The sequence below is a fragment of the Cimex lectularius genome, unplaced genomic scaffold (genome assembly GCF_000648675.2).
Source record: "Cimex lectularius strain Harlan isolate CLEC.00 unplaced genomic scaffold, Clec_2.1 scaffold356, whole genome shotgun sequence".
Taxonomy (NCBI): Eukaryota; Metazoa; Arthropoda; class Insecta; order Hemiptera; family Cimicidae; genus Cimex; species Cimex lectularius.
In genome coordinates, this window is record NW_019392986.1 from 215,801 (window position 1) to 359,979 (window position 144,179).

Genomic DNA, 144,179 nt, shown 5'->3' on the forward strand with positions numbered 1-144,179 from the left:
TCGTATTTCGGAATTTCACTATTTTCGTTGTGTTTGTACGTGTTCACGGTTATAAGCAGGGGATGGCAAATAACACATTAGGGGAATTCACGATGTTTGTAAGATGTTAACTCGAATAGAGAAATGTCCAGTAAGATCGTGAAGCCCCCTTCTTTTCTTGGCATGTTAAACGTTCATTTTTCCGCAATGCTGCGCGTGGCGATTGGTAGAACCAAAAATAAAGCTATAACAGTCCTTGAAGGCTTGTTTGTTTTGGTTTCCCTTTGTGTTAAGTTGTAAAATCCTAGAAGTTAATAAAACAAAGGGAAAAAATCAACTCTTTCATTCAAAATGCTATTGTGAATTGGAAAAGTACTAACAACTGACACGCTTCAATTCGTGCCGACATACCTAACTTGTATCCTAACCTCTGACAGCCTACAACTTGATAGGATAAGGGATGTATCAATTATGAATGAGAGTATACAAACTGGTCAGAAATTAACAAAAGAAACGTATTGGTCTGATTTAATTTACGCTTATTTAAGAATAAAAATACGTGTAAACAAAAAACAGCTGTTGAATTCATGGCTGCCATGTTGGTTACCTACGCCCTAACGGATAGCAATGCGACTACATTTTCGACCTAACTCCTAACATTGGCTCTGGCCTGTTGGATCGAGCAATGTTAACTGTACGTTTTTACAAAATGGCGAATTGATTGAAAATTAATCCTCAAATTGAACTCAAATGGCGTTAAGTCGGACAGAAAGGTAAAACAAACGCAAAAATATCAGGATTAGATATAGTACCATTTTTCCCACAGTAAATCAATAACGAATAACTAGGCAATTAGTCTTAAATGTAGTACGGGTGTGCTGAACAAACACTAAAGGCGCTTTGGCCACAGAGAAAATGTTGAGTAAGGCCAAGAGAAATAGAAAGGAACAAATAATGAGATACTCATTTTTAGAAGAATATTACTCCTATTCTTCTTATTATTTTAGTTTTCCTTTCGATTTTGATAAACGGAATTTATAAGATAACATTTTTTCTTACATTCGTTTAACTTGTAGGGTATACACGTTCCCACACGCGACATTCTCAAATGGAAAACTACCCTTGACGAACATCTTCTGTACCTTTCGAATGGTGATGCCGTTGATATCTATCATTAAAGCTTTCAGTAGGGCTTCGAGGGCTTTCCTAAGGGTTCTTTGTTTTTAGAACATCCACGCTCCGCTAGTTCTGAACTAGTTTCAACAATAAGAACGATTGGGACGGACGGAAACTGTTTATAATTCAAAAGAGAATTAATGATACGAAAGCGAACTCCGTATTAAAGCGCAAATTACTCGGCACAACACTTCTAAACACGACGAAACCAGAACAGAATTAATTAAAATTCATTACAAAATTATACATTCACGCAGAAACGTTGCTACGTAGAACAGAATTCAAGATATTGTTGGCTTAATGCGTTTCATTTATTACATTACAAATAAATGATAATTTTTCCCAATAAAACAATTTTTATTAAATAAACTAGGGCCTTGAGGCACGACAGTAGGCTAGATCTCCAATATCAGAGGGTCAAAAGTATTTTTAATCGTCATGTTTGTGATATTGCGTTATTTTTTGCACGAATGTATTTATTAGAGTGAATGGTCGGCTTTATCCTCAATTACCCCGAGAGATATCGAGTAGGCTGAGGTAGAGTACATGAATGTAATTTATTAGATTATTCGGAAATCATGAGATGCGGTCTGGTGTGATGTCGGTTTCAGAAAAACAGTTTCTTTATTCTGCCAATGTTTCGATCTTTATTGAGATCATCTTCAGGGCTCAAAGTGTTTGTTTTCTGCGTACTTGTGCCATTCTTGAGTGGGCATTCTCAACACGACACACAAGAAAGTCACAAGTACGCAGAAGACAAACACTTTGAGCCCTGAAGATGATCTCAATAAAGATCGAAACGTTGGCAGAATAAAGAAAGTGTTTTTTTGAAACCGACGTCACACCAGACCGCATCTCATGATTTCCGAAAAATCGTCGACTAACGGTCACTAATCACCACACACAGGTAATTTTTTAGTGTGAACGAATGGTCTTTTTCATAATTACCCCAAGCTCCGTCGAGTACGCTGGGGTAGTGTGAATGAATGTGTGAATGTAATTTATTAGCGTGAATGGAGAGGTTTATCGTCAATTACCCTAAGTTCCGTAGGGTTCGCTGGGGTAGTGTGAATGTGATTTATTAGCGTGAATGGAGAGGGTTATCTCCAATTGCCCTGAGGAATATCTTGTATTCTGGAGTAGTGTGAATGTATGTGCGAATATAATTTATTACCGTGAATGGAGAGGTTTATCGCCAATTACCCTAAGTTCCGTCGGGTTCGCTGGGGTAATGTGAATGTAATTTATTTGCGTAAATGGAAGGACTAATCCCCCATTGTACCGAGGAATATCGAGAACTTTAGGGTGGTGGGAATGAATGTGTGAATGTAATTTATTAGCGTGAATGTAGAGTCTTATCGCCAATTGCCGCGAGGAATATCGAGAACTTTAGAGTAGAGAGGTATGTGTCACCCGGAATAGAGTGGCTTTTCCTCCATTACCCCGAGCAATATCGACTATTCTGAGGTAGTGTGAATGAAATTTATTAGCGTGAATGGAGAGATTTATTGCCAATTACCCCAAGGAGTATCGAGTATTCTTTGGTAGTGTGAACGCAGTCTAGTGTGTGCATGTAATTTATTAGCGTGTATACTAATCTCCATTTATTCCGAGGAATAAAAGGAATAAAACTAAAATAGAGAAATAGAAAAAGTTAAATGAAAGACCATCCGATACTCATCGCCCCAAGAGATGTCTTCAACAGGATGTTTGATCCAAATAAACTTAGGTCCCAAATGAATGAATGGAAAAAATGGAAAAGAGAAAAGAACTCCTCCTATAAGGAAGGCACAATCTAGGCAGTCATCAATTTTTAAACTGACCTTAAAACCAATAAGTAAAGTGAACTGTAAGATTTCTCCATGGAGTCTGCACGTTGATGAACCTTTCTGGTCTGTCAGACCAAAAGTGAATATTAACACTCAAATTACATAATAAATCTTTTATTTGAGGTTTGTAGGTTATTGAACTTCCAGCACTGCTTACATTTCTTGCTGTAGCTCTCAGAGCTCTTTCCTTAGTCAGTTTTTAATCGATCATCTTCAGTCCTTGGCTTTTTAGAATATTTTAAGCCTTCGTTATTTACACGTGAATGTTTCATTTTGCAGAGGAATCAATACATTCCGATGTGTCCCACAAGGAAGCCGTTGACGACGTGAGCGACAATAACAGTATTACAGGCAGCCTGTCAGGCAAAGCATACCAGAGCTATTCGACCCTGCAGTTCAGGAGCATACAAAACCCACCACTTGTAATCAACGGTAAACCGAACAATCTATCAGCAACGCCCTATGCCGTCACTGGACCAGATTCTCCCGTGAGAAAACGATACCACACTGCGCCAAGAGAGAAAAACAGGGTAAATAGAAAAATATATTAAAATCATTTTTTCATTGACAGACTACTGTATCCACAATTATGCTACTAAGAAACATTTTGCCTTTTATTGATATATTTGTTTTTTATTATATGGTCTCATTATGCTGGATTTTTTTTATTACAGATGGCACCTCCTGCAGTTTCATGGAATATTGCACCCAGCATGGGACAATCCTACAAGTGTCGTGAAGGAGAATTAGTACCCATACCTCGATATTGCCTTCGGATTTTACAGAAATTAGGCTCTTGCCATGTAGGAGAAGTAAGTTTTTTTTATACCCACATTTAATTAAACACAATCACTTTTTTTCTATAAACTGCTGAAATCTTGTAGGTGATTATGTGTGAAATGGACGGTGAGGAAGTCGGTAAAGGGCATGTTTTCGTTAAGACGATGCAAGAAGAATGTATCAGAGAGATAAAACTCTTGTCGAGTTTGAACGATCAAAACGTTGTAAGGACTTTAGGCGTTTGTACAGCTGAACAACCACCTTGGGCGGTGATGGAATTCCCATCTGAACTGGGCGATCTAGCCCATTTACTGACATCAAATGAAAACCTTAAGTACGTTGGAATATCAGATATAATTACAATCTGACGGCTAATGCAAAATATTTTTAAAAAATTTTGCTTTTCAGGTATGGATGCTTAATGTTTATGTCCTTGCAAATAGCTTCTGGAATGAAATATATGGAATCGAAAAATCTTGTCCATAAGGATCTAGCAGCTAGGTAAAGTTATATATTTATTTTGAAGAAAATTGTTGACTAATTTAATTTTTTTTCTAGAAACTGTCTTGTTGGGAGAGGGTACACTATCAAAATAGCAGACATTGCAATGTGTAATCCAATTTATGAAAAGCATTACAGTGAAATTGGAGGGCGTCCACCAGCACCGATCAGATGGCTTGCATGGGAAAGCATCCTACTCGTAATTATTTTAAATATATTTCCAATAATACACAAGCTAATGTTTTCTCTTTGTCGAACAAGGATCGGCATACGTGTGCAAGTAGTGTATGGTCGTTTGCCGTTACGCTTTGGGAAGTGTTCAACAGATGTAACGACATACCGTTTTCCAATCTGACAAACGATCAAGTCGTACAGAACGCCGAGCAGATGTACTACGGAGGAGAACTGCCTGTATGTTTAATCTTGTATTTAAATTTTAAAAATATAACTGATTTTTTTTTCAAGGTGGTTTTGCCGAAACCATCAATCTGTACATGCGACGTCCATGATCTGATGATCAAGTGTTGGAAACGGGATCAGAACGTGAGACCGACCTTCAGGGAAATATACTTGTTCCTGAAGAGGAAACACATGGGCGAGACGTTGTCCAGCCATCCGAAGAAAATCGACGTTTAAACATCCTTACACATCGACATAAAAAAACTATTAATAAATTGACAGTATTAAAAATGTTATTACATTACTCCTTGTACATTATTTGATTTGCCAAAAGATACGAGATATTGTGGGGTTCATTAATGACAATATGCCAGCAAACCTAATCATTAGCATTTTTCGAACCCTAGTAGTGCTGTAATTTAGGTTATAGGTCAGATAAGGTTTGAATATATTCATTTTTCATATTAATTACATAACCTACAAGCTCATTAGATGTTAATTTATTAAATTTAACTTTATAATAGTCTTACGTAATTTTTTAAATAATTTTCTTTACTGCGTACAATCGTCAACCCCTTATTCACATCAATTTTGTAAATCCTTTTTAAATAATTTTTTTATACATTATTTTAATCAGTCTTAGTTAAAGTTGAAGTTTTTTACCTTCTGAGTCACCAATACTATCAAAATCTTTGTATAATAATGTGTTGTTTAATGACTGGTGGTTCAATAAGTGGTTGAAATAGCTTTTCATTTAATTGACTATGTTTCGTCCTTTACTCAGGTCATCTTCAAAGCATAACCTGTAGTGTTATTTTTGTACTTTGTTAAGTTTAAACATGGTTAAAATGTTGTGATTGTGTTCACGACATTTACACTTAAAAAACATGATAGTGCAAGAACGCTATATTTTATGACTTGAAGATGTCTCGAATAAAGGTCGAAACATCGGCAATTACATGAAGAATGTGTGAATGACCGTTCCTCATTGTTTCAACCACTGTTTTATAATAATTTTTTGAAGCTCGATTTAGTTGCAAGGAACCACAATATAAATCCAGTGTCATATAAAGATTTTAAAAAATGTATCAAAGCATTGAGAAAAACAAAAAAGTCTATTTTAATGCTGTAAATTTAAATTCAAAATTATTCAATAATTACTAACCTGGTTTTTCTCTTGTTCAGTATTTCATCAGTTTAGGGTTGTAGTTAGCGAACAAATAAGTTTATTCTCTTTGTAGCGGTTTTGAAACTATGGCCTCCTTCCTTTTCAGTGTCAGATTTCCCTCATGATGAAGGAGAGAAATCCAATCAGTACTTCTGAATTACAAAGAGAATAGGGATAGGGATGAAAGATGCCCCAAGACCATCCACACCTCGAGTAGGTCGAATATCAGTGCTCCTCTGGTTTTTATAACTCACTGGCCAGCTTCAGGTTGTTAATCAACCTCCATAGCCTTCCCAGTGGCTCCTTAGTGTAGGATCTTACTTGTGGTTTTTCTTGTCCTAGTTACAAGAACCTGCTCCTACATAGACGTTCATAGAAACATAAAATTGTGTTCTGTGGTCTCCTCCTCTTCTTGGCAGTATCTGCACAGTGTTTCTTCAGTCTGAATTGCTATTCTGTGCAGTGCTTTCTTAAATGGCAGCGTCCTGCCAGAAGTCCAACCGGAATCCTGGTTCAGTTGCTGTTGCCTTCCAATAATTCCTTTGTAAGTTTTACAGATGGCCCTTCTACCTTCGTGCACCTCATAACAATGTACGACCAGTTTTGGGCTCGTTAAGGATCCATTTTTAGACGTATCCTGTTTTGTGGCAAGATGCTAAGCCACACTAGGGTCAGGATCTAGAGAGTCCATGTTGGCTCCATCTTGGGCCGACCAAATTGTCGTTGTCTCTATGCCCTGAATGCCAGGAACACAAGGGTCAGGTCATTAGTATGTTTCACAGTGTTACTTCATTCTGTACTCATATCCGGTGCATGTACTTTCCTAAGTGGCAGTCAGGTCAGGAGTCTAACCAGAATCCTGGTTCGGTTGCGGTAGTAATTCCTTTATAAGTGTAACTCTTCGCCTGCATAGGGTATTATTCCACCAGACATTGGACAGTTTACAGTCAGTTCAGTCTTTGGATTCATCCCGAAGACTCCAGCCCTCCTGACAGTTTTGGAGCCATCAGTGTACCAGTAAGTATCTGCCTTGACTGTTTGGCCCATTCTTCCCGTTCTGGTATCAATACCTTGTACTTTTTAATTCAGGAATATTTTGGAGTAGCGGCACTGACATGCCTAATATGGCATCTGCCTCTATCTCCTCTAGCTTTTCTTTAATTACATCCCGTAGAGTCTTGGTCCACCGCACCACCAACCCAGCAAAGAGATTATACGTTGTTCTCTAATTACAACCCCTATTAATTTTAATTACTAAATAATAATTTTTTGTGAGTTATTTTTGATTGCAGTGCAATATAATAAACATGGATGAAGAGTAGAATTAGGGTCATAAGATAGAAACTGCTTCAAGTTAAAAAAAAATTGTGATAGAACCCCTGAAAAAAGACTGTCTAGCTACTTTTGAAGCATTGTGAATCCCTATTTTTTTCTTTTTTTTCTTGATTATGCATAGGCGTTTTTCATTTTAATAGAGTTATGTATTAATTAATGGTGCAGCAGTGTAGATAAGGTGTGTGGTGTGTTATATTCGCAGATTTTGTAAATAACCATGTATATAAATAAATTGTGTACAATGTTGTAAAAAAAATAATACTGTAAATTGTTGTAAATCTAGATCACTTTTATCGTGTAGAATTTGACTTTGACACAGACTAAAACGCCAGAGAATAAAAATGAAAAGACTGTACAATTTGAATGGATTATGGACAAAAAAAAAAAATTCCTACACGTTTAAAATATTTGCAAATCGATTAATCTGGCTTCACGACTGTAGTTGTACAAATATTTATACTATCACTTATCACTCTATTCCCTGTTGGAAGTTTTCAAAGGTCGAAATCAGGGTTGCATTCCTACCTCATGAGCGAATGGTGAATCGGTTTTCATCTCGGATGTTGTGTTTGTTTTCCAAGTATAGCAATTTGAAAGAAAAAAAAAACTATCTTAAATGCCTATTTTTTAAATATATTTTCAAACTAGAAATAAAATAAATCAAACTTGATATTTTTCTACACTGCTTGTATTTAAAGTTAGTTGCTTTCAGATTTAAAACATTTCTTTTTTTCAAAGGATTAAAAAGCGATCCTAACACTAATCCCGATTGGATTTAGCGATTAGTCTTTTATTTGTTGAATTATAAATTCTCTTCTACTAGTCTTTCAAGTGTGAGAATGTGCAAATTGATTTATTTTTGTGTTTTTACTCAAAAATATGATTACTCTTTAAAAAAACAAAAAACACACAACAATAAAAAAAATGTCTAGATTAATAGAATGTTATTTAATATTGTGTAATTATTTTGAAGGTATGGTTGTAATAATAAAGGGAAAGGTCTTCGAAGGGCCTTTTTTTTAGCAAGAGTTGATAATTGCGTTAGTTTGCGTGTGGACAATTTGAATAAATTCATGGGACCTAACTTTAGAAACTGTTAACTTATTTTGATTGTGTAAATAACATAGTATATATAATATACATATATTATTACTAAACCCTGAGGATAAGCACAAAAAATGTATTCTAAGCTGTTTTTAAAAGCTTGTTGCCCTCAGGACAGTTGTACGATTGTAAATATTAAGTTAAGTATATTATGCATAATTAAGTGATATCCACAGACTACACTGTTAGAGTGAGTATTTTGTACTTATTATAAATTTATCACAAGCACATGATAAAATTTCGCCATATAGCGCTCTTAAAAAGAAAACGAAAAAAATGTGATTATCATCCCAAGGTAAACTTTAACAGCATTGTTGTAAAATTTTGTAGCTTAAAGAACACAGCGATAGCATAATAGGAAACGGTTTCATGACAAATGCTTTCAATTTTGATTTCTTTGAGACATTAGCTGAATTTAAAAATAAATAAATAAACAAAGGCTAAAAATTGGTTAAAATTTGGAATTGAAACATTTTGGTTTATGTTAATTTAAAAAAAAAATATTCTCAAAAAATGTAATGGAAAAGCCTCAATTTTTAATTGTCAATAAACCAATCAGAATCTTTTTACATAAGCATTTATTTCCTTCAATTCGTTCAGGATATTTGATAAATAGTGTCGGGAATTAGGAAGTTGATTTTGTCAGTAAATACAGGCTTTCTTGTTAGGTAATTATATTGAGGTGCTTCCAAATTAGATGTAATTTGTAAGTTTTAAAATGTACTTAGCACAATGTTTTGCAAAAAAAAAAAATAAATGTTGGTGCAGTGTGTGAAGTTTTGTCATTTTCTACTAAAATCCCTTTCCTAACATCTTGAGTGTTCAAAAATTTAAATGTAATTGGTTTTAAGTTTGTTTTTTTATTTTATTTATTTATTTTAAAGGTATAAATAAGTTCACTAGTTTTCGTGGTCCGCTTGACCAATTAATATCTTTCAATTAATTAAGGTTTTTAGTTGAGATAAAAAAGTCAGTGTCACGAGCGAGATTCGAACCCACGACCTTCGGCGCAGCTCTACCACTTGAGCTATCACAATCTCGATCCACGCGACGTCTACTCCAGCCGAAGATCGTGGGTTCGAATCCCGCTCGTGACACTTTCTTTTTTGTCTCAACTAAACACCTTAATTAATTGGAAGGTACAAATAAGGCTTTAACCTCGCTTACATGTAGATATTTTAGAAATAAATTTAAAAAACATTATACTCTGCTCCAAAAAAAAAAAAAAAAAACCTTTCTGCAAACATTTGCAGATAGAAGAGATAAATACCGTTGAGATTATACCTGCAAAAGTGTCGGCACAGCCTTCTGAAGTAGAAATACCCTCGGTCTCTTTGTCACAATACTTCGAATTGCCGGCGGTTCGTAATCCTATGAAGGTTCATCGTTTCTTAACTGATTCTCAAGAAAAAGTTTGTACGGTACAAAAACGAGTGGACTCGACCTTTTGTCGCAAGATTGGTACAAAGTCGCACCATAAAAAAATACTGCAATTAGTGCTATTTTAAATCAAGTAAAACAGGGTTCTATCCACGAAAATTTATGAAAAACGGGCGGACACGATGCATACCTTGCGTTCCTCGCGCATTTACATGGCCAATAACGTATAACATACATGAATCCAAATTAAAAACTTTTCGGAGTTTATTGGTTTCAAGGAACGCTACGTTAGAAAATTTGTAGAAAATTTTTAATCTGTCAAATTTCAAAAACGGATTCAGGTAAAAACAAATTCACCTCCATTCAATTCCGAAAGTTAGTATATATTGCACACAGTTCACATGTATATTTCAGGGAAATTAAGTGGTAAAAACGATCTCAGAGAATACCCAATAGATGTTTACTAAGACGTTCTGCTTTTCCACTCTTTAAAATTCGATTCAAATAATTGGATATAATGTTATATTAATATAATATAATGACATATAAGGATATAAGAGTCGATTTAAAAAAATACCTCATATAAAATAATTTTGGAAAAAAATAATTTCTTTAACAAGAAGACTTTTCATCACATTTCTTTCTAACTTCTCATTTTGTGAAACGTGTGGTGATTAGTGACCGTTAATCGATATTTATTTAGAAATCGTGAGATGCGGTCTGGTGTGATGTAGGTTTCAGAAAAACATTTTCTTTATCGTGCCAANTCGAATGCGAAGCAACAGCTCAATGGAGGTTTAACCTAGCGTACGAAAAAGACACAGGGAACCAAATTGCAGCAATAACAGTCAATGACTTGATGCTTCTGAGAAGAAGGATTGAGTCTATTGACTAAACTAGGGAACTGGGAAGGTACAATAAGCCAGAAGGCTGCAGTGCCCGGGGAGTGCAAACCCCGCTTCCTAGTATCCTTTTCTACCATACCATACCATACCATGTAGTGTGTGGAAAGTTGAATGTTGATGCTTCCCTTTCAGCCACGTTGACCTCTGTCACTTTGTAGTTTTTACCCCGGTACGTTTATGTGCGTGCGTTTCTTTGCCGGGCAGGAAAAGGCGAGGAGTCGGGACGGGCTGGTCTGATTCTGGCACCTTTCGACTTCCCGGGCGATAGTCGATAGTTGAGCACTATCGATAGGCCATTTTTCCATAGCAGCTTCCCATTTTACTATTACTATTACTACTACTACTGCTACTATCGACTATCGCCCATCCCTCCTTCCTAGTTCCCGGAAGTATTTAAGGGCCGTCGAATCGTGTCATCCCGCATTAGGACGCAGCTCACCCCCTCGTACCTAACTACCTGTTCAATAAAGAATTTCAACTAATACACGACACACAAGAATGTACAATTACGCAGAAAACAAACACTTTGAGCCCTGAAGATGATCTCAATAAAGATCGAAACGTTGGCACGATAAAGAAAATGTTTTTCTAAAACCTACGTGTGTTCAAATTTCTTGTAATGAAAAATGGCAAAAAGGAGGGAAAATTCAAAAGGTGAGCTTGAGATGGGAAGTTGGTGTACGAGTAGATCGACCCTAGGTACCGTCGGGTTCGCTGGGGTAGATGTAGATGTAATTTATTTTCGTGAATGGAGGGGCTAATCCCCAATTACCCCGAGAAATATCGAGAACTTAGGGTGGTGGGAATGAATGTGTTAGTGTAATTTATTAGCGTGAATGGAGAGGCTTATTGCCAATTACCCCAAGGAATATCGAGTATTCTTTGGCAGTGTGAACGAAGTCTGGTGTATGCATGTAATTTACTTGCTTGAATGAAGGGGCTTTTCTCCAATTATCCCGAGGAATAGAAGGAATAAAACTAAAATAGTGAGATGACAAATAAGAGGTTTGTCCTGCAAGGATAGTAAGACTGTATGGGATTCCAAACAGGAAAATCCCCGTGCATGTATACTGATTAGGAAAAACACTAATTATCCCTGTCTTTCAGAATTCATGACTGGAGACTTAGTTCCCATCAAGGTAGAATACCAATCGATGGGAAGAGACAAGAAGCAGTAGCAGCATCAGCATACTTCCCAGGAGAAGAGGAACACCCTCCCTATCGTTAGTTCAAGGATGGTGCTGAACTGCAAAACCAAATTAAACATATTAGGTATGCAGAATAAAGTTAGCCTCTGCTGGGTCCCAGGACACATGGGAGTAGAAGGCAACGAGAAAGCGGACACCCTTGCAAGGAAAGGGGCTGCCACACCGCTGATAGGACCCGAACCCTTCTGTGGCATAGGAATCCACACTATTAACGAATATCTCAGACAGAAGGACAAAAAGAAAATGAGGGAACAATGGAATTCGCTCATTGGACACAAACAATCCAAGAATCTTCTAACCAATTTTGGCAAGAAAGAAATCACAGAATGTTTGGTGGGAAGCAGGAACAAACTGCGAATCCTAACAGGACACTGCAGACTAAACGGACACTTAAAGAAAATTGGTACAATCCAGGATGGCACATGCAGATTCTGCAAGAAGGCAGAAAAAACACCAACTCATTTACTAACAAACTGCGGAGCTACATTAGCCCGCAGGAGGAAGTGTTTTGGGATGTACAATGTGACCATAGAAGAACTACAACCACTGAAACCGGGCCTATTAATTTTCTTGATGAAATAGGACTCACCGATGTGCTTTAGGCAAAGATCGGGGGACACAATAGCTCTTAAAGGGCGCAGTATACCATACCCTGGAAAAATTACATCTACATCTACATCAAAATAGTGAGATAGCAACAGTTAAATGAAAGACTATCTGATATTCAATACTTATAGCCCCAAGAGATATCGAGAACAGCATCTTTGTGTTTAATCAAAATTTCCAAATAAACTTATGTAACTAAAATGAATGGGAAAGAGAAAAAAAACACCTCCTTTAAGAAAGGCACAATCTACTGATATAGAGACAGATCTAAAACGCAAGAAGGTATGTGGGGTGGGAGTATTCGGTCCTGCAACCAAATGCTCAGAAACCATGGGAAAATACACCAGTATCCTCTCAATCGAGAGATGTGACCAATTCAATCTGAATAAAGGGTACAAAAACAACAATATAGCTATCTTGTTACATAGCCAAACAGCCATCAAAGCACTGATGTTGATAGATGTCAGATAAGGTACGCTGTTAAGATGTTACTTATCGCAGGTGTTTGCAGCTCTTTCTTTGAAAAGTTGAGATCTCATCGTAGAGTCTAATCTAAGCCGCTGTGTCAAATTCATTTGCTGCTTGGAAGACAGAAGCGTTATACCTTGAACTACCTTAAAACCAGTAAGTAAAGCGAATAGACCTTAAACTGTGAGATTTCTCCATGGGGTCTGCAGGTAGATGAACCTCTATGATCTGTCAAACCAAAACTGATTATTAACATTAAAATTAGATAATAAATCTATTATTTGAGATTATTGAACTTACAACACATTTTACATTTCTTTCTTCAGCTCTCACAGCTCTTTCCTCAGCCAATTGGTCATTTTTTATCAATTCTCTTGGCTTTTTAGAATATTTTAAGCCTACATTATTTACATGTAAATGTTTCATTTTGCAGAGGAGTCAATTCATTCCGATGTGTCACACAAGGAAGCTGTTGACGATGTGAGCGACAATAACAGTATTACAGGCAGCCTGTCAGGCAAAGCATACCAGAGCTATTCGACCCTGCAGTTCAGGAGCATACAGAACACACAACTTGTAATAACGGTAAACCAAACAATCTATCAGCAACGCCCTATGCTGTCACTAGACCAGATTCTCCCGTGAGAAAGCGATACCACACTGCGCCAAGAGAGAGAAAGAGGGTAAATGGAAAAAAATTAAAATCACTTCCTCACTGGCAGACTACACTACCCAAAATTATGCTCTTAAGAAATATATAGCCTTATATTGATATTTTTGTTTTTTATTATTACATGGTCTCTGGTAGTATTATATTAAGCTGGATTTTTTATTACAGATGGCACCTCCTGCAGTTTCATGGAATATTGTACCCAACATGGGACAATCCTACAAGTGTCGTGAAGGAGAATTAGTACCCATACCTCAATATTGCCTTCGGATTTTACAGAAATTAGGCTCTTGCCATGTAGGAGAAGTAAGTTTTGTTTTATACCTACATTTAATTAAACACAATCACTTTTTTTCTATAAACTGCTGAAATCCTTCTTGTAGGTGATTATGTGTGAAATGGACGGTGAGGAAGTCAGTAAAGGGCATGTTTTCGTTAAGACGATGCAAGAAGAATGTATCAGAGAAATAAAACTCTTGTCAAGTTTGAACGATCAAAACGTTGTAAGGACTGTAGGCATACAGCTGAAAAAACCACCTTGGGCGGTGATGGAATGCCCATCTGAATTGGGCGATCTAGCCCAAGGTCCCACATGTGAAACTAGCCTTTTCATCTCAACCAAGACATTACCTAAAAAACATAATTAATTGAAATAACTACTAAAAATGTTTTTTTTACATTACTCCTCGAATTATAGTTTACATTATTTGATTTGTCAAAAGATGAGATATTGTGGGGTTCATTAATGACAATATGCCGGCAAAACTAATCATTAGCACTTTTCAAACCTCAGTAGTGCTGTAATTTATTATCTGAATCAAATAAGGTTTGAATATATTCGGTTTTCATATTAATTACATAACCTAAAAGCTCAGAAGTTAATTTATTAAATTTAATTTTATAATATTCTTACATAAATTGTTTAATAATTTTATTTACTGCATATAATTTTCAGTCCCTTATTCACTTGCAATAATTTTGTAAATCGTCTTTAGGTAATTTTTTTTATATTCTTTTAATCAGACTTAGTTAAGGTTAAGGTAGTGGCTGTTGGTTTACAAGTCGGTTCAACAGACTGTTATGTATAAATAATTGCAATTATAATTACAGAAGTTTTTTTATCTTTTGAGTCACCAATACTATCAAAACTTTTTTTTAAATAATGTGTTGTTTAGTGACTGATGGTTTAATAAGTGGTTCAAATAGTGAAGAATAGCTGGGTTAGATGTACGTCAGATTTAATTGCCCGTTTCAACCTTTATTAAGGTCATTTTCAAGGCATAAACAGTGTTATTATTGTAGTTTGTTAAGTGTACACATGTTGAAATTGTTGCGATTGTGTTCACGATGTATGCACTTAAAAAATATGTCACTACAAGAAAAGTACATTTTATGTCTTGATGATGACTCAAATAAAGGTCGAAACATTGGTAAATTAATGAAAAAGATGGTTTTCTGACATACATCTAACCTATCTGGTCCTCATTATTTCAACCGCTTAGAACCACAATAGAAATGTATTGTCATATAAAGATTCAAGAAATTTATGAACACATTGAGACAAACAAAAATGTCTATTTTGCACCTGTAAACTTAAATTCAAAATTATTTAATAATTAATACTCCGTTTTTTCTCTTGTTAAGTATTTACTTTAGGGTTATAATTAGTAAACAAAGTGTATCCTCTCTGTAGTGGTTTTGCAACTATGACCTCTAACCTTTTCAGTATTGGATTTCCCTCATGATGAAGAAAAGAAATCCAGTCAGTACTTCTGAACAACAAAGAGAATAGGGACAGGAATAAAACAGGTGGCTCCATGGCCTTCTGCACCTTGACCTGAGTCTATTGTGCTCTTTTGGTTTTGACAAATCACTAGCCAGCTTCAAGATGTTAATCAATGTCGTAGTGTAGAATCGTGCTTGTGGCATTGCAAAAATCTGCACTTGCATAGATCTTCACAAAAGCACAACTTGTGTCCTGCAGTTTCTTCCTATTCCTGGCAGTATCTGCACAGTGTTTTTTCTGTCCGTAGTCCTATCCAGTGCATGTGCCCTGTCAGGAGTCGAACCATAGTTCTGCTTCAGTTGCGATTGCCCTCCAGTAAATGTAAGTTTTGCAGATGGCCCTTCTACAGATCTCTTTGCATGCCTCATACCTTTGGTATTGTTCCACCAGTTTTGGACTCATTAAGGATCTATTTTCAGGTGTATCCTCTTTTGTGGCCAGATGGCTATGGCAGGGTTCAGATTCTAGAGAGTCTGTGTTGGCTCCTTTTTTGGCCAACATGCCAATCTTTTTATTGCTTCTATTCCTCGCATGCCCACACGGACCCATGCCAGGATCTGGTCATTGGTGTTGCTGACTTCCACCAGGGCCTTCATGTAGTTCCAAAAAACTCTTTGTCTTCACCTTGCATGAGGCCTTTCATGCTGCCAGACTGTCAGAGAAGATGGCATCTTCCGGGACTGCATTCCTAGCTTTTTTTATTTCAGACCGAAAAACTGCATCATATTCAACTAGGTTTACCATCAGTTCAGTCTTTGGATTCATTCTGTAGACTCCAGCCCCCATGCCCTTGTCGGTTTTGGAGCCATCAGTGGTCATTAGGAGTTTGCCTTTAGCAACTCCTGAGTTACAAGGAGGTGCCCACCAAATTCTGGAGAGAATTAAAATAAATGAGACCTTTTGGAAGAATGGTAACACCAAGTTTCCTTAAACAAGTTCAAATATGGTGCACAGATGGATCCAAGATGAAACATGGATTAGGTTTAGAAGTAAAAAGGCCGAACGATACCCTAGCAAAGCCCCTTAGACTGATCCCAACAATTTTTCCAACTGAGGTCCAGCAATATTGTGCACAGGAGTTAATAAGTGTAAATATGAAAAGTGCAAAGATTACATATTCTCAGACAGTCAGGTTATAAATGTAATGCCTATGCTCTCAACTCCAAACATGTCGAGGAGTGTGTAAATTGCCTAATGGCTCTAGGGACAACAAGCTTACTTTAAAGTTGGTTCCAGGATATTAAAAAGCAATTTGTGACTAAAATGGATTTGTTTTTAATGTATTAGGACATTTTTTTAGAAAAAGGAATTTGACTCACCGAGTGGCACCAAATGGAGCTCCAACATTTGTTCTTGTTGTCTCCCCTATCGATAGGGGGAGTGATTAGAGTGCACCTCTGACAACTGTGTGTATTCATGTTATATATATTACGCAGGGTGGGCGACCAGGACTCGAGGGGTTAAAAGCCTGGGTAGGCCCGTACCCCATCCCTAAAAGGTCCGGGACCTGGTCGGCTCACGAGTCCTGCATAAACCTTTTGGACCTATTCACACCCTAGGATTGTGGACCATTTTATCCTGGGGAGTGTTTTTGTTATGTCCTCTCCTTCGAAAGTATCAAATCTTTCCCTAGCATACCTATCGCATTCTGCAAGGTAGTGTCGAGCCGTTTCTTCTTTTGTTTCGCAGAAGTGGCAGAAGGGGTCTGGTAGAGTACCCCATTTATTCATGTTAGTGAGATCAGATTTATTTTTTCCTTTTTTTGGATCACTCTTTGACCATGACAACACTTCAGTGAGAAAACTCAGCTCTGAGACGCTGTTTTGGGATGTGTTGTCCTGAAAAGACCCTGCTGTTTTCACATGTCAAAGCTGGTTCGCTGAGGCCATGTTCGTTAAGGCTTTGCAAAATTCAGTTTGTGGTGTTTGTGATGTTGTGACGTATTGGGTCTTCTCGTTGGTTTCAGATTAGATCATGTAGGAATCGGTCTCTTTATGACCTGCAACTGCGACCAGTATTGGTTTATTGTGTATCTCCATTATTTTTAATCTAGAGCTCATTAAGCTTATGGCTTTTTACCAGGCCCCAAGGCTTTTTCAAGGGCTCCCATATGTATTCCTTCAGGCTTGGCTTTTCCTCTTCCAGGATTAGGAGTCTTAGACTATATAGGCCTTCGCACCAACAGAGGACATGTTCCGCTATTTCTTGTTCTTGGCAATATCTGCCCAGGCTTGTTTCTGCTACTCCGAGTCATAGTATCTGGAGTCTGTAGTGTCATCAGCAATCCAACTATTTTTCTAGTCTTAGCACGACCTAGATTTAGTAGTTCTGCAGTTATTTTCTGTGATGGTCTTTTGAAAAAACTTTTTTGCATAGTTTTATCCTTGGCTACATTCCCATTGAATGGAGCACTTGTTTTTGATCCTTTGCCTAATGGATTCGCGTTTTTTGGCAGTCTGGTCTGCCACAAAAGGATTCAGGGTAAAAAGTGTCCTCATCGAACTGTCCATGGACAATTTTCCCAGCTTCTTTTCCCCAATCTCTAACAGGGCATACTTGTTGGTTTACTGTACTGCTTCCGTTTGTTGAGTGCAAGGTTAAAGGTGTTGGGAATATAGGTGAAAGAAGGTATGGGAAGTTAGTGGCCCACCATACATGGGTCGACTCGCGCTCGATGCAATTGCGACGCAACTTTTCTCACTACTTCCTGTGCAATTAGGTAAACAAGAACTCTCGGGTCGACACCTTTTCGATCCTTCTCGACTTGGTTGCGACTATTGCGACGTGCAGTGCACTGCAAAAATCGAGCTAGTTGTGTGTTTCGGGTTAGTATCCCATGGAGGCGTCGAACATAAAATTTGTACAGGAGATGGAAAAGCATCCTGAGTTCTACAATTACACCGTCCCTGCTTATGCTTGACTATCGTTATACACCCGGCCTCACGGATAGGACGCAGTGTATATGCTTTGAGGAAGTCATGTATGTTATACGTTATTGGCCATTAATATAATTGGCGCAAATAAAAAATAAATTAAAAAAAAAGTTTCACAAAATATTTTTCCTTGAAATATTGCTATTGAAAAATAGCAAAATCTCACTGGCACTCTAGACACGACACGCAAGAATGACACAATTACACAGAAGGCAAACACTTTGAGCCCTGAAGATGATCTCAATAAAGATCGAAACGTTGGCACGATAAAGAAAATGTTTTTCTGAAACCTACATCACACCCGACCGCATCTCACGATATCTGAATAACTATCGTTTAACGGTCACTAATCTCTACACAGTCCTTTTTAGCAATGTGTCCTTACTAAAATACGAAATTAATGGGATTTGGCAGGGAATTTATTAAGCTTTCCGACTTTTCTCTCTACTTTGGCTGATTTTCCACTCTCTCTTCAAAATATTTACAGCAGAAGGCAAAACAAAGTGGTTTCGACCTAACGCACTAGAACAACATTCCGGCTAATTTCAAAAAATCATATCTCCGGTTCTATTGGACCGATTTTAATGATTCAGTGCTCATTTTTCTTGCCAAAAAATCTAGTTTCAAAGAAAAATGTGAAAAATGGTGGTTCTCATTTAAAATTAAGAATTTGAATTCGACTTATGTAGGATCGAGGTCGAAATAAATAAATCGACCATACATGAACAAACTACATGAAAATTCAAGGGGAGTCTCAATTCATCCTTTTTTCCTGTCTAGAACCGCAAAGAAAAAATGGGGTGGGCGCGTTAGCTTGGCTGGTATATAATATTTTGAAGACGTCATTTAATACCTTTGTTTTACGCTGTATTTAAATAGAGATGATGCATATGTGTTTTTATCTAGCGCGTTTGTTTGTTGATAATAAATAAAAATGAGACACCGTTGAGCAGTTCGACTGGAATGTCCGGGGACTGGGATGATGGAAATGAGCAGGGATTAAACGTCGACCCTTGACAGTGAATGACGAACGTGGATCCATCTACAATTGTCGACCAGTCGATTAATTATACACGGCGTCTCTTCGATTGTGCGACCACGGATTTGAGAACAAACGCCAATTTTGATTTTGCTCCGTTCGAATTTGACGTCTACGACTGGCGTCACATTTTTCACAATCAAGATACGACAAATCTTGTTTTCTTTGATAACATAAATGTAAACAGATCTCAATGATCTCTTAGGATGTTTTTTAAAAATTAAATCTAATTTCTATAAAAAATTTCTACTAGATGACCTGTTTTATTTTTTTAAAAACTAGTATCATTATTGAGAAATTCACTAGTTTTCGTGGTCCGCTTGACCAATTAATATCTTTCAATTAATTAAAGTTTTTAGTTGAGATAAAAAAGTCAATGGCACGAGCGGGATTCCAACTCACGATCTTCGGCTAGATACGCCGCTGCTCTACCACTTGAGCTATCGTGACCTCGATCCACTCGGACACTAACTTCCCCAACCCCACCTATTTGAACTTTCCCTCCTTTTTGCAAATCTAGCCGAAGATCGTGGGTTCGAATCCCGCTCGTGCCATTTACTTTTTTTCATCTCAACTAAAAACCTTAATTAATTGTAATTATTATTAATGTTGATCTTCTTTTTTGTATTGAATTTCTTTATAGTTTAATAAACCCTATTATGTTTAGTGGTATAATTGACCAAATTACTTTTTTCAATGAATTACTCTTTTTATGTTAGGTCTCGGTTGAGATGAAAAGTTAGAGTCATGAGTTAGATTCGAACCCACGACCTTCGGCTCAATACGCCGATGCTTTATCCATTTGAGCTCACGATAACTTGAAGTCACGATAGCCCAAGTGGTAGAGCAGCGGCGGATCTAGCCGAAGATCGTGGGTTCGAATCCCGCTCTTGACACTAACTTTTTCATTTCAACTAAGACCTTACATACAAAGTTTGTTAAAAGTTTAATTATTGAGGAAGTACTCAAGTTGCCATGCTCTATCCTTTATGAATTATGAACAATCGATTAATGCTCGTAATTGCTTGTAGATTTACTTTAAAAAATTCAATATTCCTATGAAATTCATTAAATTCACTAATTTCGTGGTCCGCTTGACCAATTAATACATTACAATTAATTAAGGTATTTAGTTGAGATGAAAAAAAGTTAATGCCACGAGCGGGATTCGAACCCACGATCTTCGGCTAAATTGGCAAAAAGGAGGGAAAATTCAAAAGGGGGTGTTGAGATGGGAAGTTAGTGTCTGGGTGGATCGAGGCAGCTCGAGTGGTAGAGCAGCGGCATATCTAGCCGAAGATCGTCGGTTCGAATCCCGCTCGAGACGCTGACTTTTTTATCTCAACTAAACACCTTAATTAATTGAAATTATTGAGAAATTTATGCTGTCACTGTGGTGATGAACCTGAAATTTGGTCGCTATCATTTTGGTCTTTTTACCCTCCATCCAAGTATTTTTTCCCGTCAAGAGAAAAAAATCCTTAAGGATCGATTTTAGGTTACTTTCATTAAGCCTTGATAGTTTGTACCCAGCAGATGGTTTTTAATCGAATAATTGTTTTATTGATTTGTGTATTTTTAGTGTTGTTAGGTCTGCTGGTCTTAGGGCCTGTTGAACAAATCTAAGTTTAAACCGGCTTCACTACAACCTCGTTCATAATTTGACCCAAGTTTAGAAAATAGAGCGTTAAACTACTAATGATGACGCGACCTGACGAGTATAAATAAATACGCGAGAGAAAACGCGTTGAGTCCTTTCGTAAAAGAAACAGAAAGTGCTAGACTTACTATTGCTGATTAGAAAAAAAACATTCAATTATTTGAATATCAAAAGTTGATTTTTATTGAAACGTGGGAACAAAAACTGATTCAAATCTCTTTCAACTTTTGACCGACAAAATTAAATAGAAATCGACAAAAATCGAATCTTGAGAATGCATTTTTAACAAGGTGCAGATTAATTATGAAATGTACGTCGCTTAACTCTGAACTAGGTTTAACCCATGCTCGATGGCCGTTCCAAGTGGAACCAGATTCGTAATTTGATCATGGTTCAAGATAACGTTTCGAGCATTTTTTTGAGCACTGAACTAAATTTAAACCAGTCTTTGTGTCATATTTAAGTACGTGTCTCAGACAAGCATGAAACACTACGTACAAAAAGGACGAAAAATGAACATGCTTAAAAAATTATAATAAAAACTTAACTAAGCTTTATAAGTTATAACAAGTTTACAGACATTTGAGTAAAAAATCGAATAAATACATCGATTAACATACAGATCACCCTGACTAATGCCATATTGCACCAAAGATGCCGACAAATGCTTCACTCTCTTATAAAACAAATCTGACTTTACAAAAATAGCACATACTCACTGAAGATGGCAAAATGCCGAAATCATCTGAACAACCCAGTGCGTGGTAGGCAGATCAAAATCTCGTCAAATTTACCTCATTTGTTTGATAAAATGTTAAAAATTTGTTTTCCTACTTTATATTTTTCAGCGAAAAATATCCAAAGGACCAGAATGGGAGACTTCATTATAAATAAACTAAAATATTTCAGAGATCTTTCTTTTATTTTTTTATTTAATTTTATTTTTTAGCCTTTTACATTTTCTGCAATTGTAATGCATCTTCATTTATAAATATATCATAAATAAATATAATAAATGTATGTTTGTTGTACGAACATATTGAAGCAAAAATAATAAATTACATAACTACCAATATATAATGATAAAACAAATAAATACACAATTAAATAAACACACAAATAAATAAATAAATACTCAAATAAATACAACGAACATACATAATTTACACTTTCACTCCAGCAGAACGAATAAATTGTAATATTACAGTGTATCCATTTACGTTTTAGTGGACAATTGACCAAATTACTTCTTCCAATTAATTATTCTTTCTATGTAAGGTATTGGCTGAGATAAAAAAATCAGTGTCACGAACGGGATTCGAACCCACGAACTTTCGGGTAAATACGCCGCTACTCTCCCACTTGAGCTAATGTGGCTTCTATCGTCTTCTGAAGTCACGATAGCTCAAGTGGTAGCGGCGTATTGAGCCGAAGGTCGTGGGTTCGAATCCCGCTCGTGACACTGACCTTTTTCATTAAAACCAAAACCTTACATAAAAAGATTAATTAATTGAAAGAAGTAATTTGATCAATAGACCATTAAATATAACGGATTCCTAATGCAGATTAGTTTTATTACATCCTTTTAATTATATTTGCTAAATTCTCAGTTATTTTCCCCAACTATGGTAGGCAAATAGTTATTCTTATTTTCTATTCCATAGTTTTTCGATTTCTAGATTTGATTAATTCTTAATTATTATTTATTTGGATATATATTAGTTATCTAAAATGAATAGGTCAGTTTTAAGATGTCTAATTTTTTTTACGGATTTGGTAAAATTATCAAAATTTATCGTTTATTTTTGTCTTAATAAAAATTCATTGAACAAAACCGAGCGGTTTTTTCACGACAGTACGAAAATACACTGGAGCATTTATTACACTACAAACACTGTCGTTCAAAAAATATTGTTTTGCGTGTTGTTGAGTGCTTTAATTTTCAAAATTACCGCTTTTATTGCATCTTTATTTGACTCAGGACATTTCTTACATACATAAATTACAGGGTTGACATCCGGTGGCATACCGCAGTCGTACGTAGTGGAGTAATTGCATATTTGCACAGTTAACGGATGCAGCATAATGCACAACTTAGGCTAAAAGTTTATACCTCGATATGAGAATATTAAAACTTGACGTCTTGAAATAGTTTATTTTATTTTATTTTTCACTCTTCGAATTGAAAAAAGTACTGAAATACTCTTTTGTTTGGTGAAACTATTATATAAAATCGGATAGTCGAAAAAAGAAACATGCTTAATAAAACATTATTGCAAGAAATTATCATCCTGCACGTTATCGTGCTTTAAAAAAATAGAAAAACAGAACTGAAACATTTAAATATTTATAGGCAGAAGAATTGTGCACCGAGGTAAGATACGCCTATAAATATTTTAAATAATCCGTACAATTATTCGGAGATCGTGAGATGCGGTCTGGTGTGACGTAGATTTTAGAAAACCATTTTCTTTATCGTGCCAACGTTTCGATCTTTATTGAGATCATCTTCAGGGCTCAAAGTGTTTGTTTTCTGCGTAATTGTGCCATTCTTGTGTGTCGTGTTGAGAGTGCCCAGTGCACAATTACGCAGAAAACAAACACTTTGAGCTCTGAAGGTGGTCTCACTAAAGCTCGAAACTTTGGCATGATAAAGAAAATGTTTTTCTAAAACCTACGTCACACCAGACCGCATCTCACGATCTCCGAATAATCATTGACTAACGGTCACTAACCACACATAATCCATATCTGTTTAGCGATCATAATTGACAATATTGATTATTCTAATTATTTATTCTTTTTCAACCAGGACCTAAGATAAAAGGAACAATTAACTGGAATTTTAAATGATCATTATTACAACCTGTTGCTTCACAATTCGTAAGAAAAGCCCTAAGGTTTCAAACTTGTTTGTATTGTTTATGATTCGTGGTTGTTTTCTATTAGGTGAGTCGCGTAATTCGATTTTCCTTCGTTGGCCCTGAATTGGTCCTGTCTGCCCGATTTGACTTTGCATTCATATGTTAGTGTAATATTCCGTTTTCCAGTTGGTCTGTGTTTTTTGTCTAGCCGATTTTTGTCTTAGTAATTTTCCTTTGAGTTTGTAGTTTTCAGTGCTCTGTTTTGCCTAATTCGTCGAATAAATTAGTTTGTACATTTCGTTCCTAATACGTGTACCATTTAGTGTCGGTTTTTGTCGTGTTGTTTGGGAGGCTGAAGAAAAAGTTCTTCCTTACATCCCGGGCTCAGAGCGATCGAGCCAGGGAAATGGATTTACAAGCATTTTCTCTCCTATGCCGCAGTTCTTCTACTTGCTGAGTTATGATTGGCTAGACAGGGTTTTTTCAATAGACCCACAGAAAATAGTCAAATGGAGGTAAATAGGGTGACCGAGGAGGCCATCACATCGGGTCATGAAGTCCTATCCACCTATCCCGGAAGTGACGATTCAAATAACGTCTCACCTGCAAAGAATTGTATGCGGGCATCCATCAAGCTGGGGAATCATTCTTTGTTGCGGAGGAACATCATCTAATAGTGTCGGTAAAACCTACCTCAACAAATTGAAGAACTAAGCTCCATTTAAATTATTTTCGTAGAAATAGGGCCAAATTAATTTATATCCGAGAAATCCACACCAAACGTTGATACTTTGAACCACCTGATGATTTCAAGAGTACGAAATGCTCAGATTTTCTTTTGCCCACGTTTAAAACTTCCAACGGTTTAGTATGCCATTTTTTGTAGAAACATTATACAGGGTACCTCAGGCCCAGTTCAACGTCAAAATTTCAAATATGACTATGACACATCATTTTTAAGGATTTTTTTAAGTTGAAAACTAAGGTGCTATCGGTTTTTAAATTGGGCTAAAAGTGACAAGTTATGGCAAAAAGTTTTTAAAAAAGTCATTTTGTTTGCTATTTATTAATCACAACCATGTTCGATCTGTCTGCCTCGCGTAAAGATTAACCACGCTTCACTGGTGCTTAGAGCGATAGAGTCAGGGGAGATGGATTGACAAGCATTTTCTATCCTTTGTCGAAGTTCTTCTACTTGCTGGGTTATGACCGGCTAGGCAAAGTTTTTTAAATGGACCCAGAGAAAATAGTCATATGGAGTTAAATCGGGGACCTAGGGGGCCATGAGGTCCTATCCTGGAAGTGACGATTCAAATAACGCAATTGCAAAGAATTGTATGCGGGCATCCATCAAGCTGGGGAATCATTCTTTGTTGCAGAGGAACATCATCTAATAGTTTCGGTAAAACCTACCTCAAGAAATGGAGGAACTAAGCACCATTTAAATTATTTTCATAGAAATAAGGCCAAATTAATTTATTTCCGAGAAATCTACACCAAAGGTTGATACTGTGAACCACCTGATGATGACAAGAATACGAAATGCTCAGATTTCCTCTGCCCACGTTTGAAAATTCCAACGGTTCAGTATGCCATTAGAGATGAACTTGGATTCATCGGTCTATAGGATGTATGGAAGAACTTTTGCTTCAGCCTCACAAATCGACATTCGTGCAAGAAACGTGGGACGCCTGTCAAATCATAGTCTCTAAGTCCCTCGAAAAGAGAGCGATACGACTTAAAATTTTAAGTCCGGAGGAATTCGAATTTTCGCGAAGGTACAGTCAAATATTTCAATTAATTAAGGTTATTAGGTAAGATAAAAAAGTCAGTGTCACGAGCGGGATTCGAACTCACGATCTTCGGCTTGATACGCTGCTACTCTACCACTTGAGCTATCGTGACCTTGATCCACTCGGACACTAACTTCCCATCTCAACCACACCTTTTGAATTTTCCCTCCTTTTTGCCATTTTTCAAATGTCGTGTAATCAAATTGGATTCTCGGCGACAAATGAAATGGCCACGGAGAGCTTTAGTGAAGTATACTTCATTTTAAATCATTAAATTCACTAATTTCGTGGTCCGCTTGACCAATTAATATATTACAATTAATTAAGGTTTTTAGTTGAGATAAAAAAGTCAATGGCACGAGCGGGATTCGAACCCACGATCTTCGGCTAGATACGCCGCTGCTCTACCACTTGAGCTATCGTGACCTCGATCAACTCGGACACCAACGTTCGAATCCCGCTCGTGCCATTGACTTTTTTATCTCAACTAAAAACTTAATTAATTGTAATATACTAATTGGTCAAGCGGGCCACGAAATTAGTGAATTTAATGTATTGAAAGTGTTAAATTGGTTGAAAAAATATTTAATTTGACTGAAAAATGCTATATATGGAAGCAGATTGTTTAGATAAAATGTAGCTATTCTTGTAGCTGTTCTGTGTTGTATTTAAAAAGTATCTTTTTACGGGTAACTGTATTTGACAATTTTCAACAGGTCGGTGCGACTGCCGCGTTAATAGAGCATAACCGGCGACCATATCTCGTCGAGGGTCTCTTGTAAATCCAAGAAGGACACTCTGGAGACAATTTCGCCCAATCCGAAGGATGGGAAATATTTTTTTCCAGGGCTGGAATTGAAAGTCTGAGGGTTGTAGGAGGGATAAGAAAGCCGGTGGGGGCGAGGCCACGCCCTCGCGGAGGAATACTCGTGAGACGGACAGGGGTTGCCACAGCGCCCTTAGGGCCTTTTCCCCACTCTCGCCCTCACCCCCAAGTCGAGATTATTTAAATTGCTCATGATGTCTGGACTGAGAGGCCTCTGGGGCGCGTCATCAGCTGATCATAAATCATTGTTCGGTGTCGTTGGGATCGATAGGGTTGTGGAATGTCGTGACGTCATATAGCCAAAAGGACAGGTAAGTCAACCGCCCGCCCCCGACCCCCTCATGACTCGATCCTCAACTTTCACCCCCTAGGGGCTCAGAGAACTCTCTTCCTTGCGACGTCAACATCCATCAACCGTCAAAACATTAATACTTACCTGACTTTGACGTTCCTTTATTAACTCATTAATTATCTAAATCAGCATGCTTTGGCGGATCCTCTCTAAAATTCTACCGCATATTTGTTTATTTCCTTAATGGTCCAGCATTTAAATAGATAGAGAAAATACATTATTTTTAGACTTTAACTTCAAATCTTCAAAACTGTATTTCCCAGTCATTTCCCATCAACTTTTCTAATGTTTGAACCAATTTTCCAGTTTCATTTTTAATAAGCAACCTAACAGTGTTTTATTATTGAAAAATTACATCAGTTTTATTACATAGTATATCATACTCCAGACATATCCAATATTCGTAACCCTTATTCCCTCTCACTGAGAAAAAAACTAACTAAATTTGTCAAACATTTCACAACTATTTCCAGAAATATTGAACGTCGGGTTATCTTTCGACAATTAATCGCAAAGAACCTTTCCTTTCAATAACAAAGTGGGCAAAACGTTCTATTATTTCTTCACGTAAAATGTTTTCTTCTAGATAAATGTGTGGTGATTAGTGACCGTTAATCGATAATTATTCAGAAATCGTGAGACCAGACCGCATCTCACGATTTCTGAATAACTTCTAGATAAAGTTTTCTTCTCTCTCTCTTTTCTATATGTGCATCTATCTAACTTTTTTCTTACTTTCTCCCACTTGATCACTTTCTTTCTCACTTTTCTCTCTCTTGCTTTCTCTCTTTCTATTTTTGTACTCTCTTTTGTTTCTTTCTTTCTCTCTCTTTTATTATCTTAGTACTTCTCAAACTTTATTTTCCTTTTCGTTCTCTCTCTCTCTCTCTCTCTCTCTCTCTCTCTCTCTCTCTCTCTCTCTCTCTCTCTCTATCTATCTATCTATCTATCTTTCTTTCTCTTTTTCTCTTTCTTTTTATTCCCTCCGCTCTCTCTCTCCTTTTATTTCTTTTTCTCTTACTATCTCATTCTTTAGTTCATTATTACTTTCTCTTTTTCTCTCTCTTTCTATTTTTGAATCTCTTTCTTCCTTTCATTCTCTCTCTTTATTTCTCTAAAACGTATTTCTTGTCCTCTCTCTCTGTCTCTTTTATACCTTATCCTCGTGTTTCTCCAAATCTATTTTCCTTGTTCGTTCTCTCTCTCGTTGTCTCTCTCTCTTTCTCTCTCTCTCTCTCTCTCTCTCTCTCTCTATCTATCTATCTATCTATCTATCTATCTATCTATCTATCTGTCTGTCTATCTATCTTTCTTTCTCTTTTTCTCTTTATTTTTATTCCCTCCTCTCTCTCTCTCTCTCTCTCTTTTTATTTATTTTTCTCTTACTATCTCATTCTTTATTTCATTATTACTTTCTCTTATCCTCTCTCTTTCTATTTTTGAATCTCTTTCTTCCTTTCATTCTCTCTCTTTATTTCTCTAAAACCGATTTTTTGTCCTTTCTCTCTCTCTCTCCTTCCTTCTCTCTATTTCTATTTTTGTATCTCCCTCCCTCTCACTCTCTCCCTCTCTCTTTCTCTCTCTCTCCTTCCCTCTCTCTATTTCTATTTTTGAATCTCTCCCTCTCTCTCATTCTTTCTCTCTTCCTTTTATTACTCTCTCTCTCTCTCTCTCTCTCTCTCTCTCTCTCTCTCTCTCTCTTTTAATACCTTATCCTCGTGCTTCTCCAAATCTATTTTCCTTTTTTAGTTCTCTCTCTCTCTCTCTCGTTCTCTCTCTCTCTCTCTCTCTCTCTCGTTCTCTCTCTATCAATGTTAAACTACCTCTGTTCTCTAAATCACTATCTTTCCTTTTCTCTCCCTCTTTTTTCTTTATTTCTCTTTTACTATCTTTATCGCTTTATTTCACTATCACTTTCTCTTTCTCGCTCTACCCCTCTTTCTATTTTGTATCTTCTTTTTGCTTTCTTTCTCTCTCTCTTTTATTATATTATCTTAGTATTTCTTCCAAATCTATTGTTCTTTTCGTTCTCTCTCTCTCTATCTTTCTTTCTCTTTTTCTCTTTCTTTTTATTCCCTCTCTCTCTTTTTCTTTATTTTTCTCTTACTATATGTTTCTTTATTTCATTATTACTTTTTCTTTTCCTCTCTTTTTCTATTTTTGAATCTCTTTCTTCCTTTCATTCTCTCTCTTCATTTCTCTAAACCTATTTTTTGTCATTTCTCTCTCTCTCTCTCTCTCTCTCTCTCTCTCTCTCTCTCTCTCTCTCTCTCTCTCTCTCTCCTTCCTTCTCTCTATTTCTATTTTTGTATCTCTCCCTCTCGCTCATTCTTTCTCTCTTCCTTTTATTTTGCTCTGTCTCTCTCTCATTTCATTCTCGCACTATTTATCCTTTTCTCTTTCAGTTTTGATTTCTCTCTCCCTCTTTCTCACTCTCTCTCTCTCTCTCTCTCTCTCTCTCTCTCTCTCTCTCTCTCTCTCTTCCTGAATTTAGACGTAAAAGTGGTCCTTGTCCAAATCTTGTGCGATCAATAATTAAATCGTTCGTTCATTCTATTTTTTATGATTTTAAAATATTTATTAAGGGAGCCAAGGTGATGAAGCGAAGTTTTAGTTCGACTTCCTCCCTCGACCTTCCACTACATTTCAACGTTTCGCGGTGCCTTCGAATTTCACGAATTTCAATCCTAAAATATTTATTATAATATTTTTTAAATTGTTACCCACGCTGTACGTAAGAGATACTACTACTTCTTTGTGGAACAATAAAAAGCCGTATCATGTCAAACTTGGTATGATCGATATGGGACTTAATTTTATAATTATATATAAAAATTCGGGATAAGGCACATTTGAAAGAAAAAAAAAAACATGCAGTTCCTTCGTGGGTTCATTTGGACAAAAGACCTGTGTGTTTTCAATTGTTTTATGATATCTCGGCTTTTTTATATAATCATGTCATATCATATCGCTTTCTTTCTCTCTTTATAACATTAATGAGGAAAACTACAAAAGGACAAGAAAAAACGCACAGCGTCTACCACCGAGATGAATTGCTGGATTATCCATACAACAAGTGTGTTATGATTATGTTTAATGTGGCGGCAACGGCCTGCGGATTAATGTTCAGCAACTCGAGAACCTCGTGTTAACAAAATAACAAACTGATTTACACTTATAACACTGACGATTAAATTTAATCATTTAAATTTATAACGACACTCTTAACAATCATTTAAATTATAAATTTTACAGATTCAGACCATCTTATGGCATGAAACTATAAAATTGAAAATTTTAAAAATGATGTGGTTTTTATGAGTTCAACACCCAACACTAGATATGTTTGAAAATATTTTTCAAAACGCTCAGCCTTTATCAAGAATTTGGCAAAGAGAAAATTTTAAATATGTCAACCTAGAAAGAGAAAACGAACTTGAACTAGATAAAAAGTACGTTTGAATTTTACGTTGTATTTCTATCGCGTGGTTATGCGATAGACTAATTTATAATTTTCCTTGTTGTCTAAACGACTAAATTGACTAATAAAATATTAAAATTTAACGGCGGTTGTTTAACTTAGAATTCGCTTCCAACACCTGTAGCCGTTTATCATTCAGTTCATTGAAAATTCGATCGCGACTCTGAAAACTGTTGCTTTCAAGATTTATTTTATCACTATAATCGTACTTTTTTTATACAAATTGACAATAATTATGACATTTTATTAAATATTAGGGCAAAGGAAAAAAATTTGCTTTCTTTTTTCATATTTAATCGCATAAATTAAAACTAAATAGACGTAGGATAACAAAATTAAAAGTGCTATAATATTATTAACAAAGCACCGGGTCCACAGACTTCAACTAAAGGACTTAGCCGAAAAGCATAAAAAAACCTTTTTTTTGTTCTTTAGAATAAAGCGAAAATATAAGGAACGGAAGGTTGGTCTTTATTACATTGTTATAATAAACATTTAAAAATTTTTAAAAAAATTAATAAATCCTCGTCGTAAATTACTCTATTTAAATTGTTAAAATAACATGCTTTCACGACACCTTCAGTTTTCGAAAAATTTTACATCAACATTTCTTTTTACAGTAAATAGTAAAACCGTTTCCGATCATTTTGGCCTGCCTATCCTTGCAGTTTTTGGACTTTAAAGAGGCGTGTCCTCTTCTCGTCATCTTCAGTGCGGAGTCTGTATGTTTAGTCTCGTCCATTTTATGGGTTTGATGAGAGATTGAAGTTCAATTTTTACTTTATTTAGAAATCGTGAAATGCGTTCTGGTGTGATATAGGTTTCAGAAAAACATTTTCTTTATCGTACCAACGTTTCTATCTTTATTGAGATCATCTTCAGGCACTCTCGATACGACACGCAAGAATGGCACAATTACACAGAAGACAAGCACTTTGAGCCTGAAGGTGATCTCAATAAAGATCGAAACGTTGGCACGATAAAGAAAATGTTTTTCTGAAACCTACATCACACCAGACCGCATCTCAGGATTTCTAAATAAATATCGATTAACGGTCACTAATCACCACACATTCAATTTTTACTTTTGTTTCCTATTTCTTTGTTTTCAAGTATTTTCATTTTTCATTTCTGTTTGTACATACAGGTAGTTTGTCCTAACATTCTTATTAAAAAAAACAGAAAACCAATTTAAAAAAATAAAAAGTAGACTGTTTTGTTTTGAAAATAGCTATTGACTTAGTTTGGCACGAAGGTTTAATACATAATCTTAAAACAATGTTCTGAACATAATATGCTGAACTTTTGACCTCCTATCTTTCGGAAAGGCTGTTCCAAGATAATCAACAGATCGAATGCTCTGAGTTGTTTGAAATCAAGGCTGGCGTACCACGAGGTAGCATCTTAAGCCCCGTGCTATACTTGCTGTGCACAAGTGACCTACCCACTAATGGAAAACATAACCGTCGCAACTTTTATCGATGACACAGCTGCCCTCTCGTTGAAAAAAATATATCCATACCTCCACAAACCGGATGCAAATGAGCCAACAGCGACCAAGTGAATGGACAGATATCTGGAAGGTTAAAATAAATGAACAGAAATCCGTACAACCCAATCGTCTTCAATGGTAAAGTAGTTTCATCTGGTAAAATATTTAGGCATTACAATAGATAAAAAATTAAATTGAAAAGAACGTATTAAAAATAAAAGAAAAAAACCTGATTTCAAATACTGTCAACTTGATTGGTCAGAGGAAAGGAATTCCCGGCTATCAATACAAAATAAAAAATTGATTTATAATCAGATATTGAAACCTATATGGATGTAAGTACACAACTATGGGGATGTGCCAAACGAAGCAATACAATCAAAATAAACGGTTTCAGTTCAAAGTGCTACAAAAATACAAATGTGAAAATAGATGTACCGCAGGGATCAGTTTTGTAGCCCCTCATATCTCTTTTAATCAAATACGTTAATTTTTTTGTTCAATTTGTACATCTTTGCTTAATTTCAAGCTTATCTATATTTTTGAAGGTTCGTGATAATTTTGTGGTAAATAGGTAAACAACGAACATAGTTTGATTTTTTTGTGGGTTTGCTATGTCGACGTATTACCTCAGGTATCGAGAACTAATTTTGAAAAACGTCAGTCTTGCATCATGGAAAAACAGATGTACCTCAGGGATCTGTTCTGAGGCCACCCTTATAATTTTATTTACGCTATTATTCGTTCTTAGAATAATTTCAAGCTTGTATGTACTTCCATTCGTTCGTGGTCCGATTGACCGAATAACTTTTTTCCATTAATTCATCTTTACGTAAGGTATTGGTTGAGATAAAAAGTCAACGTCACGAGCGGGATTCGAACCCACGGGCTAAATACGCCGCTGCTCAAACTACTTGAGGATCGAAGTCAAATCCCGCTCGTGACACTGACTTGTATGTACTATTGAAGGTTCGTAATGGTTTTCAGTTAAGTGAGTCGCGTATGTTTTGTATTCTTCTTCTTTGCGTATGTCTTTTAATTTTTTGACCTTTCTGTTGATTGTTCTTATCATTCAAATGCCAATTTTGTATTGTTGATGCTTACTTTCAAAGTTTTTTCTCAATTGGTTTTGTTGTCTTCAGAGCACTTTTTATGTTCATTTTTGTTTGATTAGTTTATACGTTTCTTTCCCGATGTAAATAATGTGATCTATTTATGTGGGAATTATTTTTTAAAATTTGTTCTAGGCCAAGAGACGCGTGGTTTTTATAAAGGCTAGTTTATGCTAACATTTTTCTTCTACGTTTCTGGCAGCAGTAAATCCGTATCTTCATGTGTAGATCTTCTCGTTCGATCCATTGTTCCTGAGGTGAGACGATGGTGGGATGTACTTCTCGGTGTTCCGAATAGGATATCATATTTTTATTCATTTTATTTAAATTATTGTAGTTGATTCCACGTCTTATTTTCTCTTCCTAAAAAGAGTTTCTTTAAATTAGGGGTAGTTCCATGAGATACGTGGTATTTTAAAGGTTAGTTTATTTCAACATTTTTGTTCTACGTTTCGGGCTATATTTTCTGCCCACCTTTAAGAAAAATGAAAAATAAATTACAATAATTTAAATATTACTTTTTATTGCATTTCTGTGGTAGCCGTTATTTTGTTTTATTATTTTTGTATACTTTCTAGTAGTACTCTATGTTTAGTTGTATACTTTATACTTTATTGCCATTTTGTGGTTTGACTCGTCTCGTTCGATTTTATCATTTGCTGTTCGTTTTCTGTTTAAATCGAATTATGATGTGTCGTCATTTTTCATGAAAGATTAATCTAATTTATAATTCCCTATTTTCGTGGTCCGCTTGACCAATTAATACAATACCTCTCGTGCCATTAACTTTTTTTCGTCTCAACTAAAAACCTTAATTAATTGTCTAATTTATAATGTCGTTGTTTTCTATTTTTGCAGTAAATGTTTCTGCGTAAGACGTTTACGCTTGCTACTGTGTCGTATACGTTATTGAGCTTTCACCCAGAAGGGTTGTCACTCCCCGATGTACTGCCCCTATGGTCTATACCTCAGGGAGTTCACCTACCCCGTTATGAGGCTGGGTCACAAATATCTCCCTTAAACCAGATGCCAAGGAGATATTAGGTGCTCAGCTAAGTCATTTCAGCCCTCAATGATGCAAACTATAATCTAGCCTAAACTTATATAATACAATCGCGCAAATAAATACATTCAGAACGTCGCAGTAAATCTGATTTGCCGGTGGAATGCTCGATATTCCTCCATTGACTTACACACAATATTGATAATCTAACCAAAATTAAGATCGATGTGTACTTTTATAAATATTCCGCCCAACGACCCTAAACACAATGCTGGAGGGCGATGGAGCTATATTTTACCATGAGCTCTACATCATTCACACTAATAAATACAAGCACTCAAACAAAACACATCAAGCAGAACAATATTCAATTAAAAAAGCTCACGTCTGCCAAAAAGCCGAACAGGGCAGCCAGAAACTCGCTACTCTGCCAGTAACATTTTTAAGTTTGGTGGCATGCCTACACGCTTTCTGTACATAGGAAAGGCATAACAAGCTTCTATTATGTTGGAATTTTAACCTTTCTCTGCATTATTGTTGATGTTTTTTATTGTCCTCGTTGTTATTGTCCTCACTATTCACTTCCTTTTCTCAATCCAGGTCTTTCTCTCTTCCTTGCGACCTCTCCCAACCATTGGTTACAAGGGGGCATCCAGGCGCAAAATAATGGTGCAGCTTTAAGGGCGTGGCAAACTCTTTAAAGCACAAGTTGGATTCGTCTCCGGGTCGGCAGGGGACGGCGGGTACTTACCAGAGGCACACGAGGGTTAGGGTACCAGACCCTGTCTGTATAGTCGGGGGAGGTTGCATAACCATTTGTACTACATTGTAGCAGAAATGTTCCAAAGTCCAGCCCCTGCTACAATGGGAATGGATTCGTAGTGGCTTAGTGGCAAGGCTCTTGGCGAGAACTTAGAGAAGAGGCTGTTATTCTGTGAAGCAAGCACTTGCGTATGTCATCGTTATAAATCCGGCCTCAGGGGATACGAAGGATCGGACCAACGAAGCGTATAACGTTGAGGACGCTCAGACCACGCTGAAGGAACCTTCCGAATACGTGAGAAGTGACAGATGGGAATGGATAGTGGTCGGTGTTGCCTACAGGAATGGCATCCTATACCGAAGGCAGTCTCCTCTAGGGGATGGTTAGCAATTCCACTTTAAACAAAACCGCGGCCGGAGCAGATCCGGAATTTCTTATGCTGGAGAAGCTTCAATACTCTGGGAGATAGAGTGGCCTTCTCTATCTAAGGAGTGCGTGGCGCATTTGGTGCCTTGGTAGCCCTCTACGCGCGTCATACGGTCTGATGCTTCCACTCGGAATGGGCATGCGGGGAGTGAGGTACGTCTTGGCCCTGGGACAGCTTATACCAACGCTTGCGACTGTAACACGCATCAGTCGTGAGCGGAGGTGCGTCATCTCTCCTCTTAAGAATCCGGTAAGGCCATGAGCCAGGTACGGACGGTAAAGATCCTCATTGTCCTTTTTAGAACGACCGAGTATTTGGGAACGCATGAAGCCTTTTATGGAAAGTATGCTACTAGCTCTAACTTTTCTTTAAAGTTTTGTACAAACAAACCCGCGACTATGGTTCGTCAACTCACATTCGTAAAAGTTTTACAGTACTTTTCCTTAATCTTTCTGTTCAATACCCTCCAGGATTTATATTGAGAAGATCAGCCCGAGTTTGAGACTCAAAGACAGCAATACGTCTATAAGGGGAGAGGGGAAAAGAAAAGAGGAGATATATTTATTGGAGAGATAAATAAACCCTGAGAATTTCTTGAAAAGTTGGCCGGGGAGGGTTGGCTATAACGGGTGCTAACCGAGGCTTGGCCCAACTTCACTGATATCCGTCTCAACTTTTCTAATAAGGGCCCCACGGTTCGGCTGCCTCCACCTATCCCCCAGCCTGTTTATATTTTCAAACCCATCCGTTCTAAGTTTAATCCACTTGGAACAGTCGGAAGGCATCTTTTTTTCCGACTTCCCTCGAGACCAAATTGGCCGGATTTAAGTACGCGTTTTGATTTTTCAAATATCAACAATTGCAGACGGCAAGTTTAAAATTGTCCACTGGCATTAATCCACAAAAGGCATCGACAAACAATAACATCCTCCTTATTTTCACAAAGGTCTAGAACCAACTAGATTTAAAACATATCTAAAAAGCAAACGGAAGATGCCTAAATCCAAGATGATCGATGAAATCTACTACAGATTATCTCAAAATAAAACTTTATAGGGGTGTTGGATATTCTGACCGATCAAAATATAAGGATTAAGTGGCCTTTATGATTCAACTCTAGCTAGAATAATCGAACTGGCTAGTTACACTGTATTAAGTAGTGCAGTCCTTGGTCGTTTTCGGTCATTTTGGAACAAAATCGTTGTTTTGGTTTGTCACACCAATATCGCCTTTCCGCCATCTTCAGTTATGGTTGTCCAGAATGGGTAGTCTGAAGGAGCTAGATCAGGACTACAGGTTGGGTAAGGAATTCTCATTCGTGTAAGACAAAGCCTACAACTGAAGATTCCGAAGGAGCAAAGATCTTTCCGGTCCGCCAATTCTCGCTGTTTTGGTTTATCAGACCCGAATCGCCCTTCCGCTCGCATTTTTTCACCATTTTTTTACGAGGGTTCGCAACAGCAGAGGTTATATAAAATGCAGGGGGGATTAGAACCCGGGACCTTTATCTTACAGTGATGAGCGCCGTGTCAACGCCTAAACCGTTATGGCCACCGACGCCTCTGGCGGTTGTTCAGAGTTGGCAATCTGTAGGAGCTACATCAGGACCACAGGCTGGATACGGATTTCCATATCATAAGACGAAACCTACAATAGAGGACCCACCCTGGGAGTCGTGGCCCACTATGTGTGGAACTACGACGACGACGGGTGGTATAGTGTGGTTTGAGACTCGAGACCCGGAAACGGCACACCTCGTGTTCTCATCCACGGCCCTTTTTCTCAATCCGAGTTCCTTCATTCTATCCTGTGACCCCTCCCAAGCCTTGGTTGCAAGTGGGGTATCCGGGCACAAAATAAAGGTGCAGCCTAACCTCTCTAAATCAAAAGCTGTACTCGTGTCGGCCTAGGGGCAGCATGGGCGGCGGATGCCTTAGCAGAGTCGAGGGCTAGTGCACTACATCCTGTCTGCATAGACGGGGGAGGGTGTATGGCCGTCTGCACCACGGGGTAACTAAACAGTCCAAATTCAGCCCTAGTTACACTGGGAATGGATTCGTGGTGGCGAGTGGTGACGCACTGGCGGGAACTTAGACAGAGGCTGTCTTCTATCTGTGACCTTCGTGAAGCTTGCGTCTGGCCAGTGTAATTACCCCCGTCCTCACGGGAGGTGTTGCGACCGGACGACAGCGTGTAAGCGTTGAGGACGCGATGATCATGCCAAATAGTCCCTCGAATGCGTGAGTAAGCGAACGGAAACGGGTAGTGAATCGGTGTCTTTGATTCGAGTATGCTTGCATTGTTGTGCGTATGACCGGCGTGGTACTCTTGGGGAAGCGAAGGATCGGACCACCTAGGCTGAGCCTATGGCGTCCCTCGAATGCGCATGGCAGGTGTAGGCTGAGCTCGATAAGAGACTTTACCGTAGGCTGTGCTCATCTAGGGTGTGGTTAGCAATTCCAAATTAAACTAAACCGCTGCCGGGGCGTTCCCGGAAGTTTCTACGCTAGGGGAGCCCCTAGACTCAGGGAGATAGAGAGGCCTTCTCTATCTAGGGAGTACGCGGGAGAATAGGTTGATGTATTTCGGCCTGTTAGCTCTTTGCGTGCGGCATTCGACTCGATGCACAATGCGGGCCCGACCATTCGGAGTGGACAAGCGGAGAGCGAGGTTGTCTCGGCCATTAGGGGCTGGGGCGCCTCTACACCAATGCTGCGGCGGTAACACCATTCCGTCGTATGCGGAGATGCGTCAGCTCTCATCTTGAGAATCAAAACGTCCGATAAGGCCGAATAGGCTAGGTGCGGACGCTAAAGATCCTCTTGTCTTGTTGACGATTAGTTCTCGGTAACGAAATAGAGGATTCTGAAAGACCTAAGATTATTCTGGTCCTCCGATTCTCGCTGTTTTCGTTTGTCAGATCCCTACCGCCTTATCTTCAGTGGCGGTTGTTCAGAATGAGTAGTCTGAGGGAGGTAGATTAGGAATAAAGGCTGGATGCGGAATTTCAGATTCGTCATGGGCCAAAACCTACAATTGAGGATTCTGACAGACTTAAGAACATTGTGGTCCGCCGATTCTCGCTTTTTTCTCTGCATAGGATAGGCAAACGCAAATGTTCGGTAACGGCCAAAATACTATTTCCATGTCATTCCTCCTACAGTAACGATACATATATTGTAAAATGAGTGATTTAAAGTTGTGCAGCTTTTAGGATGAATGTTTGTTCATTTTCGGTGGAATTCATTCGCTGTTTTCGCTCCATATCACAGACAGGCTTGGTTTTCTCTTATGTAGTGAAACCTCTTTTTCGCATGTTTTAAAATGATTTACAGATTCAGCATTGTAGTCGTAAAATTTGAAAGTTCAGAGTGAATTTAACTTCTGTATTGATAAAGGCTAATAAAAATTGTTCTGTCGACACTTGAGGGTTTTGATAAACCCCCCAAAAATTATTGAAATGTTTTTATCTTAAAAACGAACTTAGGTTTGGTTTTAACGTTGTTCGATTTATTGGGAATACCGTAAAAATGTCTCATACTTTACAAGAAAAAAAAAGTTCCTGGAGAAAATGGACCAAAATTTCCACCGCGAATCATGCATTAATGAACATTATCCAGAGCATTATGTTACTTTCTGTTATTAGAGTAAATTGTGGGAAACTTTTTCTTTCAGTACCACGAGCAATTAACATACTATCAAGTAAAATGATAAATAAATTGGTTCCTGGTTGAAGAAGTTAGGGAACTTTCTTTTGCCCAAAAAACAATGTTTGGAAATAGTTTTTGCTAAAAATTAAGAACGGTTGCTCTAAATTACGATAAAAACTTTGCACCTTGAATTCTGCATCGTGGAAGACTTTCAAGTTGCATTGATGGGTACCTTGCCATTTCAAATATTAAATCCCTTATTTGAATCTCACTATCCTGTAAAATTAGATCAAAACTCTTGGCATTTGTGAAACTAGGCAAAAATAAAAGTTTCTTTGGGTTGTCCGAAAAATAGAATTTGGGGGAGGCGAAGTTAAACTCACTCTGTCAATCTGGTGTTTACGTTATTTATTATTATTTTTACTCTTAGCTTTACTTTTATAGGTCTGTGGTCATTAATGAATCCAATTTTTTATCGATGTCTAGATTTTTTTTTTTGGTGACAATATGGAAACGATTTCATTTTTGTCTTGTCCATTTGGCGACTTCCAGATCTATTTTTTTTAAACACAAAAATGTATTTTCGCGACAAAATCTATGCCTCTGACTCCACGTTTTTTTTTTTTTTTTTTGTCTTGTAGCAGTAGTTTCTCACTGTACCTTTTTCCTACTTGGCTGTTAAAGTCTCCTGACAGACGATTCAGTTTCAGAAATTCTATTGGGTTGTCCGGAAAATAATGCAGGATTTTGGTATTAAACAAAAAAAAAGAAACTAGTTACTTTAAAGCAATGTTCTTTAATCAAAATAATTTCNCATACAAATGAGTAATCCTGTAAACGTAAACAGAATATTTTATATAGATTTTTTTTAATGAAAACTTAAAATCCTGCATTATTTTCCGGACAACCCAATACTAGAGATCTGAATCTGGTGTCCATAATTTTACTAAAAATTAGTCATATTCGGAATTGGTGTAGTCTGTAGTACGAGCAAGAAATTGTAAAAGACACAAATTTATTTTTTCCCGAGCATTCATCGGAAGAAAGCTAGCCTATCTGAGATTCTATCGAAATTAATGATTTTTCTTTAAACTCTTTAAACCTAAACATAATTAAAAATCCAGTGGCCGCAACGGTTAAGTTTTTATCAATGTCTAGATTTTTTTTTCTTTTTTAGCCCAACATCCCAAGGGTTGATACATCTGTTGCGAACCCTCGTTTTAAAAAAAAGTCTCATTCTGCAGGTTTATTGCTGCATATTTTTTGCAATATTGTTTTGCAAATCACCAGGACATGCATTTCGGTTTTTGCAGTTCAAGCTCAATCAATCTAATATCAATTTTTTTTTAAGGAGGGGATTTCAACTACGAGGTTATATGAAGCCTCGGTGTGCCAGGTTTTTTAGAAAAAGTACATTTGTAAATACTGATTCCTGAGATACACGTATTGGTCTCAAGCCTGAAGGTTCTACTTTTTTTAGATTGGTGTGATTGGTGTCGGTTTTTAATATAAGAAAAAAAATAGATTTTTCTTAAACCTTAAACAATTCAATTAATCAAGAATGCCAGTCATCAGATAATCCATACCTACGGTAAAACATAGACAAGACATAATATACAAAAATGACACTAAACTACCACGCACTAAGCCATCACGAATTAGATATCAGGGTAGCCTCAAAACTGGTCCCTGAGATACACATATGAATACATGACTCAGACTGAAGATTCTACGTTTTTTAAAATTGGTTGATTGTTTTTTTAGATAAGAGGAAAGGAAAACGATAGAGCAATCAGAAAATTCATACCACAAGACTAGCCACTATTCAAAAATAGCATCAAACTACTCAGCTTACCCCGAAACAAAATCATCTCGAACCCTTAAAAATGCAGACAACCTTGAATAGCTTGAAATTACTACGAAGTACAAAAACGATCAATAGAGGCGCGTACTTGTTTAAGTGAGATAAAAAGTTGTCCCCAAAACTGATCCATGAGATACACTTATTAGTACATGTCGCAAGACAGAAAACTCCACGTTTTTCAAACTATTGTCTGTTGTTTGGATGAGAGGACAGTAAAACGATTGACCTATCAGACAATTCATACCACGACAAGACTAGCCACTATTCAAAAATAGCATCAAACTACTCAGCTTACCACGCACAAAATCATCTCGGACCCTTAAAAATGCAGACATCCTTGAATAGCTTGAAATTACTCTACGAAGTACGAAAACGATCAAAAATGGGCAAACTTGTTTAAGTGAGATAAAAAGTTGTCCCCAAAACTGATCCCTAAGATACACATAAGATGAAGAAGTTTTTTTTGCCACTATATAAAAATAGCATCAAACTACTCAGCTCGCACAAAACCATCTCGAACCCTTAAAAACGAAGACATCCTTGAACAGCTTGACATTACTCCACGAAGTACAAAAACGATCAAAAATGAGCAAACTTGTTGAAGTGAGATATATAGGTGGCCCCAAAACTGAACCCTGTGATACAAGTTTTTTTTCATGCCGCAACACTGAAATTTTTTTAAGAAGGGTATTTAAGAAACGAGGTTATATGAACCCAGCCGGTGTTCTAGAGAAAAAGCCTAGAAAAAAAGTATATCGTCGAACTCAGAGCCGCTGTACTCGAACCCGAGACCCTTACCATTGAATGATACGACCATCACGAATAAGCTGCTTAACCGCCCCCTTTCTTTGCCCTTTTTCTGCTATATTGTTTTTAGTTCTTTATTCTTTTTTGCTGGTTCCTGAGTTTTTTCAGTGAAAAATCGACATTTCCAAGACCCTGTAAACGAAGGTGAATGCTAAAATAGATGCGTCTTTTATCGGAGGTTTCACTGCACTGTGAAGCTCGTAGCCAAGTTTGGAACATGCGTGTCAATTATCAGGCTATAATACCATCTGGTAAATAATCCCGAAATATAGGGCGTTAGAATTTTAAAGAGATAAATGTTAATGCGACGTGCAGAGGCGTAGAGGGAGATCATTAGGAGGACAGGGCGGAGAGGATCGACGCGCCAGCCTGCGAATTCCAGAGGGGCAAATGGAATCCGATGGAGGACGAAGGAAAACACGGAAAGCGGTCGGCCAGAAAGGTCGGAGAGGCGGGCGACAGGGAATTTTAGTTATTAATTAAATGAAGGGGCGTCAAAGGGAATGCGACGGCGGGGGCGATCTGCGTTGCGGCGGAAAAGCGAGCCGTGAGAGCGTCAAGTGGAGTGGAGCGTTGTTATCTCCACCTGGATTCCCGGGGATCGGAACCCTTTTTATCGGGCGGGACACGCTTTGAGGTTTAATACCCGTTCGGCTCGTATATCCTCACCCCCTTCGGCAAAAAATGTCGCATATTACGATTTTAAAAACACATGCGGTAACGGAGGGTGTTCCCGAGGGTGAGGCCGTTGGCGGTTTTACACCCATCGGAGAGATACTTTTTTGCCCGGTCGCCGCGTTGTTTTTGGAGGGTTGGAGGACATTTGTCTTGTGTAATGGGAGTAGGGTGTCAACGGGGTCGTGATGGATAGGCACCGACCAACTACAGCTTCCTGCACAACCTATATTAAATGCTCCCCGGTTTTACTCTTGACACTATTCCACCCTTAAGCGCAATTCCTTTTTTCGACAATCTAAAACAATATGCAATAATTCAATCTAATTATTACCCGCAAAGTAAATAATCCGAACTTTTCTAAAACGTGAAAATTAAAAGTTATATATGTATTATTTTCTTCCGAACCTGTATGGTCCGTTTCATTTATAATCTACCTCTCATTTTCAGTAACTTTTCATATTTATGTCGTGAATGAAGTTGGCCTTTGATTATCATAGTAGTTGATGGATTAAAGCTGGGCTATTTAGCTTGTATCAGACGTCCATTCTAATCGTGAGTTCTTTTTTTTTTTTTTTAATTTGAACAGCATTTTACATGATATAACTGAAGTGTGAGTGTTGTTGATTTGTGCAGTTATAAGTTGATTAAAACATGGAGGACTGAACAAGTGACATTTATCATGAACATATCCTGCCTCTATCTATTTATCTATGTGTCTATCTTTCCACTGTCTATTTAATCACATCTCTATCTTTTTCTGTCTGTCTATCTCTCTCTCACTCTTTCTCTTTCTATTTTAATCTCTATTTCTGTATCAGTCAATTTTATTTTATGTATATAACTCTGTTCTTGTTCTTTCTCTTTCACTCTCTTCTACTTTCTATCTTTCTTTCTCTCTTTCTCACTCTCTCTCTTTCTTTCTCACTCTCCATTTCTCTTTCTTTCTTACTGTCTCTATCTTTCTCAGAGACATTATTTACATCTCTCTCTCTTTCTTTCTCACTCCCTCTTTCTCTTTCTTTCTTTTCCGTCTCTATCTTTCTCAGTGACGTTATTTACATCTCTCTCTACCTCTCTCCCTTTTCTCTCACTCCCTCTTTCTCTTTCTTTCTTTTCCGTCTCTATCTTTCTCAGTGACGTTATTCACATCTCTCTCTCCCTCTCTCCCTTTTCTCTCACTCCCTCTTTCTCTTTCTTTCTTTTCCGTCTCTATCTTTCTCAGTGACGTTATTCACATCTCTCTCTCTCTCTCTCCCTTTTTTCTCACTCCGCTTTCTCTTTCTTTCTTACCGTCTATATCTTTTTCAGTGACGTTATTCACATCTCTCTCTCTCTCTCTCTTTCCCTCTCTCCATTTTTTCTCACTCCTCTTTCTTTCTTTTCTGTCTCTATCTTTCTCAGTGACGTTATTCACATCTCTCTTTCTCCCTCTCTCTCTTTTCTCTCACTCCCTCTTTCTCTTTCTTTTTTTTCCGTCTCTATCTTTCTCCGTGACGTTATTCACATCTATCTCTCTCTCTTTCTCTCTCTCTCTCTCCCCCTCTTTCTCTCCTACTCTCGCTTTCTTTATCTTTTATTATCTCAGTATTACTCTAAATATATTTTTCTTTTCATTCTCTCTCTTTTTATTTTTGTATCTCTCTTTTGCTTTTTCTCTTTTGTTATATTAGTAATTTCTCTAAGTATATTTTTCATTTTGTTTTCTCTCTCTCTCTCTCTTGCTTTTTCTCTGTTATGGTCTTAGTAAATTCTCTAAATCTATTTTTGTTTTCGTTCTCTTTCCCTCTTTTTATCTCGTTATCTACCTCTCTTTCTCTCTCTCGTTCTCACTCTTTCTCTTTCTCTCTCTCACTCTCTCTCTTTTCCCCCTCATTCTCTCCTACTCTCTTTTTCTATGGCTTTCTTTATCTTTTATTATCTTATTATTTCTCTAAATATATTTTTCTTTTTTTTCTCTCTTTCTCGCTCTACTACTACTACTACTACTCTCTCTCTACTAGTCTCTCTCGATTTCTCTCTTTCGCCCAATTTTTTCTTTTTCGTTTTTATAAAAGAATTTTGAAGGAATATTTTGTTAAACGACAAAGCGCGTCAAAAGGGACGCAATAGATGTAGTTTGTGTTGTGTTAATCAGGAAGAGATTAGCCAGGCCAATACTGTTCCAGTGACGACAATTCCAGTATTAGTCGGCTAATGTGGTATCGGCGTGTTTTAATGACGTTGACTTTAATTTTTAAGCTGTTATGCCAAATGGTTAGATTCTAAACGGCAATATGTTGGATAGGAAATTTAAGGCCAAAAGAGTGTAAAGAGAAGACATTGTATGATTTAATTTAGGGGCGGACCATTTATGCATTTAAATTTAATGAATGGTAGTATTTTTCCGTATTAGTGTGTTTATTTTACTTTTCAACTCTTTCCTTTAAAATGATTCTGAACTTGACAGTTAAACTCCCTCACAGACCGTCTGTAAATAAACAGGAGCGTGGGCCAATAAAGGTGTTTATTAGTGACCCAGGAGACGTATAGGCCCAAACATAGACTTGTCATGACCCGGGAAGGAGCGAGAAAAGCCCGGAGGAAGAGAGAGTGATAGTTGTTATTCCAGGGACGGCACTTCGCCCTCGAGGCAATAAACCTCTGCCACTTCCTTCCCCATTTGTTCTCTTTCCCCTGGCATTTCGCTCCGGAGGAAGCAAATGAAATTCGTACCTCACTCTCTCTCTGAAAGCCGACCGAATTTGATTCGAAACTAATTTGATGGTTCACATTCACGGATAGAAGGGTGGGAAAAAATGCTAACCATTTTTTTTAAATAGAAGTTTTTCTTTTATAAGATTTTTTATATAAAAGATCATTGGAAGAAAGAGTTTTTTTGTTTTTATTTAGATTAACGTTGAGCAAACAATTATTTAATCTTTATGTAAGGTATTGGTTGAGATAAAAAAGTCAGTGTCACGTGCGGGATTCGAACCCACGACCCTCGGCTAAATACTTCGCTGCTCTACAACTTGAGTTATCGCGGCTTCGATCCACTCGGAAAAATGGAAAAGAAGGAGGGAAAATTCGAAAGGTGGGGTTGAGATGGGAAGTTGGTGTATGTGTGGATCGAAGTCACGATAGTTCAAGTGGTTAGAGCAACGGCGTGTCTTGTCGAAGGTCGCGGGTTCGAATCCCGCTCGTGACACTGGCTTTTTATCTCTACCAATACCTTTCATAAAGATTATATAATCATTAAGTTATTTTTAATTGTTTTAATTATTAATAGGAGTTAATATACTATTAAGTGCAAAAGAAAAGAGCCTACTATGTTACAATTATAGTAATAATTATACATGTATAATCTAATAATTATACATCTATAATAATTATTCGATACGACGTATATATCTTAAAATAATAAGTCATATAATCTAAAAATAGACCTGAACGATCTAAGGGTAATTTATCTAGACTAAGGGAATTAAGGTTCTCTCTCTGTAGATTAAATAAAGTGTGGGGGTGAGACAAGTCTTTGAATAAGGAAAAGTTAAGCGAGGACTGAGCTCGGAGTAAGCAACCGTCCCGATGCCGTTCCTTGACTCTAGATACTAGATAATCTAAAAAAAGAGCTGGCCAATCAGCAAGGTTTTCGTAGGTGGGACAGGTTACTTCAAATCTCTGAAAGAGCGTAAGCCATCGGGCATACCAGGCGATCTTATTCCTGATGTCTTCGATCGCAGTTATTTTTGCCAATTTTATGTAAGGGGAATTCAAAATTTTGAAAATAAATGAAAAGTGAAAAGTGGTTATGTAAGATTTACAATACTAAAAAATATTTATATAATATTAATTTTTTTTTTTTTTTTTTGTAGCGTCATTGGTTCAAGAGAAATTCAGCCGGGCAATCTAAAAAGGACACATTGTATGTGTATTTGTTAAAAGTATTTTAGTATTTATTTATTGTTAGAGTTAAGTTGTATGTAACATGGGGTATCAAACCTTGGGTGGCCAAATGGATATATACCGCAATTATACTACCAAGATTTCTATTTGCAGCCCTAGTATGGTGGAAAGGGCTAGAAAACAAAGGGGCTATTAACAAGCTAAGATCATTTCAAAGAATAGGTTGTATGATGATGACGGGAGCATTTCCCACTACACCTACCCTAGCACTAGAAATGATAACCAATACTGCATCTCCACACATAGAGGTCAAGGTTAGAGCACTAACCAGCTGTTATAGATTAATTAGTGAAGGCAGCTGGAATCGTAAGGGAAACAATATAGGACACTGGAAAATTCTACATTTACTGAGTAAGGTTAATAACCAACTAATAAGTGTTAGCGACAAAAAGGTTAAAACACCTTTGGAGAAAAAACACTTTCAGGTAGTTACTCCATGTGATTATAACTATAATGCGGATGATGACCATAATAGCATAGATTGCTTCACCGATGGCTCACTCATTAAGGACAAGGGAAGCGGTGCTGGTATACATATACCCAAATTAGGAATCAGCATCTCCTCCCCTCTTGGTAGTAAAACCTCAATCTTTCAGGCGGAGGTCTGGGCCATCAATGTTTGCTGTAGAACACTCATGGATAATAATACTAAGGGAAAAGATATTAGAATTTTTTCCGACAGTCAGGCCAGTCTTAAGTCATTACAAAAAGAGTTATGTACATCTAGGCTGGTAGAGGTATTGAACTTATCAATAGGATAACTACTAGGGACGAGAATAGGGTAACCCTCATATGGATACCTGCTCAATAGGATAACTACTAGGGACGAGAATAGGGTAACCCTCATATGGATACCTGCTCATAAGGGGCACTATGGTAATGAAGAAACGGACAGCCTGGTCAAAGAAGGATCAAATACCGCGTTTGTCGGGCCACAACCGGTATTACCCCACTCATAAGCACAGTGAAAGAGAGTATTAGTTGCTGGGGCATGAAACAATTACTTCAAGAATGGAATATGTCCCCCGGACACAGGCAATCGAAGGAGTTTCTGAAGGAAATCAAACCAAAAGAAACGAAATGGTTATTCTCTAACTCTAGTAGGGGAATAAGGAAGCTGATAGGTATCCTAACGGGCCATTGCCCCTTGAGAAGACACCTCTTCATAATGGGTACTTTACCAGACCCCTTCTGCCGCTTCTGTGAAACAAAGGAAGAAACGGCTCGACACTACCTTGCAGAATGTGATAGGTATGCTAGGGAAAAATTTGAAACTTTCGAAGGATAGGACATAACCAAAACACTCCCCAAGATAAAATGGTCCAAAATCTTGGGGTTGGTGAATAGGTCCAAAAGGTTTATGCAGGACTCGTGAGCCGACCAGGGATGGGGTACGGGCCTACCTAGGCTTTTAACCCCTCGGGTCCTGGTCACCCGCCCTGCGTAATATATATAAGTTGTATGTATATGTATATAGTTAAAATAGTAGTGAAGATATAGTTTTTTTTTGTCATTTAACATGTGTAAACGTTTTTAAATTTTGACTACGTACCTGTAAGTTGTCGAAAATCTGCGATATGTCTATGTAAAATAAAATTAATTAAGATTGTTCTCTGTAGTCTCTGAAGATGAAATATATCGTCGAAACGTCAGCATTGGTAAAATAGCACTATTTGTTTTTCTGACCTCTACTCTTATCCACGAGAGTATTATTAAGTAAAAGAACGTTAAGTTTTGAAAAAGTTGTATACAAACAATTAATTAAGGTTTTTAGTTGAGATAAAAAAGTCAATGGCACGAGCGGGATTCAAATTAGTGAATTTAATAAGTTGTATACAAATTGATTTATAATTTTTATGTAAAGTGAGGGTGAGATGAAAATTTAAAATCAATTTAAATAATCACTTTGGTTAACCAGGGCCGACTAAATATGTATTTATATAATATTTGTACAAATAATTTGCTTTTTTTACTATTTTTATTTACATAAAGCTCAAGAAACTCGATGAGCACGCGCCCCGGGCACAAATCGCCTCTCGAAGGACAAGAGGATAAACAGAAAATGAAGTTTTACAATGCATTTCTTTGCGATTACTGTCATAAAAATGACTGATACACCCTTTCAAGTAATCCGTTAAATCGAGATTGTCAACTCGGAGAAAAGAGGTGGCGTCACTTGAGTCGAGCCCAGGCCGCGTTATCGGCTCTAATCAAAAGCAAATTGTCGATAACAGGTATCAGTGATTACGCCGAAAGGGGCGAGACTTCTGATTTGCCATTTAGTCCATCGGGCTGAGTGAATTTGAATATCAGGACAGTCGGTGTGAAACAACCTCATGGTTAATTTAACGGTAGGAAAATTAACATTATATTTTTTTTAAATAGTTTTTGGGTTGGAAATGTATAAATTATTTTAACTCTTTCATTATTTTCTTACAAGAGTATATACTTAGAACGGTCATTTTGTCAATCGGAAGACGTTAATTCTGGTATTTCTATCCTTCCTGACTCGCATTTTAGTATTTGGTCTATTTTGAATTTTGGTTGAAAAATGTAGTCTTTTCGTTCCCAAATGTCTAAAGATTACAAGAGGGCTAGAATAATTGGAATGCAGAAACGACTAAAATTACAAATTCATTATCACATGAACAAATCATTTGTTCCTGTTAAATCAACAGATCGTGCGGGTCCGGCTATCCTCACTTCTTTGTTCTTCTACATCTTCTGTACTGAGTTTGGCTGTTCGTTTTTTAAATTTTAAAATTTTTTTTACGAGGGTTCGCAACAGCATTGGTTATATGAACCCTCGGGGGCCGGTGTTTTTGAAAAAAAGCCCATTTGTAAATATGTTGGGTTCGAATGCAGGGCCGCTGGATTGGAGCTGGGACCTTTACCTTACAGTGATGAGTGCCATGTCAGCGCCTAAACCGTTGCGACCGCCGACGCCCCTCAAGTTTGTCTGTTGCCTCGCCCTGTTTATAGTCCTAAAAAACTACGAACTCTAAAGACAGTGTATATGCCGAAATTCGTCTCCTAGACCAACCACAGACGGGAGATCCACCGGTATTACGTTTTACCAGCTTGGTTTGTGTACCGCCACGCCCTGTTTATAGTCCTAAAAACTACGAACTTTAAAGACATTTTGTTCCCGAGTTACTCATCGTCAACAAGACAAGAGGATCTTTAACGTCCGCACCTGGCCTATTCGGCCTTATCGGACGTGAACTTTAAAGACAGTGAATATGCCGAAATTCGTCTCGTAGACCAACCACAGACGGGAGATCCACCGGTATTACGTTTTACCAGCTTGGTTTGTGTACCGCCACGCCCTGTTTATAGTCCTAAAAAACTACGAACTTTAAAGACAGTGTATATGCCGAAATTCGTCTTGTATACCAACCACAGACGGGAGATCCACCGGTATTACGTTTTACCAGCTTGGTTTGTTTACCGCCTCGCCCTGTTTATTGTCCCGAGAAATTTCGAACTTTGTACATGCCGAAACTCGCCGTGATTATATAACATTTCACTCCAAATTTTTGTACCAAACAAATGTTATTGTGCCTATGAAATTTGTCAACACTTGTACCTAGATATCACATTTCAAAATAATCTACATTTTGAAACTCATACATTACAGCTCCAAAATAAAATTAGAAAAGTTTCCTTTAAATTCAGCATTAAAAAAAAATCCGTGGCTCATAAAATCGCAAACCTATACTGTGCTTTTATTTCCTATATTTCGTTTTATATTCTTTTCTTCGTGCAGGTTTACCTTTTTCCTATTAAAAAAAAAATGACAATTGAAATAAGGGCTACAATGACACAAAATGACCCTAAGTTTTGTAAATTAATTTTGGTAGAATGGTCAGTCAGGTTGACCACCGTTATTATGTTTTTTTCAGCTTGGTTGGTGCATTGCCTCGCCCTGTTTATAGTCCTGAAAACTTACCTTTCTACATTCGCGAAGTTATATCTTACCAAAATATTAATAGAGCGTTTAATTGTTAAGTACGGTTTCATATCGTGTAATGTTTTTAATTATTATTAACAAATCGTAAGATGCAGTCTGGTGTGAGGTAGGGTTCAGAAAAACATTTTCTTTATCGTGCCAACGTTTCGATCTTTATTGAGATCATCTTCAGGGCTCAAATTGTTTGTTTGGGCACTCTCAACACGACACGCAAGAATGGCACAATTACACAGAAGATAAACACTTTGAGCCCTGAAGATGATCTCAATAAAGATTGAAACGTTGGCACGATAAAGAAAATGTTTTTCTGAACCCTACATCACACCAGACCGCATCTCACGATTTCTGAATAATTATCGATTAACGGTCACTAATCACCACACGTTTTTAATTATAATTTTTTTTAAAGGAGTAAAAACTTTCCTTTTCCTTTCACTTTGCCCAGACACATAAACGTTACAGTAATATTGAGAAATAATTGAATAACAATATTGACAAATTCTTTATTAAGACAAGTTTTTTAAAGAAATACGCCAAAGTTAAAAAAGAACTGATTTAAAACTTATCTAAATATTAACACAGAGAAAAAAAAAACTTTTACATTATATTGTTAATTTACAGCAAAATGTGCTTCACTCGTCTGTATTTATATTTTTTGTAAAATGACTCCAAGGAGGCAGCGTCATAATTAGCAATATTTCTAAAATTATTGTGTTAGGTTCTCAAGCTTTGCAAAATCTTGAAGTTGTAATTTGGACTTGAGTAGAGACATTAGCCACCTCCAACAAAAGTTAAAAATCAGATTTGGTTAAATGTTATATTTTTCATCCAATTGGCTACAAAGCTGCTGAAAGCTGAGAAAAATACAGCAGAAGTTTGTAGAACACCAAGACGAACGTTAATAAATAAACTAGGTAATAAACAAAACTAGTTACTTGTGATGAAGAGGACATTTATCTGATATATCGACGATATGACGAAATACGATTTTCCAGTCACCAAGCAGATTTAGAATTGAACTTCAATCTTGACGAAATAAGACATTTGATGATGACGAAAAATGAAAAGAATGGAAATGTTCTTTTTAAAAAAAAGATATGCTGAACTGTGATCAAAAGCAGCACACATGCCATTTGCTTTTTGTTTAAATTTTCATGAGAATAATGAAAAATCACCAAAATTTTGTTTAAAATAATCAATATTATAATAAATAAAATTTAAAGAAAACGATTTGATGGAACTATCACTTGAATAAATTATTATTTTATCAAAATTAAATAGAAACAATAAATTTTAACACAGCCGCTTCCAGTTGTGAAAACGTTTAGCTGTATTTTGGAAAAGGCTGTCGTGATTATAAATCAGAAAGCTAATAAGGGGGCAGTTTCCGGTGATGGGGCGAGTCAGCCAATCTTAAACAGATTGTTCAGAGCAACGGAGTGAAAAACCATCCCGAAATACAATGAGTTGTATAAGGGGGAGGGACCGTGATCCGTGACTGCTTACCAAAACCGGGGGAGCTAGGCAGTTATTAAAACTGGGGTAGCAAGTGTAAAGGGGATGACAAATTGATTGGTCAAGGGGTAGTGAGGCTAAGAGGATTAAAGGAGAGCGAACGGGAGACTGAGAGAGACAGAGGGAAAATGAGACAATATGTAGAATGTCGAATGAGCAAAGAGCGATTAACGATCTCCGGAGGTAATGCAGAAACTCGAGGATTAAGGCTTACTCAGTTTATAATCCTGGTGGCATTAAAGGCCGACCACCTCGCCATTTAATCTCGCACTGTGTATTGTATTCGAAACGGCGTTTTAATGGTGTCAAAGTTAATTCGGATAAATGGTGACCGGTGCCCCCGGCTATTTGCACTTCGTCTTACGCTCAACAAAGCCCAGTCACATTTTACGTTTTCAATTTGCTATTATAATGGTTTTAAGACAACCGACTAAGTACACTTCTAGACAAATAAAAGTCAATTTATTGCTTATTTTTTCATATGGATCGTCTAGCAATACCGTAAATTTTCTGAAGTATCTTCATCCAATTTTTCAACTGGTATTGTAAAAATATTCATTTCCTTCTCTGTTAGTTGAAAAAATATCAATTTTGATTATACAAGGTGTCCAAGCTGTATGTAATTTTATCGACCTCGCTTCAACTTTTTTTATTTTTTTATTATAATTTTAATCATAAATGAGAACCCCCATTTTCAAATTGTTTTAAAACTAGATTTTTTGGTGAGAAAAATGAGTACTTAAAATCAGTCCAATAAAACCGGAGATATGATTTTTTGAAAATAGCCGGATTGCTTTTCTAGTGTTAGGCCGAAAACACTTTATTTTGCCTTCTACCGCAAATATTTTGAAGAGGAGTGGAAAATCAGACAAGGTAGAGAGAAAAGGCCGAATTCCCTACCAAATACCATAAATTTCGTTTTTTGTATCATTCTTTCTCTTCGACCAATACCTGGTTCATCGAAATAAATTGGTTGCACTTCAAATCCCAACTACTTTCCTTTCTACATTCTTTTAATTTTCTATTTAACCTTTTATTCCCTGCTAGCAGTTGTTATGATTAATAATTAATTAAGGTTTTTAGTTGAGATCAAAAAGTCAATGGCACGAGCGGGATTCGAACCCACGACCTTCGGCTGGATAAGCCGCTGCTCTACCACTTGAGCTATCGTGACCTCGATCCACTCGGACACCAACTTCCCATCTCAATCGCACCTTTTGAATTTTGAAAAATGGCAGAAAGGAGGGAAAATTGAAAATGTGCTAGTGCAGCGGCTTATCAAGCCGAAGATCGTGGGTTCGAATCCCGCTCGTGCCATTGACTTTTTTTATCTCAACTAAAAACCTTAATTAATTGTAACTTATTTTTTGTCTTCTTTTATCGAAGGAGACCTAGAAAATTGAACAGGGATTACTTTTCTATAAACTAAGCCAATTAGAGATATTTATCGTTTTATTCGAGCCAGTCAAACATGAAAACCATTTCTTTTCCATGGCATTATAAAACAACAACAGCCAACTATGAAAACCGAGCAGGACTAAAACAGGGGTCTTGAACCCTCTCTTGGTCAGTCTATACCTGAACATCTCAGATTTTCTATGTACTCCTGCTCTTATTCGGCCTCTTGTAGGTGTTATGATGATCTGGTGCTGATCATCACAAGCAGTCTTTCAGTCTGACGTTCTGAAGAACTCCAAATAACGATAAAGCAACTAGAGAACTACTGCATCCAATGGGGGTTAATCAACAATAAAGAAAAAATCGGAAATAGTGATATTTCAGATGGAAGTCTTGCTAATAAACAAAAATAGTATATACCTGTCAGAAAAGCTTCCATAAACAAAGCCAGGTTTGAACATACGATGCAAAAATTTACTGGCAGCTCGACGAGTCAACACAAAATCAGCCAGCTATGAAATCAGAATAGGAGTAAGCCAGGGATACGTCTTGAGTTCTTTCCTGTTCAGTCTATTCCTGAACGATATATCAGTTTCTAAGACGAAGAGCTATTCGATCTCTTGCTCCAAGACGATCTAGCCTTAATCGCCAATTATTCGCAAAGGTGATAAAATAACGAAAAAACAAAAATAGTTTCTCCACAACGAGGTAATTAAAGTGGTAAACAGACAGAAATATTTAGGAATCACTTTGACTATCACTCCATTATATACCTGTCAGAAAAGCTTCCATAAACAAAGCCAGGTTTGAACATACGATACAAAAATTTACTGGCAGCTCGACGAGTCAACACAAAATCAGCCAGCTATGAAATCAGAATAGGAGTACACCAGGGATACGTCTTGAGCTCTTTCCTTTTCAGTTTATTCCTGACTATATATCAATTGCTAAGACACAGAATTATTAGATCTCTGGTGCCCAGACGATGAAGTCTTATTCGCCAATTGTTCGCAATAGTGATAAAGCAACTAGAAAAATGCAAACAATGAGGTTTATTCAGCAATAAAGAAAAATATAAGATAATGATATTCGTGATGGAAGTCTTGCTTCTAATGAAAAATATTTCTCCACAACGAGGAAATTAAAGAGGTAAATAATCATAAGTATTTAGGAATCAATTTGACTCTCACTCTATCAAATATCTGTTAGAAAAGTTCCCAAAGCGAAGACAGGTCTGAACATACGATGCAAAAATTTACTAGGACCACAAGACGAGCCAACACAAGATCAGCCTGCTATGAAACCAGAATAGGAGTACATCAGGGATACGTCTTGAGCTCATTCCTTTTCAGTCTATTCCTGAACGTTTCTAAGACGCAGAGGTATTCGATCTCTTGCACCAAGACGATCTAGCCTTAATCGCCAATTATTCGCAAAGGTGATAAAATAACGAGAAAAATGGAAGCAATGAATTCTGTTGTTTATGATGCTGGCGTATGACTCCTCCCAGTAAAAGAACATCCACCATAACCGCACAGATGAATTCTGCTCATAAAACGCCAATTCCAAGAAGTTCTCCACAATTTTCCTCACAAGTGACTCCTTCAACTTGAACTGTAAATCCTGGAGGCAGGACTTTCTACGTATCTTTGCCTTACGCAACACTGGTGATAAAGGATAAAGATGACATCACATTTCTTGGCCCGTGGTCCTGGTCTCAGGTCATTTGGAAGATCAACTTGACAGAAATCTAACTTTGGAATATACTTAACAGTGAGAACTGGCCAGCTTCAGTCAACTTGTGACTTTTCCATATAAGTACGATTCTATTTCACGGTTTAATTTTTGATAGTGAGGATGATGGTGTTGCTATCCCGCCGAATTCAACGCTCATACGTGTTCAATGACTTCCCGTTTTAGCGATTATTATTTTAACTCTCCTACAAAGAACAGTTTTATTTTATTCACAAGTCAAATTTAATCATAATACTTTTTTCTTTTCATCTTTTTTATTTTCGAAGACGAAAATTTGGCTCATGCTTAAGTGTAACTTCGCATAATTAAAGCCTTGCATATATGTATTATGATGTTGAAATAATACGCTATTATTCGTTTATCTTCTTTTGAAGCCTATTCTGATTTTGCCCTCACGATTAACTTTTAAATTTATGACTGATGTTGTTTCTATCATGTTTTTGCTAATGTAAGCTGAGTACTCACCTGTTGTCAGTCAAACAATAAAAAATAACACAAATGTAATGTTTTCTGTTCTAGTGTGAGCCGAGGATGATGGCGTCTGACGGATCGAGATGCGGAGCTTGCACGGGTCATATATCAGACCGATATATTATGCGAGTGGGGGATTCGTCTTACCACGAGAGGTGCCTCCTATGCTGCGTGTGTCAGGCCGCGCTCACTCACACATGTTTCACCAAAGACTCGAAAATCTACTGCCGAATAGATTATGAGAGGTGAGAGAAACCATGGGAAATTTGTTGTTATCAAAAACCATGTAATTAGAAGATTAAATATTACTTTTTTTAAGTTTAGGGTTGATTAAAAATTATAAAAATCAGTTCTTCCACTGCAACCTAAATAGATCTATTGTGGAATCTCCATGGAGTATAGATATAGCTTGAAAAGCGTACTTTTTCTTATTGCCTTACCGAAGAGACTGTACTGTAACCAAGCTAATGCTTCACATTCACAAATGATATGTGCTGATGTCACTGAGTAGGCATGCTTTTATCTATGCTCAGCCCACCTATTGTAGATGATAATTAAGAGTACAGTGTACAGCATGGAATTTTTCTAAACTCCTGCCTGCTAAGACAGAGGAGTCCCTTTGCCTTCTTTTTTTGACAGATCTAGCTCTTAGTTTGCTTCATACCTGGTACTTTTGTCCAGTTTTTGCGGGTTTTTTTCTTAAGCAATTTTCCCAGTTCCAACTTAAGCACGCATTGCACCCAGAATTAGTTCTTGTCCCATGGGTGAGTGGGCTGCCCCCTTTTTTTAGCAAGTTGGTCAGCCTGTTCAATTCCTTCTATGTTTCGTGTCCGGGAACCGACTTTAAGGTAATTTCTTGGCTTCTCAGAGCCGTTAAGAAATTTAGGCAAATTTGGAGTAGTAAGCATTTAGTGTCTTTATGTTTACCTGGCTGTTCGAGAGTATGTAAATTTGTGCATGTAAATATTGCTTATTTTATACAATTTCGGACGCTGAATAAGAAAGTCTTGTATAATTTAAATTCTAACGATGAAAATTTGGATGAAGAGATAACAAAACAATTTTCCTAAGAGCATGAAGGCTTTTTAATTTTTTAAAAATCAACTTTCACCAATCAACATATGCTTTCTACAGTTAACACGTCGCTTTTTTTTTTTTTTTTTTTTTTTTTTTTNTTTTTTTTGGCGTTATGAACTATGCATATTAGCCATGTGACAAATTCGTATATGTGTGTTCAAATTTGGGGGGTTATTGGGAAAAAAGGGCCAGGGGCAACGGTGGGAATCGAACCCACGACCGCGGCGGGAATCGAACCCACGACCGCGGCGTGAGAGTCTCTCATGCTAACCACTCTAACACGTCGCTTACCAATTCAATCTCATACCATAAACTTGAAATTAGTAAAGAAATATTCATATATTTTGATGTATTAAATCCATTAGATTTCGTGGTCCGACTGACCAAATAACTTATTTCAATTAATTAATCATTATGTAAGGAATTGGTTGAGATAAAAAGTCAATGTCACGAGCGGGATTCGAACCCACGACCTTCGGCTAAATACGCCGCTGCTCTAACAATTGAGTTATCGTGACTTCGATTCACTCGGACACCAAATTTCCAACTCAACCAACCTTTCGAATTTTCCGTCCTTTTTGCCAAGTGGATCGAAGTTACGATAGCTCAAGTGGTAGAGCAGCGGCGTATTTAGCCGAAGGTCGTGGGTTCGAATCCCATTCGTGACACTAGCTTTTTATTTCAACCAATACTTATATAAAGATTAATTAATTGAAATAAGTTATTTGGTCAGTCGGACCACGAAATCTAATGGATTTAATAGATCATAATATATGAATATTTCTTTACTAATTTTATGGTATGAGATTGAATTGGTAAACGACGTGTTAACTGTAGAAAGCATATGTTGATTGGTGAAAGTTGATTTTAAAAAAATTAAAAAGCCTTCATCCCTGTGTTTCTATCAGAAACTTAAAGGTTACATTTTCGTCTTTTTTCGGTTTTAAATTAATCGGTGTTATGTGTAGTTAGTTCGTGTACAACAATTTTGTCCGGTTTTTAGTTCAAATGGGTTTCAATCTTTCATTGTCGTCTAAGGTTTCTCAGGATGATTTCTCCATCTTCCGAATCCTTTTTTAAGTATGTACTTCTTAATCTTTGTCTCTGGGCTATTTCGTTTCCAAACTGTTCGATTTTTTGCCGTAGTTTACCGACTCTGATCTGCTTTATGGGATAGCAAAATGGAAAAGGACCAAAACAGATAGGACAGGCCGGATAGGGCTTCAAGAAAAAATCCGTAATTCAGTACATTCACTTTTTCACTAGAAGCAGCTGAAGCACGGTGACTTTTAAATGACAGCAATGGAAATAATTAGTTGCGTGGGGATTTGACGTCCTGCCCCGATTATAATTTCAAAGGGCTTGTAATGCGAATGAAATTGATACAAATGCGTCGCATAATAATGGGGTTGGCCGAGGTTGGAGGGTAGGGCAGTGCATGTATTAACATAACAGAAAGAGCGAGGGTGGACGGGGAATGGATTTAGAAAGGGGGCAGGAGTCAGCTCAGACTTCGGATGGGTCTTTTTGCGGCATCACGTGCGCTGCAGGTGCCCTCCCTCCGAGGACATATTGCGCCACCCTCAATATGTCGCCGCCCCCACGAACCCGCGGTTTATTTTATTGGAAATAGAAGGCATTCGGGGCAGAAAAGGAAGAGGAGGGACGACTTTGATGTTTTGATTCCGCACAGTCAGGCGAATCGCCTCGGGATATTGTGGATAAAAGGGCAGACGTCGACAAACTCAATAAAAGCATAAAGACCATCCACGGACATCAGTTTTTTTTATTTCATTCGGAAGGTCCAGCTGAAAAATGTTAATATCAGTATGTTTTCAATATGGGAGCTTGTTGATTATTTCCACCGAGCTCTCAACTACTTAAATATACTTTCAAAACACTCTACTTACGAAAACTAAGTGCTAATTTAAATTAGCTGTCAGTATTTTTTTTGTAAATTTTGATATAAAAACAGGAGTGTGCATAACTGTCCCAAAACTGGCTTAACTACAAGTACTTTTCAGTCTGTACAAGTCTGAGGTTTGTGCATATGGTTTTTAATAGTTGATTGGCTAAGAGAAAAAAATTGACTTGAAAGGCGCGTCGGCCGAATGAGGAGAAAACGTTCCAGATGAATTTTCCCAAATCCTCATATTTGGGTAAAGAAGGGAGCCCACCTTCCCTCTGAGATGTTTGCTCTTTGTAAGGTTTCCTCCCTCTTCTAATATCTGCCAGGGGTATTCCTCCGGAGGGGGAGGACAATATCGGATGAAAGTCAACAGACTGCCAGCGACCGGTCGGGGAACACAGGGAGGATCAATAGGCTTAGCCTCGGGCTCACCACTCGTTGGAACTCTTCATAAGAAAGAGGGCAAACACACCCTTTGCCAAGAAAGGGATGACCGAAGAAGGGCTGGGATTACCGAAAAGGTTTTTTGATGTGATTCGTATATGAAACCCTGCCGTTTCTATTGTATGATATGGCCTGAACTGTTAATAAAACTCGGCATTATCAAAACGACTGTGTTGATAATTTTTGTGGCAAGCCTTAAACAGAATTGCATGAAGTTATTGTTACTTTAAGTAAGCTTACCTAATTCGTGTTAAATTCTGAGAATGTAAGAAGCTCGAACGAAAATTTTCATTGCAGCAGAAGTATGCTTAAAAAAAACACTTTTCGTTGTGAACAACAAAAACGTCTTCAGAACAAGCTGGCGTTTAGTTAATTTTCTCACACACAATTTCAATTAATTAAGAGAAAGGATTGGCATGACATTCTAACGAGAACAGCCTCTCGGACCTGAGGAAGACCAAAAAAAAGTTTGGGCAGTCATTAAGATCAATCATAAGCAATACCAACATTTGGTCAGTCTCGTCATACATACCATCAATAAATTAACAGCAGTGATTACTTTGACTTTTCAATGAAAATTTTTTATCCTTAGAGCTCAAGAAAGTAACCAAATATATTGTCGAAAGTTTGGTAAAAATCGTTTTGACCATAAGCCTGATTTGGCGTAATAGAAACTCAATAATATTCACGGTCGGTCGACCTTCTCCCTGACCAAATATATTGACGAAAGTTTGGTCAGTCATTTTGGCCATAAGCAATATCCATCGGTCGATCTTCTCACACACATCGATCTATTAATATCAGAAATTTGCGTGCCATTTTACCGAGAAATTATAAACACTTTCAGATCTGAGGACGAAAAAATACATTTTTGAAAGATTGGCCAATGCTGTTTTGACCATAATCCTGATTTGGCAAAATCTCAGTAAAATCTATTGTTGATCGATCTACTCGTACAGACCTTCACTCTTTTAACACCGGGGATTAGGTTAACCTTTCACTGAAAAACTCTAGGTGCTTTGAGCCCTGAAGATGACAAAATATACTGTTGAAATTTTGACCAAAGTCATTTTATCATAATACTTATTTACCACATCAATACTTAATAAAATCAACAGTTGATTGTTTTCTTACACACAATATCAATCAAAAACAGGGATTTTCCTGACCTTCCACTGAAAACTTCTAATATCTTTTGAGCCCTGAGAATAAACAAATATATTGTTAAAGTGTGACCAAGGTCGTTTTAACCATCTCTGATTTGGCACAACATCTAATAATCTCCTGCATTGCATATTTGATTTATTTTATCTAACCTGACTTCTGTGAGTTGATCTGAAAAAAAATTTGGCCCTTAGCTCAAAAGTATTTCGATTAAATTATTATCAAGCTTCATGTCGAATTGCCAATTCAGCCAGTTTCTACAACAATACAAGAAATTTTTAAATTATAAATCTTCTACTTTGGAATGTGTTTATAATATTGAGATGATTAAATTTCTGTAATTAAGCTGAAAGAAAAACAATTTTTGACGTACAGCTTTATCGAACTGACATATACAGATCAGTCGTCGTTTTATGTATCAATAATAAGCTTCACGCCATCTTCAGTGAGGTGCTTTTCCTATTCTACGCTGTAATGAACTAGTAGTTTCCGATCATTTTAGTGTGCCTATAACTGTTTTGAATTATCATTAAACACCCATCGGCGATAAGCAGTGGATAAGAGAGTAAAAGCAGGGTTAGGCAAGACAACAAGACCCTACCTGCCTCAATCTAAGTACAATAACTGCCGTAAAAGAAGCAAAATTTCGAAACGCCATTGACAGGCCAAAGCAAAGAGGATAAGCCGACCAAAATGTTCCAAGCTATAATTGCTAGATCGTCCACATTGCTGGTATGATCTATCAGACGCATACGGTCTTCTCACCGGAAGTAGTCGGTCAGAGATATAAGCAGGGCGAGACAAGACTGCAAAACCCTGAAGGTAAAGGTAACCATGGTTACTGTATCCCGTGGCAAAATGTCCGGAAGCGGTTCGTACTATAAAATATCTGTCATATATCTCCATGTTGTCTGCGAGGTGATGAACCAGTAGTTTGGTCGTTGCCAATCACTTTTTCTTCCTTATCTATCGTTTGGTCTATCGGTCAGCATTTCATCAATTGCGGGACTGGATTTTTACAAAATACCACTCAGGCCCATCATTGGTGATGGCGAGATACCGAAATGTGTCAGAACAAACAATCGAGGATAGGCAGACCAAAATGACCTTGAGATTCGTCGATATGGACTATGGGGTAATGAGACTACGTTGATTTTTACCTATCTTTTGGCCATTTTATCGTTAGCTGGTTTGGTCTATCAAATGGCATATCGAATTCTCGTTGAAAGTAGCATGTGAATCTATGTATGTACAATTTCACCTCTACATATTGCAAAAAACTGAAAACATTCCATACTACAAAAGATCTGTTATATGTATATATAGGGTATTCGGCTAGTCGTGTTACAAACATTGCCAGTAGATTATACATCAAAATGGATCCAAAAAGTCCTAATTAACTACAGTCCGAATCTCAAGAGTTTCGGAGTTATTCCACTTTTTCTTAATTTTTATGATTTCACGACCTTGCTTCAAAAAAACAATGATAACTCCAATATTAACAGGTTTGGATAAATCTGTTGATACCATTGAAAAGTACGTTCAATTTCCAATAAGATCTAATTATGACTAAACTTGTAAACGTTTGTGAAATTAGCGTTTTTGTAGCCAGAACATTGAAAAATAAATATTTTTTTCGAAACTGAAAAATAAATTTTTTTTCAAAGTTGAACAACTTCCATTTCCAATAAGGTGAGATCTTACTAAAGTTGTAAACTTTCGAGAAATAAGCGTTTTAGTAGCCAGAACTTTGAAAAATATTATTTTTTTTCAAAATTAAAAAAACTTACTATGGCGATTGCAAACTACTATTTCCAAACCTAGAGACCAGCAAATTTCAGAAAACGAACTCCGTTTAATATCCTTTGTAATGGTGTAATTTATTTTTTAATTACTTTTTTCAAAGATATTGATGGAGGAAAGGAAAAAACCGTGGTTGACGAATCAAAATTAAAAAAACGTTTAATAAATTGATCCAAAATTTCCTTTTTATTATTATTATTAATTTTTCCAACTTACCAATTCTTCAACTACGATTTTTTCCTTTCGTTCATCAATTTGTTCATCTATGAAAAAAGTAATTAGTAAAGAAATTGCACAACTAAAAAGGATATTAAATGGAGTAGTTTCCTGGAATTTGCTGGTCTTTAGGATTGGAAATATTAGTCTAGCATCACTATAGTAAGTTTTTCAACTTTGAAAAAAAAATTAAGTTTCAAAGTTCTCGCTATTAAAACACTTATTTCACGAACATTTACAAGTTTAGTATTGATAACATCTTATAGCAAATTTAACGTAGTTTTCATCATCATCAAATCATCGGATTTGTCCAAAACCTTTTAGTTTTGGAGTTATCATTGTTTATTTGAAGCAAGGTCGTGAAATCTCAAAAATTCAGGAAAAGTGGATTAACTCCGAAAGTTTTGAGATTCGGACCATAGTTAATTAGGACTTTTTCGTTCCATATTGAACGTAGAATCTACTGGTTAATCTACAAAGTTTGTAACACGAGTAGCCTGTATATATTGTATATGTCAATCAAAATAACGTTCAATACCGAAAATATCTGATATTTCCATAAAGTCTGCGGGGTGAAAAGTGGTTTTGGTCGCTATCCGCCTTTTTGGTCTTCTTATCTGTGTTGGTGTGGTCGGTGTCACAATATAGTGATCATCAAGAACATCACAGAAAACGGAAATGCGTCACACTCGATACACCAAATAGGAATGATCATAATCTTTCTATTAATTAAGGTTTTTAGCTGAGATAAAAAAGTCAGTGTCACGAGCGGGATTCGAACCCGAGCTCAAGACGTATCCCTGGTGTACTCCTATTCTGATTTCATAGCTGGCTGATTTTGTGTTGACTCGTCGAGCTGCCAGTAAATTTTTGAATCGTATGTTCAAACCTGGCTTTGTTTATGGAAGCTTTTCTGACAGGTATATAATGGAGTGATAGTCAAAGTGATTCCTAAATATTTCTGTCTGTTTACCACTTTAATTACCTCGTTGTGGAGAAACTATTTTTGTTCATTAGCAAGACTTCCATCTGAAATATCACTATTTCCGATTTTTTGTTTATTGTTGATTAACCCCCATTGCATGCAGTAGTTCTCTAGTTGCTTTATCGTTATTTGGAGTTCTTCAGAACGTCAGACTGAAAGACTGCTTGTGATGATCAGCACCAGATCATCATAACACCTACAAGAGGCAGAATAAGAGCAGGAGCTTCTTAGAAAATCTGAGATGTTCAAGTATAGACTGAACAAGAGAGGGTTCAAGACATATCCCTGTTTTAGTCCTGCTCTGTTTTCATAGTTGGCTGTTCTTGTTTTATATGCCATCGAAAAGAAATAGTTTTCATGTTTGACTGGCTCGAATAAAACGCTAGATATCTCTCATTAGCTTAGTTTATAGAAAAGTAGGTCCCTGTTTAATTTTCTAGGTCTCCTTTAAGGTCGATAAAAGAAGACAAAAAATAAGTTATAATTAATTAACGTTTTTAGTTGAGATAAAAAAGTCAATGGCACGAGCGGGATTCGAACCCATGATCTTCGGCTCAATACGCCGCTACTCTCCCACTTGAGCTATCGTGACTTCGATCCACTCGGACACTAACTTCCCATCTCAACCCCACCTTTTGAATTTTCCCTCCTTTTGGCCATTTTTCAAGCTAAAAACTAGTGAATGAACATAATACTAACATGATCAGTACGGCCTCTCTTCCTTTATTGTGGTGTTTTATTTTTAGCTATTTATTTTTATTTATTTTAAGATATTTTGTTGTAAACAAAGCAAGTAAAGTTTTCTTGATAAATGGTGAAATTCTCTTTCTAGGGGGTTAAGCAAATCGTCGGGTTTGCTCTGAAGTGAGTAGGGTTGTTGTTATTAATGATTAAATTGTGACATTTCCACAAGGGAGAACGTCCCGTGCAATAATCCCAGTTATTAAAATTGTTGCCGAAGAGGTCGAGCTATGGAAGAAGGACCGGTCGAAGATAAATCACACCCAGGAAAGACATAGTTCGAATATGCGATCCTGCGGTCCCTCAGTGTTATATGGAATGTAATTCATCATTGGAGGCCAGAGAGGGTTAACCCATATTATTTATGAGTGCCGAGGGCCGACCACTGAATGTTAATAAAGGACCCTGCGGTTCGTCCGGCTCCACAAGTTGCTGATATTGAATATTCAGTGTACTCAGAAAGGCAGTAACGGTCAGAGGCACGCGACTCCGTTAATGGTTTGATTGCTAGCAGGCCTTATGTACCGTCCGTTATCCGGCTGGATGCAGGATGTAAACGCCTAAACACCCCGTGATTTCCCACATCCGTCGGCGGTGGGCGAGTCGCGTGGCCCAAACATTCTCCAACCCTTATAAAAGGCCATTTAGCGCTTAATTGTCACACGTCTCTATCTCTGACATTATATTAAAGGAATTATTTGTATTGTAACCGCGGCGATTTAATATACGGTTAATATCGGTGGAACGGCCATTGTTCACTCGGTCTCTAAATTTTCCTGTGTGATTAATACGGTGTGATTAATAGTGGACAGAAACTGCCGACATTAATAGAACAGCATTTTTCATTGCTGTTTTATAATTGCTTATTTATTCGCATTGGTAAAGACTGGCTAAAATTATTTTCTTGTCCAAAGGTTGGAAAATGTTCTCGATGATTGAAATATTTTATTCAATTTTGTCTATTACATGAATATTTCGGGCCTACGGGCCATCATCAGAACCTAAACATGGAAAACCTCACGGCACAATTGCCATCAGAAGATACACAAAAGTAATTTACAAGTTTAAAAAAAATAAATATACCTGGACTAGGACATAGATGCATATATATTTCCACCCATTTTGACGAGGGTGTCGTCAAAATGGTTTTAAAAATGTAATAATAACAATAATTTTATTTTAGTCCTCTCATTGGGACAACTCATGATAATGAAATTTTTTTTATATATACCCTCTGCCGCTATCCGCCCTTATCCACGTGAGCCTCCACTTCTTAGATGTTGATTCTGATGATGGGCCGCAGGCCCGAAACTTCAACCTTTGGATAAGAATTGCTACGAACCGTGGATTTTAAGAAAAAGAAAAAAAAATTTTCTTATATGTGTAGTGATTAGTGACCGTTAATCGATATTTATTTAGAAATCGTGAGATGCGGTCTGGTGTGATGTAGGTTTCAGAAAAACATTTTCTTTATTGTGCCAACGTTTCGATCTTCATTGAGATCATCTTCAGAGCCTGGGATTTACAAACATGGTTTACATATAACAATTACATTTTGGATGTGGAAAAGTGAATTTATACAATGCAAAATATATTTTTTTTTATATGTTCAATCAAAGTATTTCTATTAACTCAAAGTGTTTTTCTTCTGTGTAATTGTGCCATTCTTGCGTGTCATGTCGAGAGTGCCAGTGAGATTTTGCTATTTTGTGTTTATATACGTATATACGAAATATGATTGAATATATAAAATATATTTTGCATTGTATAAATTCACTTTTCCACATCCAAAATGTAATTGTAATATGTAAACAATGTTTGTAAATCCCAGGCCCTGAAGATGATCTCAATAAAGATCGAAACGTTGGCACGATAAAGAAAATGTTTTTCTGAAACNTAATTTTTAGTTAAATTTTATGAGCAAAATCGTGTAATAAATTTTACTTAAATTTTATGAGACAATCCGTGAAATAAATTGTTAGTTAAATTTTATGAGCAAAATCGTGTAATAAATTTTGGTTAAATTTTGTGAGCACAACCATGTAATACATTGTTAGTCAAATCCGTGAAATAAATTGTTAGTTAAATTTTATGAGCAAAATCGTGTAATAAATTTTGGTTAAATTTTGTGAGCACAACCATGTAATACATTGTTAGTCATATTTAATTGATTTAAATAAAGTTATTTTGGTGTTTTGATCAATTTTCTGCCAAACCGTTAAAATCCATTTTTTTTAAATAAAATCTAATGAATTTTTGATCTCGGTTAATTTAGTTTATATTAAAATAAGTATGCTGTAATTAATATAACGACTAAATTACATATACATAGTTCGAAATGAACCATAAAAAATATGAGTGCCCGGTTCTAATCGATGAAAATGGTGTAATTTTATGAGCAAAACCGTGAAATGAATTGTTAGTTAAATTTTATGAACAACACCATGTAATAAATTGTTAATTAAATTTTATTAACAAAACCATGTAATAAATCGTTAGTTAAATTTTATGACCAAAACAATGTAATAAATTGTTAGTTAGATTTTATAAGCAAATCCATGAAATAAATTTTTAGTTAAATTTTATGAGCAAAATCGTGTAATACATTTTACTTACATTTTATAAGCAAATCCATGAAATAAATTGTTAGTTAAATTCATTCTATCAATAATTGGTATTTCGGTGTTTTGATCAATTTTCTGCCAAATCATTAACATTAATTTTTTTAAATAAAAACTAATGAACGACAAAATACATATAGTTTGACATAAAAGTATAAGTGTCCGGTTCTTTTGTCTTTGACCGTACTCGATGCTACCCGACGAAAATCTGGGCAGTGGTGATCGCATAGCGTAGAGAAGGGTTGCGTTGCGCTGCATCGGGCAGATGTGCAAGTGGGTAATACAATCATATGGAAAATTGGACTTTGGATTTGCGTTGGGTAGCATCGGGTAGCGTCGCATAGCGTTGCATCGGGTATTTCAAAGTTTTGCTCAAAATAGTGCATTAAGAATAAAAGAGTCGTAGCGATTGTGATAGTTATTATTGTGATAGACGCTATGTGACTGGACGTGGCGTGCGCTTGACGTACGTGACAAGGCGTAGCGTCGTGTAGCGTTGCATCGGTTGTGTTCCCCGCTTAACTGTTCTATTCTCGGGCCACTTTAGAAGATTCGGATCGAATAACAAAAGAATTCGAAGGCAGTTACAAAACGGCGAGCGAGGGGGGAAAAGAGAGAAACAAGAGGATTTAATGCGAAAAACATGATAATGGGATTATCTGCAGAAAGTAAAATGAGAGACGGTGCCGAGTTATCTATCGGAGTAATGTGGAAAGGAAGGAGCAGTTGGTGTTTTGGAAAGCGGGGAAATTGCGCCTTATTGAGCCATAATGTACACCTGGTCGGGACATTTCTACGCGGCTTTTTATGACCCGAGCCGAATATAAATTCAACCCCCCCGTGGGGGCTAAGGAGCTACGGTCGGGTTTTGTGTATTCCGCAAGGGTCGTGAGACCCATGTGGTAGACATAAGGCACGGAGAAAGCGACAAGGGAAAACAAAATACAACGGTTATATCCGAAAGGTAACCGATTGCACGGTGTGAAAACACGTTTTACACCCGACTCGAATACCGTATTATTTCCAGTTGTTGATTAAACCTATAACAATTTACCGTACTGGGATTTAACGTGATATTGTTAAACGGTTCTATTCCAAATCATTGACAGTTGGACCAGTCATATATTTTTTCTTGACATATTCACTAATTTTTGAAAAGTATTTCTTCGTCATTTCTTTGTCAGCCTTGCACAGGGGCCATCCTAATCTCTGTATCGAAGGGGTACATTAGGCTAATTAGAAAAAAACACGCAGTTTCCCCTTCCAACATTCAAAGAATACACCTTCATAAAATCTATTAAATTATAATTCAGGAAAGTTAATGTTAGCATCTTTTAAAGGAAAAAATGGTCAACTTTGGACATGCAAATTTTCTCAGCCTTTTAGGTCACAGACCTACTCTAGGTCTCATTTTTTAGAAAATTTTACGTTGAACAAGATGACTTTTTCAATAGTTTTCCTAGCTTCAAACATTCATCGATAAATTCGTAAATTCGGGAACATGTTATTTTTGCACTTTTTACGAAAACTTCAAATTGAGCTGTGGAGCCAAGAAATCGTCCTGGAGCTGCGCCCTGTCGATAGGAAATTTTAATAAGCTTTCAATTGGTCACCTTTCACTTTACACGATTTCTCAAGCGTTTTCGTGTTATTCGCGATTTTTGGACAATAAACGTGGTTTTTTTACGTGCCCATGAAAAAAACGATCCTTTCTCTCCCGATTTTAGGAATTTTGATTGGTACTGACATTGCTATGGTAAATTTGGATTGTATGTGTAACTGTTTGGGCTTCACTGTATAGTTTAACAGGATCGAGATAATATTTGCAAGTTGAAATCTTTATAACTTTATCTTCTAAGCGATCGAAGGGTAGATTATGCTAATTAGAAAAAAATAGTTTCTTCCTCCAACATTAAAATAATATGTCACCTTCATAAAATCTATTAAACTATAATTCAAGAAGGTTAATCTTAGGAAATACACTGCCCGTCAAAAAAAGTCGACCACCTGGTTTTTAAAGGAAAAAATGGCCTACTTCGGACACACATATTTTTTCAGCCTTTTATTGGGTTGTCCGGAAAATAATGCAGGATTTTGGTATTAAACAAAAAAAAAGAAACTAGTTACTTTAAAGCAATGTTCTTTAATCAAAATAATNTAGGAAATTTTAATAAGCTTTCAATTGGTCACCTTTCACTTTACACGATTTCTCAAGCGTTTTCGTGTTATTCGCGATTTTTGGACAATAAACGTGTTTTTTTTACGTGCCCATGAAAAAAACGATCCTTTCTCTCCCGATTTTAGGAATTTTGATTGGTACTGACATTGCTATGGTAAATTTGGTTTGTATGTATAAGTGTATTGGCTACACTGTAAAGTTTGACAGGATCGAGATAATATTTGCAAGTTGAAATCTTTATAACTTTATTCTAAGCGATCGAAGGGGTAGATTATGCTAATTAGAAAGAAAACAGTTTCTTCTTCCAACATTAAAAGAATATGTCACCTCCATAAAATCGATTAAACTATAATTGGAGAAGGTTAATCTTAGCAAATACACTGCCCATCAAAAAAAGTCGACCACCTGGTTTTTAAAGGGAAAATGGCCTTCTTCGGACACAAATATTTTCTCAGCCTTTTAACTCACAGACCTACTCGATGTCTCATTTTTTAGCACGTTTTACACTGAACAAGATGGCTTTTTTAATTGTATTCCTAGTTTCAATCATTCATCGATAAATTTGTAAATTCGGGAACATGTTATTTTTGCACTTTTTACGAAAACTTCAAATTGAGCTGTGGAGCCAAGAAATCGTCCTGGAGCTGCGCCCTGTCGATAGGAAATTTTAATAAGCTTTCAATTGGTCACCTTTCACTTTACACGATTTCTCAAGCGTTTTCGTGTTATTCGCGATTTTTGGACAATAAACGTGGTTTTTTTACGTGCCCATAAAAAAATGACCTTCTCTCTCCCGATTTTAAAATTTTTGACTGTTACTGACATTGTTATGGTAAATTTGGGTTGTATGTATAAATGTATTGGCTACACTGTTAAGTTTGACAGGATCGAGATAATATTTGCAAGTCGACATTTTTAAAACTTTATTCTAAGCGATCGAAATGGTAGATTATGCTAATTAGAAAGAAAACTCAGTTTCTTCTTCCAACATTAAAAGAATATTTCACCTCCATAAAATCTATTAAAATATAATTGAATAAGGTTAATCTTTGCACCTACACTGCCCATCTAAAAACCGCCTAGTTTTTAAAAGAAAAAAATTGCCGAAAAAAGAACATGTCGCCTTTATAAAAACTATTATAGTAGAACTAATTAGGAAAATTAGTGTGTATTGTCTACACTAAAGATAAGGCTCCAAAACAAACGAAGAAACCGGATCGGGCATTTACTGAACAAGCCCAAAACATGAGCAATCAAACTCATTAGGGAAGTACTCTTGGGAAATACGTGCTTGTGTCCGGGAAAATTTTAAAAATGGTTACACAGACAAAAAATCCTCATAAGATCTGATAGCCAGGCGGCTATTAAAGTATTAGCGTGTAAAAAAATCACATCAAAATTAGTGAGTGAATGCATCCAAAATCGCCAAAACCTGGGGATAGCAACCTCTCTTGGGTGCCAAGACACACTTATAATTTAAGACAAATTCTAAATTATATCGTATTAATAAAAACAATAAACAAATTAACTAATTATTTTAATGTGTTATTTATGTTTTGAGGTCATGAGAGGGAGCTGCGATCAACGGTTACAGTAAGTTGGCAAAGTTTGTACTTCGGCGCTCCTCCAGCCGAAGTTTATATATGAATCCTTTATGGTCTCTGTATATACCACTGATTAGTCAAGTTTAACCGTGGAGATAGACACAAAGGGGAATTGACTTGCTAATCGTGTTATTTTGATAAATACGTGGCTGGGTTTATCTTAAATAATAACCATATATTAAGCACCCCTAGTGTTTTATATTTAAAGACTGTCAAGTAAATTTTTTATTATAGAATGTGCTGGTCATGTAGTTGTTTTTCAATTTACGACTATAATTGAAACAATAGTTTTCATAAAGGTTCTTCCCCGTTCATAAAAGTCGAAGCTCGCCTGAGTAATAGATTTCTTTCTATTTTTGCTTACTAACAAAAACTCAACTTAGAAATGTTACTTCATTCGGTTATCCAATTGCAGCAGCAATTTTGCCAGTATTGGTGAGGGTTGTTTCATCATAAGTTTACTGTGCCTAGCGCCCTAGAGTTTATCCACTTCTCCTTTTGTTTTTTCTTGGACCATTCTGCGATGGACGATTCTATATTTGTTTTTGTTATCCCAAGTATAAGATCGGGGGCCTAAGTATGGTCTTGCAGATCCTTCTCTGGCCAGTGTGTCTGCTTTTTCGTTACCCAAAATTCCTCTGTGCCCTGGCACCCGAGATATCATCAGGTTGTTGTGTTTCCCTAGGTTTTGGAGATTTTGGATCCATTCACTGACTAATTTTGTTGTAATTCTTTTACAGCTTTAATGGCTGCTTGGCAATCAATATGAGGATTTTTTTAATACATATTTTCCAGGCACAAGCATTGATGGCATATATTTCTGCTTGAACGACCTAAGTGTGTACTTCCCTAATGAGTGTGATTGATCATGATTTGGGCTTGTACATAAAACGCCCGATTTAGTTCGTTCGTTTATGTTGGAGCCATCTGTATACCATACCATGGTATCATCCTTTATAATCACTTGAGACTATAAAGGACGTTGTAAAGAATGTTTTCGTGATCATATAGACAGTCCCCAATTCTAAGAATGGGTGTCTGATTTTGTTAATTATGGTTATATGCCCGAATTGTTTAGTTCCTATCGACTGCGATTGTTTCTGTAGCCTAAGTGAGCTTTGCCTAACCTCTCCTTGTATAAATATTTCCAGTGGAGGTAGGTTTAGCATAATTTTTTAATACAATTAATTAAGGTTTTTGGTTGAGATAAAAAAGTCAATGGCACGAGCGGGATTCGAACCCACGATCTTCGGCTTGATACGCCGCTGCTCTACCACTTGAGCTATCGTGACCTCGATCCACTCGGACACTAACTTCCCATCTCAACCCCACCTTTTGNGCCGAAGATCGTGGGTTCGAATCCCGCTCGTGCCATTGACTTTTCTCAACTGAAAACCTTAATTAATTGTAATATATTAATTGTTCAAGCGGACCATAATTTCTAATGTATTTGAAGGGGTTGTTCTCGTTACCTTGTGATGCATAGGCTTGCTAGCATTTCTATGCTGCTTAATGTTTGAGTAGCTACTTTTTGTTTAGCTTTGTTCCATCAGATTAATGTTCCAACTAATGATGACAACCCAAGAAACTGATAAATATCTTGCTAAATCTTCCCACAGAAGAATAAAATGACTTTCTAAAAATTGACCAAGTTACGGATCTGGTAAAAACGATATTATTTAGATAAAATTTGTTTTTATATGAAAAATGTATAATATACAGTAATGTCCCATTGGTTTTATTAACAAAATGATGTAGGCTTCGAAACTATTTAAAAATCGTATAAATAGTTATAATGGAAAGAATTGAACGCCCTCCCTTTTTATTTTTATTTTTTTCTCTCGACCTAATCTCAAGTGTTTGAGGTTTTAACAGATCTCCTGGCTGAGATAGCCCTTGTTGACAGTGTGTTGCAATTCGGTTGAAGTTTGAACAACGGCAGGCTATCTACAGGTGTCGATAAGTCCGGCTCCTGTTTGCCGACCACTCCATTAAACTCCGATTTCCGATAGAAAGCCGTGGAGGAGGGCGTAGATCGAAATGGGGATCGCGACTGCCGGGGCAAATAAAAAAAAAAGTGTGCGAGGGAGAAACGAAAAAGTTTTTTTTTCAACTCTGCTTTGACGGTTGATATTTGCAAGCGGATCGACCTCTGCCCCCCCCCCCGACACACGGTGGACAATGTTCAAAAGCCGTCCGGATGCCCGGCACCACTTGGACCGTGAAAACCCGGTTCGACCCTTCCAAAGCGAGCCCCATGAAAAAAATAAATGGAAAAAAATGAGAGCCGAGGGGCATTCCGAGGGATTTACCAATCCGGATTTTCCTCAGATTACAAAAAATAAAACCAAAGAAATGTTTAAAACCACGTAATTTTATTTAAATAATCAATAACAATGACGTTTCTAACATGTCTTTCATATGACAATAAATCGGAAGTAGAAGGATTATCGCCTCCCTGACGATCTCGAATTTTAAATAATTCGATGGATTTCCTAGAGAAAATAAAATTTTACAATAATCAACTCAGACTAACTCAGGCGACTAAAGAGACTCTCCGGCTAACTAAAATTGATTAGCAAAATTTGAAGGTAAAAAATATTTTATCAAAGTAAGTGCGTTCCTTTCATATTACTTTTCGAACCAAAGCTCATATTATATCTATCACATTATATATCTTCTATCTCCTTCGGTAATGTTAACATCCCTAAATCCACCTGCGCACGTTGTAAGTTCTACATTGAGAAAAATAGATGGGGGTGTACTTCAGAATTCCCCATTTTACATGTCACAAAGCCGGGAGGCATTTGAGTCTCATCAAAAACCCGCGAGCATGACGGACCCAGTGCCGGTTCAACATTACGACATTATGAACTTATGAAATCGATCGGACGAAAAAATTAATTACAGTCAACAAATGTCGATCAAACTGAATTGGATGTGTAGAACCGTGAGTTTACACCTTTTTAATCTTAGCTCTACAGAAAGTTAGTTAGTCGGTGTGTGTATTACTGCGCTCATTAAGAGCTATTATATCCCCAGATCAGCCTGTTCTGTGCTTAAAACACACCGGTAAGTCCTAGTTCATCAAGGAACATGATTATTAGGCAAGGTTTCAGTGGTTGAATCTCTTGTACGGTTACTGTAGTCCCAAAACACTTCCTCCTGCGGGATAATGAGCATAATCAAGAATCTGTACTAATTAAATAGTCCCCGTAGTTTAAATGTTTGAATCATGGATTACTTTCTATAGGATCAGATTGAAAAGAAGTGCTCATCCGTTTCCCTGTTTTACCCCCCCCCCGTAAACGCCCTAAGACATTACATACCATATTATTCGTAGTTAGGCAGTCCTATAAGTTTAACGTAGATTCTTAAGTCCTTCATCTCCCGTAAGCTTACGTAGCACAGTGTCATACGCTGATTTAAAATCCACAAGTAGATGACGTTGATATAATCCCTTCCTCATTCCTGAGTCCTGCGAGGACCTTTTACATTCACTTTAGAAAACCTGTTACACTTGTTTCACATACCTCGAATGCAGCAAATATATTACAGTTACCTTTCATAGAAATGATAAATGCTGGAGTGAGTGTGGTGTTCAATCCTTTTTAAAAAGATAGTTCCTATTCACAGTAAGTTGTTTTGTAACTATCCGGATTTCGAGCCTTTTAGCTCATCATCAAGTTGAAGGACTTCTACAACCACGTCTCTCGACATGAATTGCCAAAGTNTTTTTACAAATTCGTTAATAGAATTCTCGGTAAGTTTTTGCTTTATGAGTTTCGTACATTCTTCAACGGGGATATTTGTGAATAAATTAGTAACGTCAAATGATACTAAAATACAGTTGTTGGGTATATTGATGTTATTTAATTCTTTTATCAGTTCTAAAGAATTGTTGATACCGAATGTAGGTTTGAATTTGGTGTGGGTTTTAATTATTTTGTCAATTGTACTTGCAACTTTAGGGCATGGGGAATTATAAAAGGATACTACTGGCCTTATAGGTTTGTTTTCCTTATGAATTTTGATTGTGAATTTAATAATATTAAGTATTTACTAGTATAATATTTATTTGTGTAATTTCCGCGTTTCGCACGTTCAAATTGAGCGCCATTAAAAAAATCAGCTGGTAATTGGAACGTCGCGTGGGCGGAGGTTTCAGCGGGTTCACTTTGGCAATTCATGTCGAGAGACGTGGTTGTAGAAGTCCTTCAACCTGATGATGAGCTAAAAGGCTCGAAATCCGGATCGTTGCAAAACAACTTACTGTGAATAGGAACTATCTTTTTAAAAAGGGTTACCTTTCATTATCTCATATTATCACAAAATACCCTTATCCTCAACATTTTCGATTGGCAACTTCCTATCAGAATAAATGATAGTTCATCTTGAGCAGAACATTGCACTTTTCATCTTTGTCGATTTCTCATTAATCTGATGCAATTTAGCTCATAAATATTTAAATTTTAACCCAAATAAATAAGAGGGTTTTGAAGATTGCTCGATAGGTACATGTATTAGTCGATGTATTATGCTTCTCCTTTTAGAGCTATTGTTTCCCCCCTACTGTGCTTACAGTACACCTGAATCCTAGTGCATCAAGGAACTCGATTAGTAGGCCAGGTTTCAGTGGTTGAATCTCTTCTATGGTTACACTGTATGTCCCAAATCACTTCTTTCTGCGGACAAGTATAGCACCACAGTTTGTTGTAGGTGTGTTAGTGTCTCCTCTGCTTCTTTGCAGAATCTTCACTTGCCCTGTTGGGTTATACCAGTCTTCTTCAGACGTCCATTTTCCAGTTTGCGTCCTGTTTAGATCCTGTTAATACTAATGTTTTCCTCTTCCTTTAATACATTCTGTTGCCTCTCTTTTCCAAAGTTTGTTAGGTGGTTCTTGGATTGTTTTTTTTCCGATGAGTTGTTCCCTCATTTTCTTTTTATCCTTCTATCTGAGGTGTTCATTGATGGTGTGGATTCCTATGCCACAGAAGGCCTCGGGTACTATCAGCGCTACAGCAGTCCATCATCTTGCAAGACATCCAGTTTCTCGTTGCCTTGTACAGCCACATGACCTGGAACCCAACAGAGGCTGACTTTGTTTTGCATACTTAATTTGTTTAGTTTGATTGTGATATTCTGCACCATCTTTGAGCTGACGTGTTTGAACCTAGTGCTTTGATGGTCGCTTGGCAATCTGACATGATAGCTATATTCTTGCTTTTGTATCCTTTATTCAAATTGAATTGGGCACATCTTTCAATTGGGTAGATCTCAGCTTGGAAGGTACTGGTGTATTTTCCCACGTGTTTCGAGTATTTGGATCCAAGAAATAATCTCCTGCCCCCTACCGTCTTGCGATCTAGATCTGCCATGTACCAGTAGATGGTGCCTAACCATCCCTAACCATCCCTTAAAGGAGGTGTTTTACTCTCTTTCCCGTTCTTTTTTAGTACCTAAGCAAATCGAAGCTATGAATTGGCTTGTTTTGACGAAGTTGCTTTAACCATAAGTCTTTCATCTCAAGGGGTCGATCATTTCACATTTTGTTTGGTGTGATCCAATTTTGATAGAGATCCGATTTGAGATAGAGAAGCATACGTTTGATCATGTTATATATATAAGTGGGAAGTTTATGGGCCGATAAACAGCTGAGGTCATCGCCGGCCCTCTGCGTGTTTTCCATCTTCTTCTTTCGCGCATATTTTGTTTTAAAAGTGCAGACATTTGTGCATCTCGATCTGGTTACTAACTCTCTGATTTCAGATATATACTACGGCGATATTCTAGAATGCTAGTCTCCCGTTTGTACCTCAGGTTGTCAAATACAGAATAAAAATAAGACATACAATACATATATATACATCACCACAAACCTAGATGTCTGGTCACATTCATTCCCCCAGAGTACTCGATATTCCTCGGGGCAGGGTTATAAGCAACCCCTTCCTTTCACGCTAATAAATTACTTTTACTCTCCAGAGGTCATACACTCACCCAAGAGTACTTGATATTCCTCGGGGCGGGGTTATAAGCAACCCCTTCCTTTCACGCTAATAAATTACATTCATTCCAATAAATTAACACAAAACACAACACTCGATAGAAACATAGAGGTTTGGTCACTTTCGTTTGATTCTGTTATCCCAATTATAAGTTTTGGTCTTATAACACCCTCCTTATTCATTACCTTTGTGTCCTGGTACTCAAGATACTATTATGTTTTCCAGATTTTGGAGTATTCGATTATTTTGTATTTACGACGATCTATTTGCCAGTGTAACCTCTTTTAAGATTTTCTGTGTCTCAAGCATTGCTAGTATGTATTTCAGCTTGAAAGCCGGAGATGTTCTACTCAAATTTGATAGTTCATATTACAATTGGCTGACTAAAATGGAGCAAGTTGTAGTTTGATAAATTTGTTGGTGGAAAGCTATTTCTGGGATCATAAGTTTATTTACTACTGAAGTATGACTAAAATTGTGTGTGCTCTCGTCCCATTTATTTAGATTTTTAATATTTATATAGAAATCGTGAGATGCGGTCTGGTGTGATGTAGGTTTCAGAAAAACATTTTCTTTATCGTGCCAACGTTTCGATCCTTATTGAGATCATCTTCAGCGCCTGGGATTTACAAACATTGTGTATATATTACAATTACATTTTGGATGTGGAAAAGTGAATTTATACAATGCAAAATATATTTTTTATATTCAATCAAAGTATTTCTATTAACTCAAAGTGTTTTTCTTCTGTGTAATTGTGCCATTCTTGCGTGTCGTGTCGAGAGTGCCAGTGAGATTTTGCTATTTTGTGTTTATATACGTTGGATTTTGAAGGGGTGGAGAAGGATATCGGTATAGAAAAGGCAGTTTTGTACAAGGCGTCGGCTTCTTTGAGGTGAAAATAGCCGACGAAGGGAGAAAAATGTGTTGGTAATGGTTTGGCCAGATTATCCTTTCAGGATTACATAGAAAGGGATAAATAGGAAAAGGAAAGCTAAATTGTTGGGAAATTAGACTATGTGAAAAATCTTTGATGTGTGGAATGTAATGTGATGATATAGGTATGTTATCTATATTGAATTTGATTAATGATATTGGCGTAGCTGCGACTGAGTTTACATGTATCTGTTCTGCAATTGATGCTGTGTTTATCTCTGTTGATATAAACCATTTCTAAGAAATTACGTTTATATTTGTATTGTGTGTAATACTTTTGGATTTTTGAAGTCGAAATTGTGTTGGTGTTCAAAATGGTGGGTAGCGAGTGCTACCCTATTTTGCTTGGGTTTTTTGCAATCATAGATATGTTGCTTTACTCTCTTGTCCAGATATTGGGATGTTAGACCGATATAAGTTGCCGGACAGTTTAAACAGTTGATCTTGTAGATTACGTCAGATTTATTTGTTATTGGTGTGGGATCTTTAATTTTGGAAAAAAGTGTTTGAATTGTTTTATAATTTTTGGGAGCTATTTTGAAGTTATCGGACAAAAGAAATGAGTTTAATTTACGTGATTGGCCTTGGATAAATGGTATGGAAATGTATGCTGGTTTGTTTGTATTCGATAGACTTAATGTAGTATTATTAGTAATAGTGGATGGTGTTATTGTTGATTATTCTGTTAATTATGTGTTTAGGGTAGAGATTGTTATGGAGGATCTGTTTGTATATCTTTATGTTTTTGTGGTAGAAGGATTCATGGCTTATGGTAATCATTCTGTGAAGTAACCCTTTGGCCGTGTTATTATTGTATGAAGAGGATGGCGAGATGTAAAGTTGAGGTAGCGATCTGTGTTTCTTGGTTTTTGATACCAATCGGTGATTAATGTGCCATCTGGTTGTTTTATTACGAGTGTATCTAAAAATGGTATTTTTTTGTTGTTTTCGATTTCGTGTGTAAATTGTAGGCGTGGGTGAAAGCTATTAAATGTATCTAATGTAGTTTGAATTTGATCTGTGCAAACTGCTGTCAATATATCATCTACGTATTTAGTGAGGAAGGGTAGTGTGAAAGGAAGTTGTGGTATGACTGTATTTAGTAGATGTGTCATGATTATGTCTGCCAGTATCGGGCCTAGGTTGCTACCCATGGCTATACCAAACAGTTGTTTGTAAAAATGATTGTCGTATGTAAAATATCCGTTAACACAGCAGTGTCGGATCATTGTTACGAACGTGTTCTTTGATAGTGTTGTGTGTGGTGTTATGTTGGGCCATTTATTTTTAATAATGTTCAGTGTTGTGTCTATTGGGATGTTGGTAAACAGTGATGAAACATCTACATTATATGTGTTATCTGTGATGTTGTTGAGTATGTTGGTTAGGTATTTTGTTTATATGTGGGTGAGTTTACAAATGAAATTATGGGACTTAGAGAGTGTTCGGGTTTATGTGTTTTTACAGATCCATATAGTTTCGGGGTGTTGGCGAGTTGTTTCGAAGTGATTTTTATGTGTATATGTCGATTTCTTTTCGTTTAAGTGTTTCTTGGAGAATTTTGTATGTCTGATGAGAGTAGGAGTAGGGTCTGATTTGATTATGCTGTATGTGTTTTTGCCTGTGATAATTTTATTAATTTTTTCCTTGTACTCTTTTTTACTGATTGCTACTGTTTGTTTGGTCTTATCAGCAGAAAGAATGAGTATGTCAGGATTTTTGATATTTTTTTAGATTTTTAAATTTCAAGCTATTTTAAAATAACTTCTATCCAAATATTCATTCTCCTAAAACTCATTTGAACCGGCGTAGGGTCCTTCTATGTCTGACTCCATTGGTTTTTTTGAGTTATTCAAACACGTTTCGGTATTGAGCCATCTTCAGTGAGGGACTCCTTGAGTGAGACCCTGTGCTGTTGACCGACTCGCAGACCAAAACCCATCAACTCTAACACAGCTAGTTAGGCTACGTTACTTAAAAGATATGTGCATAATTAAAAACCCGCAAGTGGAGACAGACCCAGTAAGTGACACTGTGCCGGTACAACATGAGTTCACCTACTCGCAGACCAAAACCCATCATCAACTCTCCTAAAACTTGCACGGTAAATTTTTCTCGACTTGCCGAATAACATGTGATGTGCAAATAACCCTGCGACCTTCTTTCAAGAGACTTCGATTCGAAAAATAATCTTTAAACAATCAAAACTGCTAATGATTTTATTTGTTGTTTTTTTTCTCAGAATATTTGGAAAAAAATGTCTCGGCTGCTCAGAGATCATTGGCTCCAGTGAACTGGTGATGCGAGCCATGGATTCCGTTTTCCACCTGAAATGTTTCCTCTGCGTCGTCTGCGGTGTCAGGCTTCAAAAAGGCGACCAGTTCGTTGTGAAACAGGGCCAGCTCTTCTGCAGGCCCGACTACGAGAAAGAGGTCGAAATGTTCCAAGGATACGCTCAAGGTAAGTTGATCGTTAAAATCAACAAAATATATTCATAAAATTAGGCTATTCTCAGGAGATTTGAACTGCGAGGAGATGACGGCGACGAGAACCGACGGACGTCGAGGTCCGAAGAGGCCGAGAACGATACTCACGACACAACAGAGAAGGGCGTTCAAAGCGTCTTTCGAAATAAGCCCCAAGCCGTGCCGTAAAGTCCGAGAAGGCCTGGCCAAAGACACCGGGCTTAGCGTCAGGATAGTGCAGGCAAGTCGGAAACGCCATCCTAGCTCTCAATTAACCTCTTATCTGGGAAATGTTTATTATGCTCTTTAGTTTCAGACGATAACGAGACGTCCTTGTCGACGAATTACTTAACAATCGGATGTTTTCGTTAACATCTCTTTGTAAACACGTCAAATAAGGTGCGATAAAGTGTTAGCGCCATCAAAACGTATTAATAATTTTACAAATAAGGAAAAATACATCAATTGTGATCGTAAAAAATGTATTCCAAAATAGGAAGTCAAAGGTCGGTCAATTATTTTAGAACTAAGAAAAGCACCATATGCTATTTTTGTGCCAAGAAATGTTCGAAGTCATATAACACATTGTTCTCAAGTCCGTTTTCTGGACCCTGAAATGACAGGTCGTACATAGACCGTCTTCTGATACCAGTTCGAGTGAAATTTGAACCTTTCTTACTGTTGATAATTGGCTGGTCCATTGGTCAAGTGTTATTCCTATTAATAAATTTATGTTTAGTGGTGTAATTGACCTGATTTCAATTAATTATTATTTTTATCTAAGGTCTTGGTTGAGATGAAAAAACTAGTGTCACGAGCGGGATTCGAACCCGCGACCTTCGGCACAATACGCCTCTGCCCTAACCACTTGAGCTATCGTGATTTGATCCACTCGGACACCAACTCCCTTTTCTGGGGGAAAATTGTTTGTTACTAATCATCTTGGTCTGCCTACCTTCTAGTTCGTCTGTCATACGCTTTTCGGCATTCCAACATCTTCATTACTATCAGGGAAATAAGTTGCTGAAATACTGCTAGGACATACACAAATCCATTCAATGTGGCGATATCGCTAGTTACAGACCAACCCAGTGAGCATGTTATACCAAAATAATCGGTAGTAAGTTAAATTTATACCATTACAGACCTACCTCCAAAGGTAACTGGTGAAAATTTGAAGATAGCATAGCGTTCTCCTGGCCTTTCCAACGGTTCTTACTGATGATAATTGGCTGGTTCTTGGTCAAGAGTTAAGCCTATTACACATGGCGTTAAGCTAAAGTTGTGAACATGTGAATTGGACATTGGAAGAATGGGGACGAGTTCTATTTGCAGATGAGGTGAGAGTTGGCCTCATATGTCACATGGAGACCCTAAGAAGAAAGATACGCCCCATGCTTCTTCAGGAAGGATCCTATGGTAGGTCATTGATATTTTGGGGTGGCATTTCCTTAGATGCCTGCACCGAATTGGTTTTTGACACTAATTTTTTCACCACAACCAAGACCTTAGATAAAAAGTACTATTAATTAAAATTTATTCTTAAACCTTTTTCAATGGCTCCAGTCAGGCATTTGAGTAAGTATGACCACATAGCTTAGCACTTCAAGGTCAAGGTATGGTCGATCTAGGTCTACGGACAAGAGACCAAAATTCACCAAGCTCTACGAAACCGCAGCCTAACGGGAAATGAGATAAGAAATGTGATAAGAAAAGTCCGAAATCTTTCGATTTTCTCCAAGAAGCTAAGAAGAAGGTTCAATAATAATAACCTCAGGGACCGGCTCGTGGACTTCCTATTACCAAAGCTGGTGGCCAAGAAAATGGCCAGGCTTCAATTCGCACGGGAATATGTAAATTGGAAGATTGGGGTTCAGTTTTCGTTACAGTTGATATAAGAGTTGGTAATTTCATATGTAGACGCTCCATGCTGAACGGTTCTTCAGATGGGATTCCATGGTGTGTTATTTATGTTGTGGGGTGGCAATTCTTTGGACGCCCTCACCGAACATGTAGTGCCATTTGCCCCCCTCCACGTAGGTGAGAGAATCTTGCTAATGCAGGATTATGCCAGACCCCATAGAGCACGTATTGTGAATGACTACCTGAATGAGGAATTGAGCGCTTGGTTCAATTCCAGTTTTGAATTTGGGACCAACTTAAGCGACGAGTACGACGGCGAATCCCAAGTCCTAACATCTCGAACAGTTGGAAACGATTGTTCTCGATGAATGAGGAAGAATTCTTCAGGGTTTTATCAAAAATCATTTCCAAGCAAAGGCGTTTAACGGATGTGATACTCAAACGGACAGTAGAAATTTTCAATATTAAAAAGGACAAAAAAGTTTTTTTTTACATTTATTTTTTTGTTTTTGAATTTTCTGTTTTTTTGTTCTTTACTGAATAAACTCAATAAAATTCAAAAACCATAAACAATTCACAGACTTGTATCCAAAATTAAAGATTCCACACCAATGACAAATAAATACGTAATTTACAAAATCAATTGTTTAAATTGTCCGGCAACTTAAATCGGTATTTCATCCCAATATGTGGATAATAGAGTAAAGCAACATATCTATGATTGCAAAAAACCCATGCAAAATTCTACAGTAATGGCTACCCACCATTTTGAACACCAATACAAACATTTTCTTTATCGTGCCAACGATTCGGTCTTTATTGAGATCATCTTCAGGGCGTGGGATTTACAAACATTGTTTACATATAACAGTTACATTTTGGATGTGGAAAAGTGAATTTATACAATGCAAAATATATTTTGTACATATTCAATCAAAGTATTTCTACTCGCTCGAAGTGTTTTTCTTCTGTGTAATTGTGCCATTCTTGCGTGTCGTGTCAAAATACTTTGAGTGAGTGACCCCTGAAGATGATCTCAATAAAGATCGAAACGTTGGCACGATAAAGAAAATGTTTTTCTGAAACCTACATCACACCAGACCGCATCTCACGAATTCTAAATAAATATAATATAACATATAAAACGATCATCATATTCCACACATCAAACATACATTTAATTCTTCAACAATTTGGCTTTCCTTTTACTAATTATCCACGTCTATATAATCCTGAAAGGATAATCAGGCCGAACCATTAACCATTTTTTCCCATTTTCTGCTCCTTTCACCTCAAAGATGCCGACTCCCCATATAAAAATGTCTTTCTATCCCGACTTCCTTCCCCACCCCCTCAAAATCCAACATACATAAAAACATAAAACAGAAAAATCTCACTGGCACTGTCAACATGACACACAAGAATGACACATCTACACAGAAAACAAACACTTTGAGTGAGGACAAATATTTTGATTGAATCTAAAATTTCTATCATTGTATAAATTCATTATTTTCACGTCCTGCATGTATTTGTAAAATTTAAACAATGCATATAAATCCCAGGCCCTGAAGATGATCTCAATAAAGATCCAAACGTTGGCACGATAAAAAAAATGTTTTTCTAAAACTTACGTCACACCAGGCCGCATCTCACGATTTCTGAATAATTATCGATTTATACAATGCAAAATATATTTTTTATATTCAATCAAAGTATTTCTACTCACTCAAAGTGTTTGTCTTCTGTGTAATTGTGCCATTCTCAACACGACACGCAAGAATGGCACAATTACACAGAAGACAAACACTTTGAGTGAGTAGAAATACTTTGATTGATTATAAAAAATATATTTTGCATTGTATAAATTCACTTTTCTACATCCTAAATGTATTTGTTAAATGTAAACAATGTTTGTAAATCCCAAGCCCTGAAGATGATCTCAATAAAGATCGAAACGTTGGCACGATAAAAAAAATGTTTTTCTAAAACTTACGTCTCACTGGCACATGACACATAAGAATGACACATCTACACAGAAAACAAACACTTTGAGTGAGGACAAATACTTTGATTGAATCTAAAATTTCTATCATTGTATAAATTCATTTTTTTCACATCCTACATGTATTTGTAAAATTTAAACAATGTATATAAATCCCAGGCCCTGAAGATGATCTAAATAAAGATCGAAACGTTGGCACGATAAAAAAAAATATTTTTTCTAAAACATACGTCACACCAGATCGCATCTCACGATCTCCAAATGATCATTTACTCAATAACTTTTTTTAGAATTAGATAATAAACATTTTCTTTTTAAATTTCTTATTTTCACAGCCAAACCTATTTTTGGTATACAAAATATGAGTAAACCTAAAAACTTAAAAAATTAAGGATGGTGCGTTTATTTAGTAGATCATTGTAGTTTAAACGGTCGAAAAGATTGCAGGTAATTGTAATGGAACCAGAAACTGTTAGGTCAATGAGAATGAAATGCGCCGGCCATTCTATTTCAATAAAATAAGGCAGACAAAATAAAATAATTCCTTTTAATTTATTTTGACGCTTTATTGCGCATTTCATCAAAGCTCTTTTTTAATAAAATTAGTCCGCAAACATGGATTTCAATCAAGTCGCCCTGTAATTAAATCTGTATTTCGAAATAAAATCCGCAGTCGTCAAGTGTTAATAGGGTTTAGAAATTAATATACGTATTAACCCTCAGGTGACAGTCTGTCCTAAAGGGCTATCGTTTCATATAAAGGGAGCCCATATTGGATATTGACTTATAGGTTATTATAAAACATTAAATCTAATTTGAAATAGTCATTTTACGAATCTTTTTCTGATGAAAAAACACAATAATAGGGGTATTCGCGATGTTAGTTAACTCCTTTTAACTCGCCTAGAGAAATGTCCAGTAAGATCGTGAACGCCCCCTTCTTTTCTTAGCATGTTAAACGATCATTTTTCCGCAATGCTGCGCGTGGCGATTGGTAGAACCAAAAATAAAGCTATAACAGTTCTTGAATTCTTGTTGTTGTTTGTTTTAGTTTTGTTTTGTGTTAAATTGTAAGATGCCAGAAGTTAACGAAAAAGTAAAATTAATCAACTCTTTCATTCAAAATGCTCTGCACTCGAAAAGTACTAACAAATGACACGCTTCAATTTGTGCCTAACTTGCATCCTAACCTCTAACAGCGTACTACTTTATAGGATAGGGGATGTATCTTTTATGAAAGAGAGTATAACGACAAGTCAGAAATTAACAAAAGAAATGTATTGGTCTGATTTAATTTATGCTTATTTAAGAATAAAAATACGTGTGAACAAAAAACAGCTGTTAAATTCATGGCTGCCATGTTGGTTACCTACGCCTTAACGGTTAGCAATGTGACTACATTTTCGACCTAACAGCTAACATTGTCCCTGGCCTGTGAGATCGAGCAATGTTAACTAGCCGATTCTTACAAGTCTACGTCATCATTTTTCTCGATGTAACACGACTTAACACGTTAACAGTGTTAACATGAAGATTGTGAATACCCCTACTATTGAAAATGGCGAAAGGGAGAAAAAGAGAAGAAAGATAGACCAAAACGATTTGAAATGCCCGAACTTCATGTTCATTTTGTTTTAATCTATCTTACGCGTTTCATTACTTAGCCATCTTGAGCGCTGGTTTGTAGTTGGTCAGGGACATAAGCATGGCGAGGCAAGGCAGAACTGCACTTTTAGTCCTTTTAGGTTTATTCTTTTGTATTTCAGAATTTAAGTATTTTCATTGTGTTTGTACTTGTTCAGGGTTTTAAGCATGGTATGGCAAATAACACATTAGGAGTATTCGCGATGTTTGTAAGATGTTAACCCGTGTTAACTCGAATAAGTTAAACGTTTAATTTTCCGCAATGCTGCGCGTGGCGATCGGTAGAACCAAAAATAAAGTTATAACAGTCCATGAATGTTTGTTGTTGTTTGCTTTGGTTTTGTTTTGTGTTAAATTGTAAGATGCCAGAAGTTAATAAAAAAGGAAAATTAATCAACTCTTTCATTCAAAATGCTATCTTTGCACTCGAAAAGTACTAACAAATGACACGCTTCAATTCGTGCCGACAAGCCTAACTTGTATCCTAACCTCTAACAGCGTACAACTTTATAGGATAGGGGATGTATCTTTTTTGAAAGAGAGTATAACGACAAGTCAGAAATTAACAAAAGAAATGTATTGGTCTGATTTAATTTATGCTTATTTAAGAATAAAAATACGTGTAAACAAAAAACAGCTGTTAAATTCATGGCTGCCATGTTGGTTACCTACGCCCTAACGGATAGCAATGTGACTACATTTTCGACCTAACACCTAACATATGCCCAGGCGCGATAGATCGAGCAATGCTAACTAGCAGATTCTATCAAGTCTACGTCATCATTTTTCTCGATTTAACAGGACCTAACAGAGTTAACAGGGTTAACACAATGATCGTGTATAACCCTTTTTCAATGTGGCGGAAGTGAATTGCGTTAGGTGGGAGCATATCATGCTAAACCTAAAACATGAGTCATCGTCGCTCTTACATTCCACCGTCGTGGAACAAAGGGCAATAAAACGTATTAGAATGAATGGGGTGAACAAATGGTAGGGCGACTTCTTAATTGCCGGGGAAAACGAATGCGTTGTGCCGAGGGAAGAAATCCGTACAACAATGAAGATCCCGGGCATTGTTAATAATCCAAGCCGCAACAGTTAAATTATACCGGCTAATTGTCGTAATGTTGTAGTAAAAAGGGACGTGATGTATCGCCCTCGGGGAACCTCTAAGAGAAAGTCGGATGATCAACACTCTCCTCCTTTTTATGATTCCAGGTCTGGTTTCAGAACCAGAGGGCCAAAATGAAAAAGATGCAGAAGAAAGCGAGGCTCGACGCGAAAAACAACAACAGCAAAGAAGGGGACTGCATGGAAGACAAAACTGATAAAATTAAAGACGACGATCATAGTAAGTATTCCAAACTATCAGACTTAAAATAACCATCATAAGTTCATAAATTCATACAGAAAAACTATTTATTATCTAAAAAAAAAAAGACTGACCAAAACAACAGTTTGGATCTAATTATCTACGTGTTCTGTATGTGTATTACTTGTTTGTTTTTTGCACAGGAAAGTCGCGATTTGTGTTTTATGAGTTTCAGTTTTATTAAAGTGACGATGATGAACTCGTGTAGTTCTAGGGCAAGGTTTATAATCTTTTTTCCATTTGCAATTTTAAATATAACACGATGCTCTTGGACTACATAGATAAAGGCTAAAATAGCGACGGTTTGTCTCGTATTTCCAAAAATTTCTTAGCGTGGATGATTCATATAAATAACGCGATGTTTAGAACTTGAACTTTTTTTATTTTAAACTTAAAACCTCTTTAATTCATTAATTTTTTTAACAATCGTGAATATAAATTATGCATCTTCAACCAAACGGCCAAATGTGACGTAATTTAGATAGGAACATAGATAGATTTTTTATGTACAATAATGCATAAATAAAACAAAAGAAAAACTGTATACACACTAATTATTCAGAAATCGTGAGATGCGGTCTGGTGTGATGTAGGTTTCAGAAAAACATTTTCTTTATCGTGCCAACGTTTCGATCTTTATTGAGATCATCTTCAGGGCCTGGGATTTACAAACATTGTTAGCATTTAACAAATACATTTAGGATGTGGAAAAGTGAATTTATACAATGCAAAATATATTTTTTATACTCAATCAAAGTATTTCTTCTACTCACTCAAAGTGTTTGGCACTACGTTGGCACGATAAAGAAAATGTTTTTTCTGAAACCTACATCACACCAGACCGTATCTCACGATTTCTGAAGAATTATCGATTAACTGTCACTAATCACCACACATGCATACAGACTAATAGAATTGTCGTTTAAAAGTGAGAGAAAAATAGAGAGCGAGATATAGAGCGTGAGAGAAAGGGAGAGAGAGAGAAAAAAAAATGTTAAAGTATATAGAGGATGTCCCATGGAAGATGTCCACCCCGAACATACTTAATTTTGGTCCGATTTTGATAATTTTTTTTTTTTAATTTCGTCATGAAGACGATTTCTTACATGTTTCACCGGTTCCAGAAATAGCTTATCGTTTATTGTTTTTTAACATAAAATACGCTCTACGTAGCGTTTTTTAACTGGGACTTTCACGTTTTCATGGAAAATTTGTTGAAGGTTGAGGTCGGTGGGGAAAATGCTCTTCGTACAAATACGAAATGCGTTTCGTCGACATTGGTAATAAATTAATCTTTTTATGTTAGGTTTTGGTTGAAATGAAAAAGCCAGTGCCATGAGCGGGATTCGAACCCACGATCTTCGGTTCAACACGCCGCTGCTCTACCACTTGAGTTATCGTGAAAATAAAAATGGCAAGGGGAGGGAAAATTCGAAAGGTTGTAGGTTGAGACGGGGAATAGTGTCCGAGAGGATCGATAGATATCCTGAAAGCAAAGATTAAAATGCTTTCTTGAAAATGCTTTATTTTTTGCAGAAAATTGTCATTCTTCACTAAATAAGAAAGTCAAGTTTCCTGGAATGGTGTTATCGTAATCTTAAAAATAGTCTAGTTTTGAACCTGAAATGTCATTTTAAACAGTTACTTAGGGCGTATTTTATGTTTTAAAAAAACGAACCCAAATGTTATTTCTGAAAACGCTGAACCATCTAAAAATTAGACTTAATGACGAAAATTTTACAAAAATATGTATCCAAAATCGGACCAATATTAAAGAGGTTATATTAAAGTATATATTTCAACTAAAACAAAATAAAATAAATTTTACAATAAGAAAAAAGAAAGAAAATTAACAGGATACCCTCGTAAATCAGAAGAAAATAAATTTTAAAACATTAGGAGAAATAATCTATAAATCATGAAAGAGTCAAATTTTGAAATTCTGTATTAACAATGAAATAGTTTCAATACATTACCAATCAAGTGGTAATTTGGAGAAGAACATAAATTAAAAAAAGAGCAAAACTAAAGTTCCTCAAAATAGCAGGGAAATTTTTTTTTAATGTATCAACAAATAAAATAAGTTTAAGGAAGAAACTAAAAAAAAAATTAATTTTAAATTGTAAAAAATTGTATATTTAGGAAGGCGAAAGAAACCCAAAAATCATAATTAAAGCCCGGGTTTTTATGCAATTTGAATTTGTTTACAGAAAAACGAATAAAAATAAAGTAAACAAACAAGAACGTGAAAGGATAAATATGAGGGTCCACAAACCTGAAATTTAATTTGGATTTCATCTAAATTTCCAGCAACAAACACGTTAGCAAACTGACACAATAAAATTCTTTTTAAAAAAAAACTTTTGAGGCCATACTTCATGGTGGAGGTTTTTGCCGTTCCCGAAAAATCAATCCATCATGCTAGTCTTTATTATCGACGCCTGTCAGGCGCGTTTCGGCTTCTCATCAGCGTCAGAGTTGGGTTTTTGTTCATCGGATCCGTTTTCGATGTTCGAGGCTAGAAGCCAAAACTTGTGGAAATATCACAATTAATTAAGGCATTATATGTTAGAAAAGTCCAGAAGTTACAATTAAACAAAGGCTTTCTGGATTTTGGATCCGCGTGGATTTTCCTCTTCTCCCAATCTGTGGCCGATCCTAACTAGATCCTCGGCGAACTTCGAGAAAAAGTAAGAATTAAAAAAATAAACGAATGGATAAATAAAATTAAAAACTAATAATAGCGAGTACTGAAAAACGAAAGTTTTTATATTCCAGAAATGTTTTCTCCATGCTTTAGCTGTGAAACAGATGCCAGCATCCTTTAAGAAAGTTTTGGATGAGTCTGTTCAAATTATAAATTATATCAAGTCATGGCTATTGAAGTCCAACTTTACACAATACCAACTTCGCATACAGAACTGTCACAAATACAGGAATTAAGTTCTGAAGTCATATCTTGTTCATGGACCTCAATGTCAAATTGGCCAACGTTGTCAATGAGAGAAATGGCAATGTATACTATCATATTTATAAGATATTTTCATTAAAATAATTGAGATGAGTTTTTCTTTGCATGGGAAGAATTGCCGGTGGCAAAGTTCACGCCTTCAAAAGAAAAATCCAGTTTTGGGTTGCGTCTGTTGAGAAGAGGTGGACTTTTTGAGTCTTTTAAATAATTTTTTCGTTTATTGATGAAATATGTGAACGCCTTCGAAGTTGGGAAATGTTCTTTGAGCACTACATCCCAGCAGCTCGGGATACAATGCTGCAAGATGGGGTGGTCAAATCGTTTTCAATTTTGACAAAGCCAACCAGTCCATCCTCAAGTGAATACGTTTGATAGACATTATTTCGGACTCCACCTTGAAATCTATTTTCGAGTCCGATAGTTACCTACCTTTTTTACTGCGTTTGGAAAAGAAAAAATTTCAAGCGCTCGTTGAAAAAGCAAAACGTGTTCTTCCATATGCCACAACTTAATGATGCGAATTCGGATTTTTTACCTTTACAGATACCAAAACTAAATACCCAGGCTGTCTAGATGACAGACCCGACATCCATCTCCAGCTATTAAAAATTAATCGCAACATATCCAAATTGTGCATGCTAAAACAACCTCACTCCTCCCATTAATTAATTAATCATTAATGTTCAAATTAATACTTTCGCAATTGAGTAGAGTTTTAGAGACATATTTATCGATTAGTTCTTGGGAAACAAGAAGGTCGATTTGATATTTTTGGACGGAGCGGGCCAAAATTTTTCTGAACTCGACCAACCTGACCCACCCATAATGTCCAACCAGACCGTCTCACGTCTTTGGTGCCAGGGGAAAAAGGATTTTTGGGAAGTGACCAAAACAAACTGGCCAGGATAGGGATAGGGATAAAAGAGGTGGCCACAAGGCCTACTGCACCTCGACCTGAATGTGCTCCTCTGTTTTTTATAACTCACTAGTCATCAGATTGCTAATCAGCCTCCATAGCTTTGCCAGCTCCTTAGTGTAAAATCTTACTTGCGGTATTTATTGTCCTAGTTGCAAGAACCTGCACCTACATAGACCACAGAAACATAGAATGTGTTCTACGGTCTTCTCCTCTTCTTGGCAGTATCTGCACAGTGTTTCTTCTGTCTGTACTCCGGTGCATGTGCTTTCTTAAGTGGCTGTCAGGAGTCCAATCAGAATCCTGGTTCGGTTGGGTTGCCTTCTAGTAATTTTTTTGCAAGGTTTACGGATGGTCATTCTATGAATCAATTTGCGTGTTTCATACCTGTGATATTGTTCCATCAGGTTTTGGGTTCATTAAGGATTTTAAGATGTATCCTCTTTTGTGGCAGGATGCTAAGCCACGATAGGTTCAGGACCCATAGAGTCCATATTGGCTTTTGTCAGCCCCGAGTGCCCAGAGACCCATGCCATGGTCAGGTGATTAGTGGCTAACTTCCGTCAGGACCTCCGTGCAGTTCCAATCATTTCGCTTTCACCTCGCATGAAGCTAGGACATTTAGTGCTGCCTGACTGTCAAGAAAATGGCTATCTTCCGGGTATGTATTCCTAGCCTTTTTATTTCTCTGGCACATTGTTCAATCGCTATGATTTCAGACTGGAAAACTGTAGGTTTACCGTCAGTTGGCCTAGTGGTTCATCTCGAAGACCCCCAGCTTCCATACCCTTGGAGCCGTATACAAGTAGGAATTTGCCTTTAGTGGTTTTGTACTTTGTACTTCTTGGTGAAGTTGTACTTTGGAGTAGTGGCATCAATTGGCATATTTAGAATGGCACCTGCCTGTATCTCCTCCCTCAGTTTTATTTACATGATTTATCCTACCGTCATTTCGTTCTTTGGATTCATCCGTCATAGTGATACCGTTCTCCACCACCTAATTAAGAATGGACTGGCTAATCTAATTTATAAAACATTAAATTACTACATAAACTACATATACATGTACTTAATTTTAAATATTTGACTGCGAGGGGTCCGCCCTGGATTTTGTTCTGTTAAAGGGGTCCGCTGGCTAAAAAGTTTGGGAAGCCTTGCCTTAGAGGGTAGTAATACGTATCGTACAGACGTTTACGTTCTGTAAATAAGCGTCAATCGAATATTTAAAAGGGGGTAAAATAAAAATCGTACGTTTCAGTCTCCATGCCGGCCATTTTCCTTGGGTACGAGGGAGAGCCGGGAGTAAGGAGGGTTTGTCACCATGGATACCCGGGTCCTACCGCGCCAACCCCTTCTCATGCTAATACCAGGGCCTCCTGGCCCTCTTTATATTCACTATCAACCCTCCGACGTGACTCGCCGGCGACACGTGCGAATTTAAATGTGGGCCAGGAATCTTCACCCCGCCTTCCTCAGGTTATGAAATCAGTCTGAAACGTGGTTCGCCTATTCAATTTTAAATTGTTCTATTGAATGTTTATTGTTACCGGCGGTTGGAAACATTCCTTGTGATATTAATTTCCACCCTGTATATGCAAACAGGAGTTTTTTCACAATTAAAATTATTTATTGATATTTTAAATATTAATTTTTAATTAAATATTATTGCTATTATTAGTCCCGATGTAGGTGTTTTCTTTATAATCGATCTTATCCCTGATGTTCATTTAATACAAAATGTCTACTCACAAATACTCTATTAGCACAAGAATGGTACAAATAAAAAAATAATAAAATTTAATAATAATAAATAAATCCAATTCACCCGTCACTCCAGCAATTACAGTAATGAATTAGTTCAGTAATTTAATTTTTAACTTAATGTTTTTTTGCTTTCTGCATAGATTTCATTTTTTTATTTTATTTTTAAGTAATGATTAGTGGGCTATTTCTTATAATTTGCTAAATTTTTATGTTAATTTCATTTATTTTAATGTAAATCAATTTCCTTCTTTTGCTTATTTGTATCTTTTCCGGTTTTATTCGTAATCTATGTTGAGTTTATATCTTCTTTTTTCATATTTTTTTCTTTACACTTTTTGGGACATTTTTTATTTCTTTATTCTTATTTTTATTTTAAGTTTCATATAGAGTTTATGCTTTCTTAATTTTAGTCTCTCTCTCTCTCTCTCTCTCTCACTCTCTNGCTCGCAATATAGCAAAATTAGTTCATTTTAAAAGCGAAGTATACAAAATGAACTTACTATGAAGTTACTACAAAGTTGGCTTAAGTAATTCTACCAATAAATTTTAGAAAGGTTCTGCAGAGTTACTTTGGGAAATCTAAGATCGTATTTCGTATCCAGCAAATACAAAAGTTTTCTCTCTTTGTAAAAGTTAAATATTAATTCAATTTTACACCGGTACGCGAGAATTTCACTGAAAATACAGTATCTTGAAGCAATCAACACTTTCTATTGTACTTTTTAAGCCATGGTTCATCATTGTCGGTACCTTCTTTCGACGGAAGATCAATCGGAAATATTGAATTTTTTTTTAAAGTATTGTGAAGCTCAATAATTTCGTAGAAGCATTAAGAATTCGGCTTACAGCATAGAACATATAGGGTTGTATGGCAGGTATGGCAAAATTGACCATTATTGGTATGGCAAAATTGACCATTATTAAATTAAATTCACCTTTTGCAAATAAATTTCATAATTTTACAAATTAAATTCTTCATTTTGAAATTAAATTGCCATTGATTAAACAGACTCGTTTGCTAATTAAATTTACATTTTTGCAAATTCAATTTCATAAATTTGTAAACTAAATATAACTTTTTGTAAATCAATTTAACACCTTTGAAAAATATATTGACTCTTTTGTAAACTAAATTCACGCAACTGAATAATTTCATATTTTTTCAAATCAATTTCGTAAACAATTAAATGCAGTGTTTTGCTAATTAAATTCACCATTTGTAAACCAAATTCACCCTTTTGTAAATTAATTTCATATTATTACAAGTGAATATCATAAATTTGCAAACTAAATTCACCATTTTGCAATTTAAATGCCGTCTTTTACTAGTTGATTCAAAATTTTCCAAACTAAATGTACACTTTTTCAAATTAAATTCACATTTTTGCAAATCTATTTCATAAATAGGTCAGACAAAATAGACCATTGATCAAATATTCATTACAAAGAAATGCATTTTTCACATTAAATTATTCATTTTACAAACTAAATTCACACTTTTGCAAATCAATTTCATAAATTTGCAAATTTTTCTAATTAAATGCAGTCTTTTGCTCAATAAATTCACCATTTTGCAAACTAAATTCACCAATTTTCAAACTAAACGCACCATTCTGCGAATTAAATTCACTGTTTTGATATATAAATTCACTACTTTTCAAACTAAATTAAACATTTTGAAAATTAAATTTCTCTTCCTGAAAAGCAATTTCACCTCTGCTAAAATTTAGCTTTTTGTAAGTTAATTTAACACTTTTGCAAACTAAATTAACCCTTTTGCAAATTAAATTTATATTTTTGAAATTCAATTTCATAAATTTGCTAAATAATTTCACCATTTCCCAAATCAATTTCATAAATTTGCAAATTCACCATTTTCCTAATTAAATGCAGTCATTTGTGAAATAAATTCTCCATTTTTGAAAATCAATTTTATATATATTTTCAAAGTAAATTCACCACTTTTGTATTAAATCTATCATTTTATAAATTAAATTTATATGTTTGCAAATTAATTTCATCAATTTGCAAACTAAATTCACTTTTTGTTAATTAAATTTACATGTTTACAAATCAATTTAACCCCTTAAATTCAACGAAATTGACCCTTTACAGAATATAGTGTTTGTCGAAGTACACTGCATGGCTATTTTGCAGCCTTGGCTCTTTAAAGGGAGCAAGCAGGAGTTTTACCCGATATGGAAACCCTTCTTGAACACCGCTGTGAATTTCTGGAGTCACCGTTCTGGTGTTTGAAAGAAACAAAGATTGATTACGAATTGTATTATTTTGGAGATTCCTCAACTTAATCGTCACCCATCCATTTTATAGCAGAAATATGATATGATTCATTTATTAAATAAATGTACATCGACGGTTTTCATGTTTGCTGTGCTTGGTTTTAAGCATACTTTTTTGAAAACTTAACAAAAACTAAGTAAAAATGTATAAACTTGTATGTTTATATATTTTTTTATAATTGTTTTTAACAGAGAATACAATATCCGAATCGAGGTTATTAGGGTTAGACCATGTGTGAGAGTGGGAGCGCCGGCTGCCGTTTACGACGCGCCTTCTCTTCAATAACCCTTCTAAGAGTTTTATTGCTTACAGAGAAAATTGCATTGCGGGGACATCTCGTACTTTCTCCGACGGATGTCGAATCGTTTTGTCTTAAGTTGAACCCTTTCGCTTTTTCCAGGTTCGCAGGGTTGCGGCGGTGGCGGGGGATACCTTAACGACAGCTGCAGCGACACGGAGACCGGCCACTGTCTTCCCCCGGACACGAGGGAATACCTCCAGGTCAAGGAATCTCGCGAGTACCTGCCAATTAAGGTGGAATCGGCCGAGAAGGAGGACGACGTCTTTTACAAGACCATGCTCGTCGAACACCAAAACAAGCACTACCTAAACCCAGTCGGTAAATACACCATTCGATTCTGTTAGTGACTTCAATTTCATTCATCCTGAAAATTAGGTATTTCTTAACCAAAATTGTCTATAAAATACACCAAACCGAAGTTTATGTATGATGTATGCCAGCTTTTCCTTGACAATTTCATCTTCTAGCTGCATTAGCACCGCTGACCCAAAAAATTCACACACTTTAGCACTAAAATGATAACTTAAAACATCTTTCTTTTACTGTTCGAATGTAAAAATTAGAAGTATACCTATATATATTAATCATCATCGTCCATCTTGATCAACAATATCATCAATCAATGAGTAACATGTCTGTAATTTAATATGTGCAATAATGTAATACATGTTTCATTTTTCGTTGTTTTTAAACATTCAATCCTTGTCGATTATATAAGTGTGTGGTGTTTAGTGACCGTTAGTCAAAGATTATTTGGAGATCGTGAGATGCGGTCTGATGTGACGTAAGTTTTAGAAAAACATTTTTTTATCGTGCCAACGTTTCGATCTTTATTGAAATCATCTTCAGGGAACATTGTTTAAATTTTACAAAGGTGTGTAGCGTGGAAAAAATTAATTTATACAATGCTAGAAATTTTATATATATATATATATATATAATGAATTTGTACAATGCTAGAAAATTTTAGATTAAAAAAATGAATTTATACAATGCTAGAAAATTTTACAATGTTAGAAAATTTTACAATAAGAAAAAAAATGAATTTATGCAATGCTAGAAAATTTTACAAGAAAAAAAATGAATTTATATAATGTTAGAAAATTTTAAAAAAAGAAAAAAATGAATTTATATAGTGCTAGAAAATTTTATAATAAAAAAATGAATTTATACAATGCTAGAAAATTTTAGATTAAAAAAATTAATTTATACAACGCTACAAAATTTTACAATAAGAAAAAAATTAATTTAAACAATGTTAGAAAATTTTACAATAAGAAAAAATTAATTTATACAATGCTAGAAACGTTACAACAAGGACAAAATGAATTTATACAATGTTAGAAAATTTTAAAATTAGAAAAAATGAAGTTATACAATGCTAGAAAATTTTAGAATACAAAAAAATGAATTTATACAATGCTAGAAAATTTTAGATAAAACTATAAATTTATACCAATGCTAGAAAATTTTAGAATAAGAAAAAAATGAATTTATACAATGCTAGAAAATTTTAGATTAAATCAACATATTAGCTAACAACACTCAAAAAACACTCAAAGTTTTTAGAAAACACTCAAATTGTTTGTTTTCTAGAAAATTTTCTAGTATTGTATCAATCCATTTTTTTCTTATTTTAACATTTTCTTACATTGTATAAATTCATTTTTTTTATCTAAAATTTTATAGCATTGTATAAATTCATTTTTTCACATCCTACGTGTATTTGTATAATTTAAACAATGTTTATAAGTTCCAGGCGCTGAAGATGATCCCAATAAAGATCGAAACGAAATCTAAAATTTTCTAGCATTGTATAAATTCATTTTTTTATTATAAAATTTTCTAGCACTATATAAATTCATTTTTTTCTTTTTTAAAAATTTTCTAACATTATATAAATTCATTTTTTTTCTTGTAAAATTTTCTAGCATTGCATAAATTCATTTTTTTCTTATTGTAAAATTTTCTAACATTGTAAAATTTTCTAGCATTGTATAAATTCATTTTTTTAATCTAAAATTTTCTAGCATTGTACAAATTCATTATATATATATATATATATATAAAATTTCTAGCATTGTATAAATTAATTTTTTCCACGCTACACACCTTTGTAAAATTTAAACAATGTTCCCTGAAGATGATTTCAATAAAGATCGAAACGTTGGCACGATAAAAAAATGTTTTTCTAAAACTTACGTCACATCAGACCGCATCTCACGATCTCCGAATAATCATAATTATATACTGTGTATAATATTATATATTACATATATTGGGTTGTCCGGAAAATAATGCAGGATTTTGGTATTAAACAAAAAAAAAGAAACTAGTTACTTTAAAGCAATGTTCTTTAATCAAAATAATTTCCCATACNCATACAAATGAGTAATCCTGTAAACGTAAACAGAATATTTTATATAGATTTTTTTTAATGAAAACTTAAAATCCTGCATTATTTTCCGGACAACCCAATAGTTATGTATGTTTGGTTGAGTATTGTACAAATATCTCAAAAGAAAGTATCTTGTAAGACCTTAACCAAAATTATTACAGGTTAGGTTTAGATTTAAGTTACTTGGAGGCGGTCCTCTTTGCGTATCGCGAAAAATTTTGGTCTATTGTGCATCATCTTGTATAGAACATTGCGCTAAGCTTAAGACTTTATAGTAAACTTCTTTTTATTTGAGGGGGGCACATTAATTTTACAAGAAAACCAAACTCCGCGAGTGACCGCCTGCAGCCGGAAAGGAAAAGGTCATATACAACAATCATTTTAACCTTATTTTTATACTGTGACGCCTTCGAGGATTTGGATAAAAATCGTCACATCTAGATTGGCATGGAAAAGTCAACATCCCGCAGGTCACCTCCTCCTGTCCGACGCGCATCATCCCTCGACGACAGGCATCAGACGACCACATCGACTCGACCCTCGAAGCTGACTTAGATATCCACTTTACACTCTCTCCATCATGCACTGATAAACTGCCTGAAGCCACAATTGTGTTAAAACTAAAAGGTTTTACTATCTCCTGACATTGCTTTAAAGATTTGAAGTTGTTGCCATTAAACTCCGCAGACATAACGAAAGTCTGTTCCATATCTTCATAAACGTGGTATGTATAAGTAAACTTTTTCAGATCTTGTCTTTTCCTCTTCAGGGTGTATGAATTTCATTGGACATTAGCCTTTGTACATTGATTCTTCTATCTGGCAATATCTACAACGGCTTGGTTCTACTGGATCGAGTCTATCCATATGCCTCAAGAGCATGTAATGTCCAGTGAACAATCCTGCGATTATTCTATTCCTGTCACATCCTTGGTTTAGTAGTTTCTGCTATGGTCTTGGCCACTCCTGTGGAAATACCGACAGCTGATGTAGTAAGATACCTGGGGCCGTATATTTCTAAAAGACTGTCGTGAAGAATCACTGCCCAAAGGTTCTTCCATCGCTACCGAGATACTGGAGGTTACTGAAGAATGCATGGATGAAATAGTAGTATCATGACATAACTCAGAGATGATCGTTTTATTGTTTCGAATGTTCTCCGAAATCGACATTCTACTGCTGTTGAGATCAAGCAACCACTTCAACAAATTAGAATGTTAATGTCAGTCTCTGCATTGTAAGAAGACTTTCAGAAGCTCGATTATGCGCGAGAAGGCCAACCATTGGTTCAGAACTTTGGTCAAGGCACAGAACAGCTTGGTTAAGTTTTGCAAGAAATTACATCGATTGAGCTGACCAAGATTGTACTAAAAACTTGTTTTAGAATGAGTCAAGGTTTTATTCGAGGTCTCCTGACTGCTGAGAGAAGATTTGAAAAAGAACAGGAGAGCGATATATCCCCGGAACATTTTCACCCCGGAGAAGCTCTGTAGGTGGTGGTGTTATGATTTGGGCAGGCTATGAAAGGCCGCAAGAACTTGATCTTCATCGAGGGTTCCCTAACAGCTGCGCATGCGTTGAAGAAGTGTTATCAGAAGGTGTTCCACTAATTGGCGTCTGTTTTATTTTTATGGCAATAAAAGGCCCCCGCTAGGATCGTTGGTGACTACTTGATACGTGTTTCGGTTCAATGTTTGTAGTGGCCAGCATGTAGTCCCGGACTTAAAAAGCTATCTAACACTTTGGGATGAATTGTTAAAGAGGGTAAAAAGTCGTCCAGTGACGTCAGAACATTTGTAGGAATTAGGAATGGCGCTGTTGGAGGGGTATGAAAATATTCCACAGCACTACATTCAAAAGTACAAAAAAAATCTATGCCACGTCTAATGCAAGAGGTGATCAACGCAAGAAGAGAAAATACTCCGGATGAATTGAATATATTTTTCATTGTTTCCATAGTAACATTTTTGGTAAAATTGTTTTACTCAGTTTAATTTGTATTTATTTTTATATCGTATATTTAATTTTAAAAATATCCAGTAAACAGCAAGAAATAAAAATTATAACGATAGCATGTATTTACTTTTAAAAAAATGGATGCCCTTTTTCCCTCTCATTGTGCATACGAACATATTTGGCAGATCTGTGTGTTTTTTGCTATGAAACATCTTACATTGGACATTAACGACTTACCTGAGTTAATGTTGACATAAAGGATTCACCGAACCACTAATAAAATTAAATAAATAATGACTGTTTTACTCACGAATCCAACAAATTAATAATAATGTTTTATTTAACTATAAAAAAATACAATTACATTACTAATAACTTTTTTCAATTAATTAATCTTTATGTAAGGTATTGGTTGAGATAAAAAAAGTCAGTGTCACGAGCGGCAAAAATTGAAAAATGGCAAAAAGGAGGGAAAATTCGAAAGGTGGGGTTGAGATGGGAAGTTAGTGTTCGAGTGGATCGAGGTCACGATAGTTCATGTGGTAGAGCAGCGGCGTAATTAGCCGAGGGTCGTGGGTTCGAATCCCGTTCGTGACACTGACTTTTTTATCTACCTTAAATAAAGATTAATTAATTGAAAAACGTTATTCGGTCAATCAGACCATTGTAATTAATAATAACAATGGACTAGAGTCCTGTCGAATTTTTTAATAAATACCAAATATCGAAGTAAACACCTTAAAATAAGACAAAATTTTTTTTGAATAAAATGAAACATTAATTAAAATTAAATTCATTCAACAAAAACTTTCAATATTTTAAAATAGTAATGGTATATGAATAAAAATCATCCCAATTGTCTCCATTTAAAATGGATAAACACTGATTATGTGAGAAAGATATCTGGTTGTAATAAATTAAACGAAATTCTGACAGGATAGGACATCCGTCTAGAAAATGCATTAGTTTCGTTCGGAGTTGCGTAGCGAACAAAGGTAATTATAATCTTTGTTATCTTTTAAGGTTGAGATTAAAAAGTTAGTGTCACGAGCGGGATTCGAACCCAGGACCTTCGGCTATTTCTAAAATTTCATTTTTAAATATCCACCTATCGAACGGTCGTAATTTAAGTACATTCGTAGGACTTTACGTGCGATTAAGCACCATTTTCCTGTGAATGGATTAAAATCAAGTCCCTTTGATAACAAGGAACGGTTATTTTAACCAGATTTCTCTTGAATGGTACACTTCAGGACGGGAATTAGACATGTGGAAATAATTATGGCCAAAGTTTGTTTTAATCTTTTTAAAAAGATAGTTCCTACTCACAGTAAGTATTGTTCCGGATTTCGAGCCTACAGCTCATCATCAGGTTGAAGGACCTTTTTTTTTTAATATTTATTTATTTATTATTTGTTTTTATTTATTTATTTTTATTTANATTTTTATATTATTTTAATTAATTAAGGTTTTTAGTTGACATAAAAAAAGTCAGTGTCACGAGCGGGATTCGAACCCACGATCTTCGGCTAGATACGCCACTGCTCTACCACTTGAGCTATCGTGACTTCGATCCACTGGGACACTAACTTCCCTCCTTTTTGCCATTTTTCAAATGTCGTGCTATCTATTTGATAATTTTTTATAATTGAACTATTTTTTAATTAATTTAAAGATTTTAATTGGTCAAGTGGACCACGGAAACTAGTGAAATTATTAATAACAATGGACTAGAGTCCTCCTGTAATTTTTTTAATAAATACCAAAAACAGAAGAAAATATGTTAAAATTAGACAAAATATTATTTTTTTAATAAAATGAAACATTAATTAAAATGAAATTCCTTCACCAATAACTTTCTATATTTTAAATTAGTAATGGTATACGAATAAAAATCATACCAATTGTCTCCATTTAAAATGGCTAAACACTTAACTCCTTAAATTCCGAAAATTTGGTCGAATTAGGCAAATGTTCTTGAGCTCTCGTTTTTAATTCTCTACCGCTTTGTCCTATATATTTAATGTTGCAATGATTACAATTAAGTTGGTAAGCCCCGCTTTTTGCCAAGTTGTCTTACCTTATCTTTAGGTTTTGAGAGGATTTTTTTATGTGAACCCGTACTTCTAAAAGATATTTTAAAACCTTGTTTAAGAATTTTACCTACTTTTTCTGATAATTTACCAATATACGGCAAACATCGGAAACCTGATGATACATTTATGGTGGTGTGGTTGAGTCGTATTGTTGCTTCTTTTACAGGTAACTTTTTTATTATTTTATCTAGCAACCTATCAATAAATATTTCTTGATATCCATTGTTTTTTCCTAAGGTTTTAATAGTTTCTAATTATTTTTTTTATAGTTATCGGGTGTTAATGGGAGTTTTAACATACGGTCTATCAGCCAAATGAAACCAACTGATTTATGGGTCCATGGTTGAGAAGAATCCGCTGGTATAATAGTGTCTGTAGTTGTGGGTTTTCTATGCACGTCTATGTCAATTAGGTTGTTTACTATGGAAATTTTTAGGTCTAAAAAGTTGAAACAACCATCTTTATTAAATTTCAATGTAAAATTTATAAATTCACTAGCTTCGTGGTCCGTTTGACCAATTAATGTCTTTCAATTAATTAAGGTTTTTAGTTGAGATAAAAAAGTCAATGGCACGAGCGGGATTCGAACCCACTACCTTCGGCTATTACGCCGTTACTCTACCACTTGAGCTATAATGACTTCGATCTACTCGGACACTAACTTCCCACCTCAATCCAACCTTTCGAATTTTCCCTCCTTTTTGCCATTTTTCAAATGTCGTGTAATCTAATTGATTCTCGGAGACAAAGGAGAGAAAATTCAAAAGGTTGGGTTGAGATGGGACGTTAGTGTCCGAGGGATCGAAGTCACGATTGCTAGATTGCAGTATCTAGCTGAAGATCGTGGGTTCAAATCCCGCTCGTGACACTGACTTTTTATCTCAACTAAAAACCTTAATTAATTGAAAGATAAAATTTATATTTATGGTCTAGAGAATTAATCAGCAGGTAACTTACTGTGAGTAGGAACTATCTTTTTCAAAAGATTGAACAACACACTCACTCCACCATTTATCTTTTCTAATAAGTTTGTTTTATTATTTCAACATCAGACAAAGCAGCTGAAGGGGCTTAGTTTCGTCAAAGTCCATCTGACGGGTAACGAACAACGAAAACAAAACTACACATTAAATTTTTTTAATATTATTTCATATTATAAGATTGAATATGTAGTTTCTGTATAGTTCTTGTTTCATCGAACCACTATCGCTCTGACGGACTTTCATTCTATTTTTTGTATGTTGGTTTGGAGAATTCATCGGTAGATATGCCCCGTTATGCGTTAAAATTAGTGAATCATTTATTTTGTAAATGTATTCAGCTTGATTTTAATGTTCACTGTCAATTAAAGGTTTTTCAACCGGCCAAATGTATAAAATAAACATTGAAAGTAATGGAGCGTAAGGTAAGCTTTGACTTCATTCATAAGGGAATATAAAGTAGGACGAGTATGAAAATGAAATAGTAGGCACGTGTCGGATTAGGGGGCTCTTTTGCACATTAACCACCCTCGAGGTGCATTAGCAGCCACCGACACAGTCAAATATTTAAATGGGATTCATAAGGTTTTATTATCTAAGGGATTTTTTCCCCTCTCCTCACTTTTTTTAAAACATCGATTTTCATTTTCAAGACGCCATCGTATCGTCGCCCTTCTTTTGATTCGCCGTAAGAGCCCAATGGAGAGAAGGGTGCTAATAAAAAAAAAGTAAAAAATAAAAACCCGAAGGGTGTTCATCCCTTTTCCGAGCGGGGGTTTTTACTGCCTGTAATGAACAAAACACAATAGGTCCGAGGACTGCGGTGGAATCCGAGGGCCGTCATCCGCGTTCCCGACGTTTCATACTGCGAAACTTTCTTTTGTCCGTTTTATCGATTTGTTTACCCCCGGAGATCTCCACTTATTGTAATCCGGTTCGTTATTAATCATGTCATCGCTTGTTAGACGTCCGAGGAATTGCTATTAAAACAGGAGGACGTATTGTACCAAGGGAGATCCTACAACCCTTCATCAAGTATGTTTACGATGATTAATCGAAAAAACCTAAGGATACGTTATCTTTTCAATTTTTTTTTTCATAACAACAATTTGTCATCCTACTCTTTCGCATTAAATATAACCTTTAAAAGCCAACTATTCACCATTTCTCTTATCATACACATCCAACGGCTTTTTTTAGCTTAATATTGTTCTTGTTATTTCTTCTCTTCTTCTTGTTATTTGTATATTGTTGCGTTATTTGTATACACAGGGTGGCTACTTGTGTTACAAATTTGCCAGTAGATTCTACTTTTTCTTAGTTTTCTTTAGCATAACATTGTTCGTATATCTATTAGGTTTCGTGGTCCAATTGACCAGATAAATTATTTTCAATTAATTAATGTTTAAGTAAGGTGTCGGTTGAGATAAAAAAAGTCAGTGTCATAAGCGGGATTCGAACCCACGACCTTCGGCTCGATACGCCGCTGCTCTACCACTTGAGCTATTGAGACTTCGATCCACTCGGACACCAACTTCCCATCTCAAACCCACCTTTTTTTTAATGTTCTCTACTTTTTGACATTTATCTCAACCAATACCTTACTTAAAAATTAATTAATTGAAAAGAATTTATTTGGTCAATCGGACTACGAAACCTAATAGATTTAATAAGTAAAATGAAGTCTACTTCAATAAAGCTCTCCATGGCCATTTCATTTGTCACCGAGTATCAAAGAGATTACAAGATTTTTGAAAAAAATGGCAAAAAGGAGGGGAAATTCCAAAAATGTGGAGATTAGATTCCAAATTAATCGTTCGTATATACAAAATTTGCCAGTAGATTCTACATTTAAAATGGAACCAAAAAGTACTACTAACTGTTGTCTGAATCTCAACAGTTTCGGAGTTATTCTTCTTTTTCTGATTTTAAAAAAATTGACGACATTGCTTCAAATAAACAATGATAACTCCAAAACTAAAAGGTTTTGGACAAATCCGTTGATGTCATTCAAAACTACGTTAAATTTCCAGTAAAATGTGCCCGATATTAAACTTGTAATCGTTGGTGAAATAAGCATTTTAGTAGCCAGAACTTTGAAAAATTATTCTTTGTTCAATCCATTACATTTCGTGGTCCGACTGACCAAACAACAACTTTCAATTAATTAATCTTTATGTAAGGTACTGGTTGAGATAAAAGAAGTTATTTGGACAATCGGACCACAAAATCAAATAGATTAAATAAGTAAAATGAAATGCATCTTCACTAAAGCTCTCCGTGGCCATTTCATTTGTCGCGAGAATCAAATAGATTACACGACATTTGAAAAATGGCAAAAACTAGGGAAAATTCGAAAGGTGAGGTTGAGAGGGGAAGTTGGTGTCCTAGAGGATCGAAGTCAGGATAGCTCAAGTGGTAGAGCAGCGGCGTATTTAGTCGAAGATCGTGGGTTCGAATCCTGCTCGTGACATTTTTGTTCAATGTTAAAAAACGTATAATGGTGATTCTAAATACTATTTTGAAACCTATAGTCCAGCAAATTTCAGAAAACATACTCCATTTAATATCCTTTTTAGTGGTGTAATTGTTTTTTTAATCACTTTTTTAAAGATCAACAAATTGATGAAGGAAAGGTACAAACCGTGATTGACAGGTTGGTAAAGTGGAAAATTTAAAAAATAAATGTAAACACGTAAGGAAATTTTGAATGAATTTATTAAGCTTTTTTTAAATTTAAATTCGAAACCGAAATAGTGCAATTACTTATTTATTTCCAACATGACTGCAACTTTGACTAAAGGATTATTGTATTATTATTCCCCAAAAAAAAGAATTGTAAGATTAAAAACGTTTTTAGTTCTTTCCTTCAAAATTACGTTTTTACATCCTTTTTTTATTTTTTATTTTCCACCTTACCAATCCGTCAACCTCGGTTTTTACCTTTCCTTCATCAATTTCTTCACTCCTTTCAAAAAAGTAATTAAAAACCCAATTATACCACTAAAAAGTATGTTAAATCGAGTACGTTATCTGAAATTTTATGTTCTATAAATTTCAGAATAGTACTACTAAAAATACTACCTTTTAGTTTTAGAGTTATCATTGTATATTTGGAGCAAGGTCGTCTAATCTTAAAAAACAGAAAAAAAGTGGAATAACTCCGTAACTGTTGGGATTCGTACCGTAGTTAATTAGTACTTTTTGGTGCCATTTTGAAGAAACTACACATATCCTAAAATATTAAGCTCCTCGTTGAATTTACGATGCCGGTTTCTTTTTGCCATAACTTTGTCATGTTTTGACCAATTTGAAATCCGATTGCACCATTGTTTTCAGAGTAAAAGTCCTTTGATATGACGTGTAAGGATGTGTAGTGTTATATTCGAAATTTTGAAGTTGACCTTGTCCTGAGGGACCCTGTATAATTTTTCTCAAAAAAGATGAAAATTTGAATCGACTAAAAAGTATTAAGCACATATTTTTTGTTTTTGCTCGGCTATCTACAAAACCCGCATATACATACATCACCACAATCATACATGTCTGGTCACATAAACTTCCCCAGAGTACTCGATATTCCCCCTGGCGGTGTTATACGCAACCCCTTCCTTTCACGCTAATAAATTACTTTTACTGATTTCAGATATATACTACATCGATATTCTAGAATGCTATAGACTCTCGTTTGTACCTCAGGTAGTCAAATACAGAATAAAAACAAGACATACAATACAAATATATACATCACCACAAACCTAGATGTCTGGTCACATTCATTCCCCCAGAGTACTCGATATTCCTCGGGGCAGGGTTATAAGCAACCCCTTCCTTTCACGCTAATAAATTACTTTTACTCTCCAGAGGTCATACACTCACCCAAGAGTACTTGATATTCCTCGGGGCGGTATTATACGCAACCCCTTGCGACGATTTCGCCAATTTTGAAATTGGATTTTTCCTATGGCGTTGTTGTCCACTTATTGGGAGATGTCTCGCCCTTGAGAATCGTCTTTTGAAGAAACAATCTTCTGAGGTGCGATGTGGGGCCGAAGGTATGGAAGAAAGAGGGGATGCAAGATAAACAAACTCCTCAGCCGAGGTGATGAGGCGTTTGTGATATATATGCCAATCAGAGGTCCAACTAATAAGAAGTTCAACTGTCCAACAAGAAGGGATTTTTGTGGCCATCTTGGAACGGCAAAACGGGGACCCTGGAAAATTCAAGCCTACACAAGGTGCCTTTTTTTTTGGAAGATACATTTTAATCTTTTGTGTGTGTCAAAGCCAGTAATTCCGAAATTATAATTTTTCATGAAATTTAAAAGATTTTGTTTTAGAAAATAAATACTTTTTCTCTTTACTCAAAAGTGTACATTTTTTATTTTTTTTGAAGATCATTTCTAATTTCGTTATAATTTTTATTTTATTATACATTCTCTTTTCTTTTAGTTTGATTTTTATTAACCATTATTTTAACAACCCTACATAGTTAGGCACATATGTGAAGGCAGTTTTAGTGGGCAGTCTTTCTCTATAAGTTTTAAAAAGAAAAATCAATTCTCTAGCTGAAACTGACCATCACATATCTGGTAGCAGAGCGAATACCTAATTATTTGATGATAATTTTAAAAAAATAATATAAATTTAATAATAAATTTAAATATAATTTTTAAATAATAAATTGGCCGTAATATTTAAAAAAAGAAAAAAATTCGAAGAACCCCTCCCTATCATAAAGGGAAAACATAAAGTAAATTGTTTCTCGTTTTGGTCGCTGTTGGAAAAAATTGGAAAATGTCAGAAAATCTTACTTGCATTACGTGTAACAAATCTTTTGAGGTGGAAGAATCCGCTGAGTGCAGCGAATGTAATTCTGTTTTGCACATTCCTTGCACACAAGTTACAATCACAAATTGGAAAAAAATGGCCGCGGAACGAAAAGCAAAGTGGAAGGGTCCCTGTTGTAACCCGTTGATTCAAATGAAAACTTTATTCGAGGCACAAAGAAAAATCACAGCAAATGTAGAATCACTTTCAAGTTCATTAAAATCATTAAGCGAGGGCGTCAACAAATTTCAAAAATCAACCGAACATAATTTTGGCATTTTACAAACCCGATATGAGACACTAACGAAAGGTTTCAATGAACTTAAAACCGAAATAAATAAAATAAACAAAAGTTCCAAAACGTACGAGGTCGGGGAGTCAACTAGGCAGGCCGATAAGGACGAAAACAAAATAGAATTAATCCCAGGAGACCCAATAACTAACGAAAGTGAGAGTAAAAATAAATTTAAAGAAATTCCTAGATATTTAGAAAACAGTATTGAAAAAATACCAAAATTAAAAACGGGCTGTCCTGAATCGATAATAAAATTTTTAGAAGGCTTATATGATATTAACAGTATGGCTGGTACCTTTTTTAATGAAATAATGAATAGAATTGCAGCTTCAAATAATAACAAACAATTAATCCGTATTCTCAATGAAATAAAAGGGGAAATAACTTTCGATGTTATCTCGAACAAAATTATTTCGGAACTGACAAGTCCCAAAATAAAAATGCAATATCAGGTCGAATATATTTTAAGACTGCAAAAGCCGGACGAGAGTTTCCGTGACTTCGTGGATAGTGTAAGGAAGTTTGGTTTTATCTTACAATCCCATTCACCCGCTGAATTAATCCAATGCATTCTGGACGGAGTTAACGCAAGAACTCGTTCATATTTTCATTTCCAACAAAGCCCCACAACAATTCAGGATCTAGACCTTCTGATTAATGAAGTAGAGAAACTAGAATTGTCCAATAGAGCAGACCAAATTTTTTTTAATCCCAGGGGAGATCTTCCTGACCTAGGGTACTATAATAAAAAAAAATTTAACGGCTACAACAGATATAACGGGCACAAAAAATATGAAAAATACCCTGTTCGACAATATTATAAATCATATTTAGACAGTAATAGAAACGGTTGGCACCCTAATAATTATAATCGAAATTTTCAAAAAAACTATCGGCAAAACTCGAACTTTCATTCACAGTCTTTTCAAAAACGTGACAATTCAAATAATTTTGGAAAATATGCAAATGGTGGCAATAGTCAGCCAAAGTCCACCGGAAAAGGAAATTTCAAATTGGATAATCCAAATTGGAATAAACCCTTTAAAAAAGAGTCAAAATATGTAAATTTCATGTCACGAACACTACGTCCTCATCACCCCGCACAATATACTACTCATCAATATCCAGTTTTTCCCTCTTCCCCCCCATCAACTCCAATAGCAGAAAAAGAAAATAAGATAAAAATGTAAAAAAAGAATCAAAAAACTAAATGGGAGGAGCGAATCGAGCAATACTACAAATTTAAAAATATTACAGGCTACGAATTCTAATGATATAAAGAGTGAAATTTATTTAGAAGTTAATAAAATTAGCACAAAAGGTTTATTAGACTCTGGCGCGACAATAAGCTGCGTCAGCGAGAATTTTTTAAATGCAATTAAATCAAACATAAAAAAAGAAAAAGTAAAATGTAATACTAAAATAACAGTAGGGAATTCAGAAAAAGTTTTGATAAAAAATGGAGTAAAATTAAACATAAAAATTGAAAATTATCGCTGGGAATATTTTTTTTATATTGTGCCAAATTTACCAGTAAATATTTTAATAGGTTTTGATTTTTTAAAGAATTCTCAGATGTCAATAAATCCTGCAGAAGGATTTTTTTCATTTAATTTTGATAAAAAAGGGAATAATTTTAGTTTAATACAAGATGAGGAAACATTAGAAAACACAATGGTAAACTCGATTCACTCCGACCTGCAAAATCTTAAGAAGCAGTATCCCGATGTTTTGACGGATAAACTAGGGCTTACTACACTTCTAAAACATGAAATAACATTAATCTCAGGAGCAAAACTCGAATGTAAACGGATTAACTATCAGCTTACACCTCCTAAATTAACAATCTTACGAAAAAAACTTGATGAACTTTTGGAAAAAAAAGTTATCAAACGTGTACAAACTGATTTTACATCACCATGTTTTTTAGTTTCAAAAAAGAACGGAGAGTGTGAGAAAGAGGATTTTAGATTAGTGGTCGATTATCGCAAATTGAATTCACAAATAAAATATCTCGAATACCCCACCCCTACTATAGAGAGTGCCCTGTTATATTTAAATAACGCAAAATATTTGACGGTGTTGGACCTAAATTCGGCATATCATCAGATAGGTCTCACTGCTGAGAGTAAAATCCTCACAGCGTTTCAAACAGCTTTCGGGACATATTGCTACAATTCAGTACCTTTTGGTTTGGCCACAGGAGGGCAAATCCTAAGTGTCTTAATGGATAAAATTTTCGAAGACATTAAATACCGTTTCGTATTAAATTATTTTGACGATCTAATAATTTTTTCTAATAACTACAAAGACCATATGACCCACGTAAATGAGGTTTTAAGAAGATTAAGAAGTGCAAAATTGACGGTAAAACCTGAAAAAATTAAATTTGCACAGGAAACGGTCGATTTTTTGGGCCACAAAGTCGGAAATTCTACAATTTCAATTGATCCGTCTAGAATCGAAGCACTATTACAACTTCCCAAGCCCAAAACACCTCGACAAATTTCGCAATTCATGGGAGCAGTCCAATTTTTCGGGAGATTTTTTCCAGAGCTGTCGATAATCGCCGCCCCTTTGAACAGACTAAGAAAAAAGAGCTCTGACTTGGTCTGGTCTAAGGAAGCCGAAGAAGCCTGGGTAAAGACACGTGAAACAATCGCAGCAGCCCCGATTTTGAAAACTCCAGACTTTACAAAAACCTTTTCGATATATACCGATGCGTCAAGTAAAGGGGTCTCGGCGGTGCTGACTCAAAGGGACAACCATGATCGTATTTGCGCTATAGCTTTCGCCAGCCGCAGATTCACGGATACTGAGCAAAAAAACTATAGTGCATATGAACTGGAGTTAGCAGGCATAATATTTGCACTCGAAAAATTTCGAATCTATGTCGAGAACTCCCGTTTTGAACTTTACACCGATCATAAGGCATTATCAACATTGTTTGATATGAAAAATGCAAAAGGGAGATTAGCTAGGTGGCTCATAAAAATATTATCTTTTGATTTTATCCCACACCACATTAATGGAAAATGCAATACCATTGCCGACTATTTATCCCGCAATTTTCCAGAAGAAAATCACGAAAACCAAAACATTAGGGTAAATGCAATATTAACCGAAGTCCCTGAAATCTTTGGAAATTTTATTTCATCCCAGCGAGAGGATCCAACGCTGGGAAAGATAATGTCCAGGATTAAAAATAAAGAAAAAGTGGAAAATTTCCTGATGAAAGGTAATAAATTATATTACCAATTTCAAGACGGAAGATTAAGAGTTGCAATCCCTGAAAAATTAAAAAATGCTGTTTTCCAGTATTTTCATACTTCAAGTATCGGTTGTCACCAGGGTATTTTTAAAACAGCATCGAAAATAAAATCCGTATTTTATTGGCCTAAATTAAACGCATTTTTAACGAAAAACATAAATTCTTGCCTAACTTGTCAGAAATCAAAATATGATCAATCCGGAAAAAAAGGAAAATTATCTTCCCAAATTTATACACACCCAGGCCAAGCACTTATGATTGATATCGCAGGAGAATTACCTAAATCTAAACCAAATAATTTCAAATATATCCTAATCTGTCTCGATGCATTTACACGCTATACATGTTTAATCCCATTGAAAGAGGCCACATCAACAACCGTTAGTAAAGCTATAGATGAAACAATTTTTAAAAATTTCGGTTATTGGGAAAGAGTTATTTCAGATAATGGTAGTATTTTTAGATCGAAGAAATTTACAAACTTTCTATTTAGTAGAGGTATAAAGCATGACTGTTTAATTCGATACAAACCCGATGCTAATATATGCGAAAGACGGATTAGGGACTTAAAACAAGCGATAACAGCTTATCATGCTGAGGTTCAAAGAAAATGGCCAGAAAACTTAAATTTCATCCAACTTGCTTTTAATTCAGCAACTCATGAATCGACCGGGTACAGTCCAAACCTTCTATTTCTAGGAAGAAATGTTTACACTCCCTTAGAACTGGCATGGGAAATTGAACCAAGTGATCCTCATATTAACTCGAAAGAATTATGGAAAGCTGCTTTTAGAAATTTGCAAACCGCCCACGCTTCCATTGAAAAACATTATAACAAAAAACATAAATTCATTGCGTATGACATTGGGGATAAAGTTCTAATCAGAACATATATATTGTCCGATAAGATGAAGGCTGTGAATAAAAAACTATCCTTTAAATATACCGATCCATACACTGTAATTAAAAAAAATAGCGATGTTTCTTATACGCTCCAATCCGACAACGATCCGAACGAAAAGAAAACCGCCCACATTTCTCAACTTAAAAGGTACAACCCCCCAAGAACATAATCCATTAACAAGATTTAAATAAACAAATAATATTCCGACCAATTCGATATGTATAATTATAAGGTATTTAATCAATTAACTATCGATTGGAAGCAAAGTTAGTTCTCTAAATTAGAATTTAATTTCAAACTACTTCAATAAAAAAGAGATTATTTTTATTTTTCATTATTTAATTTTCATTTGACTGAAAAGGAAAATAGAAAGCCCTTATAATTTACATGTAATAAAAAAATTGAATTTTTAAACAATTATAACGAATACAAAAGAAAGAAGACAAAAAATGTACTTCCATTACTTTAATTTAATAAATATATACATATATATATATATGCTTTAGTACTGGCTTTGACAATAAAAAAAGGTTGTGCCTAAGGCTCTCTCGTCGCATACCATCTCAGAGAGGTACCCTGAGATTCACTCGAGATAAAGAAATCACCCATCACACTGATGAAGACCCTGCTGCAGAACCTAGCGGAAGAGGACGCCGTTTCCAAAAAGGAGCGCCAACTAGACAGATGACGTCACGCAAGCGATCCGGCCATGCTTCAAATCTATGGAACTCACCAACGGACTTCTTCACGGCCCTCGGAGTCAGCCGAGCACATGAGGATATCATCACGAAGATTCTCGAGATCATGGTGGTCAAAGAATCTGATGTAATTCTGCACCCTACGATTTTCAAGAACGTTTCTTCTTCAGAAGGAGGGGGTGATGCGACGATTTCGCCAATTTTGAAATTGGATTTTTCCTATGGCGTTGTTGTCCACTTATTGGGAGATGTCTCGCCCTTGAGAATCGTCTTTTGAAGAAACAATCTTCTGAGGTGCGATGTGGGGCCGAAGGTATGGAAGAAAGAGGGGATGCAAGATAAACAAACTCCTCAGCCGAGGTGATGAGGCGTTTGTGATATATATGCCAATCAGAGGTCCAACTAATAAGAAGTTCAACTGTTCAACAAGAAGGGATTTTTGTGGCCATCTTGGAACGGCAAAACGGGGACCCTGGAAAATTCAAGCCTACACAAGGTGCCTTTTTTTTGGAAGATACATTTTAATCTTTTGTGTGTGTCAAAGCCAGTAATTCCGAAATTATAATTTTTCATGAAATTTAAAAGATTTTGTTTTAGAAAATAAATACTTTTTCTCTTTACTCAAAAGTGTACATTTTTTATTTTTTTTGAAGATCATTTCTAATTTCGTTATAATTTTTATTTTATTATACATTCTCTTTTCTTTTAGTTTGATTTTTATTAACCATTATTTTAACAACCCTACATAGTTAGGCACATATGTGAAGGCAGTTTTAGTGGGCAGTCTTTCTCTATAAGTTTTAAAAAGAAAAATCAATTCTCTAGCTGAAACTGACCATCACAATATATACACACACACATATATATACACACACACACACACACACATATATATATATATACTTTTATACATATATATTTATTTCATAGTTGTAAGAACAATTGTGCACGTGAAAAAGTATTTTTATTACTTTAATCACAGAAATGTTATATTGTAAATATATATATTTTATATACCATACGAATAAATTAACTAACTAATTGAATACCATTAAAATCAAAACTTTCGACATACACATACTTACTCAAACCTATTAGGACGTACGGATGCCAAGCTCATGGATCGGCCAAATATTCCAATAGTCAAATATTAGAATATTTTCAACCAAAAATTTTAAAACTAATTTTTTCGGCCCCTTTTTACGTAAACAATAACACTTCCCAGAGATCTTCACATGCCAACAGTTTTGTCATCCATCAAAACATATGACAGACGTTTTCATAGTAAATTACACCATCACACTAACACAAAAATACGATTACTCCATTCCCCACATTTACCATTTGTGGGTCGCTTTCCCTATAACGCCTGTAATGCCACAAACATAAATTGAAATCCATTCTGCTGGTTGTATATAATACATATACAGTTGCAGATACAAATGAATGAAGTAAAAAGAAAATCAATCAAGCAAAATTTCAAAAATATAGTAAAAGTGTGACATTTGTAAAATCATAGTACTAAAGCCCTCGTTATTCAATATCTTACATTTATGTCAATATCATTTTCTGTATAGGGGTAGTTTTCTGTTTATAATTAAAATTCTGCAACTTTGGAAATTTATATCTCTATATCAATACAAAGTCATTCGATTTTATATTTTAAAATAGATAAAGACATAAATCAAATCCAACCAACCAAATATAATTGTTATAACGTGTAATTTTGTTAAATATATATGCCCTAAACTACTGTATAGAGATACGTTTTAGTGATTATTCAGAAATCGTGAGATGCGATCTGGTGTGATGTAGGTTTAAGAAAAATATTTGCTTTATCGGGCCAACGTTTCGATTTTTATTGAGATCATCTTCAGTGCTCAAAGTGTTTGTTTTCTGCGTAATTGTGCCATTCTCGCGTGTCGTGTTGAAAGTGCCACACCAGACCGCATCTCACGATTTCCGAATAATCATCGACTAGAGGTCACTAATCACGATATATTTTTGTTTTGGGTTGTTAATAACATCAAAAAAGAGTTATTTGTCTAACCATATTTTGAAATTGGATGTGTCATAAATCACAATGTGTATTATTTCAAAATATTAAGCGAGTGTAATATATTTGAACATACGGCAGATGTGTGCGGCTGCATTTATAATAAATTAGATAATTATAGTTATTCCAAAAAAAAAATACGTTTTGTCTGAGTATTGAAGTCAATTCATATGTTTCTGTTAAAACGAAAGAACAAGAGGAATTTTTCAAATTATTAAAAATGTCATTGTACGGTCATGATACTAAACCGTCATGCCGTAGAAGACGGGTGGGTCCGCTTGGCAGTCTAAACTTCTCTTTTAAGCGTAATGGGGTGGGGCGAACCAAGTGGTGGGGACTGCCGAGATTATAAAAGCCCTTTCCAGCCGTTGTCCACCAGTTCTCATCGCGCTTTAATCCACATCTGAACTCGTCTAATCCTCCAGACGCTTTCGAGACGTCTTCGCAATGGAGAGGAAAACATCTCGGTCGAGAGATAATTAATCGAAAACAGAATTGACGTAAGTCTGTATGAAGCATGAACTAAACATGAAAATAAATAAAGTGTTTATCTTACCGATTGTGACATTTTAAAACCAAACCTAAAAGAACAACCATGCTTTATAATTTCATTAATACACAAAAGCCTTAAATAATAAAACAAAAAATGTTGGCATTGAATAGAAACAATATTAATTTAAACTTGTCTTAATGATAATATAAGGCCAATTTGTTTTTCTAACATATGGAAATATTTCAAGCAAAAACATGGTTTTTACCGCCTTGCAAACTTAATTGAGTAATTCCAAAAAATTAGTTAACCCGAAATGAATGTATTAAAAAATAAAATTTATCTCGAAAAACGGATCTATCTTCATTTAATGGTTTTTCATTTAAAAACTTTAATATACATCAATAGAAAATATATCATGATGAATAACGGTAAATAAATACAATACAAAATAAACCTACGTTATGTTTACCCAAAAAAGTTATTTTTATCATCCTTTCTTTCTAATTCGGATCTCTATTGTGTTGCATCTAGGTATTTTAATAAATAATTTCGTTCCCTTCAAAAAACATTAGTTATGCAAAAATAAAATAGCAGACTCTATTATCTTGAAGATAAAGCAGCCGGGTTTATATCAAACGTACAACGTTCTGCCTTTTAAAATAATTTATATAACGAATTTTATCTCAACATTCATTTTTATTATATAACAATTTTTGTATTAAAACAATTGATTTTGATTCAAAAAAGTAATATATGAATTACCAATGGGCAGTAAAACGGTGACAATTTATTAACATTATTATTACATTTTTTTTACATTTAGTTGTGACGTCTTTCGGATGGTGTTTAAACAAAAATCCTAGATTTGTCAGGCTTTGTACTGGGAATCGTTCCTAACTAATCGTGGATTAGTAATTGTCGGCCATACTACACTATTTTGTGTACATTGAATTTTTTTTACATATGAGATAGCCGTTGAGTCTCTGATGTTACAAGAATAGGACCATCTTGTCATGATGAACAAGAAGAAGTTTCAGGATTCTTCACTTTACAAAGGGGAGCTAAGGACGGTTTGAATGAAACTTTTTTTGGTGATGCAACTTCACAACATTTTAGATACTTATCTAGAGCAGTTGTTTTAAGAATAATGATTATATTAAATATATTACATACATGTTTTACTAAATGAGATTAGATATATAGACATCTACAACAATGACAGTTAAATCAACAAAATAAGTTTCCAGTATAACCGACCATTAAACCGCTTTTTACGAGCAAATCACACAATTCCGATATGTTTTAAGCAACCTTTAAAGCACTTAAATACCAATTTTCATACCAACTGCAAAATATAACTTTCAATTTTTTGTTCGCGGATAGCCGGCGTTCTACTTAAAATTTCAAAAAAGAAGGCAGAATTTTTCTTCTTTGAACTTTTATCAAAAAGTTAAGATTTTATTTTATAATAACGAAGAAAAATAAGGATCTAAAACACTTCAAACGTTTTATTTTGAATCTACAAGACTAATTTATTTACAGACTTCAAATTTATGCAATCTCATACCGTTTGTATAGTTCTAAATCCATCTACCATTTCCGGTAGATTCCATAAAAATTTGTAGTTTTTAAAAACAATCAGAAATATTTGGAAAAAATTGGGAGGCTTTTTTTCATAGAAAATTCTATTCACTCGTTTTTGTGCGAGGAAACAAATATTAACCTTGTGTTTTGGTAAAAAAATTAGTTCGACCTTCTCTTCTACGTCGCTCGGTCACTAAGTAATTACGTATTTTATTTCGATAGATAGCTAGAATTTTCTCTCCTGCAGATGTTATTTCCGTGTTTTAGCAAAGTATGTTAACATCATATTTTATCAAGAAAACTAAGGAAGTAATCGTTTTCTGCACCTAAACAACAGAGAATAAACATTTTGGAAATATTTTTTCTTTCAAATTCCTGTGATTTTTTTTGAAAATCATAAAAAAGATCATAATTATAAAAGGTTTCGACCGATCTACAGAAATCTTTACACTGCTTTAAAACTGTATGATTTACACGTAAATCTGGCCTCTGTAAAAGAGCCGAAGACATAAAATAAAAATTCTTTATTTCCTTTGTGGTCATAATTGACCATAATAATTATTCCAATTAAGTTTTATTTTTATCTATTTTTTTGGTTGAGATGAAAAATTAGAAAACATGAAAAAAAAAATCTAACCACTTGAGTTAGAGCAGCGGTGTTTTTAGCCGAAGGTCGTGGGTTCGAATCCCGCTCGCGACACTAATTTTTCATCTCAACCAAAAATCGTAATATATATATAAAGTGGAAGGTTTATGGGCCGACAAACAGCTGAGGTCATCGCCGGCCCTCCGCATGTATTCCTTCTCTTTCCTGTCTTTCTCGCGTATTTTGTATTGAACTGCAGCCATTTGAGCATCTCGATCTGGTTACTGACTCTCTGCTTTTACTTGTATATTACGTCGTTATTTTAAAAAGCTAGCCTCTTGTTAGTACCTCAGGTTGTCAATTTAAGAATAGATACACAACATANAATACGACCTTCTTCCCAACTGTGTCGATCCCTTTTAATTGTTGTTTTATTTTGTTTACTAATGGGTCCACGGGGAGCTTCTTCTCCTGAGCTTCTGGACCGCACTGAGCGAGTCGGTATATACTACATATGATTCGTGAGGCTGACTTTTGTATTATACTCAGTGCGAGGGATATGGCATTTAATTCCGCCGTGTACACGCTCGCGGCGGGAGGGAGTGACAATTTTTTTGTTTCTCCTTGCGTGTACACGGCGCACCCCACGGCCTCTGCCGTTTTTGACCCGTCTGTGAAGACGGGTCTGGCATCTCTATATTCGTTTTTCAGGGCATCAAAAATTCCTTTATATACATAGTGGGGTGTCTCGTTCTACTCCCCGCGCCGCTAATGTTTCCTTGGCCCTTATGGCCAGCGGCCTCGTACGGGTCCTCAAGAGAGAGTATCTTTCGCTGGAATTAGGGTCAAAAAGGGTCTTATGTAAGAAATGGTTCGGCTTTGCCCATTTGCTCGCATAATATTTCAACGTTAATTCTTCTCTTTTTAGAGCAGGGGGGGAGAACCCCTGCCTCTACACATATGCTATCGAGCGGGCTTGTCCTGAACGCGCCTGTCACTAGTCTTAGGCCTTGCATATATATCCTGTCTAATTTTTTGAGGCGCGTTCTTCTTGCCGAACCGTAGGCCATACAACCGTAAAATAATTTCTGGCACAGCAACGTTTTAAAGAGGGTCATCAATACCTGTCTTTCTGCTCCCCACTTAAAGTTCGAGAGATATCTCAGGAGGTTGATGACCCGCTTGCACTAGACTTCGATGTTCACGATGTGTGGTTGCGATCTTAGCTTCTCGTCGAAGATCATACAGAGAAACCTTGAGCGATCCGCATACCCGAGAGCTTCGTTCCCCATCCGGAGCTGAGGGGGATTATGTTCCCTCTTCAGTCTACAGAAGTGAACTGCCCTCGTCTTTTCGGCCGAAAAGGAGAAACCTANTGGAAGGTTAGGTAATGAGGTTAGTAAGGGGATAAAGTGTTACGGAAGGCCACCAGGTACAGGAGGGGTGTTGGACGCAGTTTAACCTCTTGCCCGGGAGGAAAAATCGTAATAAAAATTTAAAAAATAATTAATTGGAATAAAATAAATTTTTTAATGAAGTTTAGTCCGGCCATCCTTTATTTTCCCACTTATTATGACATGAAATGTAATCTTTGATGATAAAGTCACAAATGATTGTAAGAATGTTTCTTAATATTTTTTTTTTATTTAGGATATTTCAACCACGAGGTTATATGAAACATCTGGATGGCGGTGTTTTTGAAAAAATAAAAATATTTGTAAGAATGTTGATAAAATATAGAGGTGTTACGAAGTTCTAAGTGGAACACCTGACATCGGCGAGGAAAAATTGTCCCAGTGAATCCAGTCAAAAAATTTGTATTAAAGGTTTTAAGGGGCAGACTTTTGAGGATAAATTGACCGCTTCTACATATCGCACCATTTGCTTGCAGGATTCATAAAGGTCCGTGTACATTTTTTAGCGTTGGTGCAGTTTCAATATTCTCCAGTGAAGTGCCATTGAAGAAAACTCCTGAATTTTCAGAAATTAAGACCATTACATGACTACATTTAATAGAAAACGTTAGACTAAACAATTACGGTAGTACAGATAGAGCAGGAGTCTCTCGCTCTTTAGGATAGAAGAGGAGGTTGTTAATCAAGTAGTATACATAATCGTATATAAAATTAATGTAATTAAAAATGACAAAAACGGACATGGCAGTTCATTATTATTTTTAACTTAATGAATAAAACACTTTAAATTAAGAAAGAGGAACTAATAATGAGTCTTTATTTGAACCCATTAAAGAAAATTACTGAAAATGTAATCACTTTTTAATAGCTTCGTCTTTGCTATGCACAAAAGAAGCCAATAATGAGGTTGGTTTGGTTGTTCTTTCTTCTTTATTGCCAATACTTTTCTTTCTATATTCCAGTTTAATTGGCAGAGGTTTAAACTTTTTTCTTTAGATTAAAATATTATTATTTTCTTTCTGCTGAAATTAGTTGGTAAATATGAACAATTTCGAAAATAGCTTTAGTTTTCAGTGAATGTATGTGTGGGCTTATTCTTTTGTGCTTAATTTTCACATTTCAAGCTGTCTGTTTGTAATTTCAAATTTATATGTGTAACTAAGGTTACGTTTTTCATTCCCATTTCTTTATTATTATTATTATTATTATTATTATTTTCTTGTCTGCTTGTTGTTTGGATCAGGTGTTGTGTCTATGATAATTTTTTACCATGAGAGAATGTGATCAGATTCTATGTATATGGTGATGTATATACAGGCTGTCTTTTGTAACATGCGCGAGTAGGTTTTCCCTATTCTTTGACCAGATTTTTAGAAGAATTTTTATAAGAATGAATACCACAACTGTGAAACACCTCCAAATTTGACGGCTCTAGGATTTTTTAAACCATGAGAAATTTGGCCCAGATTGATCAATTGTTTGTGGATGTACCAAACTTTGTGTAGATTTGTTTGTGGATAGACTAGTCTAAATTTAATAATAATAATGGGTTAATAAATTGTCATAAATTTAGAATATGGGCGGTAGAAAACTCTCATATCACTTTTCAGTTGTTTAGTGATCAGTACCAATGTTGTAGTGGTCTGTACTGTGTGTACTAATGTTGTTGTGGGTTATTAGGGGGTCATCTGGTTGATCCATATTCCTCTCATGGAATGGGACGAGGTATTTGAAATTTTTCACATCTACTCTACCAGAGCTTTTAGAAAACATTCCTCCAGCAACCAGCTAATAATATGTGGTTTCACATATTATCATGATGGCTGTCCATCACATAATACCTTCTGTACAATGCTTACTAGATCGTCGTTTATTAATTGTTTAAATGATCCTTAGGTACATTTTTGTACCGAGGTAATTATTTACATTCAAGTATGCTATCCCATTCATTTTTATTATGAGAAATGGCAGTATTTAAAGTGTGTATTATTATTATACCTCGTGGGAAAAAATAAAATAGAAACTTGCCCTAATGAGCAATATTTATGAAATTTCCTTAATTTGTTAACAATTTTAAAAGTTCTAGAACCGTCAATTTTGGTGGTGTTCCATATTTGTGGTACTCATTCTTCTGAGAAAAACCAAGTTTCACAAATTGTATAAAAATTTTGGGTTTCCATCTGAAATAAAAACATGCTTGACGTGAAAAATTGAATCTGTGCAAAAATGTAAGGAGGGCTAGCATAGGTCTCTTTTTGTATATGTTCGGAAAACTTGCTGGCAAATGTTAATAAAAAACAACCCTGTATATATATTGTATGTTTTGTTGTATGTATTGTATTGTTGTTGTTGTATTCTGTAGTTGAAAACCTGATTACAAACGAGAATCTAGCATTTTATGATATAGGCGTAGTGTACATATAAAAGAGAGTCACTCACCAGATCAATACGCTGAAATGGCTGCAGTTTAAAACAAAATACTAGTGAAAGAGTGGAAAAAGGAGGGGCACACAGACCGTCGGCGATGGCTCTCAGCTGTTTGCCGGTCCATAAACCTCCCACTTTATTTATATTATTATTTCTTTTCTGCTTGTTAATGACCGCATTTGAATTTTTTTGTGGTTTTATTGAAATTTGTAAGTGTGATGGACATAGTGCAACAATATATTAATTTAAAATTAACATTTTAATACCACAGATCGTATAGAATTTACGGCCGAAGGACGTGGGTTCGAATCCCTCTTGTGACACTGACTTTTTTATCTCAACCAAGGCCTTACATGAAAAGAATAATTAATTGAAAGAAGTAATTTGGTAAATTGACCCCTAAAACATAAATGGATTAATATTGTATAGAATGTTTTCATATTAGTGAATTATTGTTAGATAAAATGTATGTTAAGTTACAATTTATAGAAGATAATTTCTACTCTTACAAAAAATTTATTTATAATCAATTACTACGTTTTGTTATTAATACTGCTAACGCTCGATATTTTTTATAATGTTATTATGATAATAAGGGTATTGAGGAGAGTTCAGTTTTATTTTTTCCATAGAAAATACCCTTTTTCCCTTGCAAGCTCACAAAAACCCACCTTTAGCAACGCCCATATAAGAGGTTAATAAAGGTTTACGTTGCTCCGATATTAGCGGCAAACTATTTTATTAGACACAATCCATCCTCGTAAGTAAAATTACCTCTGTGAAATTGAGCGTGTAATTTTACGCGTCTTATTATACTTCTGTCAATTTAAAGGTATTGTGTATTAGTAGACGTTAACAATAGGTAAAATGAACATTAGAATGTATAAAGAACATATTTCCAGCCGACATGTTTCAGCAACCATACCAAACATTTTGTTGTAGACATTTTTCCGCTCGATAGGTAGGTTTTTTAATGGCAAATTATTTATATTTAAAAAACTTTATATTTGGCATTTTAACAAACAAACTTTTCCATACAATGGAAACTTTCTTACATTAAAATGCCCCGAAGCCTCATAAAAATTTAAGCTCCCATTATCTTTTCGTGCTATTAGTTTGTCACCTGTTAGTTTTAAATTATTCGAAAAACTAATTTATAAAAGAATTATCTCTATTGCTACAACATCGTATCAGCCCATCAATTTTGCTTTCGAAACATTTATGTCTGGTAGATGTTTCTCAGGCCTTCAGCAAAGTAGGGCATAAGGTAAACTATGTTACAAATTAAAACTATGCTGCTCTATTATCTTATTATACAACCATACTTTACGAAGACATTTTTGCAGTAAGCCAGTAATGGGCGAATTAGAATATAGAACAAGTACTTGCAGGTGTGCCAAAAGTGTCAGTACTCACTCCGCAGTTGCACATAATTTGTACGTCTTACATGCACACAAAACAGAACGCACTTACCGCCCCATACACAGATGACACCGCCATATTAATAAGTCACCCCTCTTCTACACAAAATAAAGTTTAACACCTCATACTCACAATACATCACCGTCGCCGTGAGACTTGTACAAGCATATACTCAACAATGAACCTTTTCCTAAATGCTACGAAGTTAACTATTTAGGACTTACATTTGATAGAATTCTAACTTGGAATCCACACGCACGATTAAAAGAGCAGAAAATGAACAAATGATTTAAAATGATTTATTACCTACTTAACCGACAATCAAAGTGACCATTAAAATCAAATCTCTCGACATACACACATGGCCGAATATTCCAATATTCAAAGATTATAAAGTTTTCAATCCAAAATTTTAAGACTAATTGTTTATGCCCTTTTTTACTTTTCTTTTGAACTTCGGTCATCCGTTGTTGTTATAAACTTAATATTGTTTTAAATACAAACATAAGAACGAAAAAATGACCGAAGTATCTAAACGTGCCGCTTTTATTTTTCTTTGAGCTTTTTAACTAAGTATCCAGCCCTGAGTTAGGTTTAATAAAAAGCCGAAAACATGGCAAAAAAGTACTATTACTTCATTTTGGACCACAAACTTGATCTCAACCAGAAATTTAAAAAAATAAAAAACATAGATATAAAGGACGAAATATTAAACTGAGGGATAGGTAAATAGATAGATAGATCGATTGATAGATAGATTTAGAGAGAGATTTAGAGAGAGATTTAGAGAGAGATTTAGAGAGAGAGAGAGATTTAGAGAGAGAGAGAGAGAGAGAGAGAGAGAGAGAGAGAGAGAGAGAGNGATTTTGATTTGATAACCGATGTATTTTTACAAATCTCGCAGAGTTAGGTCAATTTGACTTTTCCTGCACTCAACGAAAAACGAACATTTTACAATTTGATTTACATACATGCGCTTCTAGATGATCATATGTATATAATAATTAAAATAATAAAAAATTTAAACTGAATGCGGTGCAGTAATAGTAACTAAATAAAAATTTTCATTAATCTAACTGCAATAAATCAATAGAAAAACATATTACATAATTACAAAATTTAGTAACAATGTTATAGATTACGTATGTATAAATTTAAATTTGCATACTTCAATAAAAACTGTAGTAAATGTTTAAGAAAAAAATCCTGCAAAGAACTTACAAATTTTTGCAAAATAACTTTTATTACAGATAGATTTGGTCTTGATGAAATTAAGAATGGCATGTACCGAACGGGGTTTATAATATATCTGTAATAAAAGAAATTAAAATACAAACAAACAATTATATTTACTGAAAACAACCACACAAACATATTGCCAAAACTTTGATACACCAAAAAATACATTGTTTATAAGACAATAGCTCCCACCAACCAAACTCTATGGAACACCGCCTAACACTGAGCAAATCGGCTGAATGCCCAGCTGGTGCAAAGCCATCTTATGTTCACAGCCAACATAATTATTCTCAATTAATATTAACAAACGGTATCATATACAATACACTATAATAGTTAAATTCACTAATTTCGTGGTCCGCTTGACCAATTAATATATTACAATTAATTAAAGTTTTTAGTTGAGATAAAAAAGTCAGTGGCACGAGCGAGATTCGAACCCACGATCGTGGGCTAGATACGCCGCTGCTCTACCACTTGAGCTATCGTGACCTCGATCTACTCGAACACTAACTTCCCATCACAACCCCACCTTTTGAATTTTCCCTCCTTTTTGTCATTTCTCAAATGTCGTGTAATCCGATTGGATTCTCGGCGACAAATGAAATGGCCACGAAGAGCTTTAGTGAAGTAAACTTCATTTTAATTCATTAAATTCACTAATTTCGTGGACCGCTTGACCAATTAATATATTACAATTAATTAAGGTTTTTAGTTGAGATAAAAAAGTCAGTAAGCACGAGCGGGATTCGAACCCACGATCTTCGGCTAGATACGCCGCTGCTCTACCACTTGAGCTATCGTGACCTCGATCCACTCGGAGCTGACTGACTTTTTTATCACAACTAAAAACCTCAATTAATTGTAATATATTAATTGGTTAAGCGGTCCACGAAATTAGTGAATTTAATGAATTAATTAAGGGTTTTAGTTGAGATAGAAAAGTCAGTCAGCTCCGAGTGGATCGAGGTGGATAGAGCTCAAGTGGTAGAGCAGCGGCGTATCTAGCCAAAGATCGTCGGTTCGAATCCCGCTCGTGCCACTGACTTTTTTATCTCAACTAAAAACCTTAATTAACACAATAAAAGTTTGACTACTTGAAAGATATAATAAACTCAATTATTAATCATCCTATATTAGTAGTTTTACATAATGTTTTTTCTAATTTCTACTATATTGGAGGCTCTCTTAATTTCATCTGGTAAATCGTTTTATAGATACATACTTGTTTTACGAAAAGGTTTTCTATATTTTACAGTGTTTGAGAGAGAAAGTGAGAGAGAGAGAGGAGAGAGAGAGAGGAGAGAGAGAGAGAGAGAGAGAGGAGAGAGAGAAAGAGAGAGAGAGAGAGAGAGAGANAAGTGAAAGAGAGAGAGTGAGGGAGAGAGAGGCTAACCAGGCAGTTGCTCAATTTGCACTTGGAGATTTTAGAAAAGACTGTCAGTGTCCTCACGACGGCTCAGCTTAAGCCCCAAATATCTTGCTATTTTATTTCTCCAACTAACCTAAAACGAGGTTATACGCTTTTTAGGCGGACGGCAACCATTATGGGGGATCTAATGTTCGTGATGCGGAAGAGAAAGTGAAAGAAAGAAACTGAGGGTGTGTGTGTTTATTTACTCAATCATTTCCAGGAAATTAATTGAAAAATATAGCATATTTGTCAGAGGAGACTTGGTGGATGACGTTGTTCTTTGCAAAAATATACGGACAAGTTCTTGAAGAAGTAAAGAGAGGAAAAGTGCGGTTGACATAGCAGTTCTTCAACTTACTAAATTTGGATCGCAGAAGTTTAAGCATAAAAGTCCGGCCTTGGCGAATAGTCGTTGAACAAGGAACGCTCCTGAAGAAAACTTCTGACATCTAATTTAGATGTCTGGCTTGATTGACCTCTCGCTTATGTCTTTTTATTTCCTATTTGATTTTACTTAAAGTTAAATATTGTAGACTTAGTCGGTAAAATTACCCATTTATTAAAAATTCAATCATTTTTGAAAAATATTGCGATTCATTTCTGGCTGTATGCTCAGATGCTAAGGGTTTTATTTTGCGTTATAAGACATGATTAAATTTGTTGGTTGCCTCAGGGTGAGATTTCTCTGGTGGCAATTTGCATAAAAGACAAATGACATGGCGATAATGTCCTACACCTTATCCCACTTTAGACCCTCAATTGTACCATGTGCCTTGTTACAGCGAACTGCCGTTTCGGATTCGGTAAACGATCAAATGTATGACGCATGGCCGACATGTTTCGACGGTTTGTTATCAAGATGACGATTTTGAACTAAAGCGGCTGAAAAATTAGTATCTTTTATAAATGAGTATGTGAAAAATTTGTTTAATAAAAATATCATATTGCACTAAACTTCACATTATTTAATGAATTCAGATGTACTGAATATTGAATAATGAGATAAAAATAAATATTTTTAGTTTCTTCAACATTTAGAATTATTTTTATGCTTAAGAACATTTTGAGATACATAGAAGTAAAATGAAGAATCCTGTTAAAAAGAAATGCTAAGCCCTGAATAGTTTGTTTTGAGGTAAGTGAGAAAACTCACAAGAGACTTTAGACGGACTTTTTTCCCAAATATTCGCAAGTCGTCTATGTCAAAGTGCCTTTATCTAAGAACTTCTGTTAAAAAAGACATTATCTCCCTTGCCTTTCGCAAAGTTGCACACTTTCAATTGCCTACATTTTATCCTTTTCTGACATTTTCTATATATACATGTTAATAATATTTTGGTTAATAAAATGTATGACGACCTTAGATTAAATAATAGATAATAGACAGATGGAATATAATTTTAGATATTTGGATACTTTTATATAGATTAACTATTTTTTTTTTCATAGCTGAAACAGAAAATAAATTAAACTAAATAATTTTTATGTTTGGTGGTATGTTTATTGTAAAATGTTTAAAAAATATAAAAATAGGTGATACCTTTTTATTTTTTTAATAACTCGTTCATCAAAAAATCCCTTCCTATCTTTTCTCTATCTTCCTCTGAATTGGTTAATGTCTTTACTTTTAGACGGTAGCAGGCAAACAGAGGGAAAGAAAAATAACATTTATTCGTGTTTACCAGTCAAGGGAGGTGTTAAACATATCTTGGCCCACTGCTTTTTTATGTCTAACGTTTTGATCGGCCACAAAAAATACGTTGCTGGAACCATATATTCGCTGAACATAACCTAATAATCTACATGCAACGCCCATTGTCAGATATAAAAAAAAAAAATTAACTACTAAGGATATTGAGGAGATTTGATATTAAAACAATAAGACGAAATATAATCAACTTGGAACACAAAAACCAGCTCAAATAAACTGACTTTTTGCCCACCATTAAAATAAAGTTTTGCAAAAATTCAAACTTTAAAATAATTTAAAAATATAAGTATTATTAGCTTTTAGATAATCATTTGTACAGATTCTAGTATTGTCCCATTTAGCCTACTGACGTTGGGTATTAAAAATCTCCATTTTAATTTTTTTTTTAAATCGGCCGTGTAATATAGCTTAAATAAGAGTTCATAGTTTCCGTCTTTGCGATGATAATTTTCTGAATAAATAATTTATTATTGTTTAACTTGCATCAGTAGCTTAAATGTTATGTTATTATTACATTATTCTCTAATATAAAAGAGAGGATAGCGTGGCCGAGTGGTTAGAGAGCCAGCGGTCCTGGGTTCAAACCCCGGCGTTACCCAAGGTTTTTCATTTATGAAACGTTTAATGTATGAAATGAAATAAATGTATGAAAATATATTATAAAGTGGTATGATCCCTCGTCCGTAACACCCAACGGGTAGTAAGTCGTTAAGCCGTCCTGTGAAAAATTCTTCGTTTACTTTACTTATAAAAATTAAAGATTGTTAAAGGTTTTTTACGTTTAGCAAGGTAATTTTTTGGAATTCCTATTACATGAGTTGCTTGTATATTTTTTATTATTAGGAAATTGAAATTTTATTCCAAGTAATAGTTGCTTTATTAACGTTGATTTCGATTTAAATATAATGTTCTTGGTTATTATAGATATTTATCAACAAAAAACCGTTCTATAAAACATATGATAAAAATTCTGCTTTTGCTGTTCTTTATTTTTGTATTTTGTGCTTGACTGGAAACAATTATTTCCTAAATTTTGAACAAAACAAACATCCAACTAGAATTTTTTTGTATATCAAACAAATAATAAAATATTCGTTTTATTTTAGTCAAGGACATAATTTAAAGCATTTTGAGGCTATATGACAAATAAGTGAACCTATAGAAAGATGAAGTTTTACAAGAATAATTATTCAGAAATCGTGAGAGGCGGTCTGGTGTGATGTAAGTTTCAGAATAGCGGCGTGGTGTTTAGTGATCGTTAGCCAATGATTATTTGGAGATCATGAGTCTGGTGTGACTTAGGTTTTAGAAAAACATTTTCTTTATCGTGCCAACGTTTCGATCTTTGAGCCCTGAAGATGACCTCAATAAAGATTGAAACGTTGGCACGATAAAGAAAATGTTTTTCTGAAACCTTCATCACACCAGACCGCATCTCACGATTTCTGAATAATTATCGATTAACGGTCACTAATCACCACACATTTTTACAAGAATGTGCAGCATCCAGGAACGCACCAGAGCATACTCTTTGTACTCGAGAGCAAGGGAATAGTGTCAATAACTCTGAAACGTGGCTGATATATGGATACTTCCATATGTCACAAAGCCGCAAATCTCTGCACCCCTGGAAATCAATGTTTCCTTTAAACTGATGGCTATGGACGGGATCACACTTTCCCGATGCAACGCTATGCGATGCTGCCCGATGCTACCGGACGCAAATCCAAAAGCCAATTTTTCATAAGGTTGTATTACCCCCGTACACATCTGCCCTAAGCTATGCAATTTTTATTCAAACTACATGTATAATTGTCGTTATATTAATTACAACATACTTATTTTAATATAAACCAAATTAACCGAGATCAAAAATTCATTAGGTTTTATTTTATTGAAATTACTTTTAATGGTTTGGTAGAAAATTGATCAATTGCAACGCTACCCTTATCTATGATCTGCGATCCCCACTGTCCAGGTTTTCGTCGGGTAGCATCGAGTACAGTCGAAGACAAAACAACCGGACACTCATATTTTTATTCAAACTACATGTATAATTGTCGTTACATTAATCACAACATACTTATTTTAATATAAACCAAATTAACCATGATCAAAAATTCATTAGATTTTTTAAAATTAATTTTAATGGTTTTGTAGAAAATTGATGAAAACACCGGAATACCACTTTTTGATATAATGAATTTATTACACGGTTTTGCTCGTAAAATTTAACTAACAATTTATTTGATTGGCTTGCTCATAAAATTGCACCATTTTCGTCGAGTATTTTCAGAACAGGACACTCATATTTTTTGTAGTTTATTTCAAACCAAATGAAACGAGATCAAAAATTCGTAAGTTTTTATAAAAATTCTTTAATTATGATGGTTAGGAAGAAAATTGATCAAAACCGGAATAACTTTATTTAAAACAATTAAGTTTAACAAACAATTTCTTGCATCGTTGTGTTCATAAAATTTAACCAACAATTTATTTGATGGGTTTTCTCATAAAATTGCACCATTTTCCTCGAGAGCTTCAAAACAGGAAACTCATATTTTTTGTAGTTTATTTCAAACCAAATTAAACGAGATCAAAAATTCACAAGTTGTTATAAAAAAAAAGAAAATTCATGAAAACACCGGAATAACTTTATTTAAAACAATTAAGTTTAACAAACAATTTCTTGCATGGTTGTGCTCATAAAATTTAACTAACAATTTATTATTGGTTTTGTCCAAACTAATGCATTAAGAACAAAAGTGGCGTTGCGATTGAGATAGTGATTATTGTGATACACGCTGCGTGACTGTACGTGGCGTGCGCTTGACGTCGGAAAGATGTGCACCCTACCAAAAGGTGGCAAGGCTTCGGGTTGCATCGGGTAGCGTCGCATAGCGTTGCATCGGGTAAGTGTGTCCCCCGCTTAAAGGTGTCGTACGGGTTGTCCACATTTAATATTTATATTTACCAGCGCCAGTTGATTTCTTTTCTTACCAAGCGGGAGTACGTCTGCTTCCTCGCAAATACTGTGCACTTGGCCCGTCCTACAGGCTCCTGTTGCTATTCTCCCTCCTACCTTGGATGAAATATATAATGTTCTCAATCTGTACCTTGCTGATATCATATATCATGCATCGATAATTCAATTGTGTACATAACTGTGACTCAAAAATGGGGAGCAGTGTCTCCCTCGCGGCTATATCTATTGATTTTTGACCTCTATATTTGCAAATATCTTCTAATACTGATAAACTGATATTTTGTACCCATATCTGGCTTTCTAAGTTTACTGAAGAATAGCCAGTTTTATTTCAGTCTAAAAACGTATTTTTTCTTTTGAAAAAGTTGTATGTTACAAAATATCGATATTTTAAAATTTGAGCCGTTGGTCAATTAAAGGTTAAAGATCGATGACAGGGTGTTAAGCTGGGAGCGGCAGGGCCTCTTCCATTCTGCGCTCTATTCTTAACGCACGACGATTTTTATCGCAGCATTTCTTCACTCCTGCTGATCTGTTTAGATGATTGAATCTGTCTAGAATAAAATACAGATTCAATAGATTATAAATCTGGAAGTTCACCGTGAAAACATGTTGAAACTGCTTGAACGCAAATTTACCCTTAGGAGGAGGGTCCATTGTTAATTTCGGATTAAGTTATAGGATTATCAACTATAAATTATGTATAAATTGTACAAATAAAAGGATCAATAATCCTTTCATCCAAAACATCCTTTACAGTTCATCACGAAAGTTTATAACTGTAGCTATTTAACTACTTTTTATCGACTGAATGATTCTTTTCTAAAATCTAGAATTTTTCGTAGTTTTAAAGAGCTTTTTAATCTAGATATACAATTAGAATTTAGAATGTCAAATAAGTGTATAATTTTATTTTCAGTTCAGAAAAATTGATCATTTTTGGAATTATAGTTTTGTTTCACAAAGAGCCGAGTCTCAATTTATGATTAAAAAAACATTGCAACTTTTCTTCAAATTTTATTTAACATTAATAACTTTATTCGGCCGCCAGTGAGATGGCTATATTTTTATTTTCTAATACAGCCCTTGCACGTGGAGACTGTATTTATTTATACGGACGGAACGTGACCGAGCTTTTCATTACGTGTGTAAACATTTCACCAAGGGCAAATTTAAATTGATGCCAATATTGCTGAACTGTGGAAATATAACATATAAATTAAAATATAAACAAAATTAGCTAATGTCTGTTAAATAATGAACAATCTGATTATTAGTCGTGGAGGTTTATTTTTAACTAACTGAGGATCATTATAAACATGTTTAAGCCTCGTTGAAACAACAGATATAATCAAACTTAATGTAATTGATAATTAAAAAAGAAACAAGTTTTACATCAAAGAAATTAATAAATCAATAGCGAATTCGATTATTCGTCGCCAACGTCAAGGGAAACGTTTCTGTTTAAATTTACTTCTTTGTAAACTTATCCAAAGTTTAAGTCGGCCGTGTATTCGATTGTCAAAGTTTTATAGGGAAACCCAACTTGAGCTAAATAAACAAAGTTAATAATTTATTATATTGTTACAGACTCCTGGAAAGGTTTTACCTTATTATGTGTTCCACACGTTTTGCACACTCTTTGAGCATTTAACCGTAATAAACTTCATAGGACCGCCAAACCAGTTAGAAAAATTAAAAAGTTTTGAATAAGCTGTATGTTAGAAAATTTAAAAAAGTCTTTTTTTTATTACGGCGTGCGACATCGATTCCAGTAATGCCAATGTGCATACTGATTCTCGTTATTATAAGGATGAATATTTTTATTTAGAGATCGTAAGGTCATTTCTTTATCAATGTTTCGATCTTTATTGAGATCATCTTCAGGGCTCAAAGTGGGCACTCTCAACACGAAACACAAGAATGACACATCTACACGGAAAAAAACACTTTGAGCCCGGAAGATGATCTCAATAAAGATCGAAACGTTGGCACGATAAAGAAAATGTTTTTCTAAAACCTAAGTCACACCAGACTCATGATCTCCAAATAATCATTGGCTAACGATCACTAAACACCACGCATTTTTATTTAGTTTGATCGATGTTTTTTAACAATATGATAGTACTGACTTTGGTTCAGACTTTTCCAAACCTAATAAGATTAGATTTATTCAAAATTGCGATGAAAACTGTTACAACATTCGGTGATAAAAATGGTGAAATCACACTAATCCAATTGAGCCAAGTTAATAAATAACGGTTAAAAGCATTCTATCTTGGTAAACTTCCAATTTCCCAATACAGATAAGTTTGCCACTTGATGTAAAAGAAGCGTTTTTCTCTTATTCAACGAAGAAAAAGTTGGGCTCATCTCTAGCGCAATTTCCATGATTGTTTTAAATATTTCCAATTGTGGCGTTGCTAATCTCTCGTGGATCCCTCAATGGAGAAATAGGTGTGAAAACTGAAAGAAAGAATTACAAAGAAAAAACGAACTAATAGGCAAATTATATTAACAGCGTTCGGAAAAAACTAACAATTTATTAAAAAGATTTAATCTAAAATTTTCAAGCATTGTACAAATTCATATTTTTTCTACATCCTACATATATTTGTAAAATTCAAACAATATTTATAAATCCCAGGCCCTGAAGATGATCTCAATAAAAATCGAAACGTTGGCATGATAAAGAAAATGTTTTTCTAAAACCTACGTTACAGCAGACCTCATCTCACGATCTCCGAATAATAATAGAAAATAAAATTAAATCTGCAAATAATACAAAATTGGAAAAACTTAACAAAAATAAAAATGACCCTTTAAAAATGAAATTGAGCTAGCTCCAGTGTCTATTCTAATTTAACAATAAAAATAATAAAATTATCTGACTCCAGTACTACACATACACGCATAAAACAAACAACAAAAAAAAAAACCTTTTTGGGGATGCGAATATTGATGGCTCTTCTTGTTCTTCTTCTTTTTTTAAATCTTCGGCTTGCGTCCAAATCCTCTCTTCGAAAACACGATCTAATCTGGCCCGTTTCTTCTTTTTCTTCTCCCTTCCATCCGTTTGTTACGCCTCTTTCGGGCTGGTGGGTATTTTCAAATTTATCATCATACAATTCAAAATGAATCAGCAAGACACGTTCATAAACCTCAATTGTTAATGTGTAAGCAATACTTTTAGATATTGTATGCTTTGGTGTATTCAAAAAATATGTAGCGTTTGCTTTAACTTCTGCTAGAAGTTGGGTGGAAAAAAAGAGAACTACATGGTGCATTTTTTCTAAAAACGAAATTCAAACGATGCTAATCATCATTGACATGATGTACAGCTCAAAATGTTAACCGTTAAACCGGCCATGAACTCATGTTAACATGATTTGTAAAAACAAATGTTATACAGTTCATATTTAATTTTTAACCTAACGGATAGGTTAATTAAGTTACGCCGTCTGACACCCCGGAAATTTGAAGTGCTCGCAGCTGTTCAACCTGGTGCGAATTTATTTCATAAACGGAATATTTAATGATTTGGCAAAAACTTTATCTTTACAATTCTGGAATAGAAAATGTATCCAAAACCTCTCTTAAAATACACAAGTAGAAAAATTTTCATTCTTAATAATGTACACACACAGTCAAGAACACTTGTTTACGCCATTCGAACTTTTGAAGTTGTTCCACGGGACAGGAATATGGACGATCTTCTTACCTCTGTTTCATCGGCAGAAAGGGCGAGGGAACTTAAAGAGCTGACGAAACATCTTTTTCGAGCCGGGAGGATCAGTTCGTCTATGTTATACATTGAGTCTTTTTCCTGTTTGGGGATTAGGTGACTTTCTGGGTCTGATCATTTAGATTTTAAACTGGAATATACTTTCCACGGCTTTCCTCAGGGTTTTCTGGCCCCTGTCACATTCTATTTATAAGTTTTCAAACAATTGTGGCAAGAAGGTGCGTTCTGGGACCACCCTTCATCCAGAGACGTGCCACTGACTGGGAAAGGGTGTAACATTTATAACAGTTATGCATGATCAAATCCCGCGTTTTCTGGGCATCCAAGGCAATGTTAAATTGACTCTGTATGGGTTCTGCGATGCGTTGAAAAACGGATTTGCAGCTGTGATTTACTTGAAATGTGAAACCGAACCCCGTATGTTTCGTTGGTCTGTGGAAAAGCCAAACTTCCCTTACTAAGGTGTTGTCCATTCTACTTAAGTGTTGTGCGCCGCTTTGCTTTCGGCAGAATTGTTCTCAGGTGTGTTGAAGGATTTTGAACAACGGGGTATGAGACCCGAGCTGTTTGCGTTATACGGTCTATGAATATGCTTTACTGGCTCAATTCAGGTCCTAGTCATTGAAACATGTTTGTGGCGAAAATTCAAAGTAGTGAAGACGAAACAATGTGGGCCCATATAAAAGGTGCCGAAAACCCTGCCGATTGCTCGTTGCGAGGTTTGACACCTCAAGAATTATATACCATCCCTATTGATTTAATGGTCCTGCTTGGATGTCCCCCTACACTCTTATCTTTCGAAGTAGAGGATTGTCCAGAACAAAAGAAAGGTAATAATAATAAAAATAATTAATAAACCGTCAAAAGTTGGCGCCGCCTGTAAGTCGGGACTCTAGTCGTCGTTCGTCAGGAGTCTCCTTTGGGTTGGCGCTTGGTTGTACGGTGAGGCTTAACCCGAAAAATATGGGGTAATTCGAGTGGCTCAGGTGAAGAGGTGGTGTTGTCCAGCGGCCGGTGGGAAAATTGTGTCCTTTACCATCGCAATAAATTTTATTCTGGGGGGTAAGAAGTGCCCAGGTGATTGTGCCACGAGCTTGACAAACACCTTTTTCCTAGTCAATTTTTTGTTTGTTTTGTTTATACGATCCCATTAGTTCACATGGTTTTATATTTTATTTAGTTTTGTTGGTTCAAACGATTTCTGTTTATATTAATAATTTTATTTGTGGTGTTTAGTGACCGTCAGTTAACGATTATTTGGAGATCGTGCGATGTGGTCTGGTGTGACGTAGGTTTTAGAAAAACATTTTCTTTGTCGTCGTAACGTTTCGATCTTTATTGAGATCATCTTCAAAGCCTGGGATTTATAAACATTGTTTAAATTTTACCAATACATGTAGGATGTGGAAAAAAGATGATCTCAATATAGATTGAAACGTTGTTATGATAAAGAAAATGTTTTTCTAAAACCTACGTCACACCAGACCGCATCTCACAATCTCCAAATAATCATTAAATTTTATGTTTATAATTACTATTTACAAGATAAATTCATATTTTTATTTCTTCGAATTTTCCTCTTAGCTGAAAAATTTGTTAATAGTTTTTCTTTCTTTTCGTTTTATGTTTTGTTGGATGTTCAGGGAGAATGGACGATTCCAAGTGGATTATTCGTTGGGATAAAAAGCGGTATAAAAAAATTAGAAAAAAAAAACATTACAAGAGTAAATCAGTTAATAAATTATATAATAGATTTAGTACATCACAACACAACACATAATCTTTAAAAATTATCTGTGTACACTTTTATGGTGTTTCCTTGCGGTAATATCCTAACTTTCGTTTGATTGTTGTTTGATAGTTAATTGTCAATTATGGCATGGTTACTATTTTTACAAGCAATAAAATATTTGGTCGCACTATTAACTATGAACACATTAATTGTTTCTACACCCGCCCTTTTGTGTATTTGATTTGTTGCATGAATTTTTACATAATCTAAGGAACTAATCTTTCGCTACATGCAATTTTGTAGTTTTTTGTAAAGTGAAACACCAGCTAAGACAAGTATATGTAAGCATTCGTCTAACTATTGTTTTATGAATAATTATTATTTTTCTCTGAAAGGAGTTTCTTTTCAGTAGGGGAAACAGAATTTTCACGCTTGTTTTTGGATAGACGGATATGGATGGACGGATGGAGACCAATGGAGACGTGATATCCTTATTACTCACCAGCTGTTTTGCAAGGCCTGCGCTTTCTAAATAGGTTTCCTTCTTAGCAAGACTGATTTCTCTTTCACTTGCCAAATAATTTTCTATTTTCTTAATAATATTGCTTATTGACAAAGTAAAGTAATTCCTGTCATACAGAAGAGCCTTAACGTACAACTATCGAACTATATACAACTACTATAGTGTCGCGGACGAGAAGTCAAACCACTTTACAATACATTTTTCAAATCGTTATCAATTAAAAAGACATGGACTTTGTCTGTACTCAAACCCAGAACCGCTACTTGGCAAAATGAGTTTGACGCCCTAGCCACTCGGCCATTAAAAAAAGGCTTTTCGTTATTTTTAATTAGTTTCGTCATTCTGAGTAGAAACCTTTTCGCAAGTTTAAACGATTGTTGTTCCTATTTTCATTTTTTTTTCATTCTACTTTTAAGACGCTTTGCAATTAAAAACTAAATGCAGTTTTACTTCTTAAGAGGCTAAGCAGCTTATAAAACAATTTGATTTTTCAAATACGCAGTTCAGACACGAAGGGACACTAAATTTACAATAAATTCATATTAAGCCTCATTTTATTAAAGTATAAGAATAAAGTTTATTAAGTACTTTTCGTAATAAGTCGAGTGGGAGATAAATGGGTTCTTGATTACATTTTAACTTAATTAAGCACTTTATGTAAAATAATAGAGTTAATAAAACAAACTTGTTTCTAGTTAATTTTATACATATAAAATGATTTATTGCCAAACTTTTAGCAGCAGGTAATCGGATATGTGATATTTTAACGTACGTTAATATGTATATCACAATGCGGGTTTTCCGCTCGATTCATACGGAATTTCCTACAAAATCTGGTAGATTGTACTGTTCAACCAAAATAAATTTTTCAAATAACAACAGGATGTTGGCATTGTTTAAAGTATACGAATTGAACGGATTCAGTTTCATGAGTTGTTTACGTTACAGAACTCTCCCTTTGGCCCATCAATTAATATTTTGTTGATGTATTTCTGGTCATGTTTAAAAAAAGTAAAATAAGAAAGAATGCAGTTACGCCACGGTAATAAAATTGGGGTATGCCACGATTTGGTTTCCATTCTTGTTTTTAAATACGAACCTATAGGAGGGTATTGTGGATAAACGACACATAAAAATGTCCATTTTTTCATTAAAATCTAAATAATAAGATAAAAAATAAACTAATTACGATAAGATCTGGCGAAGAAGTGATATCTATCCAAGTCGGTCTGGCAAATTAGCAGAAGTAGCTCTAAGTAAAGTTAATACACCATACACGTGGGTTAACGTCCTCCACCCCGCTGAGTGTTTATATATATAAACCGCGGACTGTTATATTATATATAATATAATATGTATATATATAATATATTATATAATAACTTCTCTCTTATTATTCTCAATGAAAAATTTAAATGATACGACGGGATTTGAACACTGAACACTGAACGCTAGCTTGGTCAATACCAGTCGGACACCTAACCAAGCAATCGTGATCCTCCATGATAATTTTTTGAAACTATATAAAAATACGGCAGGATCCAGATTTTCTAGTACGGCTAAACCTTATAATCCGCTTAGCGTTGTACCGTAAATCAGAAAATGTAGGACGTTTGCCAGCTACTGGTGCAAAACCTGAGTAATATTTTACGTTGAAATAAAAGTTTTCTCTCCGCTTACACAAAGCAACTTCCAAACGTTGTAAAAGTTAACAAAAAGAATAAACTCTTTGGAAAAGGAAAGAAAACATTTTGGCATACTTTCACTATTTGGAACTTTACGATTGCAACCAACATCAAAAATTACACCCTTAATAATTCAATTTTTAATTTAAAAAATACATTTAATAAATTTACTTCACTAAAATTCTATTACTGACATTTTAAATTATTTTTTCGATAACAAAGCTAAGTCTATTGCGCTTTTAGTATATATTTATGGTGATAGTACTTTCGAGTGTTTTTAGGTATTTGGAAGTGTTGTGTACAGGTACATCTATTTTGAATAATTATGTGTGCTTTTTGTTATTCGTGGGAGTTGCTATTTCTATGATTTTTGTAGGGGTGAAAGTTTTATAGGTGTTATATATCGTGAGCGGGAAAATGGCATTGGGCAAGAATGATAGAGAATGAGAGAACCTGTGAGTAAAAGTAAATTGATTTTTTATAAATAATTAAATAAATTTAAGTTTTATAAATGTTATAGGTATTAGTTTGTTAGAGAGGGAGAGAGGGAGAGAGAGGGAGGGAGAGATAGAGAGAGAGAGAGAGAGAGAATCTTTAGTTTATAGATGAACTATTGCTATTAAATAGTTTTTTAATTGATTTACAATGGAATATATTATGCTACAAGCTTTATCAATAAGTGTATTCCAAGTTGAATATTTATCTATTTCTAAGCCCAGAATTGTTATTTTGTTGTTTCAAATTAATAAACTATCATCACTTTTGATTTGTACAATATTACATTTCTTCAAATTTGCAAACTGTTTGTGTTGTTTTAATAAAATAGCTTTACATTTTTTAATATTAATTGATAAAGCGCGATCATCGCTCTATTTTTTAAAAAGTTTTTATGTTGCTATTTAATTTTAACATGCTTTCATTTATATTTGATAATTGTGATTATACATATATTTAGGTCATCGGACATACAAATGAGGCTGTTAGTAATTTCGTAATATATTGTATTTACACATAGGATAAACTACAAAGTCGATAGCGTAGACACTTGAGGGACATCACGATTGGAAAACGTCCAATTAAAATAATTGTTTTTTGAAGTTTTTACACATTGATGCCTATTGGAAATGTAAGATCTAAATCAATTAACAACGTTACAGGATAGAATAATTGATCTCAGCTCTGAAATGAGTATATCATGATCAACATTGTCAAAGGCCCTGCTTTAGTTAGTGAAACTTTGAGTCTATACGTCTACAAGACTTTGCCATAACCAGATCAAACTTAAACTTTAATAGTTATATATTAAATCAATAATAACCTTTCATTACCTCATTCTCAACATGAAACAAAAACAAGGCTGTTGCAAGCTGTTTCAAAAGAAAAAAGCTTTTATTTAAAAAGATATTTTTAAATCCAGAAATCGAACATCCAAGGACGGAACTTAGAACGAATACGAAACAGATGATTTATAAATAGTCGTCTATCCGCAGATAACTTTGATCCTACTCCCTCCGCCCTAAAAACAACAATTTTCTATTTTTTATAAAAATTTTTGAATTTCCAAAGTAGTAATTTATGAATCGATACTCGAGCCAACAAGAAATCATTTCCTTCGCCGTTCAGAGCATGGCTAAACTTCCAGCTACATCAATAATCGGCGATCCGGGGAGAACTGACGGTCCAAAGGGCGAAATGGCCACATTTATAAACATGAAGCTCCGCATTATTTATGTGTTAACAGTAACGATGAAAAAAATCATTCCATATCAGATGTATGTGATTATAATAAAGTTAACAATAATATTTTTTGTATGCCCAACTACATAAGTGTTTGAAAATTCGTGTAATTCCCATATATTTTTTAATATAATTATATGATTTTTCAATCATATTTTAGAGTAAAATTTCTGTAGGGTTTCATCCTGATATAGTAAAAAATTTTATATCATTTTTCCTCGTATTTCTGTGGCTTGGTCTATCAAAAAATAAATAAATAAATCAAAAGGATTTTCTAATGCGTCTTTGTTTAATCATGTTACTGTCAATGTCGAGATTTTCATGATGATGTTGTTAATAAAACAAGTTGGGATCCCTTGTATGTTCAAACTTAGCCAGATCAGAGTCTGACAACTAAGATAACTTTGTTTTGGAGATGTATTCAGACATTTGTACGACATCGACTTTAGAAAAAAAGGACAAACGAAACATCACTATTGATATTTCAGAAGTTGGTAACCGAAAACCATGACTCGAGAGTGGTACTCTTGACCTACTGATAAAACTGAGATGAAAACAGTTTTCGGCTTTTTCTTTCTCGATTTAACTATCAAGAACTCTTACTTACACCTCACTGATCTATTTTACACATTCGATTTTCCATTTTTCTAACTTTCCATTTTAATGCTTTATTAATCATCAGGCGTTTTTAGAACTTATGCCTCTTTTGACTTACAATTTGGGGGTATACTTGCAAGTCCTGACAATTTTCATCGTATATTTTTTGTGCTTGCTCGATGTGACTCGGAGAAGCCAGCGTAACAAATGTGAGTTAAGTCCTTTCTGATCTCTCATGATAAATGATTCGTTAAATAGGGGCTCGTTAAGCACAATTTTTTAAATGAATGAATGTTTGATGATTTCAGTACAATACATATAACAATGGGGGAAAATGACGTAGCACTCTATCTTCCTACTACAATATGAGTTAAATATATACAGAAAAGTTACTTAGCATGCAAGATTTGTATCCTGAAAAAAATGTGTTCAGAAACCACAAAACACAGAACACAGAACAGAAAATTCGCTTCACAAAATTGTTATTTCCCCTTTAAATAAAGATTAATTCTACTATTTTTTTACTAGCACATTTTCGTAATAATTTGATCTAATATTCAAAATTAATTAACAAAATTATAAAATATTGATTTTGTTTGGGCTGGTCTGGAATCACTGACTTAAGGGGTAGCGGGAATGATAAAGCCGTCAAAGCGGGTAAAGAGCCCGCAGCAACCACTCCTGTCCGCCCAGCAGATGTGGTAAGATTAATTGAAGAATAATGTAAAAGATAAATGGGAAAATCGCACGGCTGACTTCTGCCAAATTACGGCAGATATAGACTAACATTGATCCCAGTCGACGGAGGCCGGGTCGAGAAGAGAAAGAGCCATACTTCCCAGGATACACATAGGTCATACTAGGCTTACACATGAGCCTTCTGCCGGGAAAGGGACGTGTCGGAACTCATTATGTACGGAAAGAATAAGCGTTTAGCATATTTTACAGTGCAGAAAACTAGAAGTGTGAAGAAAACTAGGATGATTTCCTGCTTACCTGTGCGTGGCATAACGGCACTGCTGCGGGCATAGATCGCTGTTTCCGTACCTCAGGGATATAAGTATTTAAATGGATATAGTATCTGTTTATGTGGTGTGCGTTTGTTGATTTGAATGTAAATTATCAGCGAAAATTAGTGAATTATCCCCACCCCGAGGAATATCAAGTACTGTGGGCTCAGAGTGTGCTGTCTGGAGAGTGAAAGTAATTTATTAGCATGAATGGAAGATATGCACCCCCCCCCCCAAGAAATATCGAATACCCTGGGGGTTTGATTGTGATCAGACTAGTCTTGTTAAGGGAGGTGAAAGAATATCGGCGTCGTCGTAATATCCATTACCACGAAAAAAACTTATATACTTTGTGTATGTGATTTTTTGTTCTTGTAATAGTAATTTCACTACCTGGGGTACCTTTGAGAGATTAGCATGTTAACAAACAAGAGATAATATATGAGAGAGTCAGTTGTAAAAGGAAGAATTTTCTGTTTAAAGTGCCCAAGGCCAGCGATGGCCACGTGAATTTTGTAGGCTAATACATATTTCATATATGTTCTCAATTAATTTGAAAAACTTCTTACTTTCGAATAAACCTAAGATGGAAACTGCAAAAAACTAAATACTTTTTTTAATCTAAAGAGAAATTTCATTAAATTAGAGTGAAAATTCTGGCGGATTTTTCTCCCAGGGACGCCAACATCATTCGTGAAAATCCTCCTTGTTCACTGATCTCACAAAGGGCTTTTGACCATGTCAAACATGCCCCATTTATAAAGCAGTCGGGCCTGATTCCGAGCTATTAGCATAAGCTGCACTTGTTGCACGACTTGTTGACTCTAGGACAAAAAAATTAACTGAAATATTAAAAACACTATTTAAAATTAACAAATTAAAATTTAAAATATTAATAGCACGTTCGTTTAGTTCGACATTTAAAAAAATAATAGAAATAGCAACATTTCCATTCCATTATTCATCATGCAATTAAATATTACATTTTAATGCAGATGGCCGTGCTAAACCAGTTTACTCAATTCATTTAGAAATGGAATGAACAGTCAGGATTTTATTTCAATAAATAACGACATTAAGGATGGAAATAAAAAAATTAAACTCTTTTAATATGAACGGATATTGATTTATTTACATTTAAAATAGGAAATTTACAGAATCCGAACTCAACTTTCTAATAATAACATAAAAATATTATTATATTAAATTCATTAGAGTTCGTGGTCCGATTGACCGAATAACGTTTTTCAATTAATTAATCTTTATGTAAGGTATTGGTTGAAATAAAAATGTCAGCGTCACGAGCGGGATTCGAACACACGACCCTAGGCTAAATAAGCCGCTGCTCTACCACTTGAGCTATAGTGACTTTGATCCACTCGGATACGAACCTTCCACATAAGAAAGGTGGGGATGAGGTGGAGGGTTCGTGTCCGAGTGGATCAAAGTCACCATAGCTCAAGTGGTAGAGCAGTGGCTTATTTACCTTACCAATACCTTACATAAAGATTAAGTTATTATAGTAGTTCACTCGTTCAGACAAAAAGCACTATTTTCAAATACCAAAATTATATTTAGCATGTAAAATATATTAACTTTGTATGTATAAAATATGTCTAGAAAAATATAACAAACAATCTGGATTATAAAAACTTCTGAAGCTTTTCTAACATTTTATTTTTTATTAGATGTATTTCGAGGTTCTTTCCGCCTCTTCCACAGTACATTTTTTTCTAAAATTTATGTAAATCAACAATAGTAAAATAGATTTTTAAATATTAACAATAGTTTGCAAACTTACTCAGTTTTTACATTTTATGAGAAGCAAGAAATTATCGGTTCCATTCTCCCAGTGGTTCTGTTGTTCGGAACAATATAATTTTCTCTTTTCAACTTTTGTTTAAATTTTATGCTCCATTTATGGTCCAAATGGGTTTTTGTTTCGTTCTAACCAAATTGAAAAGGATTCATAACGTGGGAGGGTTTGGGCGAGCTGTCCGTTTTCAAGAGGATGGCCAGAATTGCGTGTGATGCAAACCGTTTGAGCGGAAGTTCGCATTACCTGCACCAGTTGCTGGCATCAGCACACGCTCCTGACTAAATTCCATTTAAAGCACCACCCACTGTCCATCCGATTCGGTTGGTATACTTTTACTGTCAATTGACCTGAGGAACGTCTGTTACACAATTAACGAACTGACGCCCTTCCAAAATTGAGTTTTACCCTTTCAATCTGTTTTAATTTTTTTGATCAATTCGCCAACGATCTACTCTAATATGAACTTACAAGTAACAATGTTTTGGCAAATTAAAAGAAAAAAGTAAAAGTTATATAAAGAAAGAAACTATCAACTTACAAGTACTCATAAGGCACAGACATTTTTTCAGTTTTCACTTTCGCCATCATTGTCACTATATGGAAGATTGAGATAAAAAAGTCAGTATCACGAGCCGGATTCGAACCTTCGGGTAAATACGCCGCTCCTTCACAACTTGAGCTATCGTAACTTCAATCCATTCGAACACCAATTCCCATCTCATCCTAACTTTCCAATTTTCCCTCCTAGTTGCAATTTTTCAAATGTCCTGTCATCAGGATTCGATTCTCGGCGACAAATGAAATGACCACGGAGAGCTTTAGTGAAGATCCTTGGTTTTACTTATTAAATCTATTTATATTTCGTGGTCCGATTGACCAAATATCTATTTTCAATTAATTGATCTCTATGTAAGGAGTTAGTTGAGATAAAAAAGTCAGTGTCACGAGCGGGACTCGAACCCACGACCTTCGGCTAAATACGCCGCTGCTCTAACACTTGAGCTATCGTGACTTCGATCCACTCATTTATCTCAACCGATACCTTACATAAAAATTAATCAATTTAAGAAGTTATTTCGTCATTCGAAACGCGAAATCTAATGGATTGTCACTACATAAAAAATCTATAGGCTACCGTCGTTTTGATCCTTAAGCAGGGTTGGATAATGGTACGAGATTCTTTAAAGTAATTGGTTTGTAAAAGGAATATTTTGTTAAATTTAATGTTACGAGATCAAGATACTTCGTGGACAAAAAGTACCTTTAAATTTTTATATGTGGTTTCATTTGATACATAAAATAGAGAGGGCTTCGAATATGTTTTATTGATCAGTTTGAATAAGGAGGATATTTGAGCGTTTGGTTGCACCCCAGACGGCTGCCTGTATGTCCATATTGTTTGAGTATAAAATTCACCGAAGTTTTCTGTTCGCCAATAATAAGTTGGATCGTTTGTCAAGTCTATTATTTTAAGCCGTAAGTGTTGATTCCATATTGGTCGTTTGTCCGTCTATGCGTTCTTCAATATGCCTCTTTTAACCCTCTTGTGTTTTCAAGCAGTGTTTATTCAGTCATTATAGTTTACACATTCAGAAAAGGGTTAAGTTAAGATGTTTTATCGTCAGTTTCGTTCAAGGTCTCGAATTTTTACAAAGTTTTCTATTTTAAGGTAGAAGAAAAATAGTATATTTTCGACATGTAATGGTTTTTTTATTACCGCAGAGGGAAAAGGACAGTTCAGACTGCTAAGAAAATATATGATGCGTATTGTGATTACTGACGATTGATGATAAAATTCAAGCTTTTTTAATAAATAACCAACATTCAATGATTCGGGACATCGAAGAGTCACTTCGAATATATTTGTCGAAGCGAAATATGGGATCTTCAGATGAATTTATTATACCTAGCTCCCAGCATAAAACGCAATTTAAAATTTTATTTTGAAAAGATATAGAAACGTGAAAAAGAGTTTGTCATTTAAACGATGTTCAAAGAAGGAAATAGAGAAAACCCAGCGACCCACCATTAATAACTGCCAAATCCAGATTGCATCCCAACTAGGTAAGGTTGTGCTTTTTTGGGGTTAAAAGTGGATTCTTTATTATAAGCTCTTTACTGCCAACCAATCAATGTTTATACTTCAATCATTTCGAGCGATTAAAGTCAGCAATTGACCAAATAAGA

General features: G+C 35.5%; 2 protein-coding genes and 1 non-coding gene across 8 annotated transcripts in view; all 3 read left to right on the forward strand.

Annotated features, from left to right (window-relative positions):
* The window catches only part of LOC112127962 (discoidin domain-containing receptor 2-like), a 177,018-nt gene extending 168,976 nt beyond the window's left edge, over positions 1 to 8,042 (forward strand). For all 5 annotated transcript variants that reach the window (XM_024229601.1, XM_024229602.1, XM_024229598.1 and 2 more), the window contains 7 exons: positions 3,264 to 3,514; positions 3,659 to 3,796; positions 3,869 to 4,098; positions 4,173 to 4,265; positions 4,323 to 4,464; positions 4,527 to 4,676; positions 4,731 to 8,042. In XM_024229601.1, the coding sequence (XP_024085369.1) occupies positions 3,264 to 3,514; positions 3,659 to 3,796; positions 3,869 to 4,098; positions 4,173 to 4,265; positions 4,323 to 4,464; positions 4,527 to 4,676; positions 4,731 to 4,901 (1,175 nt within the window). In that variant the 3' untranslated portion in view covers positions 4,902 to 8,042. The remainder of the gene's footprint in view (positions 1 to 3,263; positions 3,515 to 3,658; positions 3,797 to 3,868; positions 4,099 to 4,172; positions 4,266 to 4,322; positions 4,465 to 4,526; positions 4,677 to 4,730) is intronic.
* Positions 8,043 to 26,564: 18,522 nt separating this feature from the next.
* Positions 26,565 to 95,083, forward strand: LOC106668219 (LIM/homeobox protein LMX-1.2). Of its 2 annotated transcripts, none has more exons than XM_024229604.1 (6): positions 26,565 to 26,720; positions 55,144 to 55,340; positions 79,025 to 79,242; positions 79,298 to 79,488; positions 85,978 to 86,110; positions 94,484 to 95,083. In XM_024229604.1, exons 2-6 carry the CDS (start codon positions 55,156 to 55,158, stop codon positions 94,726 to 94,728), a joined length of 972 nt encoding a protein of 323 aa, XP_024085372.1. In that variant the 5' UTR covers positions 26,565 to 26,720; positions 55,144 to 55,155; the 3' UTR covers positions 94,729 to 95,083. The 2 variants fall into 2 exon arrangements, with proteins under 2 accessions (XP_024085372.1, XP_024085371.1); XM_024229603.1 differs by lacking the exon at positions 26,565 to 26,720 and adding an exon at positions 48,251 to 48,334.
* Trnad-guc lies at positions 45,152 to 45,225 on the forward strand. Its single transcript has one exon. It is a non-coding gene; the product is annotated as a tRNA-Asp (tRNA).
* Positions 95,084 to 144,179: the final 49,096 nt, after the last annotated feature.

What these genes read in the sequence shown, in the direction of transcription:
- LOC106668219 (XM_024229603.1), top strand. An exon ending in TGCCGAATAGATTATGAGAG is followed by an intron (nt 55,341 to 79,024) that starts GTGAGAGAAACC and finishes TTTTTTTCTCAG; the next exon opens with AATATTTGGAAAAAAATGTC. An exon ending in TTAGCGTCAGGATAGTGCAG is followed by an intron (nt 79,489 to 85,977) that starts GCAAGTCGGAAA and finishes TTATGATTCCAG; the next exon opens with GTCTGGTTTCAGAACCAGAG.